General features: G+C 53.5%; 2 protein-coding genes across 4 annotated transcripts; one reads left to right on the top strand and one right to left on the bottom strand.

Annotated features, from left to right (window-relative positions):
- Positions 1-48,567: 48,567 nt before the first annotated feature.
- Positions 48,568-94,806, bottom strand: ndufv3 (NADH:ubiquinone oxidoreductase subunit V3). The gene is made up of 4 exons (XM_086007341.1): positions 94,675-94,806; positions 82,985-83,069; positions 57,088-58,083; positions 48,568-48,824 (listed from the first exon to the last, which is right to left on the bottom strand). The coding sequence occupies exons 1-4, from the start codon at positions 94,717-94,719 to the stop codon at positions 48,664-48,666; spliced, it is 1,287 nt and encodes a 428-aa protein (XP_085863467.1). The 5' UTR covers positions 94,720-94,806; the 3' UTR covers positions 48,568-48,663.
- A 21-nt stretch (positions 94,807-94,827) lies between these two features.
- On the top strand, positions 94,828-117,125 carry wdr4 (WD repeat domain 4). Of its 3 annotated transcripts, XM_086007342.1 has the most exons (11): positions 94,828-94,975; positions 95,059-95,106; positions 100,941-101,084; positions 101,702-101,858; positions 105,536-105,648; positions 112,597-112,657; positions 112,803-112,892; positions 113,802-113,869; positions 115,231-115,405; positions 115,665-115,734; positions 116,068-117,125. In XM_086007342.1, exons 1-11 carry the CDS (start codon positions 94,896-94,898, stop codon positions 116,241-116,243), a joined length of 1,182 nt encoding a protein of 393 aa, XP_085863468.1. In that variant the 5' UTR covers positions 94,828-94,895; the 3' UTR covers positions 116,244-117,125. The 3 variants fall into 3 exon arrangements, with proteins under 3 accessions (XP_085863468.1, XP_085863469.1, XP_085863470.1); XM_086007343.1 differs by lacking the exon at positions 100,941-101,084 and having other exon boundaries at positions 94,829-94,975; XM_086007344.1 differs by lacking the exon at positions 100,941-101,084 and having other exon boundaries at positions 94,897-94,983.
- The last annotated feature ends 253 nt before the right edge of the window (positions 117,126-117,378 follow it).

Genomic DNA, 117,378 nt, shown 5'->3' with positions numbered 1-117,378 from the left:
CATGCGCCGCCCGCGCTGACCGCGCATGCGCCGCCCGCGCTGACCGCGCATGCGCCGCCCGCGCTGACCGCGCATGCGCCGCCCGCCCGCAGCGGCCGTCCATCAGCCGCGCGATACGCGGGGGACCTCAGCTCCGGTCCGTCCCGGCTTCAGAACCCGACCGCGCCTTAAGCGCTAGGCCCCGCACGGCCGCTATCGCAACGGCAACCGGACCTCAGGCGCTAGGCAGGGGAGGGGCCGGAGAGAGGGACAGAGGGGAGTGGGGGAGGGGAGGGGGTGGGCGAGGGGAGGGGGTGGGGAGGGCAGGTGTGGGGGTGGGGGGAGGGAGACAGGGGAGGGGAGGGAGGGAGAGGAGGGGAGGGGCAGGGAGAGGAGGGGAGGGAGAGAGGGGAGGGAGAGGAGGGGGGGAGGGAGGGATAGGACAGGGAGAGGACATGACAGGGAGAGGGGGCACACACGGGCAGGGAGACCAAGCGCCCCAAAATTGCCCTCGCAACGCGGGGCTCCCCAGCTAGTCTATATATATAAAGCGGCTCTTCTGTCTGTCCCGATGTCTGTCTGTCTGTCCGTCCGTTCTCTATACGTTTGGAAGTTAAAGAGCGTACCGACGCGCGCGTCGCCTCAAAAGAAAGCTTGCGATTCCGGACCGGTCATAGGCGTATTACCTTTCGGCCGGACAAAAATCGCGCCCGCGGTATCCGAAAAACGTTCAAGCGTTCCGCTCATTAGCATCTCATTAGCGACCCGTGTGACGTCGAGGTCGACCAATCGTACGGCGGGTTCCTGGCGCGTGCCATCCTACAGTTGAGTGTCGAGTGACTTGACGATTGACCAATCCTACGCTTCGGTGACCTGACCGGTCGACCAATCGGTGCGTGTGTGGGCGGGCCTTATCCTTCTGAACCGAGGTGAGTGGCCGCCATCTTGATTTTTCACGATTTTTTTCCCACACTTTCAGTGTGTTAGGGAACTAAGATAAATATTTGAATTATGTGTTAGGGAATTAATTAACAATTTATTTGAGTTTTATATTGTGTTAAGCAACCCCCCCCCTCCTCCTCACCCTCGCGCAGGGGGGACTCGGGGCTGCTCTCCAGGCCCGCTGCAGGCAGGCCTGAAGCTTAAAAAATTTCTCTCTCTCCCCTCTCTCTATCTCCTTCTCCTCTTCCCTCTCTCTCCTTCTCCTCTTCCCTCTCTCTCCTCTTCCCTCTCTCTCTCTCTACTTCCCCCTCTCAGGTTTGACGGTGTCGGGGCCGGAGCGGGCGGGGCCGCCCGAAGTGAGCCGCTCGCTAACGGCTCTGCCAGCCCGCGGGGTTTCCCTGCCTACTCCCCGCGGGCCGCCTCGCGCCGCTGGCTCTGACCGCGCATGCGCCGCCCGCCCGCGAGAGCCCGCTCTGGCTTTTTTTTAAACGGCTGTCCCGATCTCAATCGGCGTCAGCCACGAGGATCAGGGTGCTGCGCGCAGCAGGAGCAGCTGTGACGCGGCCGGTCTCTCTGTTCCGCGCTCGGCTCGGGCGGGGAGGGCGGGTCTCTCAGCCAAAATCGGCGATCTGGAGGGCGGGGCTCCGGAGAGCGGGAGGGCGGGGCTCCGGAGAGTGGGACGTCGCTGATCGGGGGGGCGGGGCTCGGGACATCGGGGGGGGGGGCGGGAGGCGGGAGATCGGGGAGCGGGAGATCGGGGGGGCGGGACATCGGGAGATCGCGGGCGGGAGGACATCGGGAAGATCGGCGGGCCCGGACTAGCAATACAGATCGGGGGCGGGGCTCGGACTACAGACGGGGGGGCGGCTCTAGATCGGGGGGGCGACCCTCGGGGGGCGGGGCTCCGGAGATCGGGGGGTGTGGCTCCGGAGATCGGGGGGTCGGGGCTCGGGGGGGTCGGGGCTCCGGAGATCGGGGGGGCGGGGCTCGGGAGATCGGGGGGGCGGGGCTCGGGAGATCGGGGGCGGGGCTCCTGAGATGGGGGGCGGGCTCAGGAGATCGGGGGGGCGGTGCTCGGGAGATGGGGGGGCGGGGCTCGGGTGATTGGGGGGGCGGGCTCAGGGACTCTCCCCTTCCCTCCTCCACCCCTCCCCTCCCCCCTCCCCTTCCCCCCTCCCCTTCCCCTTCCCCTCCCCCCTGAAAAAATTCTCTCTCTTCCCTCTCTCTCTCTCTCTCTCTCTCCCAGTCTCTCTCTCTCTCCCCAGTCTCTCTCTCTCTCCCCCTCAGTCTCTCTCTCTCTATCTCCCCATTCTCTCTCTCTCTCTCTCCCCGTCTCTCTCCTCTCTCTCCCCCGTCTCTCTCCTCCTCTCTCCCACCAGTCTCTCTCTCTCTCTCTCTCCCCCAGTCTCTCTCTCTCCCAGTCTCTCTCTCTCCCCAGTCTCTCTCTCTCCCCTCAGTCTCTCTCCTCTCTATCTCCCCATTCTCTCTCTCTCTCTCTCTCTCCCAGTCTCGCTCTCTCTCCCCCAGTCTCTCTCTCTCTCCCCCTCAGTCTCTCTCTCTCTATCTCCCCCTCAGTCTCTCTCTCTCTCTATCTCCCCATTCTCTCTCTCTCTCTCTCTCTCCCCCCTCAGTCGCACTCTCTCTCCCCCCAGTTTCTCTCTCTCTCTCCCAGTCTCTCTCTCTCCCCCCCCAGTCTCTCTCCCCCAAGTCTGTCTCTCTCCCCCCAGTCTGTCTCTCTCCCCCCCAGTCTGTCTCTCTCCCCCCCAGTCTCTCTCTCTCCCCCCCAGTCTCTCTCTCTCCCCCAGTCTCTCTCTCTCCCCCAGTCTCTCTCTCTCCCCCCCAGTCTCTCTCTCTCCCCCCCCCAGTCTCTCTCTCTCCCCCCGAGTCCTCTCTCTCTCCCCCCCAGTCTCTCTCTCTCCCCCCCGTCTCTCTCTCTCCCCCCAGTCTCTGTCTCTCCCCCCAGTCTCTGTCTCTCCCCCCAGTCTCTCTCTCTCTCCCCCCAGTTCTCTCTCCCCCCCAGTCTCTCTCCCCCCCAGTCTCTCTCTCTCCCCCCAGTCTCTCTCCCCCTCCCCAAGTCTCTCTCTCTCCCCCTCCCCAGTCTCTCTCTCTCCCCCCCCAGTCTCTCTCTCTCCCCCCCCAAGTCTCTCTCTCTCCCCCCCAGTCTCTCTCTCTCTCCCCCCCAGTCTCTCTCTCTCCCTCCAGTCTCTCTCTCTCCCTCCAGTCTCTCTCTCTCCTCCCAGTCTCTCTCTCTCTCCTCCAGTCTCTCTTCTCCCCAGTCTCTCTCTCCCCCCAAGTCTCTCTCTCTCTCCCCTCCAGTCTTTCTCTCCCCCAGTCTCTCCCCCCAGTCTCTCTCTCTCTCCCCAACTCTCCCCCTCTCCCCCCAGTCTCTCTCTCTCTCCCCCACTCTCTCCCTCTCCCTCCACTCTCTCCCTCTCCCCTAAGTCTCTCTCTCTCCCCATCTCTCTCTCTCCCCTCAGTCTCTCTCTCTCTCTCTCCCCCCCACCCCCCGGTCTCTCTCCCCCCCTCGCTCTCTCTCTCCCCCCCTCGCTCTCTCTCTCTCTATCTCCCCAGTCTCTCTCTCTCCCCAGTCTCTCCCTTCGCCCATCTCTCTCTCTCTCCCCCAGTCTCTCTCTCTCCCGTCTCTCTCCCCCAGTCTCTCTCTCTCTCCCCCAGTCTCTCTCTCTCTCCCCCAGTCTCTCTCTCTCCCCCAGTCTCTCTCTCTCCCTCCAGTCTCTCTCTCTCCCTCCAGTCTCTCTCTCTCCCCCCAGTCTCTCTCTCTCCTCCAGTCTCTCTTTCTCCCCAGTCTCTCTCTCCCCCCAGTCTCTCTCTCTCTCCCCTCCAGTCTTTCTCTCCCCCAGTCTCTCCCCCCAGTCTCTCTCTCTCTCCCCAACTCTCACCCTCTCCCCCAGTCTCTCTCTCTCTCCCCCACTCTCTCCCTCTCCCTCCACTCTCTCCCTCTCCCCCTAAGTCTCTCTCTCTCCCCATCTCTCTCTCTCCCCTCAGTCTCTCTCTCTCTCTCCCCCCCACCCCCCGGTCTCTCTCCCCCCCTCGCTCTCTCTCTCTCTATCTCCCAGTCTCTCTCTCTCCCCAGTCTCTCCTTCGCCCATCTCTCTCTCTCTCCCCGGTCTCTCTCTCTCTCTCCCCGTCTCTCTCCCCCAGTCTCTCTCTCTCTCCCCCAGTCTCTCTCTCTCTCCCCCTCAGTCTCTCTCTCTCTCTCTCCCCCCATTCTCTCTCTCTCTTTCCCAGTCTCTCTCTCTCTCTCCCCGTCTCTCTCCCCCAGTCTCTCTCTCTCTCCCCTCAGTCTCTCTCTCTCTCCCCATTCGCTCTCTCACACTCCCAATCTCTCTCTCTCACACTCCCAATCTCTCTCTCTCTCTCACACTCCCAATCTCTCTCTCTCTCTCACTCCCAATCTCTCCCTCTCTCACACTCCCAATCTCTCTCTCAGTTCAGTTCAAATGCTTTATTGGCATGAAAGTTTACAGAGAACCATATTGCCAAAGCTTACATTGCACTCTCTCTCACACTCCCAATCTCTCTCTCTCACACTCCCAATCTCTCTCTCTCTCTCACTCCCAATCTCTCTCTCTCTCACACTCCCAATCTCTCTCTCTCTCACACTCCCAATCTCTCTCTCTCTCTCTCACTCCCAATCTCTCTCTCTCTCTCTCTCACTCCCAATCTCTCTCTCTCTCTCTCTCACTCCCAATCTCTCTCTCTGACACTCCAATCTCTCTCTCTCTCTCCCCCCAGTCTCTCTCTCTCCCCCAGTCTCTCTCCCCCCAGCCTCTCTCTCTCCCCAGTCTCTCTCTCTCCCCCAGTCTCTCTCTCTCCCCTCCAGTCTCTCTCTCTCCCCCCCAGTCTCTCTCCCCCCCAGTCTCTCTCCCCCCCAGTCTCTCTCTCACCCCCAGTCTCTCTCTCTCCCCCCAGTCTCTCTCTCTCTCCTCCAGTCTCTCTCTCCGCAGTCTCTCTCTCCCCCAGCCTCGCTCTCTCTCCCCTCCAGTCTTTCTCTCCCCAGTCTCTCTCTCCCCCCAGTCTCTCTCTCCCTCTCCCCCCAGTCTCTCTCTCTCTCTCTCCCCCCACACTCTCCCTCTCTCTCTCTCCCCCACTCTCTCCCTCTCCCCTCCACTCCCTTCCTCTCCCCCCAAGTCTCTCTCTCTCCCCATCTCTCTCTCTCTCCCCTCAGTCTCTCTCTCTCTCTCTCCCCCCCCCACCCCCGGTCTCTCTCTCTCCCCCGTCGCTCTCTCGCTCTCTCTCTCTATCTGCCCAGTCTCTCTCTCTCTCCCCAGTCTCTCTCTCCCTTCGCCCATCTCTCTCTCTCTCCCCCAGTCTCTCTCTCTCTCTCTCTCCCCAACTCTCCCCCTCTCCCCCCAGTCTCTCTCTCTCTCCCCCACTCTCTCCTCTCCCTCCACTCTCTCCCTCTCCCCCTAAGTCTCTCTCTCTCCCCATCTCTCTCTCTCCCCTCAGTCTCTCTCTCTCTCTCTCCCCCCCACCCCCGGTCTCTCTCCCCCCCTCGCTCTCTCTCTCCCCCCCCTCGCTCTCTCTCTCTCTATCTCCCCAGTCTCTCTCTCTCCCCAGTCTCTCCCTTCGCCATCTCTCTCTCTCTCCCCAGTCTCTCTCTCTCCCCGTCTCTCTCCCCCAGTCTCTCTCTCTCTCCCCCAGTCTCTCTAGTCTCTCTCTCTCCCCCCAGTCTCTCTCTCTCCCTCCAGTCTCTCTCTCTCCCTCCAGTCTCTCTCTCTCCCCCCAGTCTCTCTCTCTCCTCCAGTCTCTCTTTCTCCCCAGTCTCTCTCTCCCCCCAGTCTCTCTCTCTCTCCCCTCCAGTCTTTCTCTCCCCCAGTCTCTCCCCCCAGTCTCTCTCTCTCTCCCCAACTCTCACCCTCTCCCCCCAGTCTCTCTCTCTCTCCCCCACTCTCTCCCTCTCCCTCCACTCTCTCCCTCTCCCCCTAAGTCTCTCTCTCTCCCCATCTCTCTCTCTCCCCTCAGTCTCTCTCTCTCTCTCCCCCCCACCCCCCGGTCTCTCTCCCCCCCTCGCTCTCTCTCTCTCTATCTCCCCAGTCTCTCTCTCTCCCCAGTCTCTCCCTTCGCCCATCTCTCTCTCTCTCCCCGGTCTCTCTCTCTCTCTCCCCGTCTCTCTCCCCCAGTCTCTCTCTCTCTCCCCCAGTCTCTCTCTCTCTCCCCCTCAGTCTCTCTCTCTCTCTCTCCCCCCATTCTCTCTCTCTCTTTCCCCAGTCTCTCTCTCTCTCTCCCCGTCTCTCTCCCCCAGTCTCTCTCTCTCTCCCCCTCAGTCTCTCTCTCTCTCCCCATTCGCTCTCTCACACTCCCAATCTCTCTCTCTCACACTCCCAATCTCTCTCTCTCTCTCACACTCCCAATCTCTCTCTCTCTCTCACTCCCAATCTCTCCCTCTCTCACACTCCCAATCTCTCTCTCAGTTCAGTTCAAATGCTTTATTGGCATGAAAGTTTACAGAGAACCATATTGCCAAAGCTTACATTGCACTCTCTCTCACACTCCCAATCTCTCTCTCTCACACTCCCAATCTCTCTCTCTCTCTCACTCCCAATCTCTCTCTCTCTCACACTCCCAATCTCTCTCTCTCTCACACTCCCAATCTCTCTCTCTCTCTCTCACTCCCAATCTCTCTCTCTCTCTCTCTCACTCCCAATCTCTCTCTCTCTCTCTCTCACTCCCAATCTCTCTCTCTGACACTCCCAATCTCTCTCTCTCTCTCCCCCCCAGTCTCTCTCTCTCCCCCCAGTCTCTCTCCCCCCAGCCTCTCTCTCTCCCCCAGTCTCTCTCTCTCCCCCAGTCTCTCTCTCTCCCCTCCAGTCTCTCTCTCTCCCCCCCAGTCTCTCTCCCCCCCAGTCTCTCTCCCCCCCAGTCTCTCTCTCACCCCCCAGTCTCTCTCTCTCCCCCCAGTCTCTCTCTCTCTCCTCCAGTCTCTCTCTCCGCAGTCTCTCTCTCCCCCCAGCCTCGCTCTCTCTCCCCTCCAGTCTTTCTCTCCCCAGTCTCTCTCTCCCCCCAGTCTCTCTCTCCCTCTCCCCCCAGTCTCTCTCTCTCTCTCTCCCCCACACTCTCCCTCTCTCTCTCTCCCCCACTCTCTCCCTCTCCCTCCACTCCCTTCCTCTCCCCCCAAGTCTCTCTCTCTCCCCATCTCTCTCTCTCTCCCCTCAGTCTCTCTCTCTCTCTCTCCCCCCCCACCCCCGGTCTCTCTCTCTCCCCCGTCGCTCTCTCGCTCTCTCTCTCTATCTGCCCAGTCTCTCTCTCTCTCCCCAGTCTCTCTCTCCCTTCGCCCATCTCTCTCTCTCTCCCCCAGTCTCTCTCTCTCTCTCTCTCCCCGTCTCTCTCTCCCCCTCAGTCTCTCTCTCTCCCCATTCTCTCTCTCTCTTTCCCCAGTCTCTCTCTCTCTCTCCCCGTCTCTCTCCCCCAGTCTCTCTCTCCCCCTCAGTCTCTCTCTCTCTCTCTCTCCCCATTCTCTCTCTCTCTCTTTCCCCAGTCTCTCTCCTCTCCCTCCCCCAGTCTCTCTACTCTCTCTCTTTCTCTCCCCCATCTCTCTCTCTCTCCCCCAGTCTCCCTCTCTCCCCCTCAGTCGCTCTCTCTCTCCCCCCTCAGTCTCTCTCTCTCTATCTCCCCAGTCTCTCCCTCTCGCTCCACATCTCTCTCTCTCTTCCCCCCCACTCGCTCTCTCTCTTCCCCCCCACTCGCTCTCTTCCCCCCCACTCGCTCTCTATCTTCCCCCCACTCGCTCTCTCTCTTCCCCCCCACTCGCTCTCTCTCTTCCCCCCCCACTCGCTCTCTCTTCCCCCCCACTCGCTCTCTCTCTTCCCCCCCCACTCGGTCTCTCTCTTCCCCCCCCACTCGCTCTCTCTCTTCCCCCCCCCACTCGCTCTCTCTCTTCCCCCCCCCACTCGCTCTCTCTCTTCCCCCCCACTCGCTCTCTCTCTTCCCCCCCCACTCGCTCTCTCTCTTCCCCCCCACTCGCTCTCTCTCTTCCCCCCCACTCGCTCTCTCTCTTCCCCCCCACTCGCTCTCTCTCTTCCCCCCCACTCGCTCTCTCTCTTCCCCCCCACTCGCTCTCTCTCTTCCCCCCCACTCGCTCTCTCTCTTCCCCCCCACTCGCTCTCTCTCTTCCCCCCCACTCGCTCTCTCTCTTCCCCCCCACTCGCTCTCTCTCTTCCCCCCCACTCCCCCCACTCGCTCTCTCTCTTCCCCCCCACTCGCTCTCTCTCTTTCCCCCCCCACTCGCTCTCTCTCTTCCCCCCCACTCGCTCTCTCTTCCCCCCCACTCGCTCTCTCTCTTCCCCCCCACTCGCTCTCTCTCTTCCCCCCACTCGCTCTCTCTTCCCCCCCACTCGCTCTCTCTCTTCCCCCCCACTCGCGCTCTCTCTCCCCCCCACTCGCGCTCTCTCTCCCCCCCACTCGCGCTCTCTCTCCCCCCCACTCGCGCGCTCTCTCCCCCCCACTCGCGCTCTCTCTCCCCCCCACTCGCGCTCTCTCTCCCCCCCACTCGCGCTCTCTCTCCCCCCCACTCGCGCTCTCTCTCCCCCCCACTCGCGCTCTCTCTCCCCCCCACTCGCGCTCTCTCTCCCCCCCACTCGCGCTCTCTCTCCCCCCCCACTCGCGCTCTCTCTCCCCCCCACTCGCGCCCTCTCTCCCCCCCACTCGCGCCCTCTCTCCCCCCCACTCGCGCCCTCTCTCCCCCCCACTTGCGCCCTCTCTCCCCCCCACTCGCGCCCTCTCTCCCCCCCACTCGCGCCCTCTCTCCCCCCCACTCGCGCCCTCTCTCCCCCCCACTCGCGCCCTCTCTCCCCCCCACTCGCGCCCTCTCTCCCCCCCCACTCGCGCTCTCTCTCCCCCCCACTCGCGCTCTCTCTCCCCCCCACTCGCGCTCTCTCTCCCCCCCACTCGCGCTCTCTCTCCCCCCCACTCGCGCTCTCTCTCCCCCCAACTCGCGCTCTCTCTCCCCCCCACGCGCGCTCTCTCTCCCCCCCCACTCGCGCTCTCTCTCTCCCCCCCACTCGCGCTCTCTCTCTCCCCCCCACTCACGCTCTCTCTCTCTTCCAACAACAACATGCCCTCGAAAAAGCCTCGGCACCGCCGGGCACCCCCAGCTAGTATATTTATAAAACATCTTTGGGTTTTCCTTGATTTTACTTGCCAAGAATTTGTCATGCTCTCTCTTTGCTTTCCTAATATCCTTTTTAATTGCACCCCTGCACTTTCTGTACTCCTCTAAAGATTCTGGAGTATATAGCTCTCGGTATCTGTCATATGCCTCCCTTTTCTTATTTATCCTGCCCTGTATGTCCCTAGACATCCAGGGGGCTCTAGATTTGTTAGTCCCACCTTTTTTCTTTAAGGGCATATATTTGATCTGAACCCTCCAGATCTCCTCCTTGAATGCCTCCCACTGCTCTGAGACTGATTTACCTTCAAGTAGCTGTTTCTAGCCAACTATGACTAAATCCCATCTGAGCTTAGAAAAATTTGCTTTTCCCCAATTTAGAATTTTTATTCCTGGTCTATCCTCCTTTTCCATAACTACCTTAAATCTAACAGAATTATGGTCACTAGCATCAAAATGCTCCCCCACTTATACGCCTTCTACCTGCCCAGATGAGTCTTTATATTGAAACTGCCCCAAACTCATTTAACATTAACAATGGAGAGAAGAAACCTTCATTCCATCAGGCTGGGCTGGCCCTGACCTCGGGTCACAGACTGAAGGATAGTGAGCTAAATAACAACCCCCCCCCCCCCCCCCCGGCTAAATAACACCCGCCCCCCCGGCTAAATAACACCCGCCCCCCCCCCGGCTAAATAACAACCCCCCCCCCCGGCTAAATAACACCCACCCCCCCCCCCGGCTAAATAACACCCGCCCCCCCCCCCCGGCTAAATAACACCCGCCCCCCCCCCCCCCGGCTAAATAACACCCGCCCTCCCCCCCCCCCCCCGGCTAAATAACAACCCCCCCCCCCCCGGCTAAATAACACCCACCCCCCCCCCCCGGCTAAATAACACCCGCCCCCCCCCGGCTAAGTAACACCCGCCCCCCCCCCCGCCGGCTAAATAACACCCGCCCCCCCCCCACCGGCTAAACAACACCCGCCCCCCCCCCCGGCGAAATAACACCCCCCCCCGGCTAAATAACACCCCCCCCCAGCTAAATAACACCCGCCCCCCGCTAAATAACCTCCCCAGCTAAATAACACCCACCCCTGCTAAATAACCTCCCCAGCTAAATAATTCCCCTCCCCCCGGTTAAATACCCACCCCCCCCACACAGCTTCTCCCACATGAATCCTTCCCCTTCCTGCCAATTTTCCTCCTGATTTGCTCTGCTGTGAGCATCAAGTCCTCACTCGGGGACAGGTTTCTGGATCTTGGACGTCCTCCAGTGCTTCATCCAACTTCAACTGGGATTTTTCCATCCGAGCCAAAACAGTGTCAAGGGGCTCGGTGACTATGATGGACAGCCTGATCCTACCCTCACCCGACATCCATATCTGCGCACTTTCCACCAGAGATATCTGGATAGTCATCAGGAGCGGGAGTCCTGGTTGAATTTTCCCCTCCCTAAAGGCTCTGATACCAGTAATGGGACCACAACTGCAGCCCCAGCTGAAATCAGTGAGCGCAGTGAAGAGTGAGGATCAAAGCCAGGTCCCTCCGGGTCTCTGCGGTTCATAAGAACATAAGAAATAGGAGCAGGAGTAGGCCAATCGGCCCCTCGAGCCTGCTCCGCCATTCAATAAGATCATGGCTGATCTGATCCCAACCGCCAATCTACTATCACAGAACCATCTCCTGAATCTAACAAAATTAGACACACGAAATAGGAGCAGGATCAGGCTACACGGCCCCTGGGCCCGCTCCGCTACCCACAGGGCCATGACCGATCCGAACCTAGACTCATGTCCAAATTCCTGCCCGCTCCCCATAACCCTTTATTCCCTTTACTTCTAGGAAACTGTCTATTTCTGTTTTAAATTTATGTAATGATGTAGCTTCTACAGCTTTTTGGGGCAGCATATTCCATGGACCTACCACCCTCTGAGTGAAGTAGTTCCTCCTCATCTCAGTTTTGAAAGAGCAGCCCCTTATTCTAAGACTATGCCCCCTAGTTCTAGTTTCACCCATCATCGGGAACATCCTCCCCGCATCCACCCGATCCAACCTGTTGTGTCGGTACCTTTCTACCTAGACACAATTTAGGACTCAGAACTCAGAGATTCAAACATGAAGTGCTTTATTGGAAGGAAAGGAAGTTCTGGAAAGTTCCAAACAAAGAGAGCTAAACTTAACCGAGAGAATACCCAACCATTTATCTCCTGTGACAGCGCCACCACAGGTGGGAGGAGAACACACAATAGAACACACAATACATAACATTTCCTCCCCTCTTAAATGGAAGGTCCACATTATTCCTCAATAGGTAAGTTACTTTCAATACACTCAACTAACCTAAGGTAGAGGTAGACTGCCTCAAACCCTGACTTTACCCTGGGGTTTATTCTGCCCCAGTTTTGTGGGTAAGTCACTAAGCCTACAGATCCAAGCGTCTTGGAGGCCGCCGCTCTCTGACAGGATACCGGCGGTCATCGCTGGCTTCCACAGCAGTAGGCATTGACACAGGCCTGGATGGAGAAGGTGCCTGTGTCAGTTGAAAGTCAGGAGTTTGCACAGGTGGAACAGTCCCTTTGACTTCCTGTGTTGGAGAAGAGCACTGTGGCAAAGGATGCTGGTTTGCGGTATCATTCGGAAACAGTTCAGGCCAACCAGCCGTTGGAGCCTCTGTGGCTGTCTCTGCTCCTAGCAACAGTTGATCTGTGTGTCTTCTCCAGACGACGTCCTCAGCAGTCTCAACCGTGTAAGACACAGGGCCCGTCTGCGCGATCACCGTAGCAGGAACCCATTTCGGTCCAGTGTTGTAGTTCCGAGCTAGGACGTGCTCTCCCGGATGAAACCGTCTCTCCTTGGCTCTTTTCTCTCTCTTTTCAACTTGAGCTTGTTGTTGACGATGGACAACCTGCTCTGCCCTTGGAGGTTTGAGTAAGTCAAAACTTGTCCGTAACTGCCTCTTCATCATGAGCGAAGCGGGGCAAGTTTTGGTTGTGGCATGCGGCTCGTTCCTGTAGGACAACAGGAAGCTGTTCAGACGTTGGTGGATTGAGCCCTGACCTTGCGATGCCTTCAAGGCGTGCTTCAAAGTTTGCACGAACCTTTCTGCCTGGCCGTTAGTAGAGGGATGATAGGGCGCAGACCTGATGTGTTGGACACCATTCACATGCAGGAAGGTTGCAAACTCCTGTGATACAAATTGTGGACCATTGTCACTTACGAGTTGTTCCGGTGAGCCATAACGGCTGAACATCTCACCAAGTTTCTCAATTGTTTTCTCTGCCGTGGTAGACCTCATCACAGCGACCTCCGGCCACTTGCTACGAGCGTCCACAACCACCATAAACATCTTCCCTTCGAAAGGACCGGCAAAGTCCACATGTACTCGCTGCCACACTTCTGCAGGCCAATCCCAGGGGTGTAGGGTTGCCAGCTGTGGAACATTCCGGACCCTTTGACATGGGGAACATGTTTTGGCTTTCCCCTCAATATTCCCATCGAGACCTGGCCACCAGAAGTAGCTTCTTGCCATTTCCTTCATCCGAACCATCCCACTGTGGCCTGTATGAAGTTGTTGCAGTATAGGTTCCCTCAGAGGTGGCGGAATGATGACACGGCATCCCCAAAGAAGACAACCTGCCTGGACGGAGAGCTCATTTCTTTTTGAAACGTAAGGTTTCAAACTAGGAGAATCTCCTATCGCTCTCCCTCGAATGACATCGTCCATTACCTCAGACAGGACTGGATCGTTGCGGGTGTACCTTCGCACCTGAACTGCAGTGACAGGTGCTCCCTCCACTTGTCTAAAGTAAAAGATGTCTATCTGACGAGGCTCTGGGGGAGTAACAGGCAAGGGTAGCCTCGAGAGACCGTCTGCGTTGCCGTGCAAGTCTGATCTGCGATATTTGATGTCGTATGTGTGTCCTGACAACAGTAAAGCCCACCTTTGCATCCTGCTTGCAGCGAGAGACGGAATTCCGGTGTGGGGCCCGAAGATTGAAGTCAATGGACGGTGGTCTGTCAGGAGTGTGAACCTTCTCCCAAACAGGTACTGATGAAATTTTCGAATTCCAAAAACGATTCCCAAGGCCTCGCGCATAGTTACTCTCGGCCTTGTTCAAGGTGCGTGATGCGAAGGCGATAGGTTTCTCTTCACCCGAAGGCATGATGTGGGATATGACTGCTCCCACACCATATGGTGATGCATCACATGCTAGCTGCATGGGTAGCTTTGGGTCGAAGTGTGTCAGGACCTCCGAATTCAGCAATGCTTTCTTTGCTTGGGCGAAAGCTTCGTTGCACAGTTCAGTCCATTTCCATGTTTTGCCTTGACATAGCAACTGATGTAATGGCTTCAGCAATGTTGCTAAGTCTGGAATAAACTTCCCATAGTAGTTAAGTAGCCCCAGAAATGAACGTAACTGGCTCACATTCTGGGGTGCTGGGGCCTCCACGATCGCCTTGACCTTTGGCGGCGCCTTATGCAGGCCAGTAGCGTCAATCACATGCCCCAGGTACTCAACTGAAGACTGAAAGAATTCACATTTGTCTTTACGAACTCTGAGTCCGTACTCTTTCAGTCGTTGTAGTGTCGCATCCACGTTCAGAAGATGATCCTCATTTGTCCCAGTGACAAGGATGTCGTCCAGGTAGCACTGGACTCCTGGCAGTCCACTCAAAATCTGATCCATTGCCCTTTGGAATAGAGCAGGGGCCGACGTAATTCCAAATGGAAGGCGGCAGTACCTGTATAGCCCCTTGTGTGTCACAATTGTCAGCAGCTCCTTTGATTTGTCATCGACATGCATTTGTAGATAAGCCTGGCATAAGTCTATTTTGCTGAACTTTTGCCCTCCGGCCAGGCCCGTAAAAAGATCATCAATGAGGGGAAGAGGGTACTGTTCCGCAGACAGCACCGGGTTAATAGTCACTTTAAAATCCCCGCAGATTCGAACAGATCCATCCTTTTTCAGGACAGGAACAATGGGTGTGGCCCATTTGCTCACGCTCACAGGCTCCAGGACTCCATTCTCGACTAAGGCCTCCAAGTTAGCCTCAACTTTTGGCCTAATTGCATAGGGTACAGGTCGGGCTTTGTGAAACTTCGGCTTGCTGTCAGGTTTAATGTCCAGTCTGACGCTGATCTTTTTCATGCTCCCAAGTTCCCCATTGAAGAGTTCTGCATGTTTGTTTAACACTGCGGTCAGACCTGACTCCCCTTTTGACATCATGCGGACTGCAGGCCAGTCCAGCGTGATTTTCTCTAGCCATGCATGTCCCAGTAGCGATGGCTAATTTCCCTTTACCACATATAGTGGCAGTTTTGCAGTCTGTCCGTTCAATTTAACTGTCACCTCAATGACGCCTCTCATGGCCACAGGTTCGCCGGTATACGTCTTTGGCACAATGTTTGTTGGCTGAAGGGGAAGATGCTTTAGCATTTTGTTGTAGACAGTGTCTGAAACAAGGGACACAGCCGCGCCTGTGTCCACCTCCATCCGCACTGATTGTCCCTCCACCAGTGGTGACACCCAGTAGCCATTTGTACCACCTGCAACCGTCAGTATGTGCACCTCTTCCTCCTCAGAGGTGTCGCTCCCCTCTGTTTTGCTTGTTCCATCATACTGCACTGAATGAACACTCTTTTTCCTCTCTTGTCCAAATACAGACATTTTGCTTCCATGCTTCCCAGCTCTCTGTTTTTTTACCTCTACAGGCGCGTTCAATGTGACCCTTTTTGCCACAATTTCGGCATTCCAGCTCCGTACACCAGCAGTCATTAGCGTGATGGCCCGTTTTCCCACAACGGTAACACGTGCCGTTCCGCGCACCTTTAGGCTCAGACGACACCTTGTGAACTCTCCCTGTTGAACTCAACTGGTGAGCCTCCTTTTCCGCCATCTCCATGGAGACACTAACTTCAATGGCCTTTTCAAGAGTAAGGTTGTCCTCAGTAAGAAGGCGCTTCTGTGTGGCTGCATTTTGCAGACCACACACAAGTCTGTCTCTAATGGTGTCATTCAGCACCTCCTTGAACTGGCAGTGTTCCGACAACCTTTTTAAAGCAGCAATAAACATCGTCACTGATTCCCCCTCCTCTTGATTCTGTTTGTGAAATCTAAATCTCTCAGCAATAACCAGAGGTTTTGGTGAAAAATGTGCTCCAAGAATTTCCACTAGTTGCTTATATGTTTTAGTTCCTGGCTTATCTGGCTGCACGAGGCTGCGAAGTAAATTGAAAGTCTTCGGCCCGATTACACTCAAAAAGGTAGGCACGACCTTTTCATTTGCCACCGCATTCGCCAATACAAAATAGTCAAAACGTTCCATATATGTGCTCCATTGCTCCACATTTTCATCAAAATCACCGATGTTTCCTAATATAGTAGCCATCTCACGTTTCAAATTAAATTTTCTGTTTACTCACTGCACCCGTAACGTACACAGATTCATCCGCTCCTCGTTGCCACTTGTTGTGTCGGTACCTTTCTACCTAGACACAATTTAGGACTCAGAACTCAGAGATTCAAACATGAAGTGCTTTATTGGAAGGAAAGGAAGTTCTGGAAAGTTCCGAACAAAGAGAGCTAAACTTAACCGAGAGAATACCCAACCATTTATCTCCTGTGACAGCGCCACCACAGGTGGGAGGAGAACACACAATACATAACACAACCCCTTCACAATCTTATATGTTTCAATAAGATCGCCTCTCATTCTTCTGAACTCCAATGAGTAGAGTCCCAATCTACTCAACCTCTCCTCATATGTCCATCCCCTCATCCCCGAGATTAACCGAGTGAACCTTCTTTGCACTGACTCGAGAGCAAGTATGTCTTTTCTTAAGTATGGACACCAAAACTGTATGCAGTATTCCAGGTGCGGTCTCACCAATACCTTGTACAACTGAAGCAATACCTCCCTATTTTTATATTCCATCCCCCTAGGAATGAAAGCCAACATTCCATTGGCCTTCTTAATCACTTGCTGCACCTGCATACTAACCTTTTGAGTTTCGTGCACCAGGACCCCCAGATCCCTTTGTACTTCAGTACTTTCCAGTTTCTTGCCATTAAGATAATAACTTGCTCTATGATTTTTCCTGCCAAAGTGCATAACCTCACACTTTCCAGTATTGTATTCCATCTGCCAAATCTCTGCCCACTTACTTAGCCTGTCTATGTCCCCTTGCAGGTTTTTTATGTCCTCCTCACTCACTACTTTCCCTCCCATCTTAGTATCATCTGCAAACTTTGATATGTTACACTCGGTCCCCTCCTCCAAATCGTTAATATAGATTGTAAAGAGTTGGGGACCCAGCACTGACCCCTGTGGAACACCACTAGTTACTGATTGCCAGTCCGAGAATGAACCATTTATCCCAACTCTCTGCCTTCTGTTAGATAGCCAATCCTCTATCCATGCCAGAATATTAACCCCAATCCCGTGATTTTTTATCTTAAGCAATAATCTTTTGTGTGGCACCTTGTCAAATGCCTTTTGGAAGTCTAAATACACTACGTCCACTGGTTCCCCTTTATCCACCCTATATGTTACTTCCTCAAAGAACTCCAGCAAATTTGTCAAACATGACTTCCCCTTCATAAAACCATGCTGACTTTGTCCTATTAAATTATGATTATCCAAATGTCCTGTTACTGTCTCCTTAATAATGGACTCCAATATTTTACCTACCACAGATGTTAGGCTAACCGGTCTATAGTTTCCAGCCTTCTGTCTTAAGCGAGTAACTAACAGGCTTTTATTAACAAGAGAATGAAGGTGTGCCTCGAGTGGTCGAGCAGTCCAGAATACAGAGGGACTGTGGAGCAGTCACCTTTATACCTGGACTCGTGGGAGGAGTCAGCCGAGGCATGTACAGACATGTACACAGTGGAATACAAACACACCCACAGGCAGGTATAACAGTGGTTTACCACATTCACCCCTTGTTTAAAAATGAGTCCGGCGGGGTGAAGTGTATTAAAAGTTTGTGTATTGGAGTCTCTCCGGAGGTCTTGTCTGCCGCTGTGATCGGCGTGGCGACGGCAGGGGTAGTGAAGCTTCTGGCGTCGAGTCCCGCGTAGGCTGGGGCACTGGTGTGTAGTCCGTGGGTGTCGAGCGGGTCGCGGGGCCCAGGCATGCCGTCTGCTGGGGTTGGATATTGGATCGTGGGGGGTGGTGGTAGTGGGTTACTGGGGCCCCCGAGGGTGCGAGGTCTTGTATGGAGACTGTGTCCTCCCGCCCGTCCGGGTACGCAATGTAAGCATACTGGGGGTTGGCGTGGAGGAGGTCGACCCTCTCGACCAGGGGGTCCGTTTTATGGGTCCTCACGTGTCTTCTCAGTAGGACCGGCCCTGGGGACGTCAGCCATGGCGGTAGCGATGTCCCCGATGTGGACTTCCTTGGGAAGACAAACATTTTCTCATGATGGGTGGCGTTAGTGGCAGTGCAGAGCAGTGACCGAATAGAGTGGAGCGCATCGGGGAGCACATCCTGCCAGCGGGAGGTCGGAAGGCCCCTAGACTTTAAGGCTAGCAGGGCGGCCTTCCAAACTGTCGCATTCTCTCTTTCCACCTGTCCGTTCCCCCGGGGGTTGTAACTGGTGGTCCTGCTTGTGGCAATACCCCTAGCGAGCAGGTACTGACGGAGTTCGTCACTCATAAACGATGAGCCCCGGTCGCTATGGATATACCTGGGGAAACCGAACAGGGTGAAGAGGTCGTTCAGACATTTAATGACCGTGGCACTGGTCATGTCCTGGCAGGGGATGGCGAACGGGAAACGGGAGCACTCATCAATAATGTTGAGGAAGTACACATTGCGGTCGGAGGAGGGGAGAGGCCCTTTAAAATCAACGCTCAGGCGCTCAAAGGGGCGAGTGGCTTTTATCAGGTGAGCCCTGTCTGGTCTATAAAAGTGCGGTTTGCACTCAGCGCAGACTTGGCAGTTCCTGGTCATGGTCCTGACCTCCTCAATGGAATAAGGCAGGTTGCGGGCCTTGATGAAGTGGAAGAACCTGGTGACCCCCGGGTGGCAGAGGTCATTGTGGAGGGCCCGCAGTCTATCGATCTGCGCGCTGGCGCAGGTGCCACGCGATAGAGCATCCGGGGGTTCATTGAGCTTCCCGGGCCGGTACAAGATCTCATAGTTGTAGGTGGAAAGTTCGATTCTCCACCTCAAGATCTTGTCGTTTTTGATTTTGCCCCTCTGCTTGTTGTTAAACATAAAAGCAACTGAACGCTGGTCAGTGAGCAGGGTAAATCGTTTTCCGGCCAGGTAGTGCCTCCAATGATGCACAGCCTCCACAATAGCCTGGGCCTCCTTCTCAACAGCGGAGTGTCTGGTCTCCGGGCCCTGGAGGGTTCGTGAAAAGAAGGCCACGGGTCTCCCCGCCTGATTAAGGGTAGCGGCCAGGGCAAAGTCGGACGCGTCGCTTTCCACCTGGAAGGGGATGGATTCGTCCACTGCGTGTATGGTGGCTTTGGCAATGTCCTCCTTGATACGGTGGAAGGCTAAGCGGGCCTCTGCCGTCAAGGGAAAAGAGGTGGACTTGATCAGCGGACGGGCCTTGTCCGCATAGTAGGGGACCCACTGGGCGTAATAGGAGAAAAACCCTAGGCACCTCTTCAGGGCCTTGAGGCAGTGGGGCAGTGGGAGTTCCATAAGGGGACGCATCCAGTCGGGGTCGGGACCGATGACTCCGTGTTCCACAACACAGCCAAGGATGACGAGGCGGGTTGTGCGGAATATGCACTTCTCCTTGTTATACGTCAGGTTCAGGAGTTGGGCGGTGCAGAGGAATTTTTCGAGGTTTGCGTCATGGTCCTGCAAGTCATGGCCGCAGATGGTCACATTGTCCAGATATGGGAAAGTGGCCTGCAACGCATTTTGATCGACCATCCGGTCCATCTCCCTTTGGAAGACGGAGACCCCGTTGGTGACGCCAAAGGGAACCCTAAGGAAGTGGTAGAGGCGGCCGTTTGCCTCAAAGGCAGTATACTGGCGGTCCTCGGGGCGGATAGGGAGCTGGTGGTACGCTGATTTCAGGTCAATGGTCGAGAAGACGCGGTACTGCGCGATCTGGTTGACCATATCAGCTATGCGGGGTAGTGGGTAAGTGTCCAGCAGGGTGTAGCGATTTATAGTCTGGCTGTAGTCGATGACCAGGCGCTGCTTCTCGCCGGTCTTAACGACCACAACCTGGGCTCGCCAGGGGCTGGTGCTGCCCTCAATAATCCCCTCCTTCAGGAGCCGCTCCACTTCAGTTTTAATGAAAACCCTGTCCCCGGCACTGTATCGCCTGCTCTTTGTGGCGATGGGCTTACAGTCGGGGGTGAGGTTAGCAAACAGTCGGGGGGGGGGTGACTCTGAGTGTGGAGAGGTTGCACCTGGTGCGCGGCGGGCAATTTGGAAGCTGCTGGCTGTGGACTGTGAGTGGGGGGAGGGGTCCACCGTACGCCATCGTAACACTTTTAAGGTGGCACTGAAAATCTAACCCCAGTAGAACGGCAGTGCAGAGGTGGGGCAGGACCAGAAGTTTAAAATTATCGTACACAGTCCCGTCTACTAAGAGTGTCACCACGCAGTAGCCGTCAATGTCCGCCGACTGGGACTCGGAGGCCATAGAAATCCGCTGGTGCGCAGGCAGGACTGGGAGAGAGCAACGCCGCACCATGTCGGGGTGGATGAAGCTCTCCGTGCTCCCAGAGTCAAAAAGGCAGGTTGTTTCGTGACCATTTACCTTAATGTCCATTGTGGACTGGGCCAGTTGGTGCGGTCTTGCTTGGTCCAGCGTAACGGAGGCCAGCGTAGGGGTCGGTGTGTCGCTGCGGGTATCAGATGAGGCGGTGTTGGGGGCCTGCTGTGTCCCGGCTGGTGTCCAAGATGGCGGCGTCCATGATCCCCATGTGGCTGGAGGCATCCAAAATGGCTGCTGTTCCGGTGGTTTGCACATGGCTGGGGAGGCCCAAGATGGCGGCCCGCACGGCCCACACGCGGCGCTGCTGGGGTTCGGGGTGGCTTTGGCCCTGCAGACGCTGGCGTAGTGTCCCTTCTTCCCGCAGCCCGAGCAGATTGCATTTTTCGCCGGGCAGCGCGCTCTGGGGTGTTTGGCCTGGCCACAGAAGTAGCATTTCTGGCCTTGGGACACTGATGCGGTAGTTGGGCCGTTGCTGGGATGTGGCTGGGGTGGCACGGCGCTATGAGACGGTCCTACTGTGTCCCAGGCTGTCGTTCCCCGCGGCGTCCACGGTGCAGAGGAGTAGGCATCCATGCCCCGGTGGGCTGCGTCCAATGATAGTGCGAGTTCAGAGGCCTTGTTGAGGTCGAGGTCACTCTGCTCCAACAGTCGCTGTCGGGTGTAATTGGACCTGTGGCCCGCCACAAAAGCGTCCCGGATAAGTTCCTCTGTGTACACGGCGACCTTTACATCCTTACAACCACAGGCCCGGCCAAGCACAGACAGTGCCTGAAGGTGTTCCTCGGTCGATTCCCCAGGTTGTTGTTTACGACTCCCCAGGAGGTGCCTGGCGTACACCTCGTTCACTGGGCGCGTGTACTGGTCCTTGAGGAGCTTGAGAGCAGCCGTGTACGAGGTCGCGTCCTGGATGACCGAGTACGCTCGGTGGTTCACTTTGGAGATCAGGACATCCAGTTTGTCCTCATCCGATTTGACCGTTGCAGCGGAGGCGATCAGGAATTTTTCAAAGCACTTAAGCCAGTGAGCAAACTTGGTGGATGCGTCCGCCTCCCGATGGTCTAAGTCCAGGCATGCTGGTATGAGGATCTTCTCCATTATAAAAATCTTGTTAATAAAATTGATGCGCTATCAATTACTCAAAAGACTGAGGTTAAGCGAGTAACTAACAGGCTTTTATTAACAAGAGAATGAAGGTGTGCCTCGAGTGGTTGACCAGTCCAGAATACAGAGTGACTGTGGAGCAGTCACCTTTATACCTGGACTCGTGGGAGGAGTCAGCCGAGGCATGTACAGACATGTACACAGTGGAATACAAACACACCCACAGGCAGGTATAACAGTGGTTTACCACACTGTCTACTGCCCTTTTTAAATAAGGGCGTTACATTAGCAGTTTTCCAGTCTGCCGGGACCTTTGCTGAGTCCAGGGAGTTTTGGAAAATTATTACCAATGCATCCACAATCCCTACCGCCACTTCCCTCAAGACCCTAGGATGTAAGCCATCAGGTCCAGGTGATTTATCCGCCTTGAGTCCCATTATTTTACCGAGTACCACTTCCGTAGTGATTTTGATCGTGTTTAGCTCCTCCCCCCCCCCTATAGCCCCCTGTTTGTCCAGTGTTGGGATATTCTTAGTGTCTTCTACTGTAAAGACTGATACAAAATATTCATTCAGTGTTTTTGCCATCTCCATATTTCCCACCATTAATTTCCCGGTCTCATCCTCTAAGGGACCAACATTTACTTTAGCCACCCTTTTTCTTTTTATATAACTATAAAAACTCTTACTATGCTATCCGAATAACGAAGTCCAACGCAGTGAAACGAAATAATTAAACTTTAATAAACAAAATACTTTAACTGATAACTACAAGAGCAGAGGTCAGCAGGTCTGTCCAGGTCTCCAGCCTTTCTCAGACTGCCCTTAAATACTGGAAACCGACGTCATGACATCATCACGTTTTCCGCGCCAACTGGGGGTCACGTGATCGGCGTCATGACGTCATCACGTGGAAATACAAGAACCTACACACAGCTTAAAGGTGCAGTCCACAACTGCACTACAGAGTGGTTAAAGGAATGATTACAGATTGTTCAGTGTCTCTTGGTGGCTCCGCCACAGGTTCCCCCCCCAGAATTCTCTTTAACAGACAGCATCAAACGTGCAGGAGGTTTAATTATTCTGCCCGAACGACTACGAACTTCAGACGCTGGATCGTTAGAAGATGAGCCAACATTTGGCTGTGTCTGAAGCGGTACATCTGGGGTGGAGGAAACCATAGCAGAAGGTGTAGACGAGGATGAAGCCGAAGCAGGCAATTTAATAGTAGACTGCTGCATAATTGGTCTAGTAGCCAACGGTGGTCGTCCACGGCGAGGTGGCTGAGCAACAACCACCGGTTCACTCCGATCCAGATGGGCTGGTTTAAGTCGGTCGATGGAGATGGTATCCGATTTACCTCCCATTTGGACCGTAAAATATTTCTCTCCCGCTGCAATAACATGAAACGGTCCATCATAAGGTGGTCTGAGTGTATCTCTATGAGCATCCTGCCGAATAAAAACATAATCAGAACTCATAAGTTCTGCCGGAACATGAGGCTTCTGTAGATTGTGATGCGAAGTTGGAATAGGCAGGAAATTCTTTGCCACCTCTTGATGCTGAAGAAGCTGCTGAGCAGGCGACCATGATTCTGTATGTGGAGGGAGAAAATCCCCTGGTACTCGAAGCGCTTGACCGTAGACTAACTCAGCCGATGAAGCCTGGAGGTCATCTTTGGGGGCTGTACGGAGGCCTAGCATCACCCAAGGGAGTCTATCTACCCAGTTGGAACCACGCAAGCTGGCACGGAGGGACGCCTTTAAAGACCGATGAAATCTTTCACATAAGCCATTTGCTTGCGGATGGTAAGCGGTGATACGATGCAGCTTGGTACCCAAGCCCTGTGCAACTGCATTCCACAACTCTGACGTAAATTGTGGACCACGGTCAGAGGAGATATCAGATGGCACTCCAAACCGGGCCACCCACGACGAAATAAATGCCCTGGATACGTCCACTGTGGTAGTAGCAACCAAGGGAATCGCCTCTGGCCACCTGGTAGTACGGTCCACTATTGTCAGGAGATGCATAAAACCCCGCGAAATGGGGAGGGGGCCCACTAAGTCCACATGTACATGGTCGAACCGGCGTTCAGGCACTGGAAAGATGGCCATTGGAGCCTTCACGTGACGATGAACCTTTGATTTTTGACAGTCCACGCAATTGTTTGTCCAGTCCCAAACGTCTAAATGCATTCCCTTCCAAACAAACTTACGGGACATAAGTCGTTGTGAAGCTCGCATCCCCGGGTGTGATAAGCCATGTATTAATCTGAAAAATCTTCTTACGCCATTCGACTGGCACAATGGGCTGGGGCACTCCCATGGACATGTCACACAAAAGCGTGGTTCCTGCTGATTGGAACATAACATCGGCTACCTGCAAGCTAGAAGGCATGGTCCGATACGCCTGAACTTCAGGATCCGCCAGCTGTTCTCTTGCCAACCCGACGTAATCGATTCCCAGGTGAATTGTCTGGACTGGGGCACGCGACAGGCAATCAGCCACCAGATTATCTTTGCCAGACACATGTCGCAAATCCGTTGTAAATTCCGATATAAATGTAAGGTGGCGCTGTGGCCGGGCTGACCACGGCGCCGCCGTTTTGGCCATTGCAAAAGTGAGCGGTTTATGGTCCACAAATGCAGTAAACGGGCGCCCTTCTAGAAGAAAACGAAAATGCCGGATGGCCAAAAACAAGGCCAGCAACTCCATCAAAAGTGCTATATTTTCACTCATTTATACGCAGTTGGCGGCTAAAAAAGGCCAATGGCTGCCAAGTTCCGTCAACCCATTGTTCCTGCACTGCCCCGATGGCGTAATCGGAGGCGTCGGTAGTAAGGGCGATGGTCGCGCCCGGGAGTGGGTGTGCAAGCATAGTTGCAGCTGTCAATGCCGCCTTGGTGTCCAGGAATGCTTGGTCCATCTGTGGTGTCCAAATGATAACATCTTTACCCGACTTCCCTTTGAGTGCTTCGTACAGCGGCTGCATTAATTGGGCTGCCTTGGGGACAAAACGGTGATAAAAATTCACCATCTCCAGGAACTCCTGAAGAGATTTAAGTATATGCGGCCGCGGGAATGCCGTAACTGCCTCTACCTTAGTGGCCAGTGGGATGGCGCCTTCCAAGGTGATCCTATGCCCTAGAAAGTCAATGCTGGTTAACCCAAACTGGCATTTGGCTAGATTTATAATGAGGCCATGTTGGCTGAGACGGGCAAAGAGTGTACGTAAATGAGCCATATGCTCTTCCTTTACTAGCAATGAGAATATCATCCAAGTAAATGAAAATGAAAGGAAGGTCCCGTAACACAGAGTCCATAAGTCGCTGAAAAGCCTGAGCTGCATTTTTCAATCCAAACGGCATGCGAAGGAACTCAAAAAGGCCAAACAGTGTGATGACCGCCATTTTGGGGATGTCTTGAGGGTACACAGGAACTTGATGATATCCACGGACGAGATCTACTTTGGAAAATATTGTTTTGCCGGCCAAATGAGCCGAAAAATCCTGTATATGCGGTATTGGATACCTATCCGGCATAGTGGCTTCATTAAGGCGTCTGTAATCCCCACAAGGCCTCCATCCGCCACCTGGTTTGGGTACAATGTGTAATGGGGAAGACCAAGGACTGTCGGAGCATCGGACAATCCCAAGGCGCTCCATAATCCGAAACTTTGCCTTTGCGGCTATAAGCTTTCCGGGTTCCAATCTTTATGCCCGGGCGTAAACAGGCGATCCCGTTGTGGTAATATAATGCACCACACCGTGCTTCGCAACTGCTGCCAAGAATGTAGGCCTGGTGAGCCCCGGGAATTCGCCAAGTAGGCACCTAAACCCTTCCTGCGATGGAACCGCACAGGCAACCGACCAGGAGACAGCAGTACTGCGGTGACAAGGCACCGCATGGAAGGTAGACGCATTAATGAGTCGACAATGTTGGACGTCGACCAGAAAACCATAGGCACAAAAAAAATCAGCCCCCAGGATGGCCTGTGATACTTTAGCCGTTATAAATTCCCATACAAAACGTTGACCTCCAAGAGTTAAATTAACTGTCCGTTTACCGCACGTGCGAATGGCCGCACCATTGGCTGCCTCAAGGGAAGGGCCGTGACCGCCGGATTGTAGATCCAGCTTTGAGACTGGCAAAATACTGCACTGAGAACCAGTATCACACAAGAATCGTCGCCCTGTTCCGGAATCAGTAATATAGAGGAGTTTTCCTGCTGAACCGACTGCCATGGTGAACTGGGTGTTTTTGTCCGCCCCAGTCTTCTTCGAAGTTTGTGAGTCTGCTGGAGACTTTTTTTCAACCCAACTGCAGGGTGGACGGCAGCGTCGAGCCTTGGCGCCAAAACGGGCGTGGTACATACACAAGCCTGATGGAGGAGGGCTGGACTTTGCTTGTGTAGGGGAAAGACGCCTCGTAGCTGCGCAACTCTGCTGTATGACCATAAAAGACTTATCTGCCTCCGCAGCCAGCTCGGCACAGTCCGTAATCGTAGAACTGGCCAAGACTGCCTGAACTGGCTCGGGTAGCTGGCAGAGGAAAAGCTCTCGAAATAAAAAACATTGGGGCTCTGAACCCAAAAGCGTGAGCATTTGGCTCATCAATTCTGATGGTTTTGAGTCCCCAAGACCCGGCATTGCGATAAGCTTGCGTGCACGCTCTGACTTAGTTAGACCATACACTTGTAGTAAACGCTCTTTTAAAGCTGAATACTTGCCCTCTGCCGGTGGATTCCCCAGGATGCTGACGACCCGTGAAGCCGTGGCGCTGTCCAGAGCGGAAACCACGTAATAATAACGGGTTGAAGCCGCTGTAATGTCCCGGATAGCAAACTGGGCTTCTGCTTGGAAAAACCATGCTTCTGGTTGCTGTTCCCAGAACTGCGGCAATTTAAGGGCAACGGCGTTCGTGTTCATTATGAATATCTCGAAGAAAGTTGTCCAACGAGCTCGGGGTCACCAATGTAGGAACGGAAGTTCCTATCCGAATAACGAAGTCCAACGCAGTGAAACGAAATAATTAAACTTTAATAAACAAAATACTTTAACTGATAACTACAAGAGCAGAGGTCAGCAGGTCTGTCCAGGTCTCCAGCCTTTCTCAGACTGCCCTTAAATACTGGAAACCGATGTCATGACGTCATCACGTTTTCCGCGCCAACTGGGGGTCACGTGATCGGCGTCATGACGTCATCACGTGGAAATACAAGAACCTACACACAGCTTAAAGGTGCAGTCCACAACTGCACTACAGAATGGTTAAAGGAATGATTACAGATTGTTCAGTGTCTCTTGGTGGCTCTGCCACAACTATCTGTTTTTATATTTTTTGCTAATTTACTTTCATAATCTATCTTCCCTTTCTTAATCAATCTTTTTGTTATTTTTTGCTGTCTTTTAAAGTTTTCCCAATCCTCTATCCTCCCACTAGATTTGGCTACCTTATATGCCCTTGTTTTTAGTCGAATACTATCCTTAATTTCTTTACTTAGCCACGGATGGCTGTCTTTTCTTTTACACCCTTTTCTTCTCAGTGGAATATATTTTTTTTGGAAGTTGTAAAATAACTCCTTAAATGTACACCACTGATCATGTATCGTTCGCACACGCACAGCCATTGCGAAGCCCATCTACAGACTGAACCCTATACAGGCTGGCTCTCTACAGTAGGACATGACGTGGGATTAGCCAGACAATGTCAGTCTTCTATCAGAGCTCCACGGTGCCCTGCCTGTGGTAACCGTACATTATTCACCCCATCATTTCTGGGGGTGCGGTGTGTTGTGTTTCTGGAGTTGTGTCTGTGTGCCACCGGCTCGAGCGCTAAAATAAACTTTGATCGATCTGATGTAACTTTGCTCAGTGGATGGGAAGGTGCCTGGTGCCTTGACATTGCTGTTCCTCAAGTGATGGGTGAGAGGTAGAATACCACTCATCTCCCTCTCAACACCGATTCAACAGCGCAGTAAGGAGGTAGTGACAGCCTCTGTGCCCTTACAGCACTGACTGCCCAAACCATCCCTGCCAGAAAACCACTACATTCTGTTGACTGAGTGAAGCCTTCTCTCGCAGATTGTAGTGGAGCAGACCTTTAGTGTGGTACTGCCTGCGCCCACTTCAGCTGGGTATGGTGCCGAGTGGTTTATGGTACCAGACTTGTTACCCACAGGGCACGAGGTTAAATCTCAAGTTATGAAATTGCATTCAACCTATCTGGTGGTTTGAAGGCTGGTGATTGACTAATATCCTTCAGGGAAGAGAACCTTTTAAAAAATTTGTTTATGGGATGTGGGCGTTGCTGGCAAGGCCAGCATTTGTTGCCCATCCCTAGTTGCCCTTGAAAAGGTGGTGGTGAGGCACCTTCTTGAACCGCTGCAGTCCGTGTAGTGAAGATACTCCCACAGTGCTGTTAGGGAGGGAGTTCCAGGATTTTGACCCAGCGACGATGCAGGATCGGCGATATACTTCTAAGTCAGGATGGTGTGTAACTTGCGGGAGAACTTGGAGGTGGTGGCAACAGAAAATGCTGGAAATACTCAGCAGGCCAGGCAGCATCCGTGGAGAGAGAAACAGGGTTAACGTTTCAGGTCTGGGACCCTTCAGAACTGGAAAAAGCTGGAGATGTAACAGATTAAGCAGGTGCAGAGACAGGGGGGCGGGGTTTAGGAGGGGGGGAAGGAATTGAAAGAACATGCTATGAAAATGTTGCAAATGGGAATGGCAAAATCATACTGCATGAAAAATGGGGGCAGGGATTATTATCTGAAATTGTTGAACTCGATGTTGAGTCCAGAAGGCTGTGAAGTGCCCAATCGAAAGATGAGGTGCTGTTCCTCGAGCTTACGTTGAGCTTCATTAGAACAATGTAATAGGCCGAGGACAGAGAGATCAGAGTGGGAGCGAAGTGGAGAATTAAAATGACAGGCGACCGGAAGCTCAGGGTCACCCTTACGGACTGAACGGAGGTGTTCCGCAAAGCGGTCGCCCAATCTGCGTTTGGTCTCCCCAATGTAGAGGAGACCTCATCGTGAGCAGCGAATACAGTATATTAAATTGCAAGAAGTACAAGTAAATCATTGTTTCACCTGGAAGGGGTGTTTGGGGCCCTGGACAGTGGGAAGGGAGGAGGTAAAAGGGCATGTGTTGCATCTCCTGCGCTTGCACGGGAAGGTGCCAGGTGAAGGAGAAGGGCTGTTGGGGGTGATAGAGGAGTGGACCAGGGTGCCGCGGAGGGAGCGGTCCCTTCGGAATGCTGAAAGGGGAGGTGAGGGGAAGATGTGTTTGGTGGTGGGATCATGTTGGAGGTGGCGGAAATGGCGGAGGATGATCCGTTGAATGTGGAGGCTGGTGGGGTGAAAGGTGAGGACAAGGGGAACCCTATCATGGTTCTGGGAGGGAGGGGAAAGGGTGAGAGCAGAAGTGCGGGAAATAGAACGGACACGGTCAAGAGCCGTGTCAACCACAGTAGAGGGGAATCCTCGGTTGAGGAAAAAGGAAGACATGTCGGAAGCACTGGTATGGAAGGTGGCATCGTCAGAACAGACGCGGTGGAGACGGAGAAACTGGGAGAATGAAATAGAGTCCTTGCAGGAAGCGGGGTGGGAGGAAGTGTAGTCCAGGTAGCTGTGGGAGTCGGTGGGCTTGTAGTGGATGTTTGTTGAAAGCCGATCGCCAGAAATGGAGACGGAGAAGTCGAGAAAGGGAAGGGAAGAGTCGGAGATGGAACATGTGAAGGTGAGGGAAGGGTGGAAATTGGAAGTAAAGTGAATGAACTTATCTAGTTCAGGGCGAGAGCAGGAAACGGCACCAATACAGTCATCGATGTACCAGAAAAAGAGGTGAGGGAGGAGACCTGAGTAGGACTGGAACAAAGAGTGTTCCACATATCCCATGAATAGGCAGGCATAGCTAGGGCCCATGCAGGTTCCCATAGCAACACCTTTAATTTGGAGGAAGTGAGTAGAGTCAAAGGTGAAGTTGTTCACTACAAGCCCACTGACTCCCACAGCTACCTGGACTACACTTCCTCCCACCCAGCAGCCACAGTATCTTGCTATTATATTGGAGGTGGTGGCGTTCCTTTGCGCCTGCTGCCCTTGTCCTTCTAGGTGGTGGAGGTCGCGGGTTTGGGAGGTGCTGCCGAAGAAGCCTTGGCGAGTTGCTGCAGTGCATCTTGTAGATGGTACACACTGCAGCCACGGTGCGCCAGTGGTGGAGGGAGTGAATGTTTAACCTGCTGTCCTGACCTGGTCTGCCGAGAGTCCAAGCTATGTGTTGCCTCTGCACAGCCTCTGAAAGGTTGCAGCAAGCCTCTCAGTTATAAACAACTAGAGAACTCTACCAGCACACTCCTGTACCAGAGAAACAGAAACATAGAAGATAGGAGCAGGAGTAGGCTATTCGGCCCCTCGAGCCTGCTCCGCCATTTAATGAGGTCATGGCTGATCATCCAAATTCAGTACCCTGTCCCTGCTTTCTCCCCATATCCCTTGATCTCTTTAACCTTAAGAAATATATCTAACTCCTTCTTGAATATATTTAATGAATTGGCCTCGACTGCCTTGTGTGGTAGAGAATTCCACAGGTTCACCATCCTCTGGGTGAAGAAATTCCACCTCATCTCTGTCCTAAATGGCTTACCCCTTATCTTTAGATTGTGACCCCTGGTTCTGGACTCCCCCGCCACCGGGAACATCCTTCCTGCATCTAGTCTGTCTAGTCCTGTTAGAATTTTATAAGTTTCAATGAGATCCCCTCTCATTCTTCTAAACTCCAGCGAATATAAGCCCAATCGACCCAATCTCTCCTCATATGTCATTCCTGCCCATCCCAGGTATCAGTCTGGTGAATCTTCGCTGCACTCCCTCCATGGCAAGAACATCCTTCCTCAGATAAGGCGACCAAAACTGCGCACAATACTCAAGATGTGGTCTCACCAAGGCCCTGTACAACTGCAGCAAGACATCCTTGCTCCTGTACTCAAATCCTCTCACTATAAAGGCCAACATACCATTTGCCGCCTTAACCACCTGCTGCACCTGCATGCTTACCTTCAGCGACTGGTGCACAAGGACACCCAGGTCTCGTTGCACTTCCCCTTCTCCCAATCTATTGCCGTTCAGATAATCTGCCTTCCTGTTTTTGCCACCAAAGTGGATAACCTCGCATTTATCCACATTATAATGCATCTGGCCAATCACCCAACCTGTCCAAATCTTACTGGAGTTTCTCGGCATCCTCCTCACAGCACACACGCCCACCCAGCTTTGTGTCGTCTGCAAACTTGGAGATATTACATCTAGTTCCCTCGACTAGATCATTAATATATATTGTGAATAGCTGGGGTCCTAGCACTGATCCCTGCGGTACCCCACTAGTCACTGCCTGCCACTCGGAGAAAGACCCGTTTATTCGAACTCTGCTTCCTGTCTGCCAACCAGTTCTCTATCCAAGTCAGTACCTTACCCCCAATCCCATGTGCTTTAACTTTGCACGCTAATCTCTTATGCGGGACCTTATCGAAAGCCTTCTGAAAGTCCAAATACACCACATCCACTGGTTCTCCCTTATCCTACCAGTTACATCCTCAAAAAATTCCAGTAGATTAGTTAAGCACGATTTACCTTTTGTAAATCCATGTTGACTTTGTCCGATCCTGTCACTGTTTTCCAAGTGCTCTGCTATTACATCTTTTATAATGGACTCTAGCATTTTCCCCACTACCGATGTCATGCTTACCGGCCTATAATTCCCCGTTTTGTCTCTACCACCTTTTTTGAATAGTGGGGTTACATTAGCTACCCTCCAATCCATGGGAACTGTTCCAGAGTCTACCAGCGGGCTCCTGTACCAGTGAACTCTACCAGCGGCTCCTGTACCAGAGAACTCTAGAACTCTACCAGTGGCTCCTGTACCGGAGAACTCTAGAACTCTACCAGCGGCTCCTGTACCAGAGAACTCTAGAACTCTACCAGAGCGTTCCTGTACCGGAGAACTCTAGAACTCTACCAGCGGCTCCTATACCGGAGAACTCTAGAACTCTACCAGCGCGCTCCTGTACCGGAGAACTCTAGAACTCTACCAGAGCGCTCATAGACTGAGGAACATGGTGGAAGGTCTCAAGGTTGGGATCAATTCTTCTCCAAGTGACTCCATTGACGATCCAGACGTCTGCTCTCAAAGTTATGACGTTAAGGCTGGGGTAGAATTTTTTCTGCCTTCTATTAGATCTGATACTGGTAGTAGTCAAGATTAGGAACACAGGAACAGGAGGAGGCCATTCAGCACCTCGAGCCTGTTCCACCATTCAATTTGATCATGACTGATCTGTATCTTAACTCCATTTACCCGCCTTGGTTCAGTAACCCTTAATACCCTTACCCAACAAAAATCTATCACTCAGTTTTGACATTTTCAATTTGCCCCCAGCCTCAACAGCTTTTTTGGAGAGTTCCAGATTTCCACTACCCATTGTGTGAAGAAGTGCTTCCTGACATCACCCCTGGATGGCCTGACTCCAATTTTAAGGTTATGCCCCCTTGTTCTGGGCTCCAACCTCCCCCCGCCCCCCAACAACCCAACCAGAGGAAATAGTTTCTATTTACCCTATCAAATCATTTAATCATCATAAATTCCTCAATTACATAAGAACATAAGCATTAGGAGCAGCATTCGGCCCCTCAAGGTATGATGTAGTAGTTATTACAAAGACCCAGCATGATTGGGAGATAAATATTCCAGGCTATACGATAAGAACATAAGTAATAGGAGCAGGAGTCGGCCATTCGGCCCCTCGAGCCTGCTCCACCATTCAATAAGATCATGGCTGATCTTCTACCTCAACTCCACTTTCCTGCACTATCCCCATATCCTTTGATTCCCTTAATATCCAAAAATCTATCAATCACTGTCTTGAATATACTCAACGACTGAGTCTCCACAGCCCTCTGGGGTAGAGAAATCCAAAGATTCACCACCCTCTGAGTGAAGAAATTTCTCCTCATCTCAGTCCTAAATGGCCGACCCTTTATCCTGAGACTGTGACCCCTGGTTCTAGACTCCCCAGCCAGGGGAAACATCCCCCCTGCATCTACCCTGTCAAGCCCTGTAAAAATTTTGTATGTTTCAATGCGATCACCTCTCATTCTTCTAAACTCTAGAGAATATAGGCCTAGTCTACTCAATCTCTCCTCATAGGACAATCCCACCATCCCAGGAACCAGTCTGGTGAACCTTCGTTGCACTCCCTCTATGGCAAGTATATCCTTCCTTAGGTAAGGAGACCAAAACTGTACACAATACTCCAGGTGTGGTCTCACCAGGGCCCTATATAATTGCAGTAAGACATCTTTACTCTTAAATCCACTTGTAATAAAGGCCAACATACTATTTGCTTTCCTAATTGTTTGCTATACCTGTTGTGTATGTACCTTTAAGAGAATAACTGGTCTCAGACTGCAGTACCGGCAGTGGCCACCCCTGTATAAAAGGCGCTAGAGAGCCTCTGTTTGTTAGTTTCGCTATTGACTTCCACCAGTAAAGACTTGTTTGTTTTCACTCCTGCTGGTCCGTGTCTCAATCATTCACGGGCTTAACACTGGCGACGAGTAAGAAACGAACTTACCTGCAACTCGGCAGCACCTCAGACGACGTTGTTGAAGGTCGGAGCCAGAAGAAAGAAAAAAAAATAAATAAATAGAGTCCAAAGAAACTCGGGAAACGGGCGTCGACCGTCAATCATCGGTTTGAAAACTTGCAGGAGAGACTGTCCAGAGCCAGGCTGGGTTCCTCGGTCTGTGGTTTCCCAGCTAATCGGGCTGGTGGCAGGTAGTGCTCTGATCCTTCCTGGGCTGCGGCGGGCTGAAGCTCGATCGGGTGGCTTTTCAACGGGGCCGGGCAGCGAGTCGGGAAGCAAAGAGAGAGAGAGAGGGTGGAGCACACAGGGCGCGGCCGGTGCTTCGAAGCCGGGCAGCGTTCGGACCTAAGAAGAGGGAGGGAAGTGTCCCAGAGGGTCTGCTCCACGACGGGAAAATAATAAAAGAAAAAGAATCAATATTTAACGTGCAAGAAACCGTGGAAAGCAGCACTAACAACAGCGGGGAAGAAGGCAAAGCGCGGGAGGCGCCATTTTGTTAAATCGGGGAAGAAGGCAAAGCGCAGGAGATGCCATTTTAGATTTGCAAGATGCCGAAGACTGGCTGTATCACTGCTTTTGATAATACATTAGAGGACTGGACCACGTATGTGGAAAGAGTCGAGGTATATTTCGAGGCAAACGAAATAGCGGAGGGGAAAAAGGCATCGATATTGCTAAAATTAATGGGCGCTAGAACGTACGGCCTATTGCGGGACCTGATTACTCCAGCCAAACCGAAGGCGAAGAGTTTTAACGAAATTGTTGCTGTCCTACAGGAACACTTAAACCCTGCACCGCTGTTGATAGCAGAAAGATTTAAATTCCACAGGAGAACTCAGCACAAAGATGAGAGCAATGCTGAGTATCTTACGGAACTATGCAAGCTATCAAAGCACTGCCAGTTCGGAGCAGGACTGGCAGATACCCTACGGGACAAATTTGTCTGTGGACTCCTGAGTGAAGGAACACAGAAGAAGTTATTCTCAGAAAAAGAGCTGACGCTAGATAAGGCTTTCAGCGTGGCAGTATCGTATGAAGCAGCAGCCAGGGGAGCTGCAGAAATTCAACAAAAACCACAGGAATACGGCACCCACGAAATGACACGGGGATTTGCAAAATGTTATCGCTGCGGCAGAACTAACCATGACCAGAAGGACTGCTGGTCCAAAGACAAAATATGCAGACAATGCGGGAAGATTGGACACATTGCACAAGTTTGCAGGTCTGGGAAGAAGACCAGCGACAACAAAAAGGCTACTAAGGAACCGTACAAGAAAGTACAAAAGATGACGGACAGTAGTTCCGAAGACCAGATGAGCGATAGTGAATCCGAGAACAGGAGACTAAGCTGTCTCAAACTTCACAATGTAATCGCAAAAGAGGATCACCGAACCATTTGGGTCACCCTCACGATAGCAGGGTCCCAAGTTAAAATGGAATTGGATACAGGATCAGCGCTAACCGTCATGAATCGACGAGACTACGAGCGGCTATTTTCACACATACCCTTGAGAGAGACATCCATCGTCTTGACGACGTATACGGGGCAAAAAGTATACCCCAGAGGAAAAATAAGGGTGCCTATCGAATACAATGGCAAGAAAATACGGAAATTGTATCTCTACATACTGCCAAATGGTGGACCACTGTTATTGGGACGGGAATGGATCAGGAAGATAAACTTAGATTGGCATTCCATTCATGCAATGACGGTGGACGGTAAAAAAGATGAAGACGTCGCTCCTGGACGATTGTCAACAATCTTAGCTAACGCCAAAGAGGTATTTCAACAAGAACTGGGCACGCTTAAAGGCGTAACGGCCTCGATAAAAATAGAAGAGAATGCAGTTCCCAAGTTTTTCAAAGCAAGACTGGTACCATATGCAATTCGCCCAGCCGTCGAGGCAGAGCTGGAGAATCTGGAGAAGGCGGGCGTGTTGTCTAAGGTCGACTGGATCGAGTGGGCGACACCCATCGTTCCTGTCATGAAGAAAACGTTAAGCAAGAAGTCCGGAGAGCCAAGGAAGATTCGCATCTGTGGGGATTTCAAGGTGACGGTGAACCCTGTCCTTCACACAGTACAATATCCTCTTCCAAGGATAGAAGACATCTTCGCCTCACTGTCTGGAGGGAAGCGTTTTACAAAAATTGACCTAGCACAAGCATATTTGCAGATGGAGGTTGAAGAGTCCTCTAGGAAGTATCTCACGATAAACACTCACAAAGGTCTTTACCAGTATCATCGATTGGTATTCGGAGTAGCATCGGCTCCGGCGATATGGCAAAGAGCGATGGAACAAGTCCTGCAAGGGATTCCGGGGACTCAGTGTTACTTGGACGACATCCTTGTAACAGGTGAAGATGACAGTGAACACCTTAACAACCTAGAACAGGTGCTCACTAGACTATGTGAACATGGGCTGCGAGCCAACCGCCCCAAGTGCGAATTTTTAAAGAAACAGATATCATATTGTGGCCACGTGATTGATGAAGAGGGGTTACATAAGTCCCCTGACAAAATTGAAGCGGTTGTTAAGGCCCCAGCGCCTGAAAATGTGTCGCAACTGAGGTCATTCCTCGGATTGGTGAATTACTATCATAAGTTTTTGCCGAATTTGTCGACAATTTTGCACCCACTGAACGCCCTACTACGAACGGGGGTAGCATGGAAATGGAGCGATGATTGTAAGCGTGCTTTTCAGAAGAGTAAGGACTTAATCACTTCAAGGGACGTATTGGCTCACTACAACCCAGCACTGCCGATTAGACTGGCGTGTGATGCGTCTCCCTATGGCATTGGGGCGGTACTGTCACATAAGTTCCTTGATGGGTTAGAGAGGCCGATAGCTTTTGCGTCACGCTTGTTAACTTCTGCCGCGCGTAACTACGCTCAGATTGACAGAGAGGCCCTCAGCCTAGTGTGGGGGGTGAAGAAGTTCAATCACTACCTGCACGGTCAAAAATTTACTAACCGATCATCAACCTCTTGTCTCCATTTTCAACCCTCAGAAGGGCGTACCGATAATGATGGCACAACGGCTGCAGAGATGGTCCCTTTTCCTAGGGGCACACCAATATGACATCGAGTACAAAGGAACTAAACAGCATGGAAATGCTGATGGATTGTCACGCCTACCGTTGCCGACGGTGGAAGAAGAAGACCTTGCAGTGGACCCAATGGAGTTATTCCACTCGACCATAGTCGAATGTCTCCCTGTGACGAATGCAAACATAGAAAAGGAAACACGGAATGACCCGACACTATCACGGGTCTATGATTTAACGGTGAAGGGATGGCCAGCACATGGCGAACCACTGCTGCCAGCATTCTCGCCGAGAAGAGAACAGCTGTCAGTGTGCAGAGGGACCTTGATGTGTGGATCCAGAGTAGTAATTCCACCTAAGTTGACGGATAGAGTACTCAATGAGGGTCATCTGGGTGGGGTAAAAATGAAGAACTTAGCCAGAGCGTTTGTGTGGTGGCCGGGAATCGATAGAGAAATCGAAGAGATGACCAAGAGCTGTGCAGGATGCCAGAAGGTCCAAAATGCCCCACCACAAGCTCCTCTGCATCCATGGGAGTGGCCCTCATCTCCATGGCAACGGGTGCACATTGATTTTGCTGGTCCCTTCATGGACTCGATGTTTTTAATTGCGGTGGATGCACATTCAAAGTGGCCAGAGGTAATAAAAATGTCCTCAACCACCACGGAAAAAACTATCACAGTTTTGCGAACCATATTCACCAGGAATGGGCTGCCTGAACAGATTTGCTCTGACAATGGACCACAGTTTGTGTCTGAAGAGTTCCGGAGGTTCTTAAAGAATAATGGCGTTAAGCATTACACATCTGCCCCATATCATCCAGCCACTAATGGATTGGCCGAGAGGTTTGTCCAAACATTCAAGAAGGCTATCAAGGCAATGTGTAATGAAGATATACCCCTACAACACAAGGTGGACAACTTCTTGTTTGCCTACCGGAATGCGACACATGCGGTTACCAACCAAACTCCAGCCATGATGTTCTTCAATCGAAGACTACGATGCTGCTTGGATTTGGTTAAGCCAAACGTCCGAAGAGATGTGGAGAACAGGCAGTTTCAGAATATGAATGGAAGGCCGACCAGGAGTTTTAAGATAGGTCAACCAGTTTTGGCCCGGGACTACTGCACTGAGAAATGGCAGCCAGGAATGATTTGTACACGACAAGGACCTCTCATGTATACCGTGGACGTTGGGGAGAGCATTGTAAGATGCCATGCTGACCAGATTCTAGAGTCACTGGAAAACGTCAACTCCACACCACGATCTGATACACCTGGTAATGAAATTGACGTTCCAATTGCAGCTACCGCAGAACCGGTAATATTGGAAGCAGATGAACCAAAGAAAGACATTGATCCCGACGCAACATTGCCAGAAGAACCTGATATCCCAAAGAGGCGTTATCCAGACAGAATCAGGAAGCCTCCTCAAAGACTGAACTTATAATTGCTTAAACTTAACCAATGTATCTAGCAACAGTAATTGTGATTGTAATTCGTTATCATTTAGTTGTTAAATGAATGTTATGTACTGTTTATCTAAAAGGGGAGGAATTGTTGTGTATGTACCTTTAAGAGAATAACTGGTCTCAGACTGCAGTACCGGCAGTGACCACCCCTGTATAAAAGGCGCTAGAGAGCCTCTGTTTGTTAGTTTCGCTATTGACTTCCACCAGTAAAGACTTGTTTGTTTTCACTCCTGCTGGTCCGTGTCTCAATCATTCACGGACTTAACAATACCTGCATGTTAACTTTCAGTGATTCGTGCATAAGGACACCCAGGTCCCTCTGGACACCAAGGGGACGATTTTGCCAATGGGGGGCGTGTTGGAGGTGGGACTGCTGCTTGTCGGGTCAATGTCCCGCCTCCATCGATTTGTGGCCAACTCACGCTATTTTCCCTTGATTGACCTTGTTAAGCCCGCCCAGCGGACTTAGCAGGCCAATTAAGGGAGAGACGGTTACAGAGAACGTGAGCCTATGACATTTCATCTGTCAAAAATTTTTGATAGATGAATTGTCATCGTTTGACAGCTTTGTGAAGCTGTCAAACACTGACATTCTCTGTAGTTTGATGAGTTCTTGAATTCAAGACTCATCAAACCTCTTTCTTTTGCAGAAATTAGATGGTTGCTGCATTGGAGAATGCAACGGCCATCTGTCATCTCTGCTGCGGAGGTGCGAGACTCTCCGCATCCCCAACTCTTGAAGCCTGCAGGAAGAAACAAAGGTAAGTAAAATTTTTCTAACACTTTCCACTCACCTCACATACTCACCTCTCCACATTTGCACCCATCACTTACCTTCACAGCATACTTTTGCACCCCTGCGACCCCCGCAGACCCACTACTCGCCTCGGTGACCCTGGCGGGGTTCACAATCTTCGGGAAGCCTGCAGTTTTGTGGGTAAAATAAGGATAATCCTCTTATCTGCCTGTTAACTACCTGTAATCCCCTTCCCGCCTCCAAGGAGACGGGACCCGGCGCAGGATGGCTACCCGCCACCTGGCAAGATGGCACGGAGGCAGGTTGGGCACCCGCCCCCAAATTCTGCCATTTTCCCAGCAGTCCCGCCTCCATACCCGCCTCCCCAAGGCTGGCAAGATCGCACGCCAACATTTCCCAATCTCTCACCATTTAAAAAATAATCTACTTTTCTATTTTTTCTACCAAGTTGGATTAACTTCACATTTCTCCACATTATATTCCATTTGCTATGTTCTTGCCCACTCATTTAGCCTGTCTATATCCCCTTGAAGCCTCCTTGCATCCTCCTCACAACTTACATTCCCACCCAGCTTTGTATCAGCAGCAAACTTGGATATATTACATTTGGTCCTCTCATCCAAATCATTGATATAGATTGTGAATAGCTGAGGCCCAAGCACTGATGCTTGTGGTACCCCACTAGTTACAGCCTGCCAACCCGAAAATGACCCGTTTATTCCTACTCTGTTTTCTGTCCGTTAACCAATCCTCAATCCATGCTAGTACATTACCCCCAATCCCATGAGCCCTAATTTTCTTTAATAATCTCCTGTGTGGCACCTTATCGAATACCTTCTGAAAATCCAAATACACCACATCCACTGGTTCCTCCTTATCTATTCTGCTAGTTACAACCTCAAAAAACTCTTGACAGATTAGCCAAACATGATTTCCCTTTCGTAAATCCGTGTTGACTCTGCCCAATCTTATTATTATTTTCTAAGTGCTCTGTTACCATGTTCTTAATAATAGATTTTAGCATTTTCCCTACTACTGATGTCAGGCTAACTGGTCTGTAGTTCCCCGTTTTCTCTCTCCCTCCTTTCTTAAATAGTGAGGTTACATTTGCTACCTTCCAATCCATGGGAACCGTTCTAGAATCTGGAATTTTGAAAAATGACAATCAATGCATCCACTATCTCTATAGCCAACTCTTTCAAAACCCTAAGATGTAGGCCATCAGGTCCTGGGGATTTATTGGCTTTCAGTCCCATTAATTTCCCGAGTACTATTGTTTTACTAAAACTAATTTCTTTCTTTCTCGCTAGACCCTTGGTTCTCCACTATTTCTGAGAAATTTTTGCGTCTTCTTCCATGAAGACAGACACAAATTATTTGTTTAATTTCTCTGCCATTTCCTTATTCCCCATTATAATTTCTCCTGTCTCAGACTGTAAGGGACCCACATTTACTTTTGCTAATCTTTTCCTTTTTACATACCTATAGAAGCTTTTACAATCTGTTTTAATGTCTCTCGCTAGTTTACTCTCATATTCTATTTTCCCTTCCTTTATCAATTTCTTGGCCCTCCTTTGCTGAATTCTAAAATCTTCCCAATCCTCAGGCTTACTACTATTTTTGGCAACATTATAAGCCTCTTCCTTTGATCTAATACTATCTTTAACTTCTCTTGTTAGCCACGGTTGGACCACTTTTCCTGTGGAGTTTTTGTGCCTTAAAAGAATGTATATTTGTTGTAAATTATGTAAGAATTCTTTAAATGCTAGCTATTGCTTGTCGACCATCATACCTTTTAATGTAGTTTCCCAATCTATCTTAGCCAACTCGCCCCTCATACCTACGTAGTTTGCTTTGTTTAGATTAAGACCCTAGTTTCAGATTTAATTAAATCACTTTCAAACTCAATATAAAGGGGGGGAGGAGCTAAACATGATCAAAATCACTAAGGAAGTGGTACTCGGTAAAATAATGGGACTCAAGGCGGATAAATCACCTGGACCTGATGGCTTACATCCTAGGGTCTTGAAGGAAGTGGCGGTAGGGATTGTGGATGTATTGGTAATAATCTTCCAAAACTCCCTGGACTCAGCAAAGGTCCCGGCAGACTGGAAAACTGCTAATGTAACACCCTTATTTAAAAAGGGCAGTAGACAGAAGGCTGGAAACTATAGACCGGTTAGCCTAACATCTGTGGTAGGTAAAATTTTGGAGTCCATTATTAAGGAGACAGTAACAGGACATTTGGATAATCATAATTGAATAGGACAAAGTCAGCATGGTTTTATGAAGGGGAAGTCATGTTTGACAAATTTGCTGGAGTTCTTTGAGGAAGTAACATATAGGGTGGATAAAGGGGAACCAGTGGACGTAGTGTATTCAGACTTCCAAAAGGCATTTGACAAGGTGCCACACAAAAGATTATTGCTTAAGATAAAAAATCACAGGATTGGGGGTAATATTCTGGCATGGATAGAGGATTGGCTATCTAACAGAAGGCAGAGAGTTGGGATAAATGGTTCATTCTCAGACTGGCAATCAGTAACTAGTGGTGTTCCACAGGGGTCAGTGCTGGGTCCCCAACTCTTTACAATCTATATTAACGATTTGGAGGAGGGGACCGAGTGTAACATATCAAAGTTTGCAGATGATACTAAGATGGGGGGGAAAGTAGTGAGTGAGGAGGACATAAAAAACCTGCAAGGGGACATAGACAGGCTAAGTAAGTGGGCAGAGATTTGGCAGATGGACTACAATACTGGAAAGTGTGAGGTTATGCACTTTGGCAGGAAAAATCGCAGAGCAAGTTATTATCTTAATGGCAAGAAACTTGAAAGTACTGAAGTACAAAGGGATCTGGGGGTCCTGGTGCACGAAACTCAAAAGGTTAGTATGCAGATGCAGCAAGTGATTAAGAAGGCCAATGGAATGTTGGCTTTCATTGCTAGGGGGATAGAATATAAAAATAGGGAGGTATTGCTTCAGTTGTACAAGGTATTGGTGAGACCGCACCTGGAATACTGCGTACAGTTTTGGTGTCCATACTTAAGAAAGGACATACTTGCTCTCGAGTCAGTACAAAGAAGGTTCACTCAGTTAATCCCGGGGATGAGGGGATGGACATATGAGGAGAGGTTGAGTAGATTGGGACTCTACTCATTGGAGTTCAGAAGAATGAGAGGCGATCTTATTGAAACATATAAGATTGTGAAGGGGTTGGATCGGGTGGATGCAGGGAAGATGTTCCCGATGATGGGTGAAACTAGAACTAGGGGGCATAGTCTTAGAATAAGGGGCTGCTCTTTCAAAACTGAGATGAGGAGGAACTACTTCACTCAGAGGGTGGTAGGTCCATGGAATATGCTGCCCCAAAAAACTGTAGAAGCTACATCATTACATAAATTTAAAACAGAAATAGACAGTTTCCTAGAAGGGAATTAAGGGTTACGGGGAGCGGGCAGGAATTTGGACATGAGTCTAGGTTCGGATCGGTCATGGCCCTGTGGTTAGCGGAGCGGGCCCAGGGGCCGTGTAGCCTGATCCTGCTCCTATTTCATGTGTCTAATTCTGTTAGATTCAGGAGATGGTTCTGTGATAGTGGATTGGCAGTTAGGATCAGATCAGCCATGATCTTATTGAATGGCGGAGCAGGCTTGAGGGGCCGATTGGCCTACTCCTGCTCCTATTTCTTATGTTCTTATAAAAGTCTATCATATTATGGTCACTCTTCCCTAAAGGCCCTTTTACTACAAGGTTATTAATTAACCCTTTCTCATTGCACAATACTAGGTCTAAAATAACCTGTTCCCTAGTTAGTTCCTTAACATACTGATCTAGAAAACTATCTTGCATAAATTCCATGAATTCGTCCTACACACTATTACTCCAATTTTGGTTTGCCCAGTCCATATTAGATTAGATCACCCCTTAATCTTCTAAACTCGAGGGAATACAAGCCTTGTCTATGCAACCTGTCCTCATAGTTTAACCCTTTTGGCCCTGGTCTCATTCTGGTGAATCTCCTCACCAAAGGAACAAAACTCTTCACACCTGTTGTCGAGGCTCCGTGAACAGTATACTGCTGTCTCGAGTCAGCACCTCCCGTATCCATTGCCAGACCTGTCATTTCATGTTTTGACATATTCCAGATACAGACATCAATCCGAGTCCGTAGAGTTGGGTCCTGCAGATGGGTTACTCACGTGGACCATGAGCTGAGGTTTCAATTAATTCCCATTTCAACTGCATTTCACAAAAGTAACTGTGATCAGGGCTCAAAATCCTGAATGAAAAGGAGCAACGAAACAGACACATACTGGCCCTGATCTGCGGGGGCGGGGGGGTCGCAACCTGGGGGTAGTGGTCCTGGCCTGGGGGAGATCTGACCTCCAAGAGTCATATAAAGTTGCCAGAAAAAGTAGCAAGCCTGAGGATTGGGATCAGTTTAGAGTTCAGCAAAAAAGGACCAAGGGATTGATTAAGAGAGGAAAAATAGAGTATGAGAGTAAACTTGCAAGGAACATAAAAGCGGATTGCAAAAGCTTCTACAAGTATGTAAAAAGAAAATGATTAGTGAAGACAAATGTAGGTCCCTTAGTCAGAAACAGGAAAATTTATAATGGGGAACAAGGAAATGGCTGGGCAATTAAACAAATACTTTGGTTCTGTCTTCACGGAAGAGGACACAAATAACTTCCCAGAAATGCTAGGGAACCAAGGCCTAGAAATTCATTAAGGCACTGCCAGCTTTGCGGCCAGTTACCGCCTAAAGAGGGCTTCTGCGCCAAAAATGAGTTTGCGCTGATATTCAGCGCAGCGGTATTGGCGGCGGTAGCCATTAGCGCTGCGCCGGCACCGATGACGTCATCGGTGTGCGCAGTGCCCCGGTTCCGCCCCGAAACCGGCCCGATCCCCATATTTAGTAGCGGCCGCCTCCTCCGAAGCGGCCGCAAACAGCGACCAGAAAACGGGGCCATGCTGTAGCCTTAGTGGGGCGCTTTAAAGGGGAAGATGCGGCCGGCCGCTTTTTCGGCGGCCGCCTGCCCGCACCTCCTTCCCCGGTCTCCTCCACCGCCCCCCCCCCGTGGCATTGCCGGATGCTTTCCGCGAACCCGGCACTTCTCCGTGGTGCCGAGTTCATTTGCCGGCACTCTCCAGCGGCGATCTCCCCGTTGCAGGCAGCTCCCCCTTAAGAGGAGGAGGCCTGCAGTACCGCAGCCTGCCACTCCGCAGCGGCGCCAAGAGCGCTGAAATTCAGTGTCAGCGCCCCAAGCGGAGGCGGGCACACCCTGGTATAGCGCCCGGTTCCGAATTGGGGCGCAAACACTGAATATCTGACGATCGCTAATGGCTCCCCGCCCAGCGCTAACTTTTGGGCACGAGCGAGCTGGCCGCCCCAAAGTGAATTTCTAGGCCCAAGGGTCTAGTGAGAAGGAGGAATTAAAGGAAATTAGTATTAGTAAAAATATAGCACTGGAGAAATTAATGGGAATGAAAGCCGATAAATCCCCAGGGCCTGATAATCTACATCCCAGAGTACTAAAAGAGGTAGCCATGGAAATAGTGGATGCATTGGTTGTCATCTTCCAAAATTCTATAGATTATGGAACAGTTCCTGCAGATTGGAGGGTGGCAAATGTAACCCCACTATTTAAAAAAGGAGGGAGAGAAAACGGAACTACAGACCGGTTAGCCGAACATCAGTACTAGGGAAAATGTTAGAGTCTATTATAAAGGATGTGATAACAGGACACTTAGAAAATATCAACAGGATTAGACAAAGTCAACATGGATTTATGAAAGGGAAATCGTGTTTGACAAACCTACTGGAGTTTTTTGAGGATGTAACTGGTAGAATAGACAAGGGAGAACCAGTGGATGTGGTGTATTTGGATTTTTAGAAGGCCTTTGATAAAAGTCCCACATAAGAGGTTAGTGTGCAAAATTGAAGCACATGGGATTGGGGGTAATACACTGGTATGGATTGAAAATTGGTTAACAGACAGGAAACAGAGAGTAGGAATAAATGGGTCTTTTTCGGGGTGGCAGGCGGTGACTAGTGGAGTACCGCAGGGATCAGTGCTTGGGCCCCAGCTATTCACAATATATATCAATGATTTGGATGAGGGAACCAAATGTAATATTTCCAAGTTTGCTGATGACACAAAACTAGGTGGGATTGTGAGTTGTGAGGAGGATGCAAAGAGGCTTCAAGGCAATTTAGACAAGTTGAGTGAGTGGGCAAATACATGGCAGATGCAGTATAATGTGGATAAATGTGAAGTTATCTACTTCGGTAGGAAAAACAGAAAGGCAGAGTATTATTTAAATGGTGATAGATTGGGAAATGTTGACGTACAAAGGGATCTGTGTGTCCTTGTACACCAGTCACTGAAAGCAAACATGCAGGTGCAGCAAGCAGTTAGGAAGGCAAATGGTATGTTGGCCTTCATTGCAAGAGGATTTGAGTACAGGAGCAAGGATGTCTTACTACAGTTATACAGGGCCTTGGTGAGACCACACCTGGAGTACTGTGTGCAGTTTTGGTCTCCTTACCTAAGAAAGGATATACTTGCCCCAGAGGGAGTGCTGTGAAGGTTCACCATACTGATTCCTGGGATGACAGGACTGTTGTATGAGGAGAGATTGGGTCGACTAGGCCTGTATTCACTAGAGTTTAGAAGAATGAGATGGGATCTCATTGAAATGTATAAAATTCTGACAGGGCTAGACAGACTGGATGTAGGGAGGATGTTTCCCCTGGATGGGGGGTCCAGAACGAGGGGTCACAGTCTCAGGATACGGGGTAGGACATTTAGGACTGAGATGAGGAGAAATTTCTTCACTCAGAGGGTGGTGAACCTGTGGAATTCTCCACCACAGAAGGCTGTGGAGGCCAAGTCACTGAATATATTTAAGGAGATAGATAGATTTCTAGACACAAAAGGCATCAAGGGGTATGGGGAGAGAGCGGGAATATGGTATTGAGATAGAGGATCACCCATGATCATATTGAATGGCGGAGCAGGCTCGAAGAGCCGAATGGCCTACTCCTGCTGTGTTTCAATGGCCTGGGGTCATGACCTGGGGGTTTACAGCGTGGAAATCTCCCGCCCTCAGTAATACCATGTAGCTGGGGGGTGGGGGAGGGGCAGAGTTGGGGCATTTCCCAGTGAGCAGAGTCTGGGTCCGGGAGATGCTCAGTGAGCAGAGTCTGGGTCTGGGAGATGCTCAGTGAGCAGAGTCTGGGTCTGGGAGATGCTCAGTGAGCAGTCTGGGTCCGGGAGATGCTCAGTGAGCAGAGTCTGGGTCTGGGAGATGCTCAGTGAGCAGAGTCTGGGTCCGGGAGATGCTCAGTGAGCAGAGTCTGGGTCCGGGAGATGCTCAGTGAGCAGAGTCTGGGTCTGGGAGATGCTCAGTGAGCAGAGTCTGGGTCCGGGAGATGCTCAGTGAGCAGAGTCTGGGTCTGGGAAATGCTCAGTGAGCAGAGTCTGGGTCTGGGAGATGCTTAGTGAGCAGTCTGGGTCTGGGAGATGCTCAGTGAGCAGTCTGGGTCTGGGAGATGCTCAGTGAGCAGAGTCTGGGTCTGGGAGATGCTCAGTGAGCAGAGTCTGGGTCTGGGAGATGCTCAGTGAGCAGAGTCTGGGTCCGGGAGATGCTCAGTGAGCAGAGTCTGGGTCCGGGAGATGCTCAGTGAGCAGAGTCTGGGTCTGGGAGATGCTTAGTGAGCAGTCTGGGTCTGGGAGATGCTCAGTGAGCAGTCTGGGTCCGGGAGATGCTCAGTGAGCAGAGTCTAGGACCGGGAGATGCTCAGTGAGCAGAATCTGGGTCTGGGAGATGCTCAGTGAGCAGAGTCTGGGTCTGGGAGATGCTCAGTGAGCAGTCTGGGTCCGGGAGATGCTCAGTGAGCAGAGTCTGGGTCCGGGAGATGCTCAGTGAGCAGAGTCTGGCTCTGGGAGATGCTCAGTGAGCAGAGTCTGGGTCTGGGAGATGCTGTGAGCAGAGTCTGGGTCTGGGAGATGCTCAGTGAGCAGAGTCTGGGTCTGGGAGATGCTCAGTGAGCAGAGTCTGGGTCTGGGAGATGCTCAGTGAGCAGAGTCTGGGTCCGGGAGATGCTCAGTGAGCAGTCTGGGTCTGGGAGATGCTCAGTGAGCAGAGTCTGGGTCTGGGAGATGCTCAGTGAGCAGTCTGGGTCTGGGAGATGCACAGTGAGCAGAGTCTGGGTCTGGGAGATGCTCAGTGAGCAGAGTCTGGGTCTGGGAGATGCTCAGTGAGCAGAGTCTGGGTCTGGGAGATGCTCAGTGAGCAGAGTCTGGGTCTGGGAGATGCTCAGTGAGCAGAGTCTGGGTCTGGGAGATGCTCAGTGAGCAGAGTCTGGGTCTGGGAGATGCTGTGAGCAAGTCTGGGTCTGGGAGATGCTGTGAGCAGAGTCTGGGTCTGGGAGATGCTCAGTGAGCAGAGTCTGGGTCCGGGAGATGCTCAGTGAGCAGTCTGGGTCTGGGAGATGCTCAGTGAGCAGAGTCTGGGTCTGGGAGATGCTCAGTGAGCAGAGTCTGGGTCCGGGAGATGCTCAGTGAGCAGTCTGGGTCTGGGAGATGCTCAGTGAGCAGAGTCTGGGTCTGGGAGATGCTCAGTGAGCAGAGTCTGGGTCTGGGAGATGCTGTGAGCAGAGTCTGGGTCTGGGAGATGCTCAGTGAGCAGAGTCTGGGTCTGGGAGATGCTCAGTGAGCAGAGTCTGGGTCTGGGAGATGCTCAGTGAGCAGAGTCTGGGTCTGGGAGATGCTCACTGAGCAGAGTCTGGGTCCAGGAGATGCTCAGTGAGCAGAGTCTGGGTCCGGGAGATGCTCAGTGAGCAGAGTCTGGGTCTGGGAGATGCTCAGTGAGCAGAGTCTGGGTCTGGGAGATGCTCAGTGAGCAGAGTCTGGGTCTGGGAGATGCTCAGTGAGCAGAGTCTGGGTCTGGGAGATGCTCAGTGAGCAGAGTCTGGGTCCAGGAGATGCTCAGTGAGCAGAGTCTGGGTCTGGGAGATGCTCAGTGAGCAGAGTCTGGGTCCGGGAGATGCTCAGTGAGCAGAGTCTGGGTCTGGGAGATGCTCAGTGAGCAGAGTCTGGGTCTGGGAGATGCTCAGTGAGCAGAGTCTGGGTCCGGGAGATGCTCAGTGAGCAGAGTCTGGGTCTGGGAGATGCTCAGTGAGCAGAGTCTGGGTCTGGGAGATGCTCAGTGAGCAGTCTGGGTCCGGGAGATGCTCAGTGAGCAGAGTCTGGGTCTGGGAGATGCTCAGTGAGCAGAGTCTGGGTCTGGGAGATGCTCAGTGAGCAGAGTCTGGGTCTGGGAGATGCTCAGTGAGCAGTCTGGGTCCGGGACATGCTCAGTGAGCAGTCTGGGTCCGGGAGATGCTCAGTGAGCAGAGTCTGGGTCTGGGAGATGCTCAGTGAGCAGAGTCTGGGTCCGGGAGATGCTCAGTGAGCAGAGTCTGGGTCCGGGAGATGCTCAGTGAGCGGAGTCTGGGTCTGGGAGATGCTCGGTGAGCAGTCTGGGTCTGGGAGATGCTCAGTGAGCAGAGTCTGGGTCCGGGAGATGCTGTGAGCAGAGTCTGGGTCTGGGAGATGCTCAGTGAGCAGAGTCTGGGTCCGGGAGATGCTGTGAGCAGAGTCTGGGTCTGGGAGATGCTCAGTGAGCAGAGTCTGGGTCTGGGAGATGCTCAGTGAGCAGAGTCTGGGTCTGGGAGATGCTCAGTGAGCAGAGTCTGGGTCTGGGAGATGCTCAGTGAGCAGTCTGGGTCTGGGAGATGCTCAGTGAGCAGTCTGGGTCTGGGAGATGCTCAGTGAGCAGAGTCTGGGTCTGGGAGATGCTCAGTGAGCAGAGTCTGGGTCTGGGAGATGCTCAGTGAGCAGTCTGGGTCTGGGAGATGCTCAGTGAGCAGTCTGGGTCTGGGAGATGCTCAGTGAGCAGAGTCTGGGTCTGGGAGATGCTCAGTGAGCAGAGTCTGGGTCTGGGAGATGCTCAGTGAGCAGAGTCTGGGTCTGGGAGATGCTCAGTGAGCAGAGTCTGGGTCTGGGAGATGCTCAGTGAGCAGTCTGGGTCTGGGAGATGCTCAGTGAGCAGTCTGGGTCTGGGAGATGCTCAGTGAGCAGTCTGGGTCTGGGAGATGCTCAGTGAGCAGTCTGGGTCTGGGAGATGCTCAGTGAGCAGTCTGGGTCTGGGAGATGCTCAGTGAACAGTCTGGGTCTGGGAGATGCTCAGTGAGCAGTCTGGGTCTGGGAGATGCTCAGTGAGCAGTCTGGGTCTGGGAGATGCTCGGTGAGCAGTCTGGGTCTGGGAGATGCTCAGTGAGCAGAGTCTGGGTCTGGGAGATGCTCAGTGAGCAGAGTCTGGGTCTGGGAGATGCTCAGTGAGCAGAGTCTGGGTCTGGGAGATGCTCAGTGAGCAGTCTGGGTCCGGGAGATGCTCAGTGAGCAGAGCCTGGGTCCGGGAGATGCTCGGTGAGCGGAGTCTGGGTCTGGGAGATGCTCAGTGAGCAGAGTCTGGGTCCGGGAGATGCTGTGAGCAGAGTCTGGGTCTGGGAGATGCTCAGTGAGCAGAGTCTGGGTCTGGGAGATGCTCAGTGAGCAGAGTCTGGGTCTGGGAGATGCTCAGTGAGCAGAGTCTGGGTCTGGGAGATGCTCAGTGAGCAGAGTCTGGGTCTGGGAGATGCTCAGTGAGCAGAGTCTGGGTCTGGGAGATGCTCAGTGAGCAGTGTACGGCAAAATAGTGGACCCAGAGAAAACGACAAAGGATGTAAATAGTAAACAGGCATGTGAACAGTGAATAGTTTTATTTAAGTTTAGCACTTTCTCGTGTTCTGTATATATTATTGTGCATATTGAAGGCACCAGCTGACCACAGGTGCGAGGGGTCAGTGGCGAGGGGTCTGTCTTCCTGAGGAGGGCTGAGGCAACCTGTACTTTGCCATCTCCATGTCCAGGTCTACAAAGGTCAGGGGGGTGTACTCGTGGTGCTGGGTGTTCTTGTAGGTGGAAGAGTCCAACACTTCCTCGCCTGGCTCCTCAACTGGCTCTGCACAAAACACAAACAATTCACTGAGAAAATGTTCTTCACAGCCAAGGAGTATCCCAGCCTCCCAGAGTATCCCAGTCTCCCGGTTTTGATTCCCAGGCTGGGCCTGGGCACACAAGGGCAGTAGAGATGCCACAATTTGCCTCAGTGTTGTCAGGGCTGCTAATGCTGATCACTCTCTAGTGACTGCTGTTGGAAATGTGGGTGTGCGCACGTTGTGGAGGTCAGAGGTTCAGCTACACAGCTGAATAGCCTGCTAGCACCTAAAACACCTATGGTTCCCAAAGCTCTCCACCACTGGAGTTTTCCTTGCCTCATGTCTTGGTCTGTTGTAGACTCATTGATATTGATCGATATGATTAGCCAACAACTCCATTATCGTTGTATTATCGACTACCAGGAAGGGAGAAGGCGAACTAGATGGGCCTCGGTCTTTTTACATCTAGCAATTCCGATGTCGCAATGTATCCCAGTGAGAGTTGGTGTTTTCAGGAGGGCAAGGCAGAACAGAGGAGAAACAAGGTCAGCAGAATAATCTAATCATCATAGTCCCTTAAATCAATCGACATGAATATCAGGTACATAACCATCACGTGGGAATTCGGCAACTGGCTGTCAGATGGTTCAAGGTTTTTAAATACATTATAATCAGCTTCAAATTACACATCAGCAGGTGGGTAACAGTACAGGGAGCTGGGAAGGAATGACTGTGCGGCAGCACATGCATGGCATGGTGGGCTCACTGGTCAGTATATCTGCAATCTCTGGGAATCTATCACTGACCTTAAACAATTCAATTACTGTATCATGGGTTTGGTCATCACCAATGTGAATTTGTACTGGGCTCATCCATTAACACCAGCAGACACTCCAATCAAAAACATTAGTGCAGACTGACTCACTCCAATCAGATACGTTAGTGCAGATTTTGCTCAGCTCCTACACACCTTATCAGTTCAAGATTGTGCTCATTTTTGCGATGTTTAATATAAAAACTCTCCGCCCCAGCTTCCAACTGGACTTGGTGGCACAGCACAAGCTACCAGCATAGCGACAGTGGCAGGGTTACAGGGACTGCCAGCAGCTGGACAGCCACAAGTGGCAATTGTTAAAAACCTTTCTCCCCATCACAGCATGCAGCTGTTTCTTAAACCAGCCTCGTGCCCTGGCATCACCCCCCTGCTGGTAACCCCATTCTAGCTGTTCACCTGCTCTGTGTAAAGAAATACATTTTAACATCTGTTCCAAACTCGCCCTTCATACCCAACCCCTGCTATTGTTCCGGGTTTACTGTCTCTATCCCAATAATTAACTTATCGACCTCCCTAAACCCCCTCGACATCTCTTTCCAAAGCTGAAGAGACACATTTTAACAAATTGCTCCTCCAACACTGGGACCAGTCTATACACTGCCTCTGTGTCTTGGGCAGCTCTCGAATGTCGTGCTGCCCAGTGTTCTGGATGCTGCCTGGCCCCGTCAAGCTTCACCATGGCATTTGGGATTGGCACTCAACTGATTTGACAATATGACCAGAATCCATCTCATTCTGCTTCTAGCCGCCTCACACTAGACACAGTGAGCGAGGCAACTAATGCCTCAGATCTTTCAACATTCCCACTTGACCAGACTTATCTCAGCCCTGGACACAAGTTACAAATCTCACTGCAGGTGGCACTGCCACCTTCCAGAGCTTAGATTGAGGTCTGAACATTGAAATTTGACTCTTGTGGCATCTGGAACAGATGGACTATTGAGGAAAAGTAACAGATAATATCGCTGATGCAGAGAGCACCCATGTCACTGGCACACATGCTCCTTGGTCTCTATCACAAGCCGAGTTCGGATGAGGCCCTTCATTTATTCTCATCGCTCCAGAATAGCTGCAGGAGGGAGACAGACAACAGTAAACAGTCAGCGGGAGCCCAGAATCAGCTGCATAGAGTTACTGGCCACAGCGGAGGCACTTGCTTTGTAGTTTAACAGATGAAAGATTAAAGGTAAACAGGCTGAGAGCATGGAATCAGCATCAATAGTCGCAGGCTGGCATTCATACAGTCACTGGAGTGTAAGAGTTAACAGGGGCTACAGCAGTGGAGCAGCAAAAAGGCACCAAAGCACCAATGGCAGAGAAGTACGGGGGGAACAACATACAAGGAAGACCCACACCCCCGCTTTCTGCCCTCCTTTCCTGAAGGCTCCCATACTGGGTATAATTCCACTTCTATCAGTAGCTCACCAATACCTCATCCCTCTTCTGACTCAGATCCACCCACCAGTGAGTATTGGCTGTTCAACTGTGGCAGGCACCACAGCAAAGCCCAATCCTGTCTGTAGTGTATGTACCTTTAAGAGGAACTATGTTTTTGAAGCCCCTGTATACTGTAGTACCAGTAGTGACCACTCGGGTATATAAGCCTGTATAGCGTCTTGTGTAGTTAGTTCACCTCCAGACTTTGTTCAGTAAACACTTGTTAAATCAACTCCTGCATTCCGTGTCTCCATTAACACACGGATCTAACAGTGGCGACGAGTTAGAAACGAACTTACCTGCAATTCGGCAGCACCTCAAGGAGATCGATTCCTCAGACTAAGGTCGAAGCCAGAAGCAAGAAAAAAAAACTGTGGTTTCCCCAGCTAAACGGGCTGGTGGCAGGTAGTGCACTGATCCTTCCTGGGCTGCGGCGGGCTAGAGCTCAATCGGGTGGCTCTGCAACGGGGCCGGGCAGCGAGTCGGGAAGCAGAAGCAAAGAGAGAGGGAGGGTGGAGCACTCAGGGCGCGGCCGGTGCTGCAAAGCAGGTCGGCGTTCGGACCGAGCAGAGGGACCGCTCCACGACGGGAACGGTTCTCCAAGTAACGGAGAAACTATTGAAGCGATATATAAAAAAAAATAGAAATACCGCGAAAAGCTGCAGGTTGCAACGGGAACCGCGGAGAACAGCGTTGGCAGCAGCGCGGGAGGCGCCATCTTAACTCGGCGGGGAAGAAAGAAAAGCGCGGGAAGTGCCATTTTAGATTTTCAAGATGCCGAAGACTGGCAATATTACTGCTTTCGATAGTGATATAGAAGATTGGACCACATATGTGGAAAGAGTGGAGGTATATTGCAAGGCGAATGAAGTAGCGGATGATAAAAAGGCATCGGTACTTCTAAATCTGATGGGCGCAAGGACATACGGGCTGTTGCGAAACTTGATCACTCCAGCCAAACCGATGGACAAGAATTTTAAGGAGATTGTTGATACCTTACAGGAGCACTTAAACCCAACACCGCTGCTGATAGCGGAACGATTCAAATTCTTCAGGAGGAATCAGCACAAGAATGAAAGTAACGCTGATTACCTCACCGAATTACGAAAGCTGTCAAAGCACTGCCAATTCGGGGCAGGACTGGCAGATTCTCTACGAGACAAATTCGTCTGCGGTCTCCTAAGCGAAGGAACACAGAAAAGACTACTTTCTGAGAAAGATTTGACACTGGATAAGGCTTTCAGTGTGGCTGTATCATACGAAGCAGCAGCAAGAGGAGCTGCAGAGATACAGCAAAAGCCACAGGACTTCGGCACCCATGAAATGACACGGGGTTTCGAGAGATGTTATCGCTGCGGCAGATCCACCCATGACCAGAAGGACTGCTGGTTCAAGGACAAAGCATGCAGGCAATGCGGAAAGATGGGACACATTGCACGTGTATGCAGATCTGGAAAGAAATCCGCTGACAGTAAAAAGGTCAATAAGGAAAAGTACAGAAAGGTACAAATGATGACGGACAGTAGCTCCGAAGACCAGAAGAGCGATAGCAACTCCGGAAACAAGAGACTAAGCTGTCTCAAATTACATAATGTAATTGCCAAAGAAGATTGCCAAAGAAGATTACCAGACCATTTGGGTTACCCTCACGATAGCGGGGTCCCCAGTCAAAAATGGAGCTAGATACAGGATCAGCTCTGACCGTCATGAGTCGACGGGATTACGAGCGGCTATTTCCGCATATACCTTTGAAAGACACATCCATTATCTTGAAGACATATACGGGGCAGAAAGTATACCCCAGAGGGAAAATAAGGGTGCCTGTTGTATACAACGGCAAGGAAATACAGAAGTTGTATTTATACGTTCTGCAAGATGGTGGTCCACCGTTGTTGGGACGTGAATGGATCAGAAAGATACGTTTAGACTGGCACTCCATTCAGGCACTGACGGTGACCAGTAAGGAAAAAAACGATGATGACGTCATACCTGGACGATTAAAAGAAATCTTGGCTAACGCCAAAGAAGTGTTTCAACAGGAACTAGGAACCTTGAAAGGCGCCACCGCCTCAATAAAAGTGGAAGATGCGGCAATTCCCAAGTTTTTTAAGGCAAGGCCGGTGCCATACGCAATTCGTCCAGCCGTCGATGCAGAGCTGGAGAATTTGGAAAAAGCAGGCGTGTTATCCAAGGTAGATTGGAGCGAGTGGGCAACACCCATCGTCCCGGTCATGAAGAAAACGTTGAATAATGATAAATCTGAAGAACAGAGAAAAGTTCGCATCTGTGGGGACTTCAAGGTGACTGTAAACCCGGTTCTTCACACGGTACAGTATCCTCTTCCGAGGATAGAAGATATTTTCGCCTCACTATCCGGAGGGAAACGTTTCACCAAAATTGACTTAGCACAGGCATATCTACAGATGGAGGTTGAGGAGGCCTCTAAAAAGTATCTCACGATAAACACACACAAGGGCCTGTACCAGTACAATCGACTGGTTTTCGGAGTGGCATCAGCTCCGGCTATCTGGCAAAGAGCTATGGAGCAAGTCCTGCAAGGGATTCCGGGGACTCAATGCTACCTAGACGACATCCTTGTAACAGGAGAAAATGACAACGAGCACCTTGCCAACTTGGAGCAGGTGCTCACGAGGCTGAGAGAACAGGGCCTACGAGCAAATCGCCCCAAGTGCGAATTTTTCCAGAAACAAATATCATATTGTGGCCATGTCATTAACGAAGAAGGGTTGCATAAGTCACCTGAAAAAATTGAAGCGGTCGTAAAGGCCCCAGCACCTGAAAATGTCTCACAATTAAGGTCGTTCCTGGGATTAGTAAATTACTATCATAAATTTTTACCAAACTTGTCGACGGTTCTGCACCCTCTTAACGCACTGCTACAAACGGGAGTAGTTTGGAAATGGAGCGAAGACTGTAAACGTGCCTTCCATAAATGCAAAGGCTTGATCACGTCCAGGGAAGTGTTGGCTCATTACAACCCATCACTGCCAATCAGACTGGCGTGCGATGCATCCCCTTACGGCGTGGGAGCGGTATTATCGCATAGATTCCCTGATGGCTCGGAGCGGCTGATAGCTTTTGCGTCACGCTCATTGAACTCAGCTGAGCGTAACTATGCCCAGATCGACAGGGAGGCACTCAGCCTGGTGTGGGGGGTGAAGAAATTCAACCATTACCTACACGGACAAAAATTTACCTTGTTGACTGACCATCAACCCCTCGTCTCCATATTCAACCCTAAAAAGGGCGTTCCCATTATGACAGCGCAAAGGCTACAGAGGTGGTCCCTTTTCCTAGGGGCACACCAATATGACATAGAATACAAAGGAACAAAACAGCATGGGAATGCTGACGGGTTATCGCGCCTACCGTTGCCAACGGTGGAAGAGGCGCCTACAGTGGACCCAGTGGAGATGTTCCACGCGACCATAGTGGAATGTTTACCGGAGACAAATTCTACCATTGAAAAGGAAACGCGAAATGACCCGACTCTCTCACGAGTCTACGATTTAATGGTGAAGGGATGGCCAGCACATGGCGAACCACTGTTGCCAGCATTCTCGCAAAGAAGAGAACAGCTGTCAGTGTGCCGAGGAACCTTGATGTGTGGATCCAGAGTGGTGATTCCACCCAAACTCAAGGATAGAGTGCTAAAGGAGCTTCACGAGGGGCATCTGGGTGGAGTGAAAATGAAGAACTTAGCCAGAGTGTTTGTGTGGTGGCCAGGTATCGATGGAGACATCGAAGAAATGACCAAGAGCTGTCTAGGATGCCAGAAGGTCCAAAACGCCCCACCACAAGCCCCTCTACATCCATGGGAGTGGCCCTCATCTCCATGGCAAAGGGTACATATCGACTTTGCTGGTCCATTTATGGACTCAATGTTCTTAATCGCGGTGGATGCACACTCCAAGTGGCCGGAGGTAATAAAGATGTCCTCCACCACCACGGAAAAAACCATCACAGTATTAAGGACCATATTCGCCAGGAATGGGCTGCCTGAACAGATCTGTTCTGATAATGGACCGCAATTTGTATCCGAAGAATTCAGGAAGTTCTTAAAAAACAATGGGGTTAAGCACTACACGTCCGCCCCATACCATCCCGCCACCAATGGATTGGCTGAAAGGTTTGTCCAGACCTTCAAGAAGGCTATAAAGGCCATGGGTAATGAAGACATAAATCTACAACATAAGGTAGATAACTTCTTGTTTGCGTACAGGAATGCAACACATGTGGTTACAAACCAAACCCCCGCCATGATGTTTGTCAATAGAAGCCTAAGATGCCGGCTGGATTTGGTCAAGCCAAACGTCAGAAGGGACGTAGAGAACTGGCAATTTCAAAGCATGAATGAAAGGCCAACTAGAAACTTCCAGATAGGTCAACCAGTTTTGGCCCGGGACTACTGTACCGAGAAATGGCAGCCTGGAACTATTTGCACATGACTAGGACCGCTGATGTATACCGTGGACATTGGAGAAAGCATAATAAGGCGCCATGCTGACCAGATCATAGAGTCATCCGAAAAAGGACAACCTACACCACAACTCTATACGCCTAGTGATGAAGCAGAGATACCCGTAGTATCTACCTCCGATCCGGTGATACTGGAACCAGATGAACCCGACACTGGCATTGAAGCCGAATCGACCTTGCCAAAAGAACCTACTACACCACCGAGGCGTTATCCGGACCGAGTCAGGAAGCCTCCAGAGAGACTGAATTTGTAATTGATTAACTTCAGCAAATGTGTATATTATTGTTCTTGTAAAAATGTTATTTAATGATTACTTAAAATGTTATGTACTATTTATCTAAAAGGGGAGGAATTGTAGTGTATGTACCTGTATGTGCTTGTTCTCTCTACACAGATGCGGCCGGACCTGCTGTGATTTCCAGCCAAAAAAAATGTTTTTTGTCTGTTTTTTTGTTTTTCATACAGACCCCAGCATCTGCAATATTTGACCCCTTGTGACCCCACCTTTATGCATTTCTCCACTTCACCTGAAGAAGGAGCAGCGCTCCGAAAGCTTGTGATTTCAAATAAAGCTGTTGGACTATAACCTGGTGTTGTGTGACTTCTTACATTTGTACCTTTAAGAGGAACTATGTTTTTGAAGCCCCTGTATACTGTAGTACCAGTAGTGACCACTCGGGTATATAAGCCTGTATAGTGTCTTGTGTAGTTAGTTCACCTCCAGACTTTGTTCAGTAAACACTTGTTAAATCAACTCCTGCATTCCGTGTCTCCATTAACACACGGATCTAACACTGTCCTCATTGTTCACACATCCACCTTGTCACTGGACCTGGAGCAGGATCCTGGTTTTTGCCACACCCTCCCTCCCTCCCTCCCCCCACAACCCAGAGATACAGCAGCCCCAGCACTGCCCAGATGCACCAGGTAACTAACTCACCCGATCATTACTGACACTCACCTGATCATGAGTACTATTGGTCCTGTCACTCACCCCCACCACCACTGACTGCTATTGCTGCTGTTACTATCTCCACCCAATGCACTTCAAACCCCAAGTGAAAGTTTATTCCTGCTATCAAACAGGAACCTCACCCAACACGACACTACCTGGGTGGCTCCGGCTATCAGCCATCCCAATCCACACAGCATTCGTTCACCTCTGATCCTTGCAACCCCGCTGCTACTCAGAAAGCTGTCAATTTTCACCCTGTTGTGAGAGTTAATGGGCACAGCGATCAGCGAGATTCTATCTCATAAAAATCCCTTCTAACCCTAATCTTGCCAGTGGCTGATTAATTCTATACTCGTTCTCTAGCTCTGTTTGCAGTTCCATTAGATAACCTGACAGTGCCTGCCTTCACCCTGCCCGCCCGCCCGCACCCACCCTCGCCTTGCCTCTCTAAATCTCTTCACACCTAGAGCGCTCAGTTCTGGATGCTGCTCTCACACTCTTGCCTGACTACCAGTAAACATAGCCCAGGTTTGAGGTGGAGATTAAACCGGCGAGTACCCTGTGGTGTGGCCAGAGCCTCAGTTAAAGCTGGAGCAGCAGATTCTGGTGTTATCTCCTCAGCCGACTCGTGCTCTGGTCCTGGCGTTCCACCCTGCGCCGGGAGCGCCCACGCTTTCGGCGGGCTGCTTGCCGCGATTTCTTGGGTTACGGATTTGACTTTTGGTAGCGAGCTTGCTCCTGGTGACGTTACTGTGGCGTTGGCCCCACCGTGGAGTTCAATGCTCGCCGACGCTTTGGCCCCAGCGCGGAGTTCATTCCTCGGCGATGCTTTGGCCCCAACGCGGAGTTCACTGCTCGGTGATGCGCGGTTCCTCTGCGCTATTGTCTCCAGACGGGCAGCTTGTGCCTCTTTCTCTCTCCCCATTTTGCTCAGCTCTGTGGGAGATTCTCCCGCCAAGTCCTTGGCGACCGGGGCTTCGGCAGGTCGGGGCTTTGCCTGTGGCTCGCTGACCTGACCTCCTCGGGTCACTTCCTTCCGGTCAGCGACCCTGGCTGGGGTGCAGTGGTCAGAATCATGCCTTGGAAATTCAACTGGAGTCTTTACAGCGTCTTCGGGCACAGTTTCTTCGTCGGAGTCGGAGCTGGAGTCGGAGCTGGATTCGGAGCTGGAGTCGGACTCTTCCTCAGCGGCTGATTTCTCACCCACAGGCGCTCCGCTGGCACTCGAGTGACCGACTGCCATTGACCGCTCACCGTGTTCTGGAATTCCCTGTGCGGAGCTGAGCACCTCTCCTCGCTGGTTCCTGGGAGGCGGTAATGGTATGGGACCAGGATCTCTCCCGGGAAAGAGCAGCAGCGTTTTGTTGGATAAGAGGCTTGCTCGTTTTGTGCTGGTTATCTCTGCAGCTTGAATGTGGGAATGGCTGCTCGAGACCTCACCGGCCTCGGCTCCTGTGTGACAGACAGCGGAGGGCAAGGGGTCAGCACACTGCCCTGCCATTTTGTTGCTAAGCAGTCCAGCTGTATCCACTGGAGCCACCACAACCCTGTCATCTAAGAAACGGCACAAACAGGAACAAGGTCACTCTCTCTGCAAGAAGAAACAACATTAAAGCTTGCACCCAGCGTAAAAGGACAACCAAGTAATAGAGAGTTTCTTCGAGTTCTGACAAGAATCTGCATTTCCACTTAATACCAATCAACACAGACCGATTCCCAGCCCGTGAAACAACCGCACAGAACAGAAAGTGATGGTAAAGAGCTGCAGCCTGGACTGGGGCCAAGGACACACAGGGCAAGATGGCCCAGGAACACAGTGTACCATCAAAACGAGCAACAATCAACACTGCGAGAGGCGAGAGAGACACTGTGAGGGAGGATAGAGAGAGACACGGCGAGGGGAGACAGAGAGACACGGTGAAGGGAGACAGAGAGACACCGCGAGGGGAGACAGAGAGAAACGCGGCGAGGGGAGACAGAGAGAGACACGGCGAGGGGACACAGAGAGAGACACGGCGAGGGGACACAGAGACAGACACGGCGAGGGGAGACAGAGACAGACACGGCGAGGGGAGACAGAGAGACACCGCGAGAGGAGACAGAGAGAGACACGGCGAGGGGAGACAGAGAGAGACACGGCGAGGGGAGACAGAGAGAGACACGGCGAGGGGAGACAGAGAGAGACACGGCGAGGGGAGACAGAGAGAGACACGGCGAGGGGAGACAGAGAGAGACACGGCGAGGGGAGAGAGAGACACGGCGAGGGGAGACAGAGAGAGACACGGCGAGGGGAGAAAGAGAGAGACACGGCGAGGGGAGAAAGAGAGAGACACGGCGAGGGGAGAGAGAGAGAGACACGGCGAGGGGAGACACGCGAGGGGAGACAGAGAGAGACACGGCGAGGGGAGACAGACACCGCGAGGGGAGAGAGAGAGAGACACGGCGAGGGGAGACAGAGAGACACCGCGAGGGGAGACAGAGAGAGACACGGCGAGGGGAGACAGAGAGAGACACGGCGAGGGGAGACAGAGAGAGACACGGCGAGGGGAGAGAGAGAGAGACACGGCGAGGGGAGAGAGAGAGAGAGACACGACGAGGGGAGAGAGAGAGAGAGACACGACGAGGGGAGACAGAGAGAGACACGGCGAGGGGAGAGAGAGAGAGACACGGCGAGGGGAGACAGAGAGAGACACGGCGAGGGGAGACAGAGAGAGACACGGCGAGGGGAGAGAGAGAGAGACACGGCGAGGGGAGACAGAGAGAGACACGGCGAGGGGAGACAGAGAGAGACACGGCGAGGGGAGACACGCGAGGGGAGACAGAGAGAGACATGGCGAGGGGAGACAGAGAGAGACACGGCGAGGGGAGACAGAGAGACACCGCGAGGGGAGCAAGAGAGAGACATGGCGAGGGGAGACAGAGACAGACACGGCGAGGGGAGACAGAGAGAGACACGGCGAGGGGAGACAGAGAGAGACACGCGAGGGGAGAGAGAGACACGCGAGGGGAGAGAGAGACACCGCGAGGGGAGCGAGAGACACGGCGAAGGGAGACAGAGAGACACGGCGAAGGGAGACAGAGAGACACGGCGAAGGGAGAGAGAGACACGGCGAGGGGAGACAGAGAGAGACACGGCGAGGGGAGACAGAGAGCGACACGGCGAGGGGAGACAGAGAGAGACACGGCGAGGGGAGACAGAGAGAAACACGGCGAGGGGAGACAGAGAGAGACCGTGAGGGGAGACAGAGAGACACCGCGAGGGGAGACAGAGAGAAACCGCGAGGGGAGACAGAGAGACATCGCGAGGGGAGACAGAGAGACACCGCGAGGGGAGACAGAGAGAGACACGGCGAGGGGAGACAGAGAGAGACACGGCGAGGGGAGACAGAGAGAGGCACGGCGAAGGGAAACAGAGAGACACCGCGAAGGGAGACAGAGAGACACCACGAGGGGAGACAGAGACAAGGCGAGGGGAGAGAGAGAGAGACACGGCGAGGGGAGACGGAGAGAGACACGGCGAGGGGAGACGGAGAGAGACACGGCGAGGGGAGACGGAGAGAGACACGGCGAGGGGAGACGGAGAGAGACACGGCGAGGGGAGACGGAGAGAGACACGGCGAGGGGAGACGGAGAGAGACACGGCGAGGGGAGACGGAGAGAGACACGGCGAGGGGAGACGGAGAGAGACACGGCGAGGGGAGACGGAGAGAGACACGGCGAGGGGAGACGGAGAGAGACACGGCGAGGGGAGACGGAGAGAGACACGGCGAGGGGAGACGGAGAGAGACACGGCGAGGGGAGACGGAGAGAGACACGGCGAGGGGAGACGGAGAGAGACACGGCGAGGGGAGACGGAGAGAGACACGGCGAGGGGAGACGGAGAGAGACACCGCGAGGGGAGACGGAGAGAGACACGGCGAGGGGAGACAGAGAGACACCGCGAGGGGAGACAGAGAGAGACACGGCGAGGGGAGACAGAGAGAGGCACGGCGAGGGGAGACAGAGAGACACCGCGAGGGGAGACAGAGAGAGACACGGCGAGGGGAGACAGAGAGAGACACGGCGAGGGGAGACAGAGAGACACCGCGAGGGGAGACAGAGAGACACCGCGAGGGGAGACAGAGCGAGGGGAGAGAGAGAGAGACACCGCGAGCGGAGACGGAGAGAGACACGGCGAGGGGAGACGGAGAGAGACACGGCGAGGGGAGACGGAGAGAGACACGGCGAGGGGAGACGGAGAGAGACACGGCGAGGGGAGACGGAGAGAGACACGGCGAGGGGAGACGGAGAGAGACACGGCGAGGGGAGACGGAGAGAGACACGACGAGGGGAGACGGAGAGAGACACGGCGAGGGGAGACGGAGAGAGACACGGCGAGGGGAGACGGAGAGAGACACGGCGAGGGGAGACGGAGAGAGACACGGCGAGGGGAGACGGAGAGAGACACGGCGAGGGGAGACGGAGAGAGACACGGCGAGGGGAGACGGAGAGAGACACGGCGAGGGGACACGGAGAGAGACACCGCGAGGGGACACGGAGACAGACACCGCGAGGGGACACGGAGACAGACACCGCGAGGGGAGACAGAGAGACACCGCGAGGGGAGACAGAGAGACACCGCGAGGGGAGACAGAGAGACACCGCGAGGGGAGACAGAGAGACACCGCGAGGGGAGACAGAGAGAGACACGGCGAGGGGAGACAGAGAGAGACACCGCGAGGGGAGAGAGAGAGAGACACGGCGAGGGGAGACAGAGAGAGACACGGCGAGGGGAGACAGAGAGAGACACGGCGAGGGGAGACAGAGAGAGACACGGCGAGGGGAGACAGAGAGAGACACGGCGAGGGGAGACAGAGAGAGACACGGCGAGGGGAGACAGAGAGAGACACGGCGAGGGGAGACAGAGAGAGAGAGAGACACGGCGAGGGGAGACAGAGAGAGACACCGTGAGAAGAGGGAGTGAGAGACACCACGAGGGGAGACAGACAGAGACACCGCGAGGGGAGACAGAGAGAGACACCGCGAGGGGAGACAGAGAGAGACACCGCGAGGGGAGACAGAGAGAGAGACCGCGAGGGCAGACGGAGAGAGACACGGCGAGGGCAGACGGAGAGAGACACGGCGAGGGCAGACGGAGAGAGACACGGCGAGGGCAGACGGAGAGAGACACGGCGAGGGCAGACGGAGAGAGACACGGCGAGGGCAGACGGAGAGAGACACGGCGAGGGCAGACGGAGAGAGACACGGCGAGGTCAGACGGAGAGAGACACGGCGAGGGGAGAGAGAGAGACACGGCGAGGGGAGAGAGAGAGACACGGCGAGGGGAGAGAGAGAGACACGGCGAGGGGAGAGAGAGAGACACGGCGAGGGGAGAGAGAGAGACACGGCGAGGGGAGAGAGAGAGACACGGCGAGGGGAGAGAGAGAGACACGGCGAGGGGAGAGAGAGAGACACGGCGAGGGGAGAGAGAGAGACACGGCGAGGGGAGAGAGAGAGACACGGCGAGGGGAGAGAGAGAGACACGGCGAGGGGAGAGAGAGAGACACGGCGAGGGGAGAGAGAGAGACACGGCGAGGGGAGAGAGAGAGACACGGCGAGGGGAGAGAGAGAGACACGGCGAGGGGAGAGAGAGAGACACGGCGAGGGGAGAGAGAGAGACACGGCGAGGGGAGAGAGAGAGACACGGCGAGGGGAGAGAGAGAGACACGGCGAGGGGAGAGAGAGAGACACGGCGAGGGGAGAGAGAGAGACACGGCGAGGGGAGAGAGAGAGACACGGCGAGGGGAGAGAGAGAGACACGGCGAGGGGAGAGAGAGAGACACGGCGAGGGGAGAGAGAGAGACACGGCGAGGGGAGAGAGAGAGACACGGCGAGGGGAGAGAGAGAGACACGGCGAGGGGAGAGAGAGAGACACGGCGAGGGGAGAGAGAGAGACACGGCGAGGGGAGAGAGAGAGACACGGCGAGGGGAGAGAGAGAGACACGGCGAGGGGAGAGAGAGAGACACGGCGAGGGGAGAGAGAGAGACACGGCGAGGGGAGAGAGAGAGACACGGCGAGGGGAGAGAGAGAGACACGGCGAGGGGAGAGAGAGAGACACGGCGAGGGGAGAGAGAGAGACACGGCGAGGGGAGAGAGAGAGACACGGCGAGGGGAGAGAGAGAGACACGGCGAGGGGAGAGAGAGAGACACGGCGAGGGGAGAGAGAGAGACACGGCGAGGGGAGAGAGAGAGACACGGCGAGGGGAGAGAGAGAGACACGGCGAGGGGAGAGAGAGAGACACGGCGAGGGGAGAGAGAGAGACACGGCGAGGGGAGACAGAGAGACACGGCGAGGGGAGACAGAGAGACACGGCGAGGGGAGACAGAGAGACACGGCGAGGGGAGACAGAGAGACACGGCGAGGGGAGACAGAGAGACACGGCGAGGGGAGACAGAGAGACACGGCGAGGGGAGACAGAGAGACACGGCGAGGGGAGACAGAGAGACACGGCGAGGGGAGACAGAGACACGGCGAGGGGAGACAGAGACACGGCGAGGGGAGACAGAGAGACACGGCGAGGGGAGACAGAGACACGGCGAGGGGAGACAGAGAGAGACACGGCGAGGGGAGACAGAGAGAGGCACGGCGAGGGGAGACAGAGAGACACCGCGAGGGGAGACAGAGCGAGGGGAGAGAGAGAGAGACACCGCGAGCGGAGACGGAGAGGGACACGGCGAGGGGAGACAGAGAGAGGCACGGCGAGGGGAGACAGAGACACCGCGAGGGGAGACAGAGCGAGGGGAGAGAAAGAGAGACACCGCGAGTGGAGACAGAGAGAGACCGTGAGGGGAGACAGAGAGACACCGTGAGGGGAGACAGAGAGAAACCGCGAGGGGAGACAGAGAGACACCGCGAGGGAAGACGGAGAGAGACACGGCGAGGGGAGACGGAGAGAGACACCGCGAGGGGAGACAGAGAGACACCGCGAGGGGAGACAGAGAGAGACACGGCGAGGGGAGACAGAGAGAGACACCGCGAGGGGAGACAGAGAGAGACACGGCGAGGGGAGACAGAGAGAGACACGGCGAGGGGAGACAGAGACACGGCGAGGGGAGACAGAGAGAGACACGGCGAGGGGAGACAGAGAGAGACACGGCGAGGGGAGACAGAGAGACCGCGAGGGGAGACAGAGAGAGACACGGCGAGGGGAGACAGAGAGAGACACGGCGAGGGGAGACAGAGAGAGACACGGCGAGGGGAGACAGAGAGAGACACCGCGAGGGGAGACAGAGAGAGACACCGCGAGGGGAGACAGAGAGAGACACCGCGAGGGGAGACAGAGAGAGACACCGCGAGGGGAGACAGAGAGAGACACCGCGAGGGGAGACAGAGAGAGACACGGCGAGGGGAGACAGAGAGAGGCACGGCGAGGGGAGACAGAGAGACACCGCGAGGGGAGACAGAGCGAGGGGAGAGAGAGACACCGCGAGCGGAGACGGAGAGGGACACGGCGAGGGGAGACAGAGAGAGGCACGGCGAGGGGAGACAGAGACACCGCGAGGGGAGACAGAGCGAGGGGAGAGAAAGAGAGACACCGCGAGTGGAGACAGAGAGAGACCGTGAGGGGAGACAGAGAGACACCGTGAGGTGAGACAGAGAGAAACCGCGAGGGGAGACAGAGAGACATCGCGAGGGGAGACAGAGAGACACCGCGAGGGAAGACGGAGAGAGACACGGCGAGGGGAGACGGAGAGAGACACCGCGAGGGGAGACAGAGAGACACCGCGAGGGGAGACAGAGAGAGACACGGCGAGGGGAGACAGAGAGAGACACCGCGAGGGGAGACAGAGAGAGACACGGCGAGGGGAGACAGAGAGAGACACGGCGAGGGGAGACAGAGAGAGACACGGCGAGGGGAGACAGAGAGAGACACGGCGAGGGGAGACAGAGAGAGACACGGCGAGGGGAGACAGAGAGAGACACGGCGAGGGGAGACAGAGAGAGACACGGCGAGGGGAGACAGAGACACCGCGAGGGGAGACAGAGAGAGACACGGCGAGGGGAGACAGAGAGAGACACGGCGAGGGGAGAGAGAGAGAGACACGGCGAGGGGAGACAGAGAGAGACACCGCGAGGGGAGACAGAGAGAGACACCGCGAGGGGAGACAGAGACACCGCGAGGGGAGACAGAGAGAGACACCGCGAGGGGAGACAGAGAGAGACACCGCGAGGGGAGACAGAGAGAGACACCGCGAGGGGAGACAGAGAGAGACACGGCGAGGGGAGACAGAGAGACACGGCGAGGGGAGACAGAGAGAGACACCGCGAGAAGAGGGAGAGAGAGACGCGGCGAGGGGAGAGAGAGCGACGCGGCGAGGGGAGAGAGAGAGACGCGGCGAGGGGAGAGAGAGAGACGCGGCGAGGGGAGAGAGAGAGACGCGGCGAGGGGAGAGAGAGAGACGCGGCGAGGGGAGAGAGAGAGAGACGCGGCGAGGGGAGAGAGAGAGACGCGGCGAGGGGAGAGAGAGAGAGACGCGGCGAGGGGAGAGAGAGAGACGCGGCGAGGCGAGAGAGAGAGACGCGGCGAGGCGAGAGAGAGAGACGCGGCGAGGCGAGAGAGAGAGACGCGGCGAGGCGAGAGAGAGAGACGCGGCGAGGCGAGAGAGAGAGACGCGGCGAGGCGAGAGAGAGAGACGCGGCGAGGGGAGAGAGAGAGACGCGGCGAGGGGAGAGAGAGAGACGCGGCGAGGGGAGAGAGAGAGACGCGGCGAGGGGAGAGAGAGAGACGCGGCGAGGGGAGAGAGAGAGACGCGGCGAGGGGAGAGAGAGAGACGCGGCGAGGGGAGAGAGAGAGACGCGGCGAGGGGAGAGAGAGAGACGCGGCGAGGGGAGAGAGAGACGCGGCGAGGGGAGAGAGAGAGACGCGGCGAGGGGAGAGAGAGAGACGCGGCGAGGGGAGAGAGAGAGACGCGGCGAGGGGAGAGAGAGAGACGCGGCGAGGGGAGAGAGAGAGACGCGGCGAGGGGAGAGAGAGAGACGCGGCGAGGGGAGAGAGAGAGACGCGGCGAGGGGAGAGAGAGAGACGCGGCGAGGGGAGAGAGAGAGACGCGGCGAGGGGAGAGAGAGAGACGCGGCGAGGGGAGAGAGAGAGACGCGGCGAGGGGAGAGAGAGAGACGCGGCGAGGGGAGAGAGAGAGACGCGGCGAGGGGAGAGAGAGAGACGCGGCGAGGGGAGAGAGAGAGACGCGGCGAGGGGAGAGAGAGAGACGCGGCGAGGGGAGAGAGAGAGACGCGGCGAGGGGAGAGAGAGAGACGCGGCGAGGGGAGAGAGAGAGACGCGGCGAGGGGAGAGAGAGAGACGCGGCGAGGGGAGAGAGAGAGACGCGGCGAGGGGAGAGAGAGAGACGCGGCGAGGGGAGAGAGAGAGACGCGGCGAGGGGAGAGAGAGAGACGCGGCGAGGGGAGAGAGAGAGACGCGGCGAGGGGAGAGAGAGAGACGCGGCGAGGGGAGAGAGAGAGACGCGGCGAGGGGAGAGAGAGAGACGCGGCGAGGGGAGAGAGAGAGACGCGGCGAGGGGAGAGAGAGAGACGCGGCGAGGGGAGAGAGAGAGACGCGGCGAGGGGAGAGAGAGAGACGCGGCGAGGGGAGAGAGAGAGACGCGGCGAGGGGAGAGAGAGAGACGCGGCGAGGGGAGAGAGAGAGACGCGGCGAGGGGAGAGAGAGAGACGCGGCGAGGGGAGAGAGAGAGACGCGGCGAGGGGAGAGAGAGAGACGCGGCGAGGGAGAGAGAGAGACGCGGCGAGGGGAGAGAGAGAGACGCGGCGAGGGGAGAGAGAGAGACGCGGCGAGGGGAGAGAGAGAGACGCGGCGAGGGGAGAGAGAGAGACGCGGCGAGGGGAGAGAGAGAGACGCGGCGAGGGGAGAGAGAGAGACGCGGCGAGGGGAGAGAGAGAGACGCGGCGAGGGGAGAGAGAGAGACGCGGCGAGGGGAGAGAGAGAGACGCGGCGAGGGGAGAGAGAGAGACGCGGCGAGGGGAGAGAGAGAGACGCGGCGAGGGGAGAGAGAGAGACGCGGCGAGGGGAGAGAGAGAGACGCGGCGAGGGGAGAGAGAGAGACGCGGCGAGGGGAGAGAGAGAGACGCGGCGAGGGGAGAGAGAGAGACGCGGCGAGGGGAGAGAGAGAGACGCGGCGAGGGGAGAGAGAGAGACGCGGCGAGGGGAGAGAGAGAGACGCGGCGAGGGGAGAGAGAGAGACGCGGCGAGGGGAGAGAGAGAGACGCGGCGAGGGGAGAGAGACGCGGCGAGGGGAGAGAGACGCGGCGAGGGGAGAGAGAGAGACGCGGCGAGGGGAGAGAGAGAGACGCGGCGAGGGGAGAGAGAGAGACGCGGCGAGGGGAGAGAGAGAGACGCGGCGAGGGGAGAGAGAGAGACGCGGCGAGGGGAGACAGAGAGACGCGGCGAGGGGAGACAGAGAGACGCAGCGAGGGGAGACAGAGAGACGCGGCGAGGGGAGACAGAGAGACGCGGCGAGGGGAGACAGAGAGACGCGGCGAGGGGAGACGGAGAGACGCGGCGAGGGGAGACGGAGAGACGCGGCGAGGGGAGACGGAGAGACGCGGCGAGGGGAGACGGAGAGACGCGGCGAGGGGAGACGGAGAGACGCGGCGAGGGGAGACGGAGAGACGCGGCGAGGGGAGACGGAGAGACGCGGCGAGGGGAGACAGAGAGACGCGGCGAGGGGAGACAGAGAGACGCGGCGAGGGGAGACAGAGAGACGCGGCGAGGGGAGAGAGAGAGAGACGCGGCGAGGGGAGACAGAGAGAGACACCGCGAGGGGAGACAGAGAGACACCGCGAGGGGAGACAGAGAGACACCGCGAGGGGAGACAGAGAGACACCGCGAGGGGAGACAGAGAGAGACACCGCGAGGGGAGACAGAGAGAGACACCGCGAGGGGAGACAGAGAGAGACACGGCGAGGGGAGACAGAGAGAGACACCGCGAGGGGAGACAGAGAGAGACACCGCGAGGGGAGACACCGCGAGGCGAGACACCGCGAGGCGAGACACCGCGAGGCGAGACAGAGAGAGACATGGCGAGGGGAGACAGAGAGAGACACCGCGAGGCGAGACAGAGAGAGACACCGCGAGGGGAGACAGAGAGACATGGCGAGGGGAGAGAGACACGGCGAGGGGAGAGAGAGAGACACCGCGAGGGGAGACGGAGAGAGACACGGCGAGGGGAGACGGAGAGAGACACCGCGAGGGGAGACGGAGAGAGACACCGCGAGGGGAGACAGAGACACACCGCGAAGGGAGACAGAGAGAGACACCGCGAAGGGAGACAGAGAGAGACACCGCGAGGGGAGACAGAGAGAGACACGGCGAGGGGAGACAGAGAGACACCGCGAGGGGAGACAGAGAGAGACACCGCGAGGGAAGACACCGTGAGGCGAGACACCGCGAGGCGAGACAGAGAGAGACATGGCGAGGGGAGACAGAGAGAGACACCGCGAGGGGAGACAGAGAGACACCGCGAGGGGAGACAGAGAGACAGCGTGAGGGGAGACAGAGAGAGACACCGCGAGGGGAGACAGAGAGAGACACGGCGAGGGGAGACAGAGAGAGACACCGCGAGGGGAGACAGAGAGAAACGGTGAGGGGAGACAGAGAGGGACACTGTGAGGGGAGAAAGAGAGAGACACCGCGAGGGGAGAAAGAGAGAGACACCGCGAGGGGAGAAAGAGAGAGACACCGCGAGGGGAGACGGAGAGAGACACGGCGAGGGGAGACGGAGAGAGACACGGCGAGGGGAGACGGAGAGAGACACGGCGAGGGGAGACGGAGAGAGACACGGTGAGGGGAGATGGAGAGACACCGCGAGGGGAGACGGAGAGACACCGCGAGGGGAGAGAGAGAGACACCGCGAGGGGAGACAGAGAGACAGCGTGAGGGGAGACAGAGAGAGACACCGCGAGGGGAGACAGAGAGAGGCACCGCGAGGGGAGACAGAGAGAGACACGGCGAGGGGAGACAGAGAGAGACACCGCGAGGGGAGACAGAGAGAGACACCGCGAGGCGAGACAGAGAGAGACATGGCGAGGGGAGACAGAGAGAGACACCGCGAGGCGAGACAGAGAGAGACACCGCGAGGGGAGATAGAGAGACATGGCGAGGGGAGAGAGACACGGCGAGTGGAGAGAGAGACACGGCGAGGGGAGACGGAGAGAGACACGGCGAGGGGAGACGGAGAGAGACACGGCGAGGGGAGACGGAGAGAGACACCGCGAGGGGAGACAGAGACAGACACGGCGAGGGGAGACAGAGAGACACCGCGAAGGGAGACAGAGAGAGACACCGCGAAGGGAGACAGAGAGAGACACGGCGAGGGGAGACAGAGAGAGACACGGCGAGGGGAGACAGAGAGACACCGCGAGGGGAGACAGAGAGAGACACCGCGAGGGAAGACACCGTGAGGCGAGACAGAGAGAGACATGGCGAGGGGAGACAGAGAGAGACACCGCGAGGGGAGACAGAGAGACACCGCGAGGGGAGACAGAGAGACAGCGTGAGGGGAGACAGAGAGAGACACCGCGAGGGGAGACAGAGAGAGACACGGCGAGGGGAGACAGAGAGAGACACCGCGAGGGGAGACAGAGAGAAACGGTGAGGGGAGACAGAGAGGGACACTGTGAGGGGAGAAAGAGAGAGACACCGCGAGGGGAGAAAGAGAGAGACACCGCGAGGGGAGACGGAGAGAGACACGGCGAGGGGAGACGGAGAGAGACACGGCGAGGGGAGACGGAGAGAGACACGGTGAGGGGAGATGGAGAGACACCGCGAGGGGAGACGGAGAGACACCGCGAGGGGAGACAGAGAGCGACGCGGCGAGGGGAGAGAGAGAGACGCGGCGAGGGGAGAGAGAGAGACGCGGCGAGGGGAGAGAGAGAGACGCGGCGAGGGGAGACAGAGAGACGCGGCGAGGGGAGACAGAGAGACGCGGCGAGGGGAGACAGAGAGACGCGGCGAGGGGAGACAGAGAGACGCGGCGAGGGGAGACGGAGAGACGCGGCGAGGGGAGACGGAGAGACGCGGCGAGGGGAGACGGAGAGACGCGGCGAGGGGAGACGGAGAGACGCGGCGAGGGGAGACGGAGAGACGCGGCGAGGGGAGACGGAGAGACGCGGCGAGGGGAGACGGAGAGACGCGGCGAGGGGAGACGGAGAGACGCGGCGAGGGGAGACAGAGAGACGCGGCGAGGGGAGACAGAGAGACGCGGCGAGGGGAGACAGAGAGACGCGGCGAGGGGAGAGAGAGAGAGACGCGGCGAGGGGAGACAGAGAGAGACACCGCGAGGGGAGACAGAGAGACACCGCGAGGGGAGACAGAGAGACACCGCGAGGGGAGACAGAGAGACACCGCGAGGGGAGACAGAGAGAGACACCGCGAGGGGAGACAGAGAGAGACACCGCGAGGGGAGACAGAGAGAGACACGGCGAGGGGAGACAGAGAGAGACACCGCGAGGGGAGACAGAGAGAGACACCGCGAGGGGAGACACCGCGAGGCGAGACACCGCGAGGCGAGACACCGCGAGGCGAGACAGAGAGAGACATGGCGAGGGGAGACAGAGAGAGACACCGCGAGGCGAGACAGAGAGAGACACCGCGAGGGGAGACAGAGAGACATGGCGAGGGAGAGGACACGGCGAGGGGAGAGAGAGAGACACCGCGAGGGAGACGGAGAAGAGACACGCGAGGGAGACGGAGAGAGACACCGCGAGGGGAGACAGAGACACACCGCGAAGGGAGACAGAGAGAGACCTCGCGAAGGGAGACAGAGAGAGACACGGCGAGGGGAGACAGAGAGAGACACGGCGAGGGGAGACAGAGAGACACCGCGAGGGGGAGACAGAGAGAGACACCGCGAGGGAAGACACCGTGAGGCGAGGACACCGCGAGGCGAGACAGAGAGAGACATGCGAGGGGAGACAGAGAGAGACACCGCGAGGGGAGACAGAGAGACACCGCGAGGGAGACAGAGAGACAGCGTGAGGGGAGACAGAGAGAGACACCGCGAGGGGAGACAGAGAGAGACACGGCGAGGGGAGACAGAGAGAGACACCGCGAGGGGAGACAGAGAGAAACGGTGAGGGGAGACAGAGAGGGACACTGTGAGGGAGAAAGAGAGAGACACCGCGAGGGGAGAAAGAGAGAGACACCGCGAGGGGAGAAAGAGAGAGACACCGCGAGGGGAGACGGAGAGAGACACGGCGAGGGGAGACGGAGAGAGACACGGCGAGGGGAGACGGAGAGAGACACGGCGAGGGGAGACGGAGAGAGACACGGTGAGGGGGAGATGGAGAGACACCGCGAGGGGAGACGGAGAGACACCGCGAGGGAGAGAGAGAGACACCGCGAGGGGAGACAGAGAGACAGCGTGAGGGGAGACAGGAGGAGACACCGCGAGGGGAGACAGAGAGAGCACCGCGAGGGGAGACAGAGAGAGACACGGCAAGGGGAGACAGAGAGAGACACCGCGAGGGGGAGACAGAGAGAGACACCGCGAGGCGAGACAGAGAGAGACATGGCGAGCGAGACAGAGAGAGACACCGCGAGGGGAGATAGAGAGACATGGCGAGGGGAGAGAGACACGGCGAGTGGAGAGAGAGACACGGCGAGGGGAGACGGAGAGAGACACGGCGAGGGGAGACGGAGAGAGACACGGCGAGGGGAGACGGAGAGAGACACCGCGAGGGGAGACAGAGACAGACACGGCGAGGGGAGACAGAGAGACACCGCGAAGGGAGACAGAGAGAGACACCGCGAAGGGAGACAGAGAGAGACACGGCGAGGGGAGACAGAGAGAGACACGGCGAGGGGAGACAGAGAGACACCGCGAGGGGAGACAGAGAGAGACACCGCGAGGGAAGACACCGTGAGGCGAGACAGAGAGAGACATGGCGAGGGGAGACAGAGAGAGACACCGCGAGGGGAGACAGAGAGACACCGCGAGGGGAGACAGAGAGACAGCGTGAGGGGAGACAGAGAGAGACACCGCGAGGGGAGACAGAGAGAGACACGGCGAGGGGAGACAGAGAGAGACACCGCGAGGGGAGACAGAGAGAAACGGTGAGGGGAGACAGAGAGGGACACTGTGAGGGGAGAAAGAGAGAGACACCGCGAGGGGAGAAAGAGAGAGACACCGCGAGGGGAGACGGAGAGAGACACGGCGAGGGGAGACGGAGAGAGACACGGCGAGGGGAGACGGAGAGAGACACGGTGAGGGGAGATGGAGAGACACCGCGAGGGGAGACGGAGAGACACCGCGAGGGGAGACAGAGAGCGACACGGCAAGGGGAGACAGAGAGAGACACGGCGAGGGGAGACAGAGAGACACCGCGAGGGGAGAGAGAGACACCGCGAGGGGAGACGGAGAGAGAGACCGCGAGGGGAGACAGAGAGACACGGCGAGGGGAGACAGAGAGACACGGCGAGGGGAGAGAGAGACACCGCGAGGGGAGAGAGAGACACCGCGAGGGGAGAGAGAGACACCGCGAGGGGAGAGACACCGCGAGGGGAGAGAGAGACACCGCGAGGGGAGAGAGAGAGAGACACGGCGAGGGGAGACAGAGAGAGACACGGCGAGGGGAGGCAGAGAGAGACACGGCGAGGGGAGGCAGAGAGAGACACGGCGAGGGGAGGCAGAGAGAGACACGGCGAGGGGAGGCAGGAGAGAGACACGGCGAGGGGAGGCGGAGAGAGACACGGCGAGGCGAGACGGAGAGAGACACGGCGAGGCGAGACAGAGAGAGACACCGCGAGGCGAGACAGAGAGACACGGCGAGGGGAGACAGAGAGAGACACCGCGAGGGGAGACAGAGAGAAACGGCGAGGGGAGACAGAGAGAGACACCGCGAGGGGAGACAGAGAGAGACACCGCGAGGGGAGACAGAGAGAGACACCGCGAGGGGAGACAGAGAGAGACACCGCGAGGGGAGACAGAGAGAGACACCGCGAGGGGAGACAGAGAGAGACACCGCGAGGGGAGACAGAGAGAGACACCGCGAGGGGAGACAGAGAGAGACACCGCGAGGGGAGACAGAGAGAGACACCGCGAGGGGAGACTGTGGTAAACCACTGTATACCTGTCTGTATGTGTAATGTGTATTCCACTAGGTGCAGGTCTGGATATGCCTCGGCTGACTCCTCCCACTATTCCAGGTATATAAGTGACTACCTCCCAGTCCCTCAGTATTCTGGACGGGTTGACCACTCGAGACAAGACCTTAATTCTTTAGTTAATAAAAGCCTGGTTGTTACTCGCTTAACCTCAGTCTTTTGAGTAATTGATGGCGCATCAATTTTATTAACTAAATTTTTTATAATGGAGAAGATCCTCACACCAGCATGCCTGGACCTGGACAGTCGGGAAGCGGACGCTTCCAACAAGTTTGCTCACTGGCTCACGTGCTTCGAGACATTCCTGACTGCCTCCACTGCGGTCGAAACGGATGCGGACAAACTGTCTGTCCTGATCTCCAAGGTGAACCACCGAGTGTACTCAGTCATCCGGGACGCGACCTCGTACACAGCCGCCCTCCAGCTCAAGACCCAGTACACGCGCCCTGTGAACGAAGTATACGCCAGGCACCTTCTGGGGAGTCGCAAGCAACAACCTGGGGAATCGACTGAGGAATACCTCCAAGCACTGTCCGTGCTTGGCCGGGCCTGTGGGTGTAAGGCGGTAACGCCCGCTAAGTACACGGAGGAACTGATCCGGGATGCCTTCGTAGCGGGCCACAGGTCCAACTACACCCGACAGCGACTGCTGGAGCAGAGTGACCTCACCCTCGACAAAGCCTCCGAAATCGCTCTAACGCTGGACGCAGCCTACCGGGGCATGGATGCCTACTCCTCTACACCGTGGACGCCGCGGGGAACGACAACCTGGGACACGGTAGGACAGCCCCATAGCACCGTGCCACCCCAGCCACAGCCCAACAACGGCCCAACTACCGCAGCAGTGTCCCAAAGCCAGACAGCAGTACCCCAAGGCCAGAAATGCTACTTCTGTGGCCAGGCCAAACACCCCAGAGCGCGCTGCCCGGCGGAGAATGCGACCTGCTCGGGCTGCGGGAAAAAGGGACACTACGCCAGCGTCCGCAAGGCCAAAGCCACCCCGAACGCCAGCAGCGCCGCGTGTGGGCCGGGCGAGCCGCCATCTTGGGCCCCCAACAGCGCCGCGTGTGGGCCGTGCGGGCCGCCATCTTGGGCCTCCCCAGCCATGAGCGAACCACCGCAGCAGCAGCCATCTTGGACGACTCCAGCCACATGGACGCCGCCATCTTGGACACCAGCCGGGACGCAGCAGACCGCCAACCCCCCCCCCCCCCCATCTGATACCCGCAGCGACACACCGACCCCTACGCTGGCCTCTGTTACGCTGGACCAAACGAGACCGCACCAACTAGCTCAGTCCAAAATGGACATTAAGGTAAACGGCCATGCAATAAACTGCCTTTTTGACTCCGGGAGCACAGAGAGCTTCATCCACCCCGACACGGTGCGGCGTTGCTCTCTCCCAGTCCTGCCTGCGCACCAGCGGATTTCTATGGCCTCCGAGTCCCAGTCAGCGGACATTGGCGGCTACTGCGTGGTGACACTAGTAGTAGACGGGACTGTGTTCAATAATTTTAAACTCCTGGTCCTGCCCGACCTCTGCGCTGCCGTCCTACTGGGGTTGGATTTCCAGTGCCACCTCAAAAGCGTTACGATGGCGTACGGTGGCCCCCTCCCCCCACTCACAGTCCGCAGCCAGCAGCCTCCAAATTGCCCGCCGTGCACCAGATGCAACCTCTCCACACTCAGAGTCCCACCCCCCCCACTGTTTGCTAACCTCACCCCCGACTGTAAGCCCATCGCCACAAAGAGCAGGCGATACAGTGCCGGGGACAGGGTTTTCATCAAAACTGAAGTGGAGCGGCTCCTGAAGGAGGGGATTATTGAGGGCAGCTCCAGCCCCTGGCGAGCCCAGGTTGTGGTCGTTAAGACCGGCGAGAAACAACGCCTGGTCATCGACTACAGCCAAACAATAAACCGCTACACCCTGCTGGACGCCTACCCACTCCCCCGCATAGCTGACATGGTCAACCAGATCGCGCAGTACCACGTCTTTTCGACCATTGACCTGAAATCAGCATACCACCAGCTTCCCATCCGCCCTGAAGACCGCCAGTATACTGCTTTTGAGGCAAACGGCCGCCTCTATCACTTCCTTAGGGTTCCCTTCGGCGTTACCAACGGGGTCTCCGTCTTCCAAAGGGAGATGGACCGGATGGTCGATCAAAACGCGCTGCAGGCCACTTTCCCTTACCTAGACAATGTGACCATCTGCGGCCATGACTTGCAGGACCATGACGCAAACCTCGAGAAATTCCTCCGCACCGCCCAACTCCTGAACCTGACATATAACACGGAGAAGTGCATATTCCGCACAGACCGCCTCGCCATCCTTGGCTGTGTTGTGGAACACGGGGTCATCGGTCCCGACCCGGACCGGATGCGTCCCCTTATGGAACTCCCACTGCCTAAAAGCCCTGAAGAGGTGCCTAGGGTTTTTTTCCTACTACGCCCAGTGGGTCCCCTACTATGCAGACAAAGCCCGTCCGCTGATCAAATCCACCTCTTTTCCCCTGACGGCAGAGGCCCGCTTGGCCTTCCACCGTATCAAGGAGGACATTGCCAAAGCCACCATGCACGCAGTGGACGAATCCATCCCCTTCCAGGTGGAAAGCGATGCGTCCGACTTCGCCCTGGCCGCCACCCTTAATCAGGCGGGGAGACCTGTGGCATTCTTCTCACGAACCCTCCAGGGCCCGGAGACCAGACACTCCGCGGTCGAGAAGGAGGCCCAGGCTATTGTGGAGGCTGTGCGTCATTGGAGGCACTACCTGGCCGGAAAACGATTTACCCTGCTCACTGACCAGCGTTCAGTTGCTTTTATGTTCAACAACAAGCAGAGGGGCAAAATCAAAAATGACAAGATCTTGAGGTGGAGAATCGAACTTTCCACCTACAACTACGAGATCTTGTACCGGCCTGGGAAGCTCAATGAACCCCCAGATGCCCTATCGCATGGCACCTGCGCCAGCGCGCAGATCGATAGGCTGAGGGCCCTCCACAATGACCTCTGCCACCCGGGGGTCACCAGGTTCTTCCACTTCATCAAGGCCCGCAACATGCCTTACTCCATCGAGGTCAGGACCATGACCAAGAACTGCCAAGTCTGCGCTGAGTGCAAACCGCACTTTTATAGACCAGACAGAGCCCACCTGATAAAAGCCACCCGCCCTTTCGAACGCCTGAGCGTCGATTTTAAAGGGCCTCTCCCCTCCTCCGACCGCAATGTGTACTTCCTCAACATCATTGACGAGTACTCCCGTTTCCCGTTCGCTATCCCCTGCTCGGACATGACCAGTGCCACGGTCATTAAATCTCTGAACAGCCTCTTCACCCTGTTCGGTTTCCCCAGCTATATCCATAGCGACCGGGGCTCATCGTTTATGAGCGACGAACTCCGCCAGTACCTGCTCGCTAGGGGTATAGCCACAAGCAGGACCACCAGTTACAACCCCCGGGGGAACGGACAGGTGGAAAGAGAGAATGCAACAGTTTGGAAGGCCGCCCTACTAGCCTTAAAGTCTAGGGGCCTTCCGACCTCCCGCTGGCAGGAGGTGCTCCCCGATGCGCTCCACTCGATTCGGTCACTGCTCTGCACTGCCACCAATGCCACCCCTCACGAGAAAATGTTTGTCTTCCCAAGGAAGTCCACATCGGGGACATCGTTACCGCCATGGCTGACGTCCCCAGGGCCGGTACTACTGAGAAGACACGTGAGGGCCAATAAAACGGACCCCCTGGTCGAGAGGGTCGACCTCCTCCACGCCAACCCCCAGTACGCTTACATTGCGTACCCGGACGGGCGGGAGGACACAGTCTCCATACGAGACCTCGCACCCTCGGGGACCGCTGTAACCCACTACCCATTACCACCCCCCCCCACGACCCGATATCCAACCCCAGCAGCCGGCTCGCCTTGGACCGTCACCCACGAGGACTACACTCCAGGGCCCCAGCCTACACGGGACGCGACGCCGGAAGCTCCACCACCCCTGCTGTCGCCACGTCGATCACAGCGGCAGACAAGACCTCCAGAGAGACTCCAATACACAAACTTTTAAATACACTTCACCCCGCCGGGCTCATTTTTAAACAAGGGGTGAATGTGGTAAACCACTGTATACCTGTCTGTATGTGTAATGTGTATTCCACTAGGTACAGGTCTGGACATGCCTCGGCTGACTCCTCCCACTATTCCAGGTATATAAGTGACTACCTCCCAGTCCCTTAGTATTCTGGACGGGTCGACCACTCGAGACAAGACCTTCATTCTTTAGTTAATAAAAGCCTGGTTGTTACTCGCTTAACCTCAGTCTTTTGTGTAATTGATGGCGCATCAGAGACAGAGAGAGACACCGCGAGGGGAGACAGAGAGAGACACCGCGAGGGGAGACAGAGAGAGACACCGCGAGGGGAGACAGAGAGAGACACCGCGAGGGGAGACAGAGAGAGACACCGCGAGGGGAGACAGAGAGAGACACCGCGAGGGGAGACAGAGAGAGACACCGCGAGGGGAGACAGAGAGAGACACCGCGAGGGGAGACAGAGAGAGACACCGCGAGGGGAGACAGAGACACCGCGAGGGGAGACAGAGAGAGACACCGCGAGGGGAGACAGAGAGAGACACCGCGAGGGGAGACAGAGAGAGACACCGCGAGGGGAGACACCGCGAGGCGAGACAGAGAGACATGGTGAGGGGGGACAGAGACACCGCGAGGGGAGACAGAGAGAGACACGGCGAGGGGAGGGACACGGCGAGGGGAGGGAGAGACACCGCGAGGGAGACAGGGAGACATTGCGAGCGGCGGCATTGGTCATAATCTTTCATCCTCATTGGATGCAGGAGTAGTGCAGGACTGGAGTGTTTCTAATGTTATACCTCTATTCAAGAAAGGGGAGAGGGATAAACCAGGAAACTACAGGCCAGTCAGCCTTGCAACGGTAGTGGGGAAGTTATTGGAAAACATTATCAGGGACAAAATAAACTTTCATTTGGAAAGCCATGGGTTAATCAAGGAGAGCCAGCATGGATTTGTTGGAGGCAAATCATGTCTGACTAACTTGTCTGAATTCTTTGATGAGGTAACAGAGGCGGTTGATTAAGGAAGTGCAGTGGATGTTGCATACATGGAGTTTCGGAAGGCATTGGACAAAGTGCCACACTTATTATGAAGACGGAAGCCCATGGAATTAAGGGGAAAGTGGCGGGATGGATACGCAATTGGTTCGTTCAGTTTTGGGTCCATTAGTCTTTTCAATTTTTATTAACGACCTAGAGTTGGGTTTAGGGAGCAGCATTATACAGTTTGCAGATGATATGAAACTTGGCAATGTAGTCGATCGTGATGAGGATAGTTGTAGACCTACGGCTGACGGACAGGATGGTGAAATGGGCAGAAGCATGGCAGATGGAGGTCAATGCGGAGAAGTGTGAAGTGATGCACTTTGGGAGGACTAATACAGAAAGACAGTTTACTATAAATGGCACGATTTTGAAGTGTCGATGAGCAGAGAGACCTTAAAGGTGACAGGACAAGTTGATAAGGTGGTTAATAAAGCATGTGGGTTACTGGGGTTTATAAATAGAGGAATAGACTATAAAAGCAGAGATCAGGCTCGAACTTTATAAATCACTGGCTAGGCCTCAGCTGGAGTATTGTGGACAATTCTGGGCCCCACACTTCAGGAAAGATGTAAAGGCCTCAGAAAGGGGACAGAGGAGGTTTCCCAGGATGTTACCAGGGATGAGGGACTTCAGTTATGAGGAACGATTGGAAAAGTTCGGACTGTTCTCCTTGAACAGGGAAGGTTAAGAGGTGACCGAATAGAGGTTTTCAAGATGATTAGAGGTTTTGATAGAGAGAGAAAAACTATCCTCTCTGGCGAGTGGGTCAATAACCAGAGGTTATTGATTCAAAATCATTGGAAAAAGATCTGGAGGGGAGATGAGGAATGTTTTCACTCGGAGAGTTGTGGAGATCTGGAGCGCTCGACCTGAAAAGGTGGAGGAAGCTGATTCCATGGATAATTTTAAAAGGGAGTTGGACGGGTTCTTGAGAATGAGGAACTGACAGGGTTACGGACAAACAGCGGGGTGTGGGACTAAACACGACTGCTCTTTCAAAGAGCCGGCACAGGCACGAAGGGCCGAATGGCCTCCTCCTGTGCTGTAGGTTTCTATGATGTTCCTTCATATCCACCAGTGCCTCAAATCCCTCTCCCATGTCCTGTCCGATGATCCATTTATCTTACTTTGCCACTGTTTATTATCTGACCCAATCTCATGATTTACATTTGTCCACATCAGCCCAACTCCCCAATCTATCCTGGTCTCTCTGTTTCAACAGCCTACTCCCTGTTACAGTCCCTCCCAGTGTGGGATCATCTGCAAAGCTAACCTGCTCAAATATCAGATTTAGTCAAGGCCGGGCTCAGATTCCCCGGACCTTCTCTGCGATATCTGTACTGTGTCTCCAGGACAGTCAGCACTTGTCCACTGTCCCAGTGAGATTGAGCAGGTCTGTTTAATTACAGACAGGATAGAGAAATAAGGACCAACCGGCCCGTCGGCTCCCCACCCCCCAGCTCCTCCACCCCGCATCAGCTCCTCCAACCCACAGACTCTCCCCCCCGCACCCCCACCCCTCCCCTCAGCTCCTCCACCCCACAGATCCCCCCCCCCCCCAAAACTCAGCTCCTCCACCCTACAGACCACCCCCCAAGACATCTATTTGTCATAGTCATAGAGTTATACAGCACGGAAAGAGGCCCTTCGGCCCATTGTGTCCGCGCCGGCCATCAAGCCCTATCTATTCTAATCCCATTTTCCAGCACTTGATCCGTAGCCTTGTATGCTATGGCGTTTCAAGTGCTCATCTAAATGCTTCTTGAATGTTGTGAGGGTTCCTGCCTCTACTACCCTTTCAGGCAGTGAGTTCCAGATTCCAACCACCCTCTGGGTGAAAAAGCTTTTCCTCAAATCCCCTCTAAACCTCTTGCCCCTTACCTTGAAACTATGCCCCCTGGTTATTGACCCCTCTACTAAGGGGAAAAGTTCCTATCTACCCTATCTATGCCCCTCATAATTTTGTACACCTCAATCAGGCCCCCCCTCAGCCTTCTCTGCTCTGAGGAAAACAACCCCAGCCTGTCCAGTCTCTCTTCATAGCTGAAGCGCTCCAGCCCAGGTAACATCCTGGTGAATCTCCTCTGCACCCTCTCCAATGCAATCACATCCTTCCTATAATGTGGTGACCAGAACTGCACACAGTATTCCAGCTGTGGCCTAACTAGTGTTTTGTACAGCTCCATCATAATCTCCCTGCTCTTATATTCTATGCCTCGGATAATGAAGGCAAGTATCCCATATGCCTTTTTAACCACCTTATCTACCTGCCCTGCAGGCTTCAGGGATCTATGTACATGCACACCAAGGTCCCTCTGATCCTCTGTCCTTCCTAGGATCCTACCATTCATTGTGTATTCCCTTGCCTTGTTAGTCCTCCCAAAATGCATCACCTCACACTTTTCAGGGTTAAATTCCATTTGCCACTTCTGCCCATCTAACCATCCCGTCTATATCGTCCTGTAGCCTGAGGCTTCCCTCCTTGCTATTTACCACTTCACTAATTTTTGTGTCATCTGCGAACTTACCGATCATACCTCCTACATTCATATCTAAATCATTAATGTACACTACAAACAGCAAAGGACCCAGCACCGATCCCTGCGGTACACCACTGGACACAGGCTTCCAGTCACAAAAACAACCTTCAACCATCACCCTCTGCCTCCTGCCACTAAGCCAATTTTGGATCCAATGTACCAAATTGCCCTGGATCCCATGGGCTCTTACCTTCTTGACCAGTCTCCCAGTGGGACTTTGTCAAAAGCCTTACTGAAGTCCATGTAGACTACATCAACTGCACTACCCTCATCCACACACCTAGTCACCCCCTCGAAAAATTCAATCAAATTGGTCAGACATGATCTCCCCCTGACAAAGCCATGCTGACTATCCCTGATTAATCCCTGCCTCTCCAAGTGGAGACTAATTCTGTCCCTCAGAATTTTTTCCAATAATTTCCCTACCACTGATGTTAGGCTCACTGGCCTGTAAATCCCTGGTTTATCCCTACTACCCTTCTTGAACAATGGTACTACGTTAGCTGTTCTCCAGTCCTCTGGCACCTCGCCTGTGGCCAGAGAGGTTCTGAAAATTTGTGTCAGAGCCCCTGCAATCTCCTCCCTTGCCTCACACAGCAGCCTGGGATACATCCCGTCAGGGCCTGGGGATTTATCCACTTTTAAGCCTGCTAAAACCGCTAGTACCTCCTCCCTCTCAATACTAATACAGCACGGTGGCATAGTGGTTAGCACTGTTGCCTCACAGCGCCAGGGACCTGGGTTCAAATCTGGCCTCGGGTGACTGTCTGTGTGGAGTTTGCACATTCTCCCCGTGTTTGCGTGGGTTTCCTCCGGGTGCTCCGGTTTCCTCCCACAGTCCAAAGATGTGCGGGTTAGGTTGATTGGCCATGATAAAAATTGGCCCTTAGTGTTAGGGGGGATTAAATACGTGGGGTTACGGGGATAGGGCTTGGGTGGGATGGCTGTCGGTGTAGGGACTGGGTGTTAGGGTTTGGATGATCAGCCATGACCTCGTTGAATGGCGGAGCAGGCTCGAAGGGCCGAATGGCCTTCTCCGGCTCCTAGTTTCTATTCTATGTTTCTAATTTGTTCAAGTTTATCACAATCCCCCTGCCTGATTTCTATGCCTACATCGCCCTTCTCCATAGTGAACACAGATGCAAAATATTCATTTAAAACCTCACCTACATCTTCCGGCTCTACACACAGATTGCCACTTTTTGAAATGATTGCTGCACTTTCGCCTCCACCGTTCTATCTGGGACTCCACTCCATGTATTGATCAATCTGTGAACTTCCTGACATTGGACCCCAATTTACCTTTTATAAGTTTGATCCAGAGTCCTGGGCCAGTAACCAGTAACCCCAGGCCAGTAACCTGTAACTCCGGGCCAGTAACTCCGGGCCAGTAACCCCGGGCCAGTAACCCCGGGCCAGTAACCCCGGGCCAGTAACTCCGGGCCAGTAACCAGTAACCCCGGGCCAGTAACCAGTAACCCCGGGCCAGTAACTCCGGGCCAGTAACCAGTAACCCCGGGCCAGTAACCAGTAACCCCGGGCCAGTAACCAGTAACCCCGGGCCAGTAACCAGTAATCGCGGGCCAGTAACCAGTAACCCCGGTCCAGTAACCTCTAATCGCGGGCCAGTAACCCCGGGCCAGTAACCAGTAACCCCAGGCCAGTAACCAGTAACCCCGGGCCAGTAACCAGTAACCTCGGGCTTGTAGCCAGGCAGACATCAGCATGTCACAGAGGTGCCTATACACACTGACACACACACTCTGACACAAAGACACATGCAAACAGACACACACACATCCACAGACACACACACTGACACACACACACTAACACACACACGGTATTACGGCACGGGTTTTCAACCCTCGGGGTCTGCAATGTTGTCGGGTTTCTGTACTGGGAGGTTTACAAGCTCTTTAATTGTGATTCCGTTAGTTTTCTTGCTGAGCCAGGAGGTCGGAGGGTCCCAGGGGGGCCGGTGTGAGGCCACAGACCCCGGCCTCGAGCAATAAAGCAAGGAAGTTATGATGAACCTTTATAAAACACTGGTTCGGCCTCAACTGGAGTATTGTGTCCAATTCTGGGCACCGCACTTTAGGAAGGATGTGAAGGCCTTAGAGAGGGTGCAGAGGAGATTTACGAGAATGATTCCAGGGACGAGGGACTTCAGTTACGTGGATAGACTGGAGAGGCTGGGGTTGTTCTCCTTGGAGCAGAGAAGGTTGAGAGGAGATTTGATCGAGGTGTTCAAAATCATGAGGGGTCTGGACAGAGTAGATAGAGAGAAACTGTTCCCATTGGTGGAAGGGTCGAGAACCAGAGGACACAGATTTAAGGTGATTGGCAAAAGAACCAAAGGCGACATGAGGAAAAACTTTTTTACACAGTAAGTGATTAGGATCTGGAATGCACTGCCTGAAAGGGTGGTGGAGGCAGATTCAATCACTGCTTTCAAAAGGGAATTGGATAAGTACCTGAAGGAATAAAATTTGCAGGGCTACGGGGAAAGGGCGGGGGAGTGGGACTAGCTGAAGTGCTCTTGCAGAGAGCCGGCACGGGCTCGATGGGCCAAATGCCCTCCTTTTGTGCTGTAGCCATTCTATGATTCTATAATATCCACATCCCTTACCCTTAACTTTCTTCTTCTTCTGTGGCCCTGTGGCCTTGGTGGTAAGAGTCGCTGCTCCCGGTCCCAACCGCTCCAGGATCAGCACCTGAGATTCCAAAATAATAAAATATTACTTCAATCTTTATTAAAATATTGTGGAGGGAGGGAGGCAGGGGGTGACTGGATTCCGGACGTGGCCTACACCCCCTGCCATAGCCCATGGGGGAAGTTACTTGAGAACTGGACATCTGAACAGAGCTGGGGCCAATGTCCTCGCGGGGAGGCTAACTAGAGCTGTGTGGGGTTTAAACTGATTGGGCAGGAGCAGGGGCACCAGGACGCAGCAGAGAGGAGAGACAAGGTGCAACAGAACCAGGAATAGTGCAGAGCAAGAATTGATGGAGGATAAAAGCAAAGCCGATTAGCATGGTGTTGGAATGCATAACTGTTAATGCGAGGAGTGTTACAAATAAGGTTGACGAGTCAAAGGCGCAAGTTGCCACATGGGGTTATGATATAATGGCTATAACGGAGACCTGGCTTAAACATGTGCAGGAATGAGAACTAAACTTTCCTGGCTACAGTGTATTCAGGAGCGATAGGGAAGGAAAAAAGACAGGCATAGGGTGGCAGTATTGATCAAGGTTACAGAGCGAAGATACACTAGACGGTTCAAAGACTGAATCTATTTGGTTAGTTAAGGAGCAGAAAAGGAGCTGTTACATTGCGAGAGCTCCCTGGATGACAAAGGAAATAGAGGTTAAAATAAAACAAAAAGGTTAGTGACAAATAATCGAAAACCAGGCAGAATAGCGAGAGTGCAGGGGGAAATTGTAAAAAGAGATGGGCAAAGAGAGAGTTTGAAAAAAGATTAGCAGGTAACCTAAAAGGGAACCCAAAATCTTTTATAAACATATAAAAAGTAAAACGATAGGATAAAGGAAGAGTGGGGCCAATTAGGGACAAAAAAGGAAATCTTTTTGTGGAGGCAGAGGGCATGACTGAGGTACTGAATGAGTACTTTGCATCTGTCTTCACAAAAGAGGGTGAAGTTAATGTCGCAGTAGAGAATGGGGGAGCAGCGATATTGGATAGGATAAAAATAGCGAGAAAGGAGGTGCTAAATAGGTTGGCATCACAAAGTTAACAAGTCACCCAGTCCAGATGGGATGCATTCTAGGTTGTTGAGGGAATCTAGGGAGGAGATAGCAGAAGATCTGACCACAATCTTTCAATCCTCCTTGGATATATATTGGCTACAAGAGCCGGTCAGAGGCTGGGAATTCTGCGGCAAGAGTCTCACCATCTAACTCCCCAAATCCTTTCCACCATCTACAAGGCACAAATAAGGAGTGTGATGGAATACTCTCCACTTGCCTGGATGAGTGCAGCTCCAACAACACTCAAGAAGCTCGACACCATCCAAGACAAAGCAGCCCGCTTGATTGGCACCCCATCCACCACCTTAAACATTCACTCCCTCCACCACCGGCGTACCGTGGCTGCAGTGTGTACCATCTACAAGATGCACTGCAGCAACTCGCCAAGGCTTCTTTGACAGCACCTCCCAAACATCAGTCATCGGGAAAATGCTGGAATCCATTATTAAGGAAGTGATAACAGGGCACTTAGAAAATCATATGATTAGGCAGAGTCAACATGGTTTTATGAAAGGGAAATCGTGTTTAACAAATTTATTAGAGTTTTTTGAGGATGTAACTAGCAGGGTAGATAAAGGGGAACCAGTGGATGTAGTATATTTGGATTTCCAAAAGGCATTCGATAAGGTGCCACATAAAAGGTTGCTACGCAAGATAAGGGCTCATAGGGTTGTGGGAATAATATATTAGCATGGATAGAGGATTGGTTAACGGACAGAAAACAGAGAGTAGGGATAAACGTGTCATTTTCGGGTTGGCAGGCTGTAACTAGTGGGGTACCGCAAGGATCAGTGTTGGGGCCTCAGCTATTTACAATCTATATTAATGACTTAGATGAAGGGACCGAGTGTAATGTATCCAAGTTTGCTGATGATACAAAGCTAGGTGGGAAAGTAAGCTGTGAGAAGAACATAAAGAGCCTGCAAAGGGATATAGACAGGTTAAGTGAGTGGGCAATAAGTTGGCAGATGGAGTATAATGTGAGGTTATTCATTTTGGTAGGAAGAATAGAAAAACAGAGTATTTTTTAAATGGTGAGAAACTGTTAAATGTTGGTGTTCAGATAGATTTAGGTGTCCTTGGACAGGAAACAGAAAGTTAGCATGCAGGTACAGCAAGCAATTAGGAAGGCAAATTGCATGTTGGCCTTTATTGCAAAGGGGTTGGAGGACAAGAGTAAGGAAGTCTTACTACAATTGTACAGGGCTTTGGTGAGACCACACCTGGAGTTCTGTGCACAGTTTTGGTCTCCTTATCTGAGAAAGGACATATATGCCATAAAACATATTGGTTCACTAGACTGGTCCCTGGAATGAGAGGGCTGTCCTATGAGGAGAGATTGAGTAGATAGGGCCTATACTCTCTGCAGTTTAGAAGAATGAGGAGTTGAGGTCGATGATCAGCCATGATCTTATTGAATGGCGGAGCAGGCTCGAAGGGCCGTATGGCCTACTCCTGCTCCTAATTCTTATGTTCTTAAACCTGCAACCTCTACCACCTAGAAGGACTAGGACAGCAGGTGTATGGGAATACCATTGTTGTCTCTGTGTATAATAAGACAGACTGCAGGAGAAACAGTACAACAGGTGTTTACTCAACGTGGCTCACAGTGGAACTGATCTGTACAGATTACTACTCAGTGCTATATACAGGTGTGGTCACTGCTGGTACTGCAGTATACATGAGCTGTAAAAGATAGTTCCCCCCCTTAAAAGGTATATACATTACAATTCCTCCCCTTTTAGATTAACAGTACCATAACACTCATTTAACAATTAAATATCAAACTAATTTACAATTAACACTTTTAACATGCAACATTAGCTGAAAATAGTCTATTTATATATTCAGTCTTTGGGGAGGCTTCCTGATCCTTTCTGGATAGCGCCTTTCCCGAGTGTCTTGCTCTTGGTGCGGAGGCGATTCTGGCCCCCTGTCGTCGGTTGGTTCATCAGCTTCCGATGCTACTGTTTCTGGGGTAGATGCGACCTGTACGTCGGGTTCATCACCAGGTACGTATGGGCGAGGCATGGGGTTGACTTGTTCCTGTGACTCTAGGATCTGGTCAGCATGGCGTCTCACGATGCTCTCCCCAATGTCCACTGTGTACATTAGTGGGCCCTGCCGTGTGCATATCGTTCCTGGCTGCCATTTTTCTGTTCGGTAGTCGCGGGCCAAGACTGGTTGCCCTACATTGAAGCTCCTTGTTGGCTTCTCATGGATGTGCTGGAATTGCTTACTCTCAACATCTCTTTGTACGTTTGGTCTGAGCAAATCCAGGCGAGATCTTAACCTTCGGTTAAAGAACATCATGGCTGGGGCCTGGTTGGTGACTGCATGTGTCGCATTCCGGTAGGCGAACAGGAAATTGTCCACCTTGTGCTGCAGTGGAACGTTGTCATTGTACATAGCCTTTATTGCCTTCTTAAAGGTTTGTACGAACCTCTCAGCCAATCCATTTGTGGCTGGATGATACGGGGCGGATGTGTAATGCCTTACCCCATTCTATTTCAAGAACCTCCGGAACTCTTCGGACACAAACTGTGTTCCGTTGTCGGAGCAAATCTGTTCTGGCAAGCCATTCCTGGCAAAAATGGTCCGTAGGACTGCAATAGTTTTCTCCGTGGTGGTAGAGGACATTTTGATGACCTCAGGCCATTTCGAGTGCACATCCACGGCTATTAAAAACATTGAGTCCATGAATGGACCAGCAAAATCAATATGCACCCGTTGCCATGGAGATGAGGGCCACTCCCATGGGTGTAGAGGGGCCTGTGGTGGTGCATTTTGGACTTACTGGCATCCTGAGCAGCTCTTGGTCAGGTCCTCAATTTGTTTATCGATTCCTGGCCACCACACATAAGCCCTGGCTAGGCTTTTCATTTTTACCCCTCCCAGATGACCCTCATGAAGCTCATTGAGCACTCTATCCCTTAACTTGGGTGGAATTACCACTCGGGATCCACACATCAAGGTCCCCCGGCACACTGACAGCTGTTCTCTCCTTGTCGAGAATGCTGGCAACAGTGAGTCGCCATGTGCTGGCCATCCCTTCACCGTCAAATCATATACCCGAGACAGTGTCGGGTCATTTCGGGTTTCCTTTTCGATACAAGCGTTAGTTACCGGTAGGTATTCAACTATAGTCGAATGGAATATTTCGACAGGATCCACTGCTGGTGCTTCCTCCGCAGTAGGCAGTGGCAGGCGTGATAGCCCATCAGCATTTCCATGCTGTTTCGTGCCCTTATATTCAGTCTCATAGTGGTGCGCCACTAGAAAAAGTGACCATCTTTGTAGTCGTTGCGCAGTCATCACCAGAACGCCCTTCTTCGGATTAAAAATGGAGACAAGAGGCTGGTGATCAGTCAGCAAGGTGAATTTCTGCCCGTGCAGATAGTGATTGAACTTTTTCACTCCCCACACTAGGCTGAGGGCCTCCCTGTCAATCTGGGCGTAGTTACGCTCGGCTGAGGTTAGTGATTATGACGCAAAGGCTATTGGCCTCTCTGAGCCGTCCGAGAATTTGTGCGACAGCACCGCTCCAATGCCATAGGGTGACGCATCACATGCCAACCGAATTGGTAATGCTGGGTTGTAATGGGCCAATACCTCTTTCGATGTGATTAGTGTTTTGCTCTTCTGGAAAGCTCGTCTACATTCGTCACTCCACTTCCATGGCACCCCAGTTTGCAGCAGGGTGTTCAGTGGGTGTAGTATTGTAGACAAATTTGGCAAGAACTTATGGTAGTAGTTTACCAGCCCGAGGAACGACCTCAGTTGTGACACATTTTCCGGTGCTGGAGCCTTGACTACTGCCTCAATCTTCTCTGGGGACTTATGTAACCCCTCTTTATCGATAACGTGGCCACAATACGAGATCTGTTTTCTAAAAAACTCGCATTTGGGGCGGTTAGCTCGGAGCCCATATTCCTGCAATCTAGTGAGCACCTGCTCCAGGTTGGCAAGGTGATCACTGTCATTTTCGCCCGTGACCAGGATGTCGTCCAAATAACACTGGGTCCCTGGGATCCCTTGCAGGACTTGTTCCATTGCCCTCTGCCAAATAGCCGGAGCTGATGCTACCCCGAATACCAGCCGGTTGTATTGGTAGAGACCTTTATGGGTGTTGATTGTGAGGTATTTTTTTGATGCTTCTTCTACCTCCATTTGCAGATACGCCTGGGCCAGATCAATCTTAGTGAAGCGTTTCCCTCCAGATAGCGAGGCGAAAATATCTTCAATCCGCGGAAGTGGATATTGTACGGTGTGAAGGACCGGGTTCACTGTTACCTTAAAGTCCCCACAGATGCGAACCTTCCTTGGTTCCCCAGGCGTGCTGCTCAACAACTTTTTCATCACAGGGATGATGGGTGTAGCCCACTCGCTCCAGTCTACCTTGGACAGTACACCTGAACGTTCCAGACTCTCCAGCTCTGCTTCGACGGCTGGGCGGATCGCATAAGGTACTGGTCTGGCCTTAAAAAATTTTGGACTTGCGTTTTCTTCCATTTTAATCGTCGCTGTCATGCCTTTTAGTGTTCCGAGTCCTTGCTGGAACACTTCTTTCGCGTCAGTTAGGATCTTTGACAGTCGCCCAGGTGCGACGTCGTCATCCTTTTTGTCAGCCACAGTCAGTGCCTGTATGGAATGCCAATCCAGTTGTATTTTCCGGATCCATTCACGTCCCAGTAATGGTGGTCCTCCATCTTGCAATACATACAGGTCTAGTTTTGGTGTTTCCTTACCGTTATATATAACGGTCACCCTTATTTTTCCTTTGGGGCAGACTTTTTGCCCCGTGTACGTCTTCAAAATAATTTTTGTGTCTCTCAAGGGTATGTGTGAGAATAGCCGCTCGTAGTCCCATCAGTTTATGACTGTTAGGGCTGATCCTGTGTCCAACTCCATCTTTACCTGGACTCCTGCTATCTTGAGAGTGACCCAAATGGTGCGGTGATCCTCCGTTGTGATCACATTATGTAGTTTCAGACAACTCAGTTCCCTGCTTTCGGAGTCGTTATCACTCTTTTGTTCGTCTGAACTATTCTCCGTCATCTTATTGTACCTTCTTGTACTTTCCTTTGGTAGGTTTCTTATTGCTGGTTTTCTTTCCCGACCTGCAGACTCGTGCTATGTGTCCTACTTTTCCACACTCTGCACACTTTGTCTTTGAACCAGCAATCATTCTGGTCGTGTGTTCTGCCGCAGCGATAGCACTTCTCTGTTCCATATGACATTTCGTTTGTGCCATATTCTTGCGGTCTCTGTTGTATCTCTGCAGCGCCTCGTGCTGCTGCTTCATATGATACCGCAATGCTGAAAGCCTTTTTCAGCGCACGGTCCTTTTCAGATAAAAGCCATTTCTGGGTTCCTTCACTTTGCAGCCCACACACAAACTTGTCCCTTAAGGTATCTGCCAGTCCCGCTCCAAACTGGTAGTGTTTCGATAGTTTGCGCAGTTCTGTTAAATAATCAGCATTGCTTTCATCCTTATGCTGGTTCCGTTTGTGAAACTGGAATCTTTCTGCTATCAGCAGCGGTGTGGGGTTTAAATGTCCCTGTAGTATCGTTACTATGTCTTCAAAACTCTTTTCCATTGGCTTCGTTGGGGTTTCTAGATTTCGTAATAAACCATACGTCTTTGCACCCATTAAATTTAACAATACCGACGCTTTCTTGTCATCTGACACCTCATTTGCCTTGCAGTACACCTCTATTCGTTCGACATATGTAGTCCAATCTTCGACTTCATTGTCAAATGCGGTGATACTGCCACTCTTCGGCATTTTGGGTGTGGTTTAAAATGGCGTCTCCCAATGGCTTAAAATGGCGTCTCCCGCACTCTCTTTCCACCCCTGCTGCTGCCAACGCCACTCCCGGCGGTTCTCGTGGCAATGGCGGCGCCCTGTAGGTTTCTGCGCTTCTCCTGCCAACACCGCTCTCGGCGGTCCTCGTGGCAATGGCAGCGCCTCGCGGGTTTCTGCGCGTCTCTCTCTCCCTCTCTCCGACGCTGCTCGGCCCCTGAACACCGGCTGCGCCCTGTGCGCTCTGCCGTCTCTCTCTCTCTCTCCCCCGTCGACGCTGCTTGGCCCTTTGCTGTGCCGCTCGGTCAGGCTCTAGCCCGCCGCTGTCCGGGAAGGGTCTGCTCACTACCTGTTGCCAGCCCGTTTCGCTGGACCACCTCGACTGGAAAGCCAAGCCTGGCTCTCGACAGCCTCCCCCGCAATTCTCGAGTCTCTGCTGGATGACTGGGCGGTTGCCCGTGGTCGACGCCCGAGTCTCTGGCCTTGACCTCTAATCCACTGATCTCCAGGAACGAATCCCCGGGAGGTGATGCAGAGTTGCAGGTAGGTTCGAACTTGCCTCGTCGCCAATGTTGTGTCTGTGTATAATAAGACACAGACTGCAGGAGAAACGGTACAACAGGTGTTTACTCAACGTGGCTCACAGTGGAACTGATCTGTACAGATTACTACTCAGTGCTATATACAGGTGTGGTCACTGCCGGTACTGCAGTATACATGAGCTGTAAAAGATAGTTCCCCTTAAAGGTATATACATTACAACCATCACCTCCAAGTTCCCCTCCAAGTCACTCACCACCCTGACTTGGAAATATATCGCCGTTCCTTCATCGTCGCTGGGTCAAAATCCTGGAACTCCCTTTCTAACAGCACTGTGGGAGTACCTTCACCACACAGACTGCAGCGGTTCAAGAAGGCGGCTCACCACCACCTTCTCGAGGGGCAATTAGGGATAGGCAATAAATGCCGGTCTTCCCACATCCTGTGAATTAATTTTTAAAAATGGGAGTGGTGCCAGAGGACTGGAGGATTGCCAAAATTGTTTTTATTTGTTCATGGGATGTGGGCATCGCTGGCTAGGCCAGCATTTATTTCCCATCCCTAATTGCCCTTAAGAAGGTGGTGGTGAGCCGCCTTCTTTAACAGCAGAGGGTAGTTAAGAGTCAACCACATTGCTGTGGGTCTGGAGTCACATATAGGCCAGACCGGGTAAGGGCAGCAGATTTCCTTCCCTAAAGGACATTAGTGAACCAGATGGGTTCTTACAACAATCCGGTAGTTTCATGGTCACCATTGCTGATACTAACTTTTTATTCCAGAATTATTTAATAAATTACATTTTTTAATTCCCCCACTGCCGTGGTGGGATTTGAAACTCACGTCTCCGGATCAGTAATCCGGTCCAGTAACATAACCACTATGCTACTGTACCCAAATGTTACACCCATGTTCAAAAAAGGGTTGAGGGATAAACGGATAACTACAGGCCAGTCAGCCTTACTTCAGTGGTGGGAATACTACTGGAGACCATTGTCACGGACAAAATTAATTGTCACTTGGAGAAGCATGGGTTAATAAGGGACGGCCAGCATGAATTTGTTGAAGGCAAATCATGTCTGACTAACCTGATTGAGTTCTTTGATGAAGTAACAGAGAGGATTGATGAAGGTAGTGCAGTAGATGGTGTATATATGGACTTTCAAAAAGCATTTGATAAAGTACCTCATAACAGACTTTTTCAGAAAATAGAAGCACATGCAGTTAAAGGGACGGTGGTAACTTGGGTACATAAGAACATAAGAAATAGGAGCAGGAGTAGGCCAATCAGCCCCTCGAGCCTGCTCCACCATTCAATAAGATCATGGCTGATCTGATCCTAACCTCAAATCTTCTATCACTCTCCATCCCACCCGAACCCATGTGATCTCCCGGGAGAGGCGAAAAACCAGATAAAGACCCAATGGCCAATTTGGGAGAAAAAAATCTGGGAAATTCCTCTCCGACCCATCTAGGCGATCGAAATTCTTCCAGGAGATCACTCTGTCCCTATATTTTCTACAGTACTTACCTTCTGTAAAGGCGATCTCCACCCCAGCCAGGAACAGGAATAAAACCATCTCCTGAAATCTAACACAGAATTAGAACACAGTAATTGTCTAAGGGATAGGAGGCAGAGAGTAGTGGTGAACAGATGTTTTTCTGACTGGAGAGAAGTATACACTGGGGTCCCCCAGGGGTCGGTATTAGGATCATTGCTTCTCTTGTATATAAATGACTTGGTCTTGGGAACAGGGAGTACAATTTCAATGTTTGCGGATGATACAAAACTTGGCAACATAGTAAATAGTGAGCATGATAGCAACAGACTTCAGGAGGACAGAGACAGACTGGTGAAATGAGCAGACACGTGGCAGATGCAACTTCATGCGGATAAGTGTGAAGTGATGCACTTTGGGAAGAACAACATGGAGTGGCAGTATAATCTCAATGGCTGACCAGTTCTGACGAAGGATCATCAACCTGAAACATTAACTCTGTTTCTCTCTCTACAGATACTGCCTGACTGGCTGAGTATTTCCAGCATTTTCTGTTTTTATAATCTAAATGGTACTATTTTGAGGGAGGGTGCAAGAGCAGAGGGACCTGGGGGTGCAGATTCACAAATGTTTGAAAGTGGCAGAGCAAGTTGATAAGGCAGTTAAGAAGCGTATGGGATACTTGGCTTTGTAAATAGTGGCATTGAATACAAAAACAAAGAAGTCACGCTAAACTTTTAGAAATCTTTCAAAAGGGAGTTGGAAAAGTACGTAAAGGAAAAAAATTTGCAGGGCTACGGGGAAAGGGCAGGGGAGTGGGACTAGCAGAAGTGCTCTTGCAGAGAGCTGGCACGGGCTCGATGGGCCAAATGGTCTCCTACTGTGCTGTAACCATTCTATAATCTCTGTTTAGGCCTCAGTGGTCACCACACTTTAGGAAGGATGTCAAGGCAATGGAGAGGGTACAGAGGAGGTTTTCCAGGATGGTACCAGTGATGAGGGAGTTGAGTTATGCAGAGATTGGGGAAGCTGGGGTTGTTCTCCTCAGAGTAGAGAAGATTAAGGGGAGGCCATATAGATGTCACAGAGTCGTAACGACACAGAAGACAACCATTCGGCCCATCGAGTCTGTGCCGGCTCTCTGTAGAACAATCCAGTCAGTCCCATTCCCCCGCTCTATCCCAGTAGCCCTGCAAGTTTATTTCCCTCAAGTGCCTATCCAGTCTCCCCTTGAAGAAATTGTGTGTCCGCTTCCACCACTTCCGTCGGCAGCGAGTTCCAGGTCACCACTCGCTGTGTAAAAAAGTTTTTCCTCACGTCCCCCCTGTATCTCTTGCCCAAAACCTTAAATCTGTGTCCCCTAGTCCTTATACCATCAACTAGTGGGAACAGCCTTTCCCCGTCTAGCCTATCCAAACCCAACATAATCTTGTACACCTCGATCAAATCACCCCTCAACCTCCTTTGCTCTAATGAAAACAAATCCAACTTCTCCAACCTGTCCTTGTAGCTAAGATCCCCCACCCCCAGAACCATTCTGGTAAATCTCCTCTGCACCCTCTCAAGGGCCTTCACATCATTCCTAAAGTGTGGTGACCAGAACTGGACGCAATATTCCAGTTGTGGCCTAACCAGCGCTTTATAAAGGTTCAGCATAACTTCTCTACTTTTGTACTCAATACCTCTATTTATGAAGCCCAAGATCCCATATGCTTTGTTAACCACTGTCTCAATATGTCCTGCCACCTTCAGGGACCTATGCACATTAACTCCCAGGTCCCTCTGTCCCTGCACACTCTGTAAAACTGTGCCATTAAGTGTATGTTGCCTCTCCCTGTTCCTTCTGCCAAAATGCATCACCTCACACTTCTCTGTATTAAATTCCATCTGCCACTTGTCTGCCCATTCCGCTGGCCTTTCTATGTCCTGTTGCAGTTGATTGATATTATCGTCACTGTTTGCCACACCCCCAAGTTTGGTGTCATCGGCAAATTTAGAAATTCTATTCTGTATTCCAATATCCAGGTCATTTATACATATCAAAAAAAGCAGTGGCCCCAGCACTGACCCTTGGGGAACACTGTTAAGTCTGTGTGTTATAGTGAGAATTACTACACAGACCACAAGAGTAAATTTTAACAGGTCTTTACTAGTCGAAGGTCAGGGCTACACTGCCCAATAAATCATTACACAGCACTTATATATCGGTGTGGTCACCACCGGTATTACAGTATACAGCAGCCAAGATAAAGTAGTGCAACTCTTAAAATAGTTCTCTTAAAGGTGGAACGGTTACATACACCACAAACACCACTGTCTACCATCCTTCAGTCTGAAAAACAGCCATTTACCACATTCAAAACAATGAGGAGTTTTGAGTTTCGGTGGAGTGAATAGGGAAAAACTTTCCTCAGGCAAGTGGGTCAGTGACCATAAGTCATAGAATTAAAATAATTGGCAGAAGAACTAGAGGGGAATTGAGGAGAAATTTCTTCACAGAGAGGATCAAAAAACGCGATACCCGAAAGGGTGGTGGGAGCAGATTCCACAGGAACTTTCAAAAGGCAATTGGCCCTGTGTGTGAGGGCTATGGGCCGGAGCCGGCAGGCCAGGCCGGGGTCACCCTCCCGGGGCCACCCATTAGCCCAGGCCCAATCCTCGCCGGCCTTTCCCCGCCGCACTCGGCTACTCGCGCCGCCGCCACCTACCCGCCGAGCTCCGCGGACTGCCAGCCGCCCCAGCGAAGCCGCCATCTTCCCAAATACAGTCTGGGCGGGGCCGCGCCGCCCGGACCCGAGGGCGGGGACACCGCGCCGCCCGGACCCGAGAGCGGGGACACCCGGGCACCCGGACCCGAGAGCGGGGACACCGGGGCACCCGGACCCGAGGGCGGGGACACCGGGCCTAGGCCGGAAGTGAGGCGGGAGCGATGGCGCTGGGCCGCAGCGGCTCCCTGGTGTTTCTCAGCAGCGGCTCCCGGCTCCTGGGCCTGGTCCTGGGGGAGAGCGGGTGAGCGGGTCAGTCAGCCTCCCGCGGTCTCTCGCTTCCTCCGAGTGAGCATTTACTGACCGGCCTGTTGCTTTGCTTTGCAGGGAGTCGGGCCGCCCGTTTGTCTATGATTGCGCCGTTGGAACTGAAAGGTAAAATCAGCCCGGCCCCGCCGGGACTCAGCCCGGGGCCAACTTCAGCTGGAGTCGATGCTCCAGAGCCGGAACACGAGGAAGCCAAAAATCACCGTCACCGAACCTCCGCCCGAGACAAAGGCCAACATCCCCGGAGCCGAGCATTGAGGGAGAGCCCGGGGCCCAGGCATTGAGGGAGAGCCCGGGGCCCAGGCATTGAGGAAGTGAGAGATCGGCGTGCTCCGGGCAGTCTGCGGCCGCTCTCTGTGCCCGCGGGCTCCGGGCAGTCTGCGGCCGCTCTCTGTGCCCGCGGGCTCCGGCCAGTCTGCGGCCGCTCTCTGTGCCCGCGGGCTCCGGCCAGTCTGCGGCCGCTCTCTGTGCCAGGAGCTCCGGGCAGTCTGCGGCCGCTCTGTGCCCGCGGGCTCCGGGCAGTCTGCGGCCGCTCTCTGCGCCAGGAGCTCCGGGCAGTCTGCGGCCGCTCTCTGTGCCCGCGGGCTCCGGCCAGTCTGCGGCCGCTCTCTGTGCCCGCGGGCTCCGGCCAGTCTGCGGCCGCTCTCTGCGCCAGGAGCTCCGGGCAGTCTGCGGTCGCTCTCTGCGCCAGAAGCTCCGGGCAGTCTGCGGCCGCTCTCTGTGCCCGCGGGCTCCGGCCAGTCTGCGGCCGCTCTCTGTGCCCGCGGGCTCCGGCCAGTCTGCGGCCGCTCTCTGTGCCCGCGGGCTCCGGCCAGTCTGCGGCCGCTCTCTGTGCCAGGAGCTCCGGGCAGTCTGCGGCCGCTCTGTGCCCGTGGGCTCCGGGCAGTCTGCGGCTGCGCTCTGCGCCAGGAGCTCCGGGCAGTCTGCGGCCGCTCTCTGTGCCAGGAGCTCCGGCCAGTCTGCGGCCGCTCTCTGTGCCCAAGGGCTCCGGCCAGTCTGCGACCGCTCTCTGTGCCAGGAGCTCCGGGCAGTCTGCGGCCGCTCTGTGCCCACGGGCTCCGGGCAGTCTGCGGCCGCTCTGTGCCCGTGGGCTCTGGGCAGTCTGCGGCCGCTCTGTGCCTGCGGGCTCCGGGCAGTCTGCGGCCGCTCTCTGTGCCGGCGGGCTCCGGGCAGTCTGCAGCTGCTCTCTGTGCCAGGAGCACAGATACTTATCCAATTCCCTTTTGAAAGCCAAGATTGAATCTGCCTCCACCACCCTTGCAGGCAGTGCATTCCAGATCCTAACCACTCGCTGCGTAAACAATTTTTTTCTCGTGTCGCCAATCACCTTAAATCTGTGTCCTCTGGTTCTTGACCCTTCCGCCAATGGGAACAGTTTCTCTCTATCTACTGTGACTAGACCCCTCATGATTTTGAACACTTCTATGAAATCTCCTCTCAACCTTCTCTGCTCCCTGACATCAGTCGTCAGGAAAATACTGGAATCCATTGTTAAGGAAGTGGTATCAGGGCACTTAGAAAATCATAACATGATTTGACAGAGTCAACATGGTTTTGTGAAAGTGAAATCGTGTTTGATAAATTTATTAGAGTTTTTTGAAGATGTAACTAGCAGGGTAGATAAAGGGGAACCAGTGGATGTAGTATATTTGGATTTCCAAAAGGCATTCGATAAGGGCTCATGGGGTTGGGGGTAATATAGTAACATGACTAGAGGATTGATTAACGGAAAGAAAACAGAGAGTAGGAATAAACGTGTCTTTTTCAGGTTGGCAGGCTGTAACTGTGGGGTGCCGCAAGGAACAGTGTTGGGGCCTCAGCTATTTACAATCTATATTAATGACCTAGATGAAGGGACCAAGTGTAATGTATCCAAGTTTGCTGATGATACATAGAAACATAGAGATAGGAACAGGAGTAGGCCATTCGGCCCTTCGAGCCTGCTCCGCCATTCAATGAGATCATGGCTGATCTTCGTCTGAGATCATAGCTGATCTTACCAGTTCAGTACCCCGTCCCCGCCTTTTCTCCGTAACCCTTAATCCCCTTAGCCTTCAGAAATATATCCAATTCTCTCTTGAAAATATTTATTGAATTAGCCTTCACAGCCCTCTGTGGCAGGGAATTCCACAGGCTCACCACTCTTTGAGTGAAGAAATTCTTCCTCATCTCTGTTTTAAATGATTTGCCCGCTATTTTTAGACTGTGGCCCCTGGTTCTGTGCTCCCCGGCCATTGGAAACATTCTCTCTGAATTCAGCCTGTCCAGGCCTGCCATAATTTTATATGTTTCGATGAGATCCCCTCTCAATCTTCTAAACTCCAGTGAGTACAAGCCCAAACTATTTAATCTCTCTTCGTAGGTCATTCCCGCCATTCCAGGTATCAGCCTGGTGAATCGCCGTTGCACTCTTTCCATGGCAAGAACATCCTTCCGCAGATGGGGCGACCAAAACTGTACACAATACTCCAGATGCGGTCTCACCAGCACCTTGTACAGCTGTAGTAAGGTATCCCTATTCCTATACTCGAACCCCCTTGATATGAAGGCCAACATACCATTTGCCTTCTTGATCGCCTGTTGCACCTGCATGCTCTCCTTCAGTGACTGGTGCACAAGAACACCCAGGTCCCTCTGCACTTCCCCATCTCCCAATCTATTGCCATTTAGATAATAATCTACCCTCCTGTTTTTACCCCCAAAGTGGATAACCTCGCATTTATCCACATTATAGTGCATCTGCCACGTATCTGCCCATTCCCCCAACCTGTCCAAATCGCACTGTAGCCTCCTGACATCCTCATCAGAGCCCACCCCTCCTCCTAGTTTAGTGTCGTCAGCGAATTTGGAAATATTGCATCCAATTCCCTGATCCAGATCATTTATATATATTGTGAACAGCTGGGGTCCCAGGACAGATCCTTGCGGCACCCCGCTGGTCACTGCCTGCCACTCCGAAAACGAGCCGTTTATTCCAACTCTCTGTTTTCTATCCGCCAGCCAGTTCTCTATCCACGTTAATACTTTGCCCCCAATCCCATGAGCCTTAATTTTGCATGATAATCTTTTGTGTGGAACCTTATCGAAGGCTTTCTGGAAGTCAAGGTACACCACATCCACTGGCTCTCCCCCATCTATTTTACCAGTTACTTCCTCAAAAAATTCCAGCAGATTAGTCAAACACGATTTACCCTTTGTAAATCCATGTTGACTCTGTCCGATCCTTTCCCCATTTGTCAAGTGCTCCGCTATTTTATCCTTAATAATGGACTCTAGCATTTTGCCCACAACCGATGTAAGGCTTACTGGTCTATAATTCCCTGCTTTCTCTCTACCCCCCTTTTTAAATATTGGGGTAACATTAGCTACCCTCCAATCCACGGGTACTGTTCCCGAGTCAATGGAGTTCCGGAAGATGATCCTTAGAGCATCTGCTATCTCCAGGGCCACCTCCTTAAGTACCCTAGGATGTAGTTTATCAGGCCCCGGGGATTTGTCGGCCTTCAGTCCCCTCAACTTACCCAACACCATATCCCTAGAGATACTAATTTCTGTCAGCTCCTCCCTCTCATTAGTCCCTATGTCTGCAAAGGGATATAGATAGACTAGTGAGTGGGCAGCAAGGTGGCAGATAGAATATAATGTAGGAAGAATAGAAAAGCAATATTTTTTAAATGGTGGTGTTCAGAGAGATTTGGGTGTCCTCGTGCAAGAAACACAGAAAGTTAGCATGCCGGTACAGCAAGCAATAAGAAAGGCAAATGGCATGTTGGCCTTTATTACAAGGGGGTTGGAGTATAAAAGTAAGGAAGTCTTGCTACAATTGTACAGGGCCTTGGTGAGACCACACCTGGAGTACTGTGCACAGTTTTGGTCTCCTTATCTAAGGAAGGATATACTTGCCTTGGAGGCGGTGCAACGAAGGTTCACTAGACTGATTCCTGGGATGAGAGGGCTGTCCTATGATGAGAGATTGTGTAGAATGGGCCGATACTCTCTGGAGTTTAGAAGAATAAGAGGTGATCTCATTGAAACATACAAGATTCTGAGGGGGATTGACAGGGTAGATGCTGAGAGGTTGTTTCCCCCTGGCTGGAGTGTCTAGAACTAGGGGGCATAGTCTCAGAATAAGGGCGAGATGAGGAGGAATATATTCACTCAGAGGGTTCTGAATCCTTGGACTTAACTGCCCGAGAGGGCTGTGGATGCTGAGTCTTTGAGTATATTCAAGGCTGAGATCGATAGATTTTTGAACTCTAGGGGAATCAAGGGATATGGAGATCGGACAGGAAAGTGGAGTTGAGGTCGATGATCAACCGTGATCTTATTGAATGGCGGAGCAGGCTCGAGGGGCCGAATGGCCGACTCCTGCTCCTATTTCTTATCTTTATGTTATAAAAAGAACAACCCCAGCTTCTCCAGTCTCTCCACATAACTGAAGTCCCTCATCCCTGGAATCATGCTTGTAAATCTTTTCTGCACCCTCTCTAAGGCCTTCACATCGTTCCTAAAGTGCGGTGCCCAGAATTAGACACAATACTCCAGTTGAGGCCGAACCAGTGTTTTATAAAGGTTCATCATAACTTCCTTGCTTTTGTACCTTATGCCTCTATTTATGAAGCCCATGATCCCGTATGCTTTCTCAACCTGCCCTGCCACCTTCAACGATTTGTGCACAGGTATCTCTGTTCCTGCACCCACTTTAGTGTCAGCTGTGGCTCAGTGGGCAGCACATTCGCCTCTGAGTCAGAAAGTTGTGGGTTAAAGTCCCACTCCAGGGACTTGAGCACAAAGCTAGGCTGACGCTCCAGTGCAGTGCTGAGGGAGTGCTGCACTGTCAGGTGCCATCTTTCCCAGTCTGCTCTCTCAGGTGGACGTAAAAGATCCCATGGGACCATTTCGAAGAGCAGGGAGAGTTGTCCCCTGTGTTCTGGCCAATATTTATCCCTCAACCAACATAACATAAAAAACAGATTATCTGGTCATTTTCACATTGCTGTTTGTGGGAGCTTGCTGTGCGCAAATTGGCTGCTGCGTTTCCCACAATACAACAGTGACTCCACTTCAAGTAGTACTTCATTGGCTGTAAAGCGCTTTGAGACGTCCGGGAGGTCGTGAAAGGTGCTATATAAATGCAAGTCTTTCTTTCTTAGGATTGTACCGTTTAGTTTATATTGTCTCTCCTTGTTCTTCCTACCAAAACGTATCACTTCACACTTTTCTGCGTTAAATTTCATCCGCCACGTGTCCGCCCATGACCTCTTGAAATCTATCACTCTCCTCCTCACTGTTCACGATATTTCCAAGTTTTGTCTCATTGACAAATTTTGAAATTGTGCCCTGTACTCCCACATCCAAGTTGTTAATAAATGTTTTCAAGGAGAGACTGGATAGGCACTTGAGGGAAATAAACTTGCAGGGCTGCGGGGATAGTGCGGGGGAATGGGACTGACTGGATTGCTCTACAGAGAGCCGGCACAGACTCGATGGGCTGAATGGCCTTCTGTGCCGTTATGACTCTATATATCAAGAAAAGCAGTGATCCTAGTACCGACCCCTGGGGAACACCACTGACGGATTTGCTCTTGTGTGTGTCCCGGAGTCTGGGAGTGGACTGCTGAGCAGGAGAGCTGGGGATCACCTTCGCTCTTCTCTGGGTACATGTGGGGGAGCTGCCCCTGCCGGTGCCCTGTGCAGGCAGGGAGAGCAGACGCTGGCAATGGCGAGACGCCTGCCTCCTGGGGCTTAAATGGCTCCTTTTGAAGTATTTTTGAAATGTAGTCACTGTTGTAATGTGGGAAACGTGGCAGCCAATTTGAGCACAACAAACTCCCACAAACAGCGATGTGATGATGACCAGATCATCCGGTGGTGGGGCGTGGTGTGAGGTCAGGGAGGGCTGCCTGTTGCACCGAGAGATTATGAGAGCCTTTGTCTTTCAGTGCGGATGGGCCATCCGAGGATGGGGGAAGCGATGGGGTCGTGGCCTATGCCTTTTCCCCCTTGGGGACCTACGTTGCTGTGACTGCGGACAACAAGCAGCTGCTCCTGTTCCGAACCAGACCCTGGGAGTGTCTCAGTGTACGGTACGGCACCACCCCCACTGATAGAGGGGCCCCACTCCGCTATCTCTCCCGCCCTCCCCTCCCTCCCTCCCTCCCCCCCCCGCCTGCCCTCCCTCCCCCCCGCCTGCCCTCCCTCCCCCCCGCCCGCCCTCCCTCCCTCCCCCCGTCCTCCCTCCCCTCCCCCGCCCCCCCCTCCGAGTTCCAGGTCTTCACCATTCGCTGTGTAAAAAAGTTTTTCCTCACGTCCCCCCTGTATCTATTGCCCAAAACCTTAAATCTGTGTCCCCAAGTCCTTGTACCATCAACTACTGGGAACAGCCTTTCCCCGTCTAGCCTATCCAAACCCGCCATAATCTTGGACACCTCTATCAAATCACCCCTCAACCTCCTTTGCTCTAATGAAAACAAATCCAGCTTCTCCAACCTGTCCTTGTAGCTAAGATCCCCCAACCCTGGAACCATTCTGGTAAATCTCCTCTGCACCCTCTCAAGGGCCTTCACACCCTTCCTAAAGTGTGGTGACCAGAACTGGACGCAATACTCCAGTTGTGGCCTCTATTTATGAAGCCCAAGATCCCATATGCATTCTCTCTCTCACACATTCACTCTCTCACATTCTCTCTCTCTCGTCCCTACAGCTCTGCTGTCCGTCGATCCACCTCATTGACCATCACAGGAGCAGAGGACCGGATCCTGCTCGCTGACAAATCTGGGGACGTGTACAGCTTCTCCATCAGTGAGCCGCACAGGCCGGGGCAACTGCAGCTCGGGCACCTCTCCATGCTGCTGGCAGTGGTAATGAGGGGGCTACGAGGGGGTGAGGAGGGGGGCTTCGGGGGAGGTGAGGAGGGGGCTATGGCGGAGGTGAGGAGGGGGGCTACGAGGGGGTGAGGAGGGGGCTACGGGGGGTGCGGTGAGGAGGGGGGCTAATAGATGCGCATTGGGCCTGTAACAGAAGCGCTGACACCCTACAGTATAGCCCTATCAGGATTTGGGAGCCTACAAAATGCATGCATGGGACAAGTAATAATAATATAATAAATATACATCTGAAGGCTCAAGGTTGGTCACTCTCTCTCACTCTGCCTGCCTCTCTCTCTCGGCCTGCCCGCCTCGCTCTCTCTCTCGGCCTGCCCGCCTCGCTCGCTCTCTCTCTCGGCCTGCCCGCCTCGCTCGCTCTCTCTCTCGGCCTGCCCGCCTCGCTCGCTCTCTCTCTCGGCCTGCCCGCCTCGCTCGCTCTCTCTCTCGGCCTGCCCGCCTCGCTCGCTCTCTCTCTCGGCCTGCCCGCCTCGCTCGCTCTCTCTCTCGGCCTGCCCGCCTCGCTCTCTCTCTCGGCCTGCCCGCCTCGCTCTCTCTCTCGGCCTGCCCGCCTCGCTCGCTCTCTCGGCCTGCCCGCCTCGCTCGCTCTCTCGGCCTGCCCGCCTCGCTCGCTCTCTCGGCCTGCCCGCCTCGCTCGCTCTCTCGGCCTGCCCGCCTCGCTCGCTCTCTCGGCCTGCCCGCCTCGCTCGCTCTCTCGGCCTGCCCGCCTCGCTCGCTCTCTCGGCCTGCCCGCCTCGCTCTCTCTCTCGGCCTGCCCGCCTCGCTCTCTCTCGGCCTGCCCGCCTCGCTCTCTCTCGGCCTGCCCGCCTCGCTCGCGCTTTCTCAGCCTGCCCGCCTCGCTCGCTCTCTCTCGGCCTGCCCGCCTCGCTCGCGCTTTCTCGGCCTGCCCGCCTCGCTCGCTCTCTCTCGGCCTGCCCGCCTCGCTCGCTCTCTCTCGGCCTGCCCGCCTCGCTCGCTCGCTCTCTCTCGGCCTGCCCGCCTCGCTCGCTCTCTCTCGGCCTGCCCGCCTCGCTCGCTCTCTCTCGGCCTGCCCGCCTCGCTCGCTCTCTCTCGGCCTGCCCGCCTCGCTCGCTCTCTCTCGGCCTGCCCGCCTCGCTCGCTCTCTCTCGGCCTGCCCGCCTCGCTCGCTCTCTCTCGGCCTGCCCGCCTCGCTCGCTCTCTCTCGGCCTGCCCGCCTCGCTCGCTCTCTCTCGGCCTGCCCGCCTCGCTCGCTCTCTCTCGGCCTGCCCGCCTCGCTCGCTCTCTCTCGGCCTGCCCGCCTCGCTCTCTCTCTCTCGGCCTGCCCGCCTCGCTCTCTCTCGGCCTGCCCGCCTCGCGCTCTCTCTCTCTCGGCCTGCCCGCCTCGCTCGCTCTCTCGGCCTGCCCGCCTCGCTCGCTCTCTCTCGGCCTGCCCGCCTCGCTCGCTCTCTCTCGGCCTGCCCGCCTCGCTCGCTCTCTCTCGGCCTGCCCGCCTCGCTCGCTCTCTCGGCCTGCCCGCCTCGCTCGCTCTCTCGGCCTGCCCGCCTCGCTCTCTCTCGGCCTGCCCGCCTCGCTCTCTCTCGGCCTGCCCGCCTCGTTCGCTCGCTCTCTCGGCCTGCCCGCCTCGCTCGCTCTCTCTTGGCCTGCCCGCCTCGCTCGCTCTCTCTCGGCCTGCCCGCCTCGCTCTCTCTCTCTCGGCCTGCCCGCCTCGCTCTCTCTCGGCCTGCCCGCCTCGCGCTCTCTCTCTCTCGGCCTGCCCGCCTCGCGCTCTCTCTCTCTCGGCCTGCCCGCCTCGCGCTCTCTCTCTCTCGGCCTGCCCGCCTCGCTCGCTCTCTCGGCCTGCCCGCCTCGCTCGCTCTCTCGGCCTGCCCGCCTCGCTCGCTCTCTCTCGGCCTGCCCGCCTCGCTCGCTCTCTCTCGGCCTGCCCGCCTCGCTCGCTCTCTCTCGGCCTGCCCGCCTCGCTCGCTCTCTCTCGGCCTGCCCGCCTCGCTCGCTCTCTCTCGGCCTGCCCGCCTCGCTCGCTCTCTCTCGGCCTGCCCGCCTCGCTCGCTCTCTCTCGGCCTGCCCGCCTCGCTCGCTCTCTCTCGGCCTGCCCGCCTCGCTCGCTCTCTCTCGGCCTGCCCGCCTCGCTCGCTCTCTCTCGGCCTGCCCGCCTCGCTCGCGCTCTCTCGGCCTGCCCGCCTCGCTCTCTCTCGGCCTGCCCGCCTCGCTCTCTCTCGGCCTGCCCGCCTCGCTCGCTCGCTCTCTCGGCCTGCCCGCCTCGCTCGCTCTCTCTCGGCCTGCCCGCCTCGCTCGCTCTCTCTCGGCCTGCCCACCTCGCTCGCTCTCTCGGCCTGCCCGCCTCGCTCTCTCTCTCTCGGCCTGCCCGCCTCGCGCTCTCTCTCTCTCGGCCTGCCCGCCTCGCTCGCTCTCTCTCGGCCTGCCCGCCTCGCTCGCTCGCTCTCTCTCGGCCTGCCCGCTCGCTCTCTCCTCGGCCTGCCCGCCTCGCACTCTCGGCCTGCCCGCCTCTCTCTCTCTCTCGGCCTGCCCGCCTCGCGCTCTCTCTCTCTCGGCCTGCCCGCCTCGCTCGCTCTCTCTCGGCCTGCCCGCCTCGCTCGCTCGCTCTCTCTCGGCCTGCCCGCTCGCTCTCTCCTCGGCCTGCCCGCCTCGCACTCTCGGCCTGCCCGCCTCTCTCTCTCTCTCGGCCTGCCCGCCTCGCGCTCTCTCTCTCTCGGCCTGCCCGCCTCGCGCTCTCTCTCTCTCTCTCTCGGCCTGCCCGCCTCGCTCGCTCTCTCGGCCTGCCCGCCTCGCTCGCTCTCTCGGCCTGCCCGCCTCGCTCGCTCTCTCGGCCTGCCCGCCTCGCTCGCTCTCTCGGCCTGCCCGCCTCGCTCTATCTCTCTCGGCCTGCCCGCCTCGCTCTCTCTCTCTCGGCCTGCCCGCCTCGCTCTCTCTCTCTCGGCCTGCCCGCCTCGCTCTCTCTCTCTCGGCCTGCCCGCCTCGCTCTCTCTCTCTCGGCCTGCCCGCCTCGCTCTCTCTCTCGGCCTGCCCGCCTCGCTCGCTCGCTCTCTCTCGGCCTGCCCGCCTCGCTCGCTCTCTCTCGGCCTGCCCGCCTCGCTCGCTCTCTCCTCGGCCTGCCCGCCTCGCTCTCTCGGCCTGCCCGCCTCTCTCTCTCTCTCTCGGCCTGCCCGCCTCGCGCTCTCTCTCTCGGCCTGCGCTCTCTTTCTCTCTCTCTCTCTCGGCCTGCCCGCCTCGCTCGCTCTCTCGGCCTGCCCGCCTCGCTCGCTCTCTCGGCCTGCCCGCCTCGCTCGCTCTCTCGGCCTGCCCGCCTCGCTCGCTCTCTCGGCCTGCCCGCCTCGCTCGCTCTCTCGGCCTGCCCGCCTCGCTCGCTCTCTCGGCCTGCCCGCCTCGCGCTCTCTCTCGGCCTGCCCGCCTCGCTCGCTCTCTCGCTGCCTGCCTCTCGAACATATGAATTAGGAGCAGGAGTCGGCCCCTCGAGCCTGCTCCGCCATTCAGTGAGATCATGGCTGATCCGATTACTCCACATAACGCCTACCCCCGATAATCTTTCACCCCCTTGCTTATAAATCTCTGGCTCTCTGCTTGTCTCACTCTCTGTCTCCCTCTCTCTCCCTCTCTCTCTCTCTCTCTCTCTCTGCCTGTCTCTGTTTCTCTCTGTGTGTCTGTGTTGCCAGTAATTGCATTGTTTCTCTCAACAGGCAGTCAGCCCGGATGATCGATTTGTGATTACAGCCGACCGCGATGAGAAGATTCGAGTCAGTTTACTGGAGCGGCCATTCATCATTGTGGCGTTTTGTCTGGGACACCGCGAGTATGGCGACAGTCTGCCTCTCCCTGCATAGTGAACTTAGCGCAGGGTCTGAAGCTGCTGGTTTGGGTATATCTGGGCAGGCTCCACGGATATTCCCGGGCTGGGATCTGCGGGCAGGCTCCGTGGATATTCCCGGGCTGGGATCTCTGGGCACGCTCTGTGGATATTTCCGGGCTGGGATCTGTGGGCAGGCTCCATGGATATTCCTGGGCTGGGATCTGTGGGCAGGCTCCGTGGATATTTCCGGGCTGGGATCTATGGGCAGGCTCTGTGGATAGTCCCGGGCTGGGATCTGTGGGCAGGCTCCATGGATATTCCTGGGCTGGGATCTGTGAGCAGGCTCTGTGGATATTCCCGGGCTGGGATCTCTGAGCATGCTCTGTGGATATTCCCAGACTGGGATCTCTGGGCAGGCTCCATGGATATTCCCGGGCTGGGATGTCCAAGCGGGGCTCCTCTGTGTAGCGAAATCTCTCCTAATTTTAAATCGATGCCCCCTCATCACTGACTCCTCAACCACAGGAAATGGTGGTTCCCTATTCACACCATCAAAACTCTTCAGTTTTAAAACCTCTATGAAACATAGAAGATAGGAGCAGGAGTAGGCCATTCGACCCCTCGAGCCTGCTCCGCCATTCAATGCGATCATGGCTGATCATCTAAATTCAGTACCCGGTCCCTGCTTTCTCCCCATACCCCTTGATCCCTTTAGCCTTGAGAAATATATCCAACTCCTTGAATATATTTAATGAATTGGCCTCTACTGCCTTCTGTGGTAGAGAATTCCACAGGTTCACCACTCTCTGGGTGAAGAAATTCCTCCTCATTTCTGTCCTAAATGGCCTACCCCTTATCCTTAGACTGTGACCCCTGGTTCTGGACTCCCCGACCATCGGGAACATCCTTCCAGCATCTAGTCTGTCTAGTCCTTTTAGAATTTTATAAGTTTCGATGAGATCCCCTCTCATTCTTCTAAACTGCTGCGAGTACAAGCCCAATCGATCCAATCTCTCCTCATACGTCATTCCTGCCATCCCAGGTATCAGCCTGGTAAATCTTCGCTGAACTCCTTCCATGGCAAGAACATCCTTCCTCAGATAAGGTGACCAAAACTGCACACAATACTCAAGATGTGGTCTCACCAAGGCCCTGTACAACTGCAGCAAGACATCCTTGTTCCTGTACTCAAACCCTCTCGCTACGAAGGCCAACATACCATTTGCCTTCTTAACCGCCTGCTGCACCTGCATGCTTACCTTCAGCGACTGGTGCACAAGGACACCCAGGTCTCGTTGCACTTCCCCTTCTCCCGATCTATTGCCATTGAGATAATAATCTGCCTTCCTGTTTTTGCTACCAAAGTGGATAACCTCACATTTATCCACATTATATTGCATCTGCCATGCTTCTGCCCAATCACCCAACCTGTCCAAATCATCCTGGAGTTTCTCGGCATCCTCCTCACAGCACACACGCCCACCCAGCTTTGTGTCGTCTGCAAATTTGGAGATACAGGTAGACTATCCTTTATCCGAAAACCTCGGGACCAGCCGTGTTTCGGTTTTCGGAGAATTTCGGATTTCGGAAGGTGGGTCGGCGGGGGGTCGTGCGCACGACCCCCCGTGGACCCCCGCCGACCGCCCCCCGCGGACCCCCACCGGCCCCGACCCCCCCCCCCCCGCGGACCCCCGCCGGCCCCGACCCCCGCGGACCCCCGCCGACCCCGACCCCCGCCGACTTACGAGTCGGCGGGGGTCGGGGTCGGTGGGGGTCCGCGGGGGTCGGGGCCGGCGGGGGTCCGCGAGGGGGGTCGGGCCGGCGGGGGTCCGCGGGGGGGTCGGCGGGGGTCGTGCGCACGACTTACGCTGACGCTCAGCATAAGTCGGCGGGGGGTCGTGCGCACGACTTACGCTGACCCTCTGCTCAGCATAAGTGGTGCGCACGACTTACGCTGAACGAAGAAACCTTCGGTTTTTAGAGGGTTTCGGTTTTCGGAAGTTCGGATAAAGGGTAGTCTACCTGTATTACATCTAGTTCCCTTGTCTAGATCATTAATATATATTGTGAATAGTTGAGGTCCAAGGACCGATCCCTGCGGTACCCCACAAGTCACTGCCTGCCACTCGGAAAAAGACCCGTTTATTCCAACTCTTTGCCTTCTGTCTGCCAACGAGTTCTCTATCCAAGTCAATACCTTGCCCCCAATCCCATGTGCCTTAACTTTACACGCTAATCTCTTATGCGGGACCTTATCGAAAGCCTTCATAAAGTCCAAATACACCACATCCACTGGTTCTCCCTTATCTATTTTACATAAGAACATAACATGAGAAGTAGGAGCAGGAGTAGGCCATACGGCCCCCCGGGCCTGCTCCGCCATTCAATAGGATCATGGCTGATCCGAATCTAGACTCACGTCCACTTCCCTGCCCTCTCCCCGTAACCCCTAATTCCCTTATCAGCTAGGAAACTGTCTATCTCCATTTTAAATTTATTTAATGTTGCAGCTTCCACAGCTCTCTGGGGTAGCAAATTCCATAGATTTACTACCCTCTGAGTGAAGAAGTTTCTCCTCATCTCAGTTTTGAAAGGGCAGCCCCTTATTCTTAGATTATGCCCCCTAGTTCTAGTCTCACCCATCAGTGGAAACATCCTCCCCGCATCCACCCGATCAAGCCCCCTCACAATCTTATATGTTTCGATAAGATCGCCTCTCATTCTTCTGAACTCCAATGAGTAGAGTCCCAACCTACTCAACCTTTCCTCATACGTCAACCCCTTCATCTCCGGAATCAACCGAGTGAACCTTCTCTGAACTGCCTCGAGAGCAAGTATATCTTTTCTTAAATATGGAAACCAAAACTGCACGCAGTATTCCAGGTGTGGCCTCACCAATACCCTGTATAACTGAAGCAAGACTTCCCTGTTTTTATACTCCATCCCCCTTGCAATAAAAGCCAAGATTCCATTGGCCTTCCTGATCACCTGCTGCACCTGCATACTAACTTTTTGTGTTTCATGCACCAGGACCCCCAGATCCCTTTGTACTGTAGCACTTTGCAGTTTCTCTCCATTTAGATAATAACTTGCTCTTTGATTTTTTCTGCCAAAGTGCATAACCTCACACTTTCCAACATTATATTGCATCTGCCAAATCTCTGCCCACTCACTTAGCCTGTCTATGTCCTTTTGCAGGTTTTTTATGTCATCCTCACTCATTGCTTTCCCTCCCATCTTTGTATCGTCGGCAAACTTGGATATGTTGCACTCGGTCCCTTCCTCCAAATCATTAATATAGATTGTAAAGAGTTGGGGTCTCAGCACTGACCTCTGCGGAACACCACTAGTTACTGATTGCCAGCCCGAGATTGAACCATTTATCCCAACTCTTTGTTTTCTGTTAGATAGCCAATCTTCCACCCATGCCAGTATATTACCCCCAATCCCGTGATTTCTTATCTTGATCAGTAATCTTTTGTGTGGAACCTTGTCAAATGCCTTTTGGAAGTCCAAATACACTACATCCACTGGTTCCCCTTTATCCACCCTGTATGTTACATCCTCAAAGAATTCGAGTAAATTTGTCAAACATGACTTACCCTTCATAAAACCATGCTGACTCTGTCCTATTAAATTATGTTTATCCAAATGCTCTGTTACTGTTTCCTTAATAATGGACTCCAACATTTTGCCAACCACAGATGTTAGGCTAACTGGTCTATAGTTTCCAGCTTTTTGTCTGTTACAGCCTCAAAAAGTGCCAGTAGATTAGTCAAGCACGATTTACCCTTTGTAAATCCATGTTGACTTTGTCTGATCCTGTCACTGTTTTCCAAGTGCTCTGCTATTACATCTTTTATGATGGACTCTAGCATTTTCCCCACTACCGATGTCAGGCTTACCGGTCTGTAATTCTCCGTTTTCTCTCTACCACCTTTATTGAATAGTGGGGTAACATTAGCTACCCTCCAATCCATGGGTACTGTTCCAGATTCCATCGAATGTTGGAAGATGATCAGCAATGCATCTACTATTTCTAGGGCCACTTCCTTAAGTACCCTAGGATGTAGATTATCAGGCCTTGGGGATTTATCGGCCTTCAATCCCATCAATTTCCTTAACACCATTTCCCTACAAATACTGATTTCTTTCAGTTCCTCCCTTTCATCAGACCCTATGTTCCCTGACATGCCTGGGAGGTTATTTGTGTCCTCCTTTGTGAAGACAGAACCAAAATATGTATTTAATTGGTCTGCCATTTCTTTGTTCCCCGTTATAAATTCCCCTGATTCTGACTGCAAGGGACCTACGCTTGACTTCACCAATCTTTTTCTCTTCACATATCTATAAAAGCTTTTACAGTCAGTTTTTATGTTCCCTGAAAGCTTACTCTCATATTCTATTTTCCCCTTAATTAATCCCTTTGTCCTCCTTTGTTGAATCCTAAACTGCTCCCAATCCTCAGGTTTACTGCTTTTTCTGGCCAATTTATATGTCCTCTCCTTGGATCTTATGCTATCCCTAATTTCCCTTGTTAACCACGGTTGAGTTACCTTTTTTGTTTTATTTTTATGCCAAACTGTAGCATCCATGTAGTTCATCCATGCGGTCTTTGAATGTTTGCCATTGCCTATCCACCGTCAACCCTTTGAGTGACATTCCCCAATCAATCCTACCCAACTCGCACCTCAGACCATCGTAGTTTCCTTTGTTTAAATTCAGGACCCTAGTCTCTGAGTCAACAACTTCATTCTCTATCTTAATGAAGAATTCTATCATATTATGATCGCTCCGACCCAAGGGGCCTCATACAACAAGATTGTTAATTAATCCTTTCTCGTTACATAATACCCAGTCTAAGATGGCCTGATCTGTGGTTGGTTCCTCGACATATTGGTCCAGGAAACCATCCCGTAAACACTCCAGGAATTCCTCCTCCACAATATTGTTACTAATTTGGTTAGCCCAATTTATATGTAGATTAAAGTCACCCATGATGACTGCTGTGCCCTTATTGCACGCTTCTCTAATTTCCCTTTTAATGCCATCCCCAACCTCCGCCTTACTGTTTGGAGGTCTATATACCACTCCCACTAACGTTTTCTGCCCCTTGGTATTTCTCAGTTCTACCCATACAGATTCCACGTCATCAGAGCTAATATCCTTCCTTACAATTGTGTTAATCCCTTCTTTAACCAGCAATGCTACCCCACCTCCCTTTCCTTTTTGCCTATCTTTCCTGAATATTGAATACCCCTGGATGTTGAGTTCCCAGCCTTGGCCACCCTGGAGCCATGTTTCCGTAATCCCAATCAAATCATATTCGTTTACCTCTATTTGCGCAGCTAATTCATCCACCTTATTACGAATGCTCCTCGCATTAAGACACAAAGCCTTCAGGCTTGTTTTTTTAACGCTCTTAGACCTATTAGAATTATTATTTACTGTGGCCATGTTTGATTTAAACCGTTGATTTCTCTGACTGCCACTTTTGTTTTTCTCCTTCCTATCTTTTTCTTCTCAGCCTCTCTGCTCCAGTGGAAATAGTCCCAGAATCTCTCCTCGTAACTACAGTTTCCCATCCCTGGCACCACCCTGGTGAATCTAGGAACAGGAGTGGGCCATTCAGCCCCTCGAGCCTGTTCTGCCTGTACAATCTACACTGTCTGCTCTCTGTGGCTTTAATATCCTTTCTATAATGAGGCCCAAAGCTATACACAGTCTCTAACTGTGGCCTCACCATTACCTTGTACAAATGTATCATTACACTTATAAATCCCAAAAGTTTATGTCTTTTTAAGCTTTTATCTACCTGCACACTCACATTCAGAGAATTCTATATTTAAACCCCTAGACTCCTCTGTTCAACCCCACCCTACAGTGTCTTTCCATGAAATGTACTCTTCCATTCCTTGTTTCTGCTCCCAAAATGTATAATGTCATACTGGCCAAACCCCAGCGAATTTCGATATCATCCTCCCTGTGCGCAGGTCCGTCATCTCTTTACACCCATTGTGAGGATCACCCATTGACCCCAGCTGTTACTTCACTGTGTCTCCACCAGCTGCTTTTAGCCATTCAGCTACACGGGAGGAGGCGGGAAACCGGGCGGGATTGACCGAGCGAGGCGGGCGCTGGGCGGGATTGGCCGAGCGAGGCGGGCGCTGGGCGGGATTGGTCGAGCGAGGCGGGCACTGGGCGGGATTGGCCGAGCGAGGCGGGTGCTGGATGGGATTGGCCGAGCGAGGCGCTGGGCGGGATTGGCCGAGCGAGGCGGGTGCTGGATGGGATTGGCCGAGCGAGGCAGGCGCTGGGCGGGATTGGCCGAGCGAGGCGGGTGCTGGATGGGATTGGCCGAGCGAGGCGGGCGCTGGGCGGGATTGGCCGAGCGAGGCGGGCGCTGGCCGGGATTGGTCGAGCGAGGCGGGCGCTGGACGGGATTGGCCGAGCGCGGCGGGCGCTGGGCGGGATTGGTCGAGCGAGGCGGGCGCTGGACGGGATTGGCCGAGCGCGGCGGGCGCTGGGCGGGATTGGCCGAGCGAGGCGGGCGCTGGATGGGATTGGCTGAGCGAGGCGGGCGCTGGGCGGGATTGGACGAGCGAGGCGGGCGCCGGGCGGGATTGGCCAAGCGAGGCGGGCGCTGGGCGGGATTGGCCAGGTGTGGCAGGGATCTGCTCCGGGTCGGGTGCCATATTCTCGATCGGAATGATGTGTAGGAGCAGGTTGGTGTGGAACTCTGGGGCTGGATGGATGGTGTAAGGAGGTGTTGGAATTCGCTGGAATGGTGGGAGCATTTCTCTGCCCTCTTCATGTTACTGCAGCATGGGGCTGTGTTTAAGGGCACATTGCAGGGCGATTGATAACTGCTTCTTTTGCACTAAAAATGTTTTAATTATCAAATAATTTAATTAAGCAATGTAAATAACACAAGAAAGTCTCTCTCCACAGGTTTGTAAGTGCGCTTTTCATTCCTCCAAACCACCCACGGCTGCTGGTGTCTGGCTCTGGGGTAAGTGCCTGTAATGCTCCAGCACAGTCGCGATGGGCCGAATGGCCTCCTTCTGTGCTGTATATTCTGAGATTTGTGAACTGTAGATATTGAGATTGGTTTTGGTGTTGTGTTGGTTTTAATCACACTGGTTTCTGATCCCCAGGACGGGACGGTCCGGTTGTGGGAATACGAAAATGGGAAGGAGCTACACTGCTTTCAACTGAGTGAAGCACAGCCTTCTGGGTGTCAGGAGGTGAGCACTGTCTGCGGGTCAGACCGCCCCCCCCCCCCCCCCCACCCCGGCCTGTCTGCGGGTCAGACCCCCCCCCGCCTGACCTTGTGTTGTAACTCAGGTGAGTTTTCTGACGCTGCTCAATCCCCGGTGACTGTCACTGGCAGTGTGACTGGGCAGCTTGAACCCAGTGACCGTCACTGGCGGTGTTACTGGGCCGCTGTATCCCGGTGACTGTCACTGGCGGTGTTTCTGGGCCGCTCTATCCCGGTGACCGTCACTGGCGGTGTTTCTGGGCCGCTCTATCCCGGTGACCGTCACTGGCGGTGTTACTGGGCCGCTCTATCCCGGTGACCGTCACTGGTGGTGTTACTGGGCGCTCTATCCCGGTGACTGTCACTGGCGGTGTTACTGGGCCGCTCTATCCCGGTGACCGTCACTGGCGGTGTTTCTGGGCCGCTCTATCCCGGTGACCGTCACTGGCGGTGTTACTGGGCCGCTCTATCCCGGTGACCGTCACTGGCGGTGTTACTGGGCCACTCTATCCCGGTGACCGTCACTGGCAGTGTTACTGGGCGCTCTATCCCGGTGACTGTCACTGGCGGTGTTACTGGGCAGCTCTATCCCGGTGACTGTCACTGGCGGTGTTTCTGGGCCGCTCTATCCCGGTGACTGTCACTGGCGGTGTTTCTGGGCCGCTCTATCCCGGTGACTGTCACTGGCGGTGTTTCTGGGCCGCTCTATCCCTGTCACTGGCGGTGTTTCTGGGCCGCTCTATCCCCGGTGACTGTCACTGGCGGTGTTACTGGGCCGCTCTATCCCGGTGACTGTCACTGGCAGTGTTACTGGGCCGCTCTATCCCGGTGACCGTCACTGGCGGTGTTACTGGGCACTCTATCCCCGTCACTGACCTCTGTCTCTGAATTGCAGGCCAGGTGTGCTGTGGTGCAGATAGTCCATTGCAGGCAGGGAGATTTCTTCGCTGTTCTGTGTGACGGGTAAGTACAGAATTACTCTGTGCCCGAATCATCTGTCGATAACTTGTCCACACCTGACTCTGGGATTCTTCTCTTGTTGTCCACAGCGCCACGATGAGTTAGGTTTGGGCAGTCATGCAGTTCCCAATGGGGCTGAAATACAACAGCCTCTAATTTGGCTCCAGCACGCACAGACTTTGCCACCTCACTGGTGTTTGGGGAATGGAAACCTCACAGTATGGGGTCTTCAACTGAAGCAGTGTAGATGGAGCTTTACTCTGTATCTAACCCGTGCTGTACCTGTCCTGGGAGTGTTTGATGGGACAGTGTAGAGGGAGCTTTACTCTGTATCTAACCTGTGCTGTACCTGCCCTGGGAGTGTTGAGGGAGCTTTACTCTGTATCTAACCTGTGCTGTACCTGCCCTGGGAGTGTTTGATGGGACAGTGTAGAGGGAGCTTTACTCTGTATCTAACCCGTGCTGTACCTGCCCTGGGAGTGTTTGATGGGACAGTGTAGAGGGAGCTTTACTCTGTATCTAACCCGTGCTGTACCTGCCCTGGGAGTGTTTGATGGGACAGTGTAGAGGGAGCTTTACTCTGTATCTAACCCGTGCTGTACCTGCCCTGGGAGTGTTTGATGGGACAGTGTAGAGGGAGCTTTACTCTGTATCTAACCTGTGCTGTACCTGCCCTGGGAGTGTTTGATGGGACAGTGTAGAGGGAGCTTTACTCTGTATCTAACCCATGCTGTACCTGCCCTGGGAGTGTTTGATGGGACAGTGTAGAGGGAGCTTTACTCTGTATCTAACCCGTGCTGTACCTGCCCTGGGAGTGTTTGATGGGACAGTGTAGAGGGAGCTTTACTCTGTATCTAACCCGTGCTGTACCTGCCCTGGGAGTGTTTGATGGGACAGTGTAGAGGGAGCTTTACTCTGTATCTAACCCATGCTGTACCTGCCCTGGGAGTGTTTGATGGGACAGTGTAGAGGGAGCTTTACTCTGTATCTAACCCGTGCTGTACCTGCCCTGGGAGTGTTTGATGGGACAGTGTAGAGGGAGCTTTACTCTGTATCTAACCCGTGCTGTACCTGCCCTGGGAGTGTTTGATGGGACAGTGTAGAGGGAGCTTTACTCTGTATCTAACCCGTGCTGTACCTGCCCTGGGAGTGTTTGATGGGACAGTGTAGAGGGAGCTTTACTCTGTATCTAACCCGTGCTGTACCTGCCCTGGGAGTGTTTGATGGGACAGTGTAGAGGGAGCTTTACTCTGTATCTAACCCGTGCTGTACCTGCCCTGGGAGTGTTTGATGGGACAGTGTAGAGGGAGCTTTACTCTTTGTGACCTGTGCGTGACTCCTGTACTGAAGCCCGAATTGGTCAGTTTCTCCTCAGTGCATGTCCTTGAGCTGGATGTGGAAGCTCGGAGACTGGTTCACCGGCAGACGATTGCAGTGAAACAGCGAGCATGGGACGTGGCGTTCGATGGCCGTGCAGGGCTCTGGATCCTGGATGGTGACGAGGCTGTTCTGTACCAACTGCAGGAGGAGCAGTGGCAGGTGAGGAGGGTGTCAAAGCTCAGTAAAGGTCAACATGGTGGGGGGGGGGGGGGGGCGGCGCAGGGTCTGAGTTCAGTGAACATCAGAGTCTGTCGGTGGAGGGGGGGGGTGGTGGTGAAGCGGTTTACCACAAAAGAAACTTGCGCTCCAGTATTTGTTTGGTGGGGGGTGCCTTTTGAGATTTCCTTACTACGACTGTTTTTGTGACAACTAATCCCAAATCCAAGTTAATACTAACCTGTGTTCATCTCTCCAATAGAAAATACCTGACCATCCAGAGCAGATGAGGATTGAAGAGGTCATTCGTGCCAACTGGGCAGTGTTCCAGGGTAAGTGATAGCTCCTACCTACCCCAGTGAGAGTCAGTGTGGAACCCGCACCCCAGTGAGAGTCGAGAGTTTTCCATCATACTCCTGACTTGTGCCTTGTAGGTGGTAGAGATACTTTGGGGAGTCATAACGTAAGTCACTTGCCACAGAATACCCAGCCTCTGACCTGCCATTAAATGTCAGGGGGAGGTGGTTAGACACTCTCTCACTAGAGATGGTCATTGCCTTAATACATTCCAGTCTGTAACTCCCAGCTATTCTATATATAAAGTACCCGAACCCCTCGATTAGATTCCCGTCTGTAACTCTTGTTCTTTGTCTTTCTTCTGACAGGTTCAGCCGCTGAAATCAACTACAGCAATTTGTACAAAATGAGCATCGATACCATGGTCCAGTATCGACTGAAGAAAGAGCAGAGGATTCACCAGAGACAGAATAAAAGGGAATTGGAGATGGGGAAGGTGACTGGAGACAGTAAAAGGATGAGGGTGGGAGATGCTGCGATGTGATGCTGTTCGCCGGGACTCTGAGCTGTGGCTGCAGTGTTCATTACGGTGACTTGCGGCCTTTCTGAATGTAGTCTGAACCCCTAATGGGCAGCTCGCTGTTATTGGAAGGTGTGAAATTGGGCGTGTCAGGCACGGTGCTGCAGCAGCCCTTGGAGGGGCTGAGGACTTTGAAGAAGTATTCAAAACCATCAATTAATAGGCGTTGTACCAGCTATGTCCAGTGGATGGGTTTACCCCAGAACATAGGAGGTCATTCAGTGAGATTAAGGCTGATTTGTGACCTAACTCCATATTCCTTAATACCCTTGGCTAGAAAAAATCTTATCACTCAGATTTTGAATTATTGATTGAGCTGGCAATTTACCTTGGTCTGGCCCAATGTTCCCTGTAATTTTTTTTTGTGCGCAGTCCCTTTGGCTGTGCAGCACATGCACAAGCTGGTGAGTGGCCTACGCGGGACCTCCAGACCACTGCACAGTCGTACAGCTTAACAGGAACGTCGGTCTGGGCCAGATGGGCCGGGTTTAGCACTGAGCTCCTAAGTGTGGCAGGCCTGGATTTCTGTCCATATTGAGCTGCCCGGGCGGGTGGGAGTTTGGCGGTGATTGGACCCTGTTTAATTACATTGCTCCAGGTAACCTTGCAAATTCTAATAAAGCAACAAAACTCAAACAGAACAACCTTTATTCTCCAACATCTCAGCAACAGGGAACACACCGTAAACAATAAATCAATGCTCACGTTCAAGAGGGTTTTTGTGCGGAAAAGATTTCTTACAACATAACCACCAAAAATCAAAGTGAAAGCCGCGTGTTCAAAGGTGACTTTGTGTAACGCAACCTTTGCATATAAACTAATTTAATAAAATAACATTTTTCACAATTGAAAATATAGGACAAAAGTGGGACTTCGGAAATGGTTGTGATAAAATGGGAATTGCAAATAACCAGGAACGACTGTAGAATTACTTTTGCTATTTATTGGGATATTTTGACATTGGGCGATAGTATAAACAAGGTGATACGGTCTCACCTTATTCACCTCCTGACCTTCCTTTCCATTAAGAGGAGCAGAACAACAACAACTTGCACTTATATAGCGCCTTTAATGTAAAACAGACAGATTTGACACCAAG

The sequence above is a fragment of the Somniosus microcephalus genome, chromosome 14 (genome assembly GCF_052327205.1).
Source record: "Somniosus microcephalus isolate GS21.2 chromosome 14, FLI_Smic_1.0, whole genome shotgun sequence".
Lineage (NCBI taxonomy): Eukaryota > Metazoa > Chordata > Chondrichthyes > Squaliformes > Somniosidae > Somniosus > Somniosus microcephalus.
This window is presented reverse-complemented; position numbering and strand designations above follow the sequence as displayed.

What these genes read in the sequence shown, in the direction of transcription:
- ndufv3 (XM_086007341.1), bottom strand. Translation starts at nt 94,719, where the DNA reads ATGGCGGCTTCGCTGGGGCGGCTGGCAGTCCGCGGAGCTCGGCGG. An exon ending in GAAGAAGAAGAAAGTTAAGG is followed by an intron (nt 58,084 to 82,984) that starts GTAAGGGATGTG and finishes GCCGTTTCTTAG; the next exon opens with ATGACAGGGTTGTGGTGGCT. An exon ending in GGCTCTGGCCACACCACAGG is followed by an intron (nt 48,825 to 57,087) that starts GTACTCGCCGGT and finishes TGTTTTGTGCAG; the next exon opens with AGCCAGTTGAGGAGCCAGGC.
- wdr4 (XM_086007342.1), top strand. Translation starts at nt 94,896, where the DNA reads ATGGCGCTGGGCCGCAGCGGCTCCCTGGTGTTTCTCAGCAGCGGCTCC. An exon ending in TGCGCCGTTGGAACTGAAAG is followed by an intron (nt 95,107 to 100,940) that starts GTAAAATCAGCC and finishes TTTGTCTTTCAG; the next exon opens with TGCGGATGGGCCATCCGAGG. An exon ending in TCTCCATGCTGCTGGCAGTG is followed by an intron (nt 101,859 to 105,535) that starts GTAATGAGGGGG and finishes TTCTCTCAACAG; the next exon opens with GCAGTCAGCCCGGATGATCG.